At 40.0% G+C, this 122,598-nt stretch overlaps 1 protein-coding gene across 3 annotated transcripts; it reads right to left on the reverse strand.

Moving 5' to 3' along the window:
- Positions 1-3,406: 3,406 nt before the first annotated feature.
- On the reverse strand, positions 3,407-80,372 carry fbln2 (fibulin 2). Of its 3 annotated transcripts, none has more exons than XM_031731739.2 (17): positions 80,234-80,372; positions 75,756-77,678; positions 41,143-41,266; positions 40,133-40,262; positions 38,989-39,169; positions 34,816-35,025; positions 33,082-33,204; positions 30,302-30,403; positions 21,724-21,858; positions 18,424-18,561; positions 15,603-15,746; positions 14,016-14,144; positions 12,823-12,948; positions 11,994-12,110; positions 11,109-11,237; positions 6,983-7,106; positions 3,407-5,105 (listed from the first exon to the last, which is right to left on the reverse strand). In XM_031731739.2, the coding sequence occupies exons 2-17, from the start codon at positions 77,587-77,589 to the stop codon at positions 4,745-4,747; spliced, it is 4,107 nt and encodes a 1,368-aa protein (XP_031587599.2). In that variant the 5' UTR covers positions 77,590-77,678; positions 80,234-80,372; the 3' UTR covers positions 3,407-4,744. The 3 variants fall into 3 exon arrangements, with proteins under 3 accessions (XP_031587599.2, XP_039468347.1, XP_039468348.1); XM_039612413.1 differs by having other exon boundaries at positions 75,756-77,683; positions 80,234-80,347; XM_039612414.1 differs by lacking the exon at positions 11,994-12,110 and having other exon boundaries at positions 75,756-77,683; positions 80,234-80,347.
- Positions 80,373-122,598: the final 42,226 nt, after the last annotated feature.

Consider the following 122,598-nt stretch of genomic DNA (forward strand, 5'->3'; position numbering starts at 1 on the left):
TGTACACATACAAAAAAAAGCTGTAGTTTAAACTAATAAAGGACAAAAACGGACAGAGGAGGAAGAATTAGCAACAAGACAGCTTCAATCTGTGCTTTAATTAACATGTTAAGATGCACATTTTATTAAATAAAAATTACTATTAAACACTTATACACCCACTCAAAACATTATTAGATGCATGGTCTGCAACAATAATCAGAAAGGTTGTCATGTTGTTGTTATGAAGTTATTAACAATTCTAGGCTGGTATTAAAGGGACAAACTGGGCCAAGTAAAGATCCTGGAGCTCCACCTGGCTGAAGTGTTGGAGCCAGAGGTGTAGAGTGATACTCTGCCACTTTTTGTTTGATTTATTTTTGAATAAATATTTTTTATATATTTATAGATAAAATAGAAGTTTATTTGCCTAATTTCAATATAGAGGACTTTATATTTGAATATCAATGTTCACTTTTATTGAAACCACCTGTAGAGCAGCACATCACTAAAAGATGAATAAAAGCACATCAGCGAGCGTTTCAGAAGCTGATCAGTGACGAGGCCAGCTCACTGACTTTGATCTTTCATTGAGATGTAAAGAGGATGAAGCAGAGGAAGTGTTCTTTCTGGAAATACAGAAACCTCATCTAGCTTCAGTCTCAGGGGCAGTTAAATTAACCCAAACTGCACACTCAAGTGTTTCAGGCAGTATGCTAAACCAACACCTGCTGTAATATAACCATTATGACCCATACACAGGCTTGTACCGTAACCAGGAGGGTGCAGTTTGGTAGTTATGGATTAAATTGAATGTGTTCATGTATTCCAAGTTTGTGGTTGCTGTCTAATCACACGCTTTACACTTGGATACATGAATCTCTGTTTTTCAAGTGAGGACAAAAACATCTTCAGATAGAGCACATTAAGTTAAAACTACCAGTTAATCACTCAATCATTATTCCTGATAAGTTAGCAATATTTTTATATAACACTTGTGTATTTCTTATACAGTAATGTAACAGAATAATATTTAAAAGCTGCAGCCGAATGGAGAAGTCACAGAAAAGGCAGCAAACACAACTAAACATAAATCTAGCAGACACAGTTGAATACTGAACAAACAGCATTTTTTGCTGTGTTGTGGTTCACTTTGAAGAAATTTAGCTCCTAACCCTTTGACGAGATCAAAGCTGGGACCAAATAGCTGGGTTACCTCCGTTAAGGAGCAGTGAGTACCTACTGGCTAGTGTTACAAACCATGACTGGAAATAAGTTTGATCTCCAGCTCATAACTTCCTCGATTTAATGGGAACCTCCGTTAAATAGAAACTGCTGCTAACAGCTTTGTGTCTGATCCCACTGGAAGGACCTGATGTTCCAGCATCATAACCAGTCAGGCCCATATACCATTGCTGGAAATCACCAAGCTGTTTTTGTGATGTCACAGCTCTGTAGCTCAGGGAAAAAGATAACAAGTGGCCTCCAGAGATTTACCAGAACCACAGGTCACAAAGGCTTTTTAATACACAGTTAACACTGTGAAAATCAGTTTTAATGGAAACTATAATGTTTATCTAATTGAAACCATAGTGTGATGAAAAACTACAATTATAAATTATGTTTTCCTTTGGTTTCACACGTCACACAAACCCCAGCCTCATGGGTGAAAGTACTGTGGTTGACTCATCAACACAATCACAACTTTATGTGTGGAGATCTGGTTGTTCTCACGTTGCAGTAAGAAGGTGGGTCCTGGCCACATATTTTTAGCTGTCTTGATAACCCTTTGAAGCTGAGACAGATAATCAGAAGTCACACCCCCACATGTGTGGGACGACGCCTCAATAGCCGGATGTGTTCGGGCTTCAGCAGAGAGGAAAGAGGCCACCCAGGGCACACCAGTATCACTGCTCTACTGGCTGAGCAGTTTCCTAAACAAGCTTTGTATCATCTAGTCACACAAACCACAGGGATGCACTGATTCTTCACTATGCTCGTAGGCCTATTAAAGGCTTTAATTTGGAAGGATATATTCAGGGAGGTTTAATCTAAATTCTGTTTCTACATTATTTTTGTTTGTGTATTCATTTTGAAATTTGTAAAACAGACAACCGGGCATTAACCACAGAAACTTACAGCTGAGAGAGCACAGTAGAGGACATGCTGACCAACAGACTACTGAGACTAGCAGTAGTAGGAATACAGTTACAAATAAAATGCACTACATATGCTATAATATTGACGAGACCCTAATATTTTATAAAGCTTCCAGCCTGTACTGTGTTTTTGAATAGGAAATATGAATTCACACCCCAAGTCAGTCTGTACACTAAACAGCAGCAGTAGAAGAGGAACGTCTGTGTGGGCTGCTGGGTGCTCCAGTTTTCATTACTGCAACAAGGACGGCATATGTCAAAGGAAGCAGGTAAGAAGAGTTGGTTTGTTTGTTTTTCTGGAAATTGTAAGCTGGAGGGACCTGTGCTTGTATTGCTATACACTATTTGAAGTGACTCTTTATTTCTGTGAATCTTTGCTATGAAAAGTGTTAACTTGAGCTCAGAACCATAATAGACACATCGACGTGAGAATATTTCAAGTACCAAGAAAATCTAAAAGCTCCTTTAGTTGTTTTAGAGTAAGTCAGACTAAAAAGACTTTATAGAAAATAAAGTCACTTTGAGTTGGATTCAAATTCAGAGGAAATGTTGGGCCTCTTCATTTTGTTTTCACAGCCTATGAATTCTTACTGCATAGTACCGGCATAAAAATTGAACACAAGCACAACAAGGACTCAGAGATCAGAGAGAGGGTTTTTATGTTTGAGTATAATTTGCAGTACCTTCTGCTGTTCTCAAGTGTTCGCAAAACAACACATGTATATACTGTGTTTAGTTTTTATTGTTATTATTGAATTATGTTAAAAAAAAAAGATCGCCATCATCCTTTAGAATAATTTATTCTAGGATTCAGTAAAAAGCTCTTCTGACATTTTATGTTGGGTGATTTCACACCCAGTAATTGCAGTCTTAAAATATCAGTGTTATTATTCAGTAAAACCTCCTATCAGCCAAACTGTGGTGTTTGGTTTTTACAGTGACACCACCCTCTAGTTTCCAGTTGAATTGTCATCTATTGGAATGTATTAATAGGCTGGAGCGCACACTTTCCGGGTGGGAATACCACAGGGTGGAACACAGACAACATGTTCCTTGTGGAGCAGCGGAAGAGGTGATAAAAACATTTCAGATAAGAAGTGCCCAATGTGTGTGGCACAGCTGTTTTTCTTCATAATATCTAAATTACTTCATAAGTGTATTAATAGTGGGACCTTCTGACACCAGTAGATGGGGATGTGGGATCACTGTTGACTGAGGAACCAGCCGTCCAACATGTGACGATGTTACTGACGTGGACAAACGCACTCTGACACTGTGCCCTTTTATTGAGCAAACGACAACGGTTTGATCATCAGTCAGTTTACAGATACAAACGTACATGCTGTGTGAGGCCAGCCTGCAGTTAACGCAGCAGGCTGAGTCATTCCTGCACACCACACAGGAAATTGTTTAGTGTGTAAAAGAGAATGTGATTTTTACCCTGAGATAATTACACAGTCAAATAAAAAAGATGCATCTGGTTACAAACTAAAGAGTATAACATGAAACAATAAAATGTAACCTCCCCTATAATAATACTGTCAGTGCTAGAATGACATCATCACTACTTTTTTGTGTGTTTTGAACTCATTTGATTAGATCACATATTCACAAATAATATACACCAAATGTTTGACCAAATCAAAAATCATGCAACGATATGGAGGTCCAAAACGGGCAAAATAATAATGAGGAAAAAAATGATTACATTAATTTATGTAGTTTTGCTTTTAGTATATTTTGAGATGGGAGAAGATAAACTTTTTTCTTTCTTTTTTTTTAAATTGGAGAAACGCTTCATTTCCCCTTTGTGTTGCCCAGCTCTGTGGATATGTCACTAACGTTTATCATTTACATGTGAAATATGCCAAATCACAAAAAATACCAAGTGAAATAAGCATATGATACTAAAATAAATATCCTTTATTTGATTTTTTTTTGTAAAATTATTGAAAGATTTTTTTTAATCTACACAAATAAAGGTTAAAATTGAAAAATTTATACTGCTTCTTAGACTTCTGAGACCATTCGTTCTCATATATTCATTTTGCCAGTTTTGGACCTTAGCTATAGAAAAGTGGCCACTGTGTGATGTCACCACAGGCACATCATCATTTCTCCTGGTGCTTTTCAGGCCGTTGTAGCATCTCCCTCTCTGTAATGTGAAAATCTCTCAGCTCCTGTGTTGACATATCAGTGAAGTGGGAGGAAAAAACAACACAATCTTACAGTTGTATCTTAAAGCCAGCCAAAGGTGCGAAACATCACCAAAAGGGTAATGAGGGAATAAACCAATAACCCAGACCAGCCCCAGTCTATACACACAGTTGAACAGACACTAATAGTGCGAGTGTATAAAAGCTAAATTATGTTTGCTAGAGTGAAGCTGAAAAATACATACGTAAACATACAAGGTTTTTCAAGAAACATTACTTTCAAGGAAACATAGCAGAAAGCCTGCCATGATAGGAATAATTCAATCTTTGGGAATATTCTACAAGATTCCTAAATCATGCTTTAACCTTTAGAAGCATTACAAAAATCTAAACGGCAAAAATGTTTAGCACCATATGAAATGTCTAGTCTCTGTGTCTGTCTCTTTGGTATTACATAGTGCTGGGTGTTATGAAGACGTGAATCTTGGCCAAGAATGAAGTGAACGTCCCTTGCCTCAGCAGCTTCATTTCCACATCTATCAGGAAGTCTTTGGGCTCGCGGACCTTTCTCTGCAGGTAGACGGCACCTGTGAAGCTGTTCAGCTTGCGTGTGCTGAAGTAGCCCTCTTCATTCCCCTTTGTGATGCTAATGACAATATGATCTCCAGAGTAGGCCGGGTTAGGGCCGATTCGGAAGATCTGAGCTGGAATGATGATGTTGGTCTCATACGTGAGCTGGTAGTAAGTGATCCACAAGGGAGAGTTCTTACAGTCTAAGGAACTGGCGGGACAGTTGATCCGCTCACAGCGTCTGTAAATAAGTCAGGGAAGATGGTGAGAAAAAGACGTCAGGAAAACAATGTTTGGACACTGTGCTGCTCACTGAACACTCAACACACAAAGTGTCTTGACATTACTTTTGTGAACTGGTATCAAATAGATAGAACAGATCCTATAGAACCAATTCTAGATAAGGCATCATCTGTGCAAGGGTGGAAAAGGGATATAAGATGCGTAAGGAAGAGATGCCATGTCTACTGATGGTTCCTTGTTTATCATCACAGACCATGTCAGTAAGCTACAGCAGCCTCTGGGCTTTCAAGAATGTGGGGGCCCATAGAAGTGAAAATCAATGTAAGAAAACACCAGCAAATATTAAAATACTATAAGAGCAAATAAAACACAGCAGAATTTGAAGAAAACAATGGAAGTAGAAAAAAAACAAATGTCACAAAAGACAACAGCCATGTTTTTGGGGAGGCAATAACGTGATGGACCACCTGGGAAAGTGACACAAGCCATATGAGGGATCCCACTGTCCTTTAACTACATGATTCATATATTACTGTAGATATATGTTTGCTATGAGCTGTTTACTGTCAGCTTGCCACGTCTGCAGCTGTTCCATCACCTCAAAAACACTTCTGTTGTTTTGGATCTTAGCTATAGAAAAGTGGCCACTGTGTATCGTGTGATGTCACCACAGGCACATCACCATTTATCCTGGTGCTTTTCAGGCCATTGTAGCATCTCCCTCTCTGTATCGTGAAAATCTCTCAGCTCCTGTGTTGTGTGGGGTGTTTTGTGAGAGCTTTTGCAGCATTTTCGTCTTCTTCCCTTGTCTCTTTTTCAACTTCTGTTGTGTTTATGCAGCATTTTTCTTCTTCTGCGTTTGCTGTAGTGCATTTGACCTCTCTACACTCCCTGAACATTGTGAACCGAGCTGCAGCGTGACGCAAAATCATTTACTTCTTAAAGCACATGTGATTTTTCCATTGCTCCTGGAGTGCTATTGAAAAGAGGTAGCATGTAGCAGCACTGCTCTTTCACATCACTGCCCCCTGCTGCAAGGATTCCATAATAACATAGATGAAGACTGTGGATGCCAGTGAAAAGCAGAAACCTTTTGAGTTTGTGGGTCTTTCCCACAGTGCAATCTGAAGCTCTGTGACTGTTTATCCATCACACATCCGAATTTACAGCCTGGAGTTATCCTTGTTGTAGTGCACCGTAATATTTGCACAACTCACATCAAGACAAGAGTGCCTAGGAACCTAATACGGGAAGACCAAGACACATTTTAATCTCAGCTGTCTGTCCGTGACTGCCAAGTCTGCTCATGAATGAAAGATGTCTCTCCATGGGGAGCCAAGAGATGTCACACTGAGGGTAATAAGGTGTCTCTAGGTAACACTGATAAGACGTCTCTTGTGGGCTGACAGGGGAGAGTGTGTGTGTGTGTGTGTGTGTGTGTGTGTGTGTGGTGTTGCTGTTCACTGGAGCGTAGAGCAGGGAGAGCTGCAGAGACGGCTCTGGGAAGCACCGAGCTGATCAAAGCCATCTGACTTCTTCACACAGCGGATGGGAATCATGTTCAGTTAAACAAGCTCACAGCTAACAAGGCCCTTCTGTGCAGAACACTGCGCTGTAGGCACATCGATGTATAATGTTTCACAGCCTGAGAGGATCTGGACAGAAACCATATACACAGACATAGTCCAATGCAGCTGGAGACTACAAAAACAAATTTTATTGGACCTGTTTACAAAGATAACTCAAATACGGAAACTTATAATACCCAGACGTTCTAATGAGCCTTAACCTCTGCATACTCTGATGCAGTAAAAATCTGACTCTGAGCCAAAAGCGTAAAACTTTAACAGGGGAGAAAATATAAATTTGACTCACGTGTTTGACACTTTCTTGTAGTGTTGAGGGCAATCAAAGGAGAGACACCTGAAGCCTCCCTGAAGGTTGTAGCAGGTCTGCCTAGTGGAGCAGTTGTGGGTGCCAGCTGTGCACTCATCAATATCTGGAAAAAGAGCCAATAATAAATCTAATAAATATCATCATTTTGTGCTTTGTCACTAAATTATTCACCTTCAGATCTGAGACAATTAACGCAGGCTTCACTTATGTGCTGTTTTCTAAGCTTTACACCAGGGGTGTCCAACTCCAGGCCTCAAGGGCCGGTGTCCTGCAGGTTTTAGATATCACCCTGGGTCCACACACCTGAATCAAATGATTAGTTCATTACCAGGCCTCAGGAGAACTTCGAGACATGTTGAGGAGGTTGTTGGATCAAGGACATATCGAAAACCTGCAGGATCTGAGGCCTGGAGTTGGACACCCTTGCGTTACACCATATCATACTGTTGTCATCCACAGAAAACATGGGAACAGTAATCTTTTCCCCCATTTCTGATTGCTGGTAGCGTCACTGTCAGGGAGAGAAACTCCTCTGATAGGCTTTTGTGACCCAATCTGAATGATGCTGTGCTGTGCAATGGTCAGTGGTTGTGACTACCTCTGATGAACCTGTCCAAGAAACCTCAATAGGAGACAGACCCAGTCTAAATGCAAAGTGTCTGGATATGCTCATTATCCAGAATGACCTGCACTACTCTGAAACTGTGTGGGTGCGCATTGTCCTACTGGAACAGCTGCATGGTTGGGTGTTGGTACAAGTGCAGGTTGGAGCACCCTGTCCAGTCCCATTTCCACCAAAAATGATCACAGTTGCTCAGTTGCAAATCTGCTTCAGCAGCCCAACCTCAGTCAACTTCAGTCAGTTGCAGCACGGTGATGTTGAGCATACACTGTTTAGACTACAATGACTAAAACCAATCATGGAATAGATTTGGTTTTTCTACAAAATGAAAACAATGCAGTGAGACATGCATGTTATCTCAACAGAGACTAAACATGTTTATGACATAAAACATTCTTGTCATCTATCACTGATGATGATTGGGATGCAAATTTGCATCCCCTGGCACTGTGTATGTAATCATAAAGTGGGAAAACTTTGAGTTAGGTTTGCTGTCAAAATTCCATAAGAGTAACAAAAATTCCATTAACTTGGTAAGAAAGCAAATTTCCATAAATGTCTAACAGCAAAATTGAACCATTGTTACACTTGTCAAACAATATCAGTTAATAAGGACTATACCAGGGGTCGGCAACCCTAGGCATGCGTGCCACTGTTGGCACGCGAAGGGTTAACAGATGGCACGCACGACCATAGCTGGACTGGCCATCGGGCATAAGGGCATTTGCTCGGTGGCCCGATTATTTTATTTTTTTTTTTGGTGGTGGTGGACTGGCCAGACGCTGGTCGGTGTGTAAAAATAACTCAGTTGTTTAGTGGTGGCTATGGCGGAGCTTCCACAGATTCAGTAAAATTAACAAGTGGTGGAGGCCAGCAGGTGGATGAGGGAAGGGGAGGCAGGAGGAGGAGAGACCCGAGGCAGCCGCCGGTCGGAGCGTCAGGTGAACTGAACTTCAGGTAAGAAGTTAATGACCTGCAGTCTATCTGGGTCAGATATAAACCAAGTTTAGGTGGAGTTTATTTTTGTTATGCTGACTTTTTACAGTCAGTTACAATAACTCGTACTGCGTATACAGCTGGGCGGGTGCTATGATTTTATTGATAGTGAACTTTATTTTATTCATAAGGTTAGTTAGTAGAGTTGCCAACCGTCCGGTACAAACGGAATCGTCCTGCATTCAGAGAAATTATTACGCGTTTGGTGTTGAGCTGAAAAGGAACACAGTTTGTCCCAGACTTCAGGTAGAATGAAAAAGACACAAAGCTGGAGTTACTCTGTGTCTTTATGCTGTCAGCTGCCTCTTCTTCTCTCATTCTCTCCTCCTCCCTCTCCTGTTGCTACTTCAATCATGAAACTGATCAATGATCAGCTGATCGGCTTTTCTCTCTTGTTTATTTATCGCTCACTTTGCGTCACAAAGAGGAAACTGCCGGATGTCGCACTAAACAACAGCAGCACGTTTAAGCTTGATCAGCTGTTGTTAGAATGTATTTAATATTAATTTCTAGTATCAGCTGATGTTTGCTGGAGCCACAGCTGTAAAAACTGCCGGTCATGATATCGGTTTGTATATCTGGTGAGAGGGAAACATGAAGATGAAACCAGGAGATGTCCTTACTGAATCATCAGAGCTGAACAGGTGATGGAGAAACAGGTTTACCTTTTAGGTGACATAGATGAGTTGAAGGGAAGTTATGAACTGTTTCTGAGAGACAAATAACACCAGGATCCTTTTCTACGTAGCTGACAGCTGGTAACTGTGCAGGTCTAGCAAAGTTTTGCCAGGGGGCCAGGTAGGGCATTAACAGGGAGAGGGGGGCACAAAGAAATACTTTCTTATTCTCATTTAAAATGTCTGGCTGTTATTAAATAATTATCTAAAGCTTACAACCAAAGTTTTTATCTGACGTAAAATGAATAGAAATCATACATTTACCAACAAGACAGAGTACATCACTGTCACAACAGCGTTTGTTTTCATTCAAAGGCTTTATGGCTTTAATATCTGGGGGGCCGGTCTTTAGTCAAATTGCATCCATAGACTCGAGACACAATGCATTTTTGGGACTTTCAGGTGTATGGACCAATGTTTTATTTTCTGATCAAACCAGAAATCTTTAATGAGCAGCTAGATTTGTCTCACATTAACTGGCTGAGTTAATGCCAGTTAATGCGACATCGAAGCAGCTAGAATCCACAGCTGTGCATGTTCATGGAGCTTGCATTGTCACCTGCGGGACATCACTACCTGACAAGTTTAACTGTCTTCAGAACATTGCAGAGGCCTTATTGACAGTATTTGGCTCTACATTTCTGTGTGAGCAGATTTTCTCTCACATGAGTGTCCTCAGGTAGCCGTCTGAATGCTGGACACTCGGAGACCTGTGTCTCTGAGTGGGAGACCAGAGATCACATTAACATGTGTGTCTCTGTATTAACAAACATACCATATTGGCCCAGTTTATTTTTCTTATCATTGTTGTGAGGAGACCATAAATAGCATTTGTATTTTCTGTTGTACAGTTCATTTGCTGTTATGGAGTTCTTGTTATGAATAAAAGTGTCTTTTTTTGTTTCAAAATAGCTGATAACTATTCGCTGATAGCTGCCAACATTTGCAAACAAATATAATTCTATAAAGTGGTTCTATATAATGTGTAACTGTTAATATAGAGCGTTATTAAATTTATTGCTAATGCAATCATATGGCACACTGACTTCTGAGGAAATTTTAAATGGCACTCGCCATCAAAAAGGTTGCCTACCCCTGGACTATACAATACAAGCAAAAGTTATACAGTAGTGCAGTTTGAATTTGAGGATGAATAAGTTAAGTGAAAATTAGGTAGAAAAGGGAGAAACTCATTAAGCCCATAGGTATGCATAGGTAGAGCAGTAAATGTTCTCTTCCAGATTCAGATTTAGGGCCGTGTGCTGCTGTTTGCGTAGGGCAGCACGGTGGCACAGTGGTTAGCACTGAGAAGAGTTTGATTTCACCTACTGACCGGGCCTTTCTGGAGCTTGCACGTTCTCCCCGTGTTTGCGTGGGTTCTTTTCAGGTACTCCAGCTTCCTTCCACAGTCCAAAGACATGCAGTTAGTGGGGTTAGGTTAATGGGAAACTCATAGGTGTTAATGTGAGTGTGAATGATTGGCTATCTCTATGTGTTAGCCCTGCGACAGACAGGTGACCTGTTAGGGTGTACCCAAGTTCTCGCACTGTGGATAAGCAGAAAATGGATGGATGGATGCTGCAATTTACTCAATCTATTCTTTAACAGCCTGTCACACTAAGTGTACCCACTGCATTTTTAACAAGATTTTTTTTGACTTTTATTTTAAGTCTATCTATTAAAACATGTGAAAGTTAGTACATGCATAAAACAGCATTGACAGAAAGGTTCTCAATGCTCCAGTCAAACAGTACAAAAATGTAACCTGCATCAAGTCCAAGAAGATGGTTACTGTATATATCAGCCTCACCTTTGCAGGTGCGTCCGTTGGCAGCCATGACATATCCATGAGGTGGACAGGCACACTGATAGCTGCCTGCCGTGTTAACACACTGGAAGGCACAGAGGTTCCCGATGCTCTGGGAGCACTCGTCAATATCTGTTTAAAACACACACATGCACATCTCGTCACTGTGATTAAACTGTGAGGAAAGAAAGGTTCAAAAGCAGTGGGGCTTTTCACCTTTATCTCGAGTATTGAGTGTGTGTATATCTTATGTGGAACATCAACTACAACTTGGCATCCAGAGAAGTTCTCTGGAGCTGGAACATCAGCCCCTTTTATGGGAAATTTATACCAACACATTTACCTCTGTTTTCTGCATAATTATAGAAAACCGTTCCTGGTATTGATTGCCCTGTCTGATTTCATACATCACTCATCCGATTTCTCTACTGTCAAACTAACAGCAAGAGAACAACAGTTTCAAAGTCTAATTTTAAAGGTGTTCTATGTATTCATCATTTGAAGCATGTTTTTCTGTTGTTTGCTTTCCTGACACAACCCCAAAAAGGATGCATTTCTTCAGCAGGAGTTGAACCAGCAACTGTGTAAACCACTATAATACAGCTATAGTGTATTATATATGTAAGTGCAGTCTGTGTATGGTTTGGGATAATAGAAACACTTGAGTAAAATGCAGCTGAGGTTCACAACTCTCTGACTGAGTAAATCATAAGTGTCTGAATTGTGAATTTGTTAAATTTCACACATGTATCTAATTAGATGGGTCTAAATGTGTTGACTGTAAATCATATAAACTGTAGGAATAGAGCAGTATGCTGGATTGTATTGAGGTCTCTATCGATCTCTCTGAAGTGTTTCTACCACACTGGCAACCTTGGAAGAAAATACCTTCACAGGTGTGGCCATCATCTTTCAGGTAGTAGCCTGGGTGACAATAGCACTGATATGAGCCATAGATGTTGGCACACTCCTGGCTACAAGGGTTTTGCTCACACTCATTTGTATCTGAGCACAGAAACAAAAACATACAATCATGAAATTAGACATAAATGTGTAAATATTTATGCAAGCTGTATGTTAGGAGTTAGACAGAAAAAACAAATATTTGTATATATATGTTGTAATGTTGCTGCCTCCCCAAACACCTTTGCTGCTCTAGTCATTTATTCAAGACACTTTTTAAGACAAGTAACTTGAAAAAAATCAATCTTAAAAGCGATAATCAAAACCTAATGATATCCTTCAGACAAGCTTTTATCTCATAAACCTCAATGAATGCTAAGCTTCACCTTTGGAACAGAAACATTTGCATCTGGATTAAGTTCCTTCAGTCACGTCTGTGACAAGCTGGACATAACGTGAATCATGATCGGCTTTGCTCTCTGAAGCACAATCACATCTCCAGCATGCTGACGACTGACAGCACCTGAACCAGGACACTATCATTATTACTCTTATCCCAGAGATGGAGACTAAATTAAATGCCAACGGAAACTTTATTGATAGCAGTGACTTACAAAGGACACATAAACAGTTTCCCATCAATATACTTAATCTCCAAAGTCTGTGCAAAGACTGCTTTTGCCTTTTGATGCTGATGTTGTCCCTGGAGGCTCGCCTCTCTGATTTAAGTTCTTCATGAAAAATAAGACGGTCTGTCTAAACAAGGTGGCATTTAAATTTTCAATATGTCAGAGGAACAAACTGTCTAGTTTACCTTCGCAGTTCTTGCCGTCGAATGCGAGGGAGAAGCCAGCTGTGCATGAGCAGCGGTAGGAGCCTGGGGTGTTTTCACACTTCTGGGCACACAGCCTGCCAGAATAGCGCCAGCACTCATTTACATCTGTCAGTACAGAAACAGGAGCTATTAGGCAGCAGATAGTGTTGAGGCCCACCAAGGACTCAGCACACATACACGATGAGTTTCCCTTGAAGGCCATCCTTCTTTTAAGCCAGCTTTCTTCTGATTGGCTGCCCCTCAGAAGCTAAAGTTTGGACAATAGGTGTTGTTCAAAAACCTATTGTGTGGGACTTTTGATGAATATGAATACACACAAATGTAATACACGACAAAAAAAACTAAAAAAATAACATATTACGTCAACATTGAAAGTAACTACAGCATACGCTCCAATTTCCCGATAAATAAAACCCAGTTAAATATGACTTTCTTAAAATAAACACTCAATGTTAAATATTATTGGCTAATTCTTCACAATTTGTTCAGTTCAATTCAGATCAATTCAATTTCAGTTATATAGTTCAAAATCACATTCATTTTACCATGTCATTATTTATTTAACAAAAAATGGAGCAAAAATGCAGAAGCAGTGAGTAAAAAACTAAGTACATCCCATGATTCAGTACCTTGTAGAACCATCTTTTACGGACAATAACTTTTCTACATCACTTTATTAGTCTCTCATATTCTTTTTTATAACGTCGCTTCAGTTCATTGGGATTTGCTTATACACAGCTCTCTTAAAATTACAGTGTGTAAAATATCAGCTGAGCTCTGCTTTCGTACTCTTTAGAACATTTAAGCCTGACATTTGCTGTTGTTGTTCAGCCTGCTCGTTGACATCTGCCTGGAGACTGGACGGTTGCATGTCTAATCTGCTGACAGTTAATAATTATGAGAATTATGAGAATATCAGGAATAAATATGCTTTATGTTTCTTTAAAGAATTGAAATCCTCAGATAATAAGCATTTTTTACAAGTGATAGGTTGAAACTCTAGAAAGTGTTATCCAACCCAATTTAGTCAAATCTGACGTCATAACAGAAAAACTCTGATTCAGTGAGCCGACGTCTGCACCCATAGCTTCTCCGGTTTCATAAAGTGCTCGATAAAGTGAACCTTCAGTCTGAACATCTTCACTTTGCAGACGTGACACAGTGATACGTACCAGTGCAGACTTTGCGTAAGGCGTTATATTGGTAGCCTGTCTGGCAGTCACAGCGGTAGCTGCCGGGAAGGTTGTGACAGATCTGGCCCGCTCCACAGCGGTGCGTCCCCATCTGACACTCGTCAGTGTCTACGCAGGCAGAAAGAAAGATGAAGCACTTCAACAGTGACCCACTGAGCACCCGAGTGGGTGTAACTTAAACACAGCTAAGGCTTGTTACAGGGCCAGACAGTACAAAAAGAACATGCTTCGATGTTCTCACTCTCTTGGTATTATTATTTTGTTATTTATGTTTTTAAAATGATTTTTACTTTTACATTATTTTGGAAAATAAATGTTAGTGCATATCAGAACAAATATTTTCTTGACTTAGGGTTAGTTTAGGGAACCAGTGAGTGTTTCAGACAATGGGCACAGTACGCTTAATTAGTCCATTTCCTTATTTGTGTGTTATACTTTTAAAAATATGGGGGAGCGGTGTAAAGACAGAAAAATGAATGAGTAGGAAGGAAGATTTCAATTGGCAGGGACAATAGGATGACAGGCCTTCATGCAACTTATTTAAATCAAACAATATAAAAATATAACAAATAAATAATTGTGTAATAAATACAAAAACAAAAGAAATTCTATAGAAAAAATAGAATTATTATTTAAATAATAAATAAATTAAGAAAGATGTGTTAGCTATTGTTTATCTAAAGTAGTCAAGACTTCAGATTAAATTTGGTCCCAAAGTTCTAGAGAAAGAGTTTTGTCTCAATGAAAAAAACAGGACCAGACAAGATTTCTTTCTTTTTATCTGGTCAGAAAAATTTAACAAAGACTTTATCTGATGTACGTCACTGTAGCAAGACAAAAATGTCACGAGCAGCTACGGCACGGACCTTGTGGCAAGACTGTTTTCTTATCTTACTTACTCAAAACTAAAGAAACTACTGCACATATTGTTTGAGTCAGTTCTGGTAGTGTTGGTCCTAACCACTGTACACTACAGCAAGAAGTATGTAATGTGACAGGAGGAAAAAATAGGGACATTACTTAAGTTGTACATCAAAAAGAAGACAAACACATAGCTGAGAATATCTGTGTGATCAGTGCTTCTCTATACAAACAGAGAGTGAAGTATTCCTTATAAAGTGCTCTGCTTTCTGCGATCAGCTGTTAGAGGTCAGTATATGGATCAAGCCATCATTTTATGATTAGGACCTACTGCAGTAACGCAGTCCTCCATTACTTTTTGGCTCATAATTTCCAGCTCACACACATCCTCTCACCTGCTCGTGGCTGCATTTGTCTTACTTGGAGGACAGTGAACATTCACAGCCTCCTCAGCTGACTGAACTGGCAGACTGTTACTTCCTCTGCGATCAGAGTCATGGTTCACATTCAAAGTGGATGGTTTGCCGTCTATAAGAAGAACTTCTAATATTTACTGTATTTTACACAAGTGAGTTAGACTTCTTATGCGGGAAAAATATTGGCGTTGTTGTAACTCACGCAGCTTAAGTTAGTCAGTGCTTTCATTCACAGCTTTCCACAACATTATCCTCCTGTGTGAGTGGTGCATGTTGTGCTAAACCTCACCAACACACTTGGCTCCATCAGGGCTGGCGTGGTAACCATGGCTACACATCACAATCTTCTTCTGGCACGTATAGGAGCCAACAGTATTGATACAGTTAAAGCCTGAACTGCAGGGCTCACTCAGGCTGCTGCACTCGTTTATATCTGCAGAGTCAAAAAGACCAAGAATGAAGCTGTGACTGCGTGGAGGATCAATCCTGATAGGCTTAAGATTACTTCAATTCAATTCAGTTTTATTTATACAGCACCAAATCACAACAACAGTCTTCTCAAGGTGCTTTATATTGTAAGGTAGACCCTACAATAATACATACAGAGAAAAACCCAACAATCATATGACCCCCTATGAGCAAGCACTTTGGCGACAGTGGGAAGGAAAAACTCCCTTTTAACAGGAAGAAACCTCCGGCAGAACCAGGCTCAGGGAGGGGCGGGGCCATCTGCTGTGACCGGTTGGGGTGAGAGAAGGAAGATGGGATAAAAGATATGCTGTGGAAGAGAGTAATAGATTAGATTAATAACTTATCCCAGTCATTTTAACAAAACACATTTTTATTATTGGAGGGGCTTTATTTTTATCTTTCCTTGGCCTTCAGGTGATTGTTGGTGTGATATTGCATTATATAAATAAAAATGAATTGAATTGAATTTATTACTGATGGTGAAAAACAAAGTGGTAATATTGAAATGGGTAACTGTAACTGTTAAATGGTAACTTCAATAAATGTGGCCATTGTCCCGTGTATCTGTAAAGTAATCATAGCACTCCACTTGTTCCACGTTTTGTTATGTTACAGCCTTTTTCCAAAATGGATGTGAATGTCCTTCAGTGATGGAGCTTGAGAGGTTCTGCAAAGAAGAATGGAAGAAATTGCCCAAAAATAGGTGTGCCAAGCTTGGAGGACCATACTCAAAAACACTTCAGGCTGTAATTACTGCAAAGGTGCTTCAACAAAGTATGGAGCAAAAGCAGTGTATGTACATGTTTTTTATTTTATTCATTTTGTCATTATGAGGCATTGTGTGTAGAATTTTGACATGAAAAATGAATTTAATCCATTTTGGAAGAAAGCTGTAACATGACAAAATGTGGAGGACAGCGATTACTCTTTGGATGCACTAAATAGGCTAAGAAACCACTGCTTTGCTGTGTCTTCTAGATCACGATATATAGTCCCATCCATCTAACTCATTTACTCTCCTAATCTTAAAAATTAGTGAGGGCCCCACTAAAGCTCTCCATGATATAATAAAAATCTCTGGAGTTTCCTACAGTTGTTGGCGGGCATTCAGAAATGTAGGTGAGACCAATTCCTGCAAAAGCTTTCAGTAATCAGGATAAAAGATCTACATGATGAAACAGAAAAATTGGATTCTTCAACAAAAATTTTTTTTAAGTCAGGATACCAGTGTATGAGTAAACACACATCACGCATGAATAATGATGAAAATCTGATGGATAAAATAACAGAAACATAGCACAACTAAGGAGTCTGGCTTTGAAGTAACAGCGTCAGAATCAAGAATAGAGCCAGTTCTCAGTAAGGCATCAGTGTGCAAATGCAAACAGAGCTTTAACAGATACGAATAAGTCAAATAACAAGTATTTCCAAAACACACTGAAAAAGCGAGGGCCAAAGGAATCCTCCCACCCTCAGTGACAGATCTGTGATGTATGTGCAGTCATCTGCAGGGAGTCATTACCACTGATGATTACTTGCTCTGCTTTGGCTGTAGATCAGCGAGGTACATGGGGCAGTTTTATGACATCAGGAGCACCCAGAGGTAAATATTATGTTTAGCTCATTTGCAGTGAAGTTGTCCTGCACGGTACTGAGAAAAGTGCAAGTAATCTAAAGAAAATTGGATTACATTTTGTTTAATCTTTGTGTTAGTACAGTGATTTGTGTTGAACAAGAGAAAATCTGAAGTGTTGTCAAATACTTTTTCACAGATACAGCGCGACATCTTGCTATGATAAAGAATCCTTTAAAAAATTCCTGAATCCAGAGGTGGCCTCAGCTTAACGCTCTGAGGGCTAAGTCATCATCAGTGCTTTCATCAACCCTAATGCTAACTGAAGAATATGTCACTTCTGTTACATTACTCTCACAAGACTCACAAGAAAGAAAGAATCATAATTAAGAGGTAAATGCAAATCCATAAGTTTTTGGGTAGCCTTCCTACCAAACAGATACAGAAGTGAGCTAATCACATAAAGAGGTAAGAGCTTTTACCACTCATCGACCACTGTGTTTTATCATGTGTGTAAACTGTGTCAGAAAGATGACGTACACAGACTTGCTGCCTTTAATATACATAGACTGATCAAACGTATTGTTGTGCATAATCACTGCCCCAAAAGACCCATGTTAGCAATCTCTTGATATCAGTCACCAGCAACGCCATCGGAGGTTAGGTGTATGTTTTTAGTTTGGTTAACACTTACTCCCTTTTAACCCCCCTTTCACCTATTTGGAACACCCAGAAAGCTTTACATAACACATTAACTGTAATACAAAAATGAAGAAAAGACACTTGATTTAAAATCTTTTAGTTTGAATCTCTTAAGAAATATCAAGATAGTTAAAGCCTGGTTAAAAGACAGTAAAATATCAAGAATCTGAGTAGTACTGCAGCATGGAAAAACACACAGACACAGGCACAATACAGAGTAAGTTTGATGGATGGCTCTGCTAAAGAGGCTCATTTTGCTTAAGATTTGTCCTTACAAAGAATAGGACCAACTCTATCAGCTGTTTACTGGTCCTGAGTTAGGATGTAATGTTACCCAGCCTGGAGAGCATGGACAGTCTCTTACCAATACAGTTGCCATGAGAGTCCTGTGTGAAGCCGCTGATGCACTTCTGTTTGGGATTACACAGGAAAGAGCCCACTGTATTCTCACACACAAAGCCCATGCCACAGTTATGAGTTCTCATCGTGCACTCATCAATGTCTGTAAAGAAAGAATAGATTTGCATTAGTTTATCTGCACAAAGCAATCTCTCAATGCATTATGCTGTTACAAGAGGCTCTGTAAATTTAGCTTGAGCTCTCAGGTTGTTAGTAGTACAGCAGGGGGCACTGTGACTCAAGCACAGAACATTTACAGACACTTTGTCAGTGATTAACTGGAGGGAAGAATTCAATGAAAACAATTAACAGAAGTTGAACAGAACTTCTTAAATGACAGTTATTGAATCTCATGAGCAATGTGAGAGTTTTTTCTTTTTTTTTCATGCCGCAAGTAGTTCATTTTATCCTGGGTCCTCTGAGCAGGAGGTCTTAATTTGACTTTTCTCCGTTGTTAATATCAGAGGGATACTCTTCCAACATTCTGTCACTGCTTTCATATAACTAATTACTTTCTTTGCCTGCTGGATGGTTTACTAGATAATACTACCTTCATGTTATGCTTATACTGATTAGTCCTCTGTGACACGAGTCACGTGAGCTTCAAAGTGCAGCACCACCTACACAATCCTGCTCTTTGGTTGATTATCTTGTAACATACTGAACCTTGGTATCTGCTCAAACCCAGACTTTATGACGATTTGCTGAGTGAGCCTAAATTAAGTGACTTTGGGTAATTGTTTTTGTATTAAAAGTAATCAAAGATGTCATGTTGTCTGAACAAAACCTTTATATGAAATATTTACCTATTAACATACCAGAACAACCCTTTAAGTTGACACATAGGTAAGGTCAAAAGTTTTAAAGGTTTGCAAGCACTTGAATCACAGAAGGACAGTTTGGTTGGGATTAAATCCACCCAGAACTGTATTTCTTCTGGTTTATGTTAGCGCTTGCTATTATGCTGACACAGACCATTTGCAAGACATGGATCATATGATACCCAAACACTCCAATAAATAAGATGGCCATTTTCAAATATTGCATTAGCTAATGAAATCACCAAAACCAAAGAGCATTGTTAATTTAGAGCTAGCTAGCTAACACTATACGAGCTAATGAAGGACAATAAAAACAACAGCCAAATTGGGGATGTGGTATTATTCGGTTTAGACAGGCTGTTGTCCAACATACACAACATAGAATATATAAAATACAACATAATACTACTGTCAGTCTTGTGTATATCTTGTAATTATTTTGGTTGATGCAGGCTTGAACACTGTCTGTGAGTACATGCTGCATACCAATGTGACTAATACTCAGTGAATGTATTTAGTCTCTTTTAAGATGCAGTTCACAAAGTATGGCAGGAATATTGTAGTGAAAATGATTTTTGCATATTTCTACATCACTAGTGTTAATTTAATCTAAATAGCGAGGAAACACGGATCTAGGACAGTACAACAGCAGCAGCACCTATTGCATTAATAATGATGCACTATAGTACACTGCAGTCTTGTATTCATGGATTTATGACCCCTAAAGGATTTTCAATAATATGTGTTTTCAGTAATACCACTAAAAAGATCAGTAGAGAGGAGGGGGTGACAAACATTAGGACCAGAATGGCTTGTGTGTGAATCAATGATATACTGCCTCAGTTTGAGCCAGCATGCTGGACTTGCTTGCTTCTTGTTTCTGGACCCTCTTAAAATTTCTGAAAAAGTGGCAACAGTGAGTCCCACACTCCAACACAAACACGAACCCCAGCCAAAGGTAAGTGCCAAGATGTGGAATTACACCAGAGGTAATGTTGAATATCTCACAATAAGAAGACAGCAGCTATACCTCAACACACATAAATATGTGTTCGATGAAATGTTTAAATGTAAAAAAATTTCAAATTATTTTTTTCACATCTGTAATTAGATTCCTGTAACTTTCTCTTTGCATAATTTTTATTTTTAGTGTCAGTGTCTGATAATTTAATGTTTAAATGAAGATGCCTCCCTATACATAAGGCAATTTTTGTCAGCCTCTGTACACAAGCCTTTATTGAATATATAACACTGATGCTGAAATTTCTACAGCTTCACAATAACTACATTAAACTATAAGAAATATGGCTCACCAATGCTAGTTTAAACCAAGTATTTTCTTTAGCAAAACTCCATTGCTTTTTGTTATTTGTGCTGTAAATGGCTACAGCACCGTATTGTTGTATTTTTGATGTAGTAGCTGCTAAGTGAAAAGAAATGAGAGATGCTCAGTGCATCAAGCCCTCAGCAGCCTAGGCCTATTGCAGCAGAACTAAGGGGTGGTTCAGGATCATCTGAGCCAGCTCTAACTGTAGACTTTATCGCAAAGGAAAGTTTTACTGTAAACTTAATCTTGTCTGACTCCCAAATGCAAACTAGGAACTAGTTCTACAGAAGAGGGGTCTGAAAGCTGCAGGCCCTGCCCATTCTACTTTTAAAATACCCCAGGAACCACACGTAAACCAGCAGTCTGAGAGCAAAGTGCTGTATTGGTGTGATATGATACTATGAGGTCTTTAAGACTTGATTGTGTGGCTGAGTACAACAATCTCAGTTTTATCTGAATTTAGAAGCAGGAAATTAGAGGTCATCTGAATGGCACTGAAAATGTATGCCTTCCAATAATACTGCCTAAGGGAAGCGTATATAATGTAAATATTGCTCTCAACATTGAACCCTGTGGAATTCCGTGATTAACCTTCGCGTGAGCGGAAGACTCCCCATTTACATGAACAAATTGGAGTCTATTAAACAGATATGATACAAACCACTGCAGTGCCGTACCTTTAATACCTTTATTTCAGAGAGTTCTTATCTCTGTAGTAAAATATAGTTATCACATACATAGTGATCAGAGACCATAAGAAGAGCATTTGTAGCCTTCACTGGTGCTGTGTCTGTACTATGATGAATTCTGAACGCCGAAACTCTTCAAACAAACCAATTCCTCTGTAGATGATCTTGATGGTTCTTGAATTACTCATTCATAAAAAGAAGATTGGAAATTGGTCTATAATTAGTTAAGACAGCTGGGTCAAGTGATTTTGCTTTTATATCACTGTCCTTGCTTTTGTTTTTACAAAACCAAATCATCCTGAAAATAAAAAAAAAATCCTGCATATTATATTGAAGAAGACATAATTTCCACCAGCTATTTCAGAGGCTCTGGAAATGACTGCTGGGTAAATTGGTTTAATGAAACACATCAGGAACAATGAACTCACCCTCACAAAGACTGTTCCGCAGCTGGTAACCAGCAGGACAAGTGACCTGCAGCTCACACACAAATGAACCCACTGTGTTCACACAGCGCTGGCTGGGCTTGCAACTGTGGGCACCAGTCATGCACTCATCCACATCTGCAGAAAAAGACAACGGTGACTATGTGTGAGACAGAGGAGGGAGGGAAGATAACAGGGGGTGCATGAATATGATGTGGAGGTGAGCTTGCTGATGGACGGGTCTCGTGCATAATTTTGCCCCCGTGCTCAGGCTCCCCGAGTGTCACAGAAATCGAGCTCAGTGAGCTGGCAACAGATGGACATCAGCAAAACTTCAAATGAAAAGTCTCTCTTATGCCTAAGAATTTGTGGCAGAACAGGAAATTACAAGTTTTTGCTTTTGCTTACATGAAAACCATCTAGCTGGGAAGCCTCAGGCATGAAAGCCATTCAATGCTCCAGCTAAAAACCAAGAGTTGCAGTGAAATGTACAGCTGAGCTCATTAATACTTCAAAAACAATAAACACACTTATGACCGTGTGATTAAATGTATTAAAGGTGTAATGACTAACCCAGAATGAACAATCCCCCACATCTGCTCAGTATTTGATTGTCTGTTAGCTAATTATCAAAAAAATATCCATCCATCCATCTTCTTCCGCTTATCCGGGGCCGGGTCGCGGGGGCGGGGGCAGCAGCCTAAGCGGAGGAGCCCAGACCTCCCTCTCCCCAGCCGCCTCCTCCAGCTTGTCTGGGGGACACCAAGGCGTTCCCAGGCCAGCCGAGAGATATAATCTCTCCAGCGTGTCCTGGTTCTGCCCCGGGGCCTCCTCTGTTGTTTGGGGGCTTCTGCCCCCTGGTAGGGTCTTCCATGGCAAATTGGTCCTAGGTGAGTAACCAGACAAAGAGCAATTCAGAAGACGCCTATGAGAAGACCATTAAGGGAACAGTTCACCCTGCCCGGGATAGGGTTACTGGGGCCCCGCCCTGGAGCCAGGCCCAGAGAGGGTGCCCGAGGGTGAGCGTCTGGTGGCCGGGCCTTAGTCCATGGGGCCCGCCCAGGCACAGCCTGAAAAAAAGACATGGGGTCCATCTTCCTGCAGGCCCACCACCCGCAGGAGGTGCCGTAGGGGTCGGGTGCATTGTGAGCCAGGCGGCGGCCAGGAGGCTCTTCTACCAGAATAATTGGAAGAGAAAACTAAGTAGAAGGGGAGAAACAGTCCTTAGCTTGAAGAATACCACATCATCTGTCAAACATGGTGAAGGCATGTTATGGGATGGGCCTGGTGTTTCTTGATGATGATGATAGAAGTAGTAAGCTGAATTTTTAGGTGTACAGGTGTGCACTCTGCTCAGATTCAGCCAAATGTTGCTAAATTAATTGCAAATTCCTTCACAGTCCAAATGGATAATGAGCAAAAGCGTTCTGCAAAAGCAAGATTGTTTTCAGGGCAAATAATTTGGATATTAATCAGTGGCCAAGTCATTCACCTTGTCTCAACCCAACAGAGCATGCTTTTCAGGTACTTGAGAAAAAATTGAATGCAAAGAGACCCACAACCAAGCAGAAAATGAAGGCAGCTGCAGTAAACGCCTAGCTCAGCATCTCAGGGGAGGAAATGGAGCATTTGGTGATGTCCATGTGTGCTAGGCAGACACTAACTGCAAAAAATAGCAATCTTTATAAACTTTATAAACCTAAATGAACCCATAATCTATTAACCCAGCTGTATTACTGCTGTTACTTCTGTAGGGAGGTGCACTTCACACTGCTTTGTAGGTAGATATGTCATAAACCCCCCCCACCCCCCACCAAAAAAAAAAGTCTGTTTGTCCTTTCTCCAGCCTTTAGGGCTACAGCTGAGGTTATCACTACTCATGACTTAGACCTCAGAGGGTTAACATCCACCAGCTCATAAGCTACCTTTAAAGGTTTAGGGTCAGGGTTCGGTCAACATCCACCTCTTTTTAGAGGTAATAATTTAAATGTCTTCAAACTGGAACACCTGGAATAAACAAACTTTACTTGAAAGATAACGTTTAAAAATGTGTCTATTTACTGCAGCATGTGACCAATGGATGACCAAGTTGAGTTTTGTTTGTTCCTTTGTAATATTTGACTTTGAAGATGTCAAATTGAAAATAACAGGTCTTGGCAAAAGCTACATGATATTTTGCTTGTTAAGCGTGTTTGTGTGAAATGAAAAAACAGTTGAGAGCCTTTAAATCTTTATCAGTCAAACTGTGCAGCAGCCAGTAAACAGGCGCTGTTGATTTATGACACCGGTGGCCTCGTGCTGAGACAGTGGATCGCCGCTCTGTCGTGGCTCGTCTTTATCAAACGGCTGCATTCCCTTATCATGCATCGCATGCGAGGCCGATTAGTTGGATGTACTGATAGGGTAACACTGGGATTATTGTGTGTGTGTGTATGTGTGTTTGTTTGTGTGTGGCAGCCATCCACATTTGAAGATCACCCCAAAATATGGTGCATTCCACAGGGAACCAGACAAAAAAGGTGTTGTACAAAATATGCTGGAGAAAACAAAAATCTGGAACAAGAGGGAACATATTCTCCTGTGCTCCCCGTGTGTGTTTGCGTGCCAGCAATCCCTTTTTGAAAAGTCTTTGTCGACTTTCAAGTTTTTGCCATTGAATAAACTGTGTGCCTTACAACACCTTCCCACAGGCAGCAGCAGGAGTAAAAACACTGATCTGAAGTTTTCAGCGTGTACCTGGCTGTGTCACATCCTGCAGCTTTTTTCCTGTTAACCTCATAAAACCGCACCTCATCACCTCTCACAGCTCAGAGCGTACTTTATGGTATTATATGAGCCCTCTGTGGAGCTGCAGCAAATGCATTTGTCTAAATAAAATTAACAGTTTTCCCTTCTTGAGCAGCGCAGTGGTGACAAACTTTGGGAGCTATCTTTGCAAATGTCCCCATTTCTTCCTCAACTGAGAGACATCTGTTATGAACATTGTAGGGAGGGATATTTCCAGGGGCAAAATCCTCCTGAGCTCATAGACCACCCCTTCCTCTGGGCGCTGCTGGCCTTCAAGCACAGGGTTAGACAGGACCGTTTCCAAGGTTTGTGTATTGCCAGTGGTGCAGAAAGTCTCCTTCCACCACAGCGCTCTGGTGGCCAGCACTATTTCCAGTTTGTCATTCAAATACGAAAAAGCAAAGGAAATCGGGCCTACTGCTTCAATGTCCCTACACCTCTGCTGACTTGCCCCGTGGAGACAGCCTCATTACACAGTAAAGCAATCCAGTACAAGGTGGAAACAACTTATTTTTGAGAAATACAAATGCTTAGTTGAATGGACGAGGGAGACAGCAGTTTGAGAGGAATTCCATCAAGAGCGAGCACAGGGAGCTGTCCGAAAGGCACCACAGATGAAAACACACACACACACACACACACACACAGTTTTTCCTACACACTTGACCCAGCAGACAATGAGGTATTTATTTATTTTTTATTTTTTTAAGGTCAAGCTGCAGTGAATGAAGTCAGCCTTGGCTTATTTGCTGAACTAGTTTTAAACGTGGAGGTTAAAGTTGCACGCCATGAGCCTGATTCCACTGTCGGCTGTGACAGAGGATAAATTAAGGCAGCTAAACCACACAGAGTGGTACAGATGGATTCAGGTGTATACCTGTTATTTGGGTATGTTTTTTCAGGCTTTTACGATTTGCACAGATGCAACTTTAGTTTCCAGGTTTTTGTGTACAGACGCTGAAAATGATAAATTGATGAGCCAAAAGATCGTGCCCACTGACAGAAAATAAAGCCAATAATTTTGATTCAGTGTTGTCGATGTTAGTGGGTCCGAGCAGCGAAACTCCTCAGACCCACTGAACTGAAAAGTGGGGTGTGCGTAATTATTCAGCCCCCTGAGTCAATACTTTGTAGAACCACCTTTTGCTGCAATTCCAGCTGCCAGTCTTTTAGGGTATGTCTCTACCAGCTTTGCACATCTACAGACTGAAATCCTTGCCCATTCTTCTTTGCAAAACAGCTCCAGCTCAGTCAGATTAGATGGACAGCGTTTGAACAGCAGTTTTCAGATCTTGCCACAGATTCTGGATTGGATTTAGATCTGGACTTTGACTGGGCCATTCTAACACATGGATATGTTTTGTTTTAAACCATTCCATTGTTGCCCTGGCTTTATGTTTAGGGTCGTTGTCCTGCTGGAAGGTGAACCTCCGCCCCAGTCTCAAGTCTTTTGCAGACTCCAAGAGGTTTTCTTCCAAGGTTGCCCTGTATTTGGCTCCATCCATCTTCCCATCAACTCTGACCAGCTTCCCTGTCCCTGCTGAAGAGAAGCACCCCCAGAGCATGATGCTGCCACCACCATATGTGACAGTGGGGATGGTGTGTTCAGAGTGATGTGCAGTGTTAGTTGTCCGCCACACATATTTGCATTTTGGCCAAAAAGTTCCATTTTGGTCTCATCTGACCAGAGCACCTTCTTCCACATGTTTGCTGTGTCCCCACATGGCTTGTGGCAAACTGCAAACGGACTTCTTATGGTTTTCTGTTAACAATGGCTTTCTTCTTGCCACTCTTCCATAAAGGCCAACTTTGTGCAGTGCACGGCTAATAGTTGTCCTATGGACAGATTCCCCACCTGAGCTGTAGATCTCTGCAGCTCGTCCAGAGTCACCATGGGCCTCTTGGCTGCATTTCTGATCAGCGCTCTCCTTGTTCGGCCTGTGAGTTTAGGGTGGACGGCCTTGTCTTGGTAGGTTTACAGTTGTGCCATACTCCTTCCATTTCTGAATGATGGCTTGAACAGTGCTCCGTGGGATGTTCAAGGCTTGGGAAATCTTTTTGTAGCCTAAGCCTGCTTTAAATTTCTCAATAACTTTATCCCTGACCTGTCTGGTGTGTTCTTTGGACTTCATGGTGTTGTTGCTCCCAATATTCTCTTAGACAACCTCTGAGGCCGTCACAGAGCAGCTGTATTTGTACTGACATTAGATTACACACAGGTGCACTCTATTTAGTCATTAGCACTCATCAGGCAATGTCTATGGGCAACTGACTGCACTCAGACCAAAGGGGGCTGAATAATTACGCACACCCCACTTTTCAGTTATTTATTTGTAAAAACTGTTTGGAATCGTGTATGATTTTCGTTCCACTTCTCACGTGTACACCACTTTGTATTGGTCTTTCACCTGGAATTCCAATAACATTGATTCATGTTTGTGGCTGTAATGTGACAAAATGTGGGAAAGTTCAAGGGGGCTGAATACTTTTGCAAGCCACTGTATGTCAGCAGGACTCTTGGGGCTCTGGTCGCTCATTGCTTAAATTGTTCTATAATTATAAAATAGAAAGTTTTACCTCAACCCATCCAGTCACCAGAGGTTTCTTGCTGTTAAAAGGGAATTTTCCCTTCCTACTCTTTTCAAGTGCTTTCTCATAGGGGGTCATCTGTTTGTTGAGGTATTTACGGTCTTTACCTTTCAGTATAAAGCACCTTCAGGTAACAGTGGTTGTAAACCAGTGCTATGTAAATAAAACTGAAGTAAATTTCATTTACATTCCTTTCCAGACATAAACAACCCTGTTGCAAACTGAATGACTTGATTTTCTGAGAAAAACACTAAAATATTGCCCAAACCTTAAGGAACACCAGGAACGTTTGTATGGGATGATGATATTAGAGTCAGATTAGAGATTACCTTAGCCTAGATTGGACTATGATTCAGAAGACATTGTTGTCAATCAGTGTTATCTTCCACAAAGACAATCTTGGCCATGTAAGTGTCCAGATTATGGCAGCAATGCAACCACAGAGATGATAACATAGTGGGGTATGATTACTATTTAGTGGAGGATGTCATCCATAGTTATCATTCAAGTAATAACTCTGTAAGCTTTCGATCTCCACAAAACACTCGAAGGAATGCAAAACAAATCCAGTCCTGCCCGCAATGGTTTGTTTAGTCCCAGTTCAGAAAAGGGTGAAGGTGTCAGCCACGTGCACTGGAGCCGACTGTGTGTGCATGTGTGTGTGAATGGGTGTGTGTATGTGTGTACACCCCTGGGATGTTCATTTGTCTGAACCACACATGTATCATTCAAGTTGTGCATAAAGCCTTCTCTTAAAAACAGTCTTTTCTTAAAACACACATCTCCATGGGAAGAACTGTGTGCTAAAATATTACCAGTTATTCACATTCATATGCAGCTGAAAACATACAGCGAGATCAGAAAAGCAGCTGTATTTACCCTGTAAACCTGCAAATTAAAATATAACAGTCTTGATAAGGGACGACTCACAGGTTTTCTGATGGAAGTGCTTCCATTTGCTAAACAAATTACAGAAAAGTGCAAATGATCCCAGGTGTTAATACTTTCACAGTGCTTTCACAGTCTGATGCACCCTCATTTCAAAACACTCAGGATCATGTGCAAATCATTTAAAGTCTATATTCCATTAAAAATGATAGAGTTCTACAGAGGAACCATTGAAAGCATCCTTTCCAGCTGCATCACTGTGTGGGGCGGTAGCTGCACTGACTATAACAGAAAAGCTCTACAGCGCATTGTGAGAACAGCTGAGAGGATAGTTGGTGTACCACTCCCCTCCCTGCAAGACATCTACACCACCCGCCTTACCCGCAAAGCCATCACAATTGTCAACGATGCAACCCACCCCGCGCACTGTCTGCTTAGCCTCCTGCCCTCCGGAAAAAGATACAGAAGTCTCCGCTCCCGCACTACCAGGCTCACCAACAGCTTCATCCACCAGGCTGTGAGACTGCTGAACTCTCTCCCCTCCCGGCTCCCAGCCAGCAGAACCACCAGACTGGCAGGAGTATAGGAAGACAGACTGGACCCCCCCACACACACACACACACACTCCACAACAAGGACACACTCTCTACATTCCTGACTGGAAACGACTACCTCTGCATTACAATTGCACACACCTGCTGCTATATATTTTTAGTATTTTTTTAGCACTATTTATATTATTTATATTACTATTACTGCTGCTACAGTCTTATGCTGCATTAAAACAAAAACACTTACCAACCACAACCTGGGACTACGTCAAGTAGACTAGTACACTACTTTCCAGGGCGCACTGTGGAACACTTTATTATATGTTATGTGTAGGTCCTGTCTTGTTATATCCTGTATGTTACCTAAATGTTGTGCATCTGCACTTTATTGTTGTCTATGTCTACGCATGGGACAGTGTGAAACGTAATTTCAATTCCTTTGTATGGCAAGTACATCTGAAGAAATTGACAAATAAAACTGACTTTGACTTTGATGATAGAGCATATGAAACCCTCTGTGTTGTATCACCTTTTCTTTAAAAACAGTGTTTTTGCTTCATAACAGATTTCAGCTGTTCCTCCTTTTTTAAAGTCAGCAGTCTTCTAATAGTTGCAAACGGTGGTTTGACATTGTCTTGCACAAATAAGCAAGTCCTTTCCTATGGCCCTGAAAAAGATGGAGGCATATGTTGCTTCAAAACCTGAACACATTTATGTACTTAAGTTTCCTTCACAGATGTGCAACTAACTCATTACATGTGCACTAATGTGCAATCCCCATACCATATGTATATTTGAACTGTGGGCTGAAACCAATCAGGTGGTCCCTCCAGTTTTTAGCCCACAAAGCCTGGAGACCATAACCTCCAAAAATAAGTTCAGCCCCTTTATGAAATGCTTTGCTTGCATTAAGTTCAAAATGAGCATATACTTTATTTTGCACTTCATTCCAGCATAATATATTTTTTGTTCATTTTACACACCTACCCACCCACCAAGCATCAACAGCAAGTACTCCAGAGTTTACTTCACAGTCTACTTATATATCTTTCAAATCCTCAGCACCCCCTCGCAAACATGACCTGTCATGGTATTTGCTTTGTTTCATTCCACTCTGCACTAAATGTTGCCCACCCACAAGTCCACATGTGGGAGCACTTTAGGGAAAGAAAGTGCTCACTTTGCTCACTGAATGAAATGATAGGAGGGAAAACATTTCCTCTAATTTAGTATTATCCTGTCTGGTAACAGACTCAGCACTTCCAGCACACACTTTGTTAATTTGAGTGATTTTGCACCTATAGCCTCCTACCAGTGTCCCGAGCTACCACACAAACATGCTGAAAGAAAGGTAGCTGAGTACATACACAGATGCTGTGTGTAGTGTTTGATATTGCAACAACTGCTCCCACAGAGTAATTGGCTATGGTTGAATCATGCTTGAGGCGACAGTTTCCACCACCTAACATTGGGAGCCCAATCAGTTGATGCATTGTTTAGTATCACGAGACTTTCATGAGTGACTGAATCCAATTAAAAAGTGCCCCGACCTATGGACAGACACTTCATTTCACTGCAGCTCTGTCATCCAGCCTGTATATATTTGTTCATTTATGCATTCACTGGGTTTGTTGTTGCTGTTAGGTTGCTTGTTACCTTGTGGTAACCAGGCTTGAGGGAGACAGCTTAAGGGATACATATGAGCTTTGTGAACCACTCCAATTACTGCCAATGGTAATGTGACAAGAAAGCACGGCGGCCCTTACCTTCACACATCCATCCATCTGTCATCAGTGAGAACCCCGGGAAGCAGGAGCAACGAGCCCGGCCTGCCACGGCCGTACACTGCTGACTGCAGCCACCATTGTCTGCAAGAGACAAGCAGCGTGATTACAGTCGTCTCTGCATTCCACACAGCTACACCTCCAGGGCAGTCATTTGCAGTTATGTTTCTCATCTTTGTGCTGTTTCTCTGTTCTCTTGCTCTCCCGAGGCTACGATGAACCCCACCTTCCCTCCCGCACACTGATCATTTGCTCCCTGCTGGAAGGAGCCTCTCATGAGCCATCGCAGTCACACACCAGAATCAATTCTCCCTATTTAACAGCTCAATAGCTCTGTCACAAAGAGGCATGGGCCAGGAACTGTTTCCCCACAATCTCTAACCAACACATTCCCCTCTAAAGCTCTGTAGCGGCGAAGGCCGCTCGATACATCGATCAGGATCTTCTTATAGCTAACAGAGACACTTTGAAGGAGTGGAGGCTTTCACTCAAAGCTGGACTTTTGAGCTTAAGGGTTTGCAGTGCTCATCTCCCACTGACATGATTAGGATTCTGCTAATGAAGCTGCTGACAGCTTAGATGAACTAATACTAATCAGTTTATTAGTGAAAACATGTTGTGAGGCAGCTCTTCCTGTTTTGACCTGTCGTAACTCTGGAATGTTTTGCCTGTGAGCAGTCAGGAGGCGCTCACACACATCGTGTTAGTAAAAGCAGATATATATGACTTCTATAGACAGAGTTAGAAAGTGAATGCAATAGTGATGGCATGTACATTTGCCCACCATACATAAAGCCGTAACTCATTCTCACCACATATTACACATGTTTGGACACATTTTGGCAAGGTCTCTCTTGGAAAAGAAATTTTAAACTCAGTGAAAACTTTTACTTTTAAATAAAGGATATTAAAAAAAAGCTTTAACGTCTTAACATCCACCATGTCACAGGCTACCCGTTCAGAGCTAGTGTTGGATTTTGTTTTAAGCCTACAGGATGTGTTTTTGATGTGTAAGAATGATATACATAAATATATATTTGTGTCCTGATTGCAAGACTGACATTAAAAAAAAACATATTCTGATTGCTTGGGTCATCATTTATGATGGCTTACAGCACACAGGGTTCAAAGACGGGATTCAAAGGATCAGTGGAGAAGCATAGCAGAGCCAAAAATCATGTTTCATATTCTGACATTGGTGATATTGATATATTAAGTTAATCTATGAATAATATAAGAGGCCGGCTGTGTGGACTGCAAATGTTCTCTCTTTGATTTTGGTATATTTATAACATTTATTGGTCCAATATATTATATTAGACTTCATTATTGCTTTATAGACCTCCCTCTCGAATTGTTTGAGCTGTGTTTTTGAGCTCCTGTCATAAATCTTTTCCAGATATGGCAACATTTTAAGGGATAATTGCATTGCAACTTTTGCATTTGCCTTTAATATCTTTGCTGGCCTCCTTCATTATGTCTGGAGCAGTTTATCCAGTTAGCTGAATGATTAGGTACACCCAAAAAGGGGGTTACATTGTTTGGGGGTTTAATAAGAGCTTAATCTGACTGCGAAACACAAATAACATACAAAAAATGTCCACGAATAAATGCTCTTGAAAATATGTTGTCTTACAACTGAAATTACCGTGACAGAAATAATGGAAAAAAGATAAGTCGTGTGTATGGATGCAATAAAAACAGCTTGCATTCATCTCTCCAGGTTACACAGGCGACAGATTACTAACCCAATATTTTTATTTTATTTTTACTGCTACACAGAATGCAGAAAATCTAATATTATAAAAATAACTTTTAACACAAGAAATCAAGAAAAAGTTTGAAGCATCAGGAAAACATATGGACATGACCTACAAAAAAAGTGTCCTTTCATCGTGCACAGTGTGAGGAGCCACACCATATGCTCACCTACAACCACATTTCCACTCTTTATCCCTCGGTTGCAGAATTAGACGAAAATATAAGAGCCCTATGAAGCTTTTTTTATTAGGACATGGCAGACAGGGTGTGACCTGGCTGGACTATTGCCTTACTCAAGTTAATTATGCCACATGTGTGAAAGCAGTCCTGTGGGTCTTAGTTAAGAATAAAGTTGAATTTCTGAAAAAGATTTAGAGAAGTTAGACACAACTGCAACAACTACAATGCAGTTTACGATATCTTATTGGAAATGGGGCAAAAATGATCCAGATAGCAACAAATGTGACACACATTTAACCTTTAAACCTGACTGATGAAGCTGATTCAGGGTCTACCTCATATGGGCTACAGTTCAGGTGACATTTGCTCTAACCCTTGAACCAAACTCACAGCGAGTACGTTTGAACCCAAGGGTTAGACTTCTCTTCAAAAGACTAATCAAAGACTGTTGCAAGCCACCAAACACCTGACAGTACTGTTACCAAGATGTATGTTCCAGATTATGGTCAAATGCATCTGCTCTCTGGGGATCAGTTGATGTTTCTAGGGCGATTCTTATATAGCACTTTTCTTCACCCAAGCACATTTTCTATGTAGTGCTTTTTATCTAACATTCACATACATTCAATACTCCAATGAATGCATCAGAGAGCAACTTGAAGTTAGTATCAGCAGCTCAGGATTGAACCTCCAACCTTCTGATTAGTAGATGACCTGCTCTACCACCTGCCTTACAGCCACCTCACTGCACATCAGAGCTACTTTCCGAGACAGGTTATCCCAGTGATGTCATTTTCATTGTGGTCCAGTGTTTAGATTACCTGCACATGGATTGAGGCTAAAGGAGCTGGTGGTGGTTGTAGCAGTTTTAGTGGTAGTGGTGGTGGGGGAAAAAGCTGGGCCTGCGTCAACTTCTCTGAGTCCGTTGTCCTCCTTGGAGCTCACTGCAGAACAACAACAGCACAGACTGTGAGAAACATGTAGCAGTCCAGCTAACCGAAGCTACTGCATTCGTACCATTTAATGTTTCAAATATATGCAGCAAATTTGAAAACGTGCAATATTCCAAGACATCATTTGACCCATGCTGAGTGTTTTTGTCATTATACTCGTTTATGGAGCAGAGAGAGTTCTATGAATAAATGAACATTTTTATTTGAGGTCGTAATGGGTGGATTTTTTATACTCCTCTTTAAATATCTTTTCCCCAAGGGCCATAAATATGATGGCGATCAAATCTGGTGTTGGTTTAACCACAGCACAACCATAGATTAGCTTACTGAGATTTCTGCATTTAAGCTTTTAGTGGCAGTCAAATACTTGAGTTTTTTTTGCCTCATCTCGTGTCAGTGAATTCTGAACACGTGGAGTTTTTTTAAACCAAAGTAGCACAGGGTCAAACAAAATATGACAGGCACAGAATTTCAAATAATGTGACAAATGAAGTAATTAACACAACTCATTATATCCAGTGCTTAGAACCTTGGTTCCTGACATGCATGTAAATGTTACTTTACATCTACCACCCACCTAAGCACTGTTGCAGCCCAAGAGCCCCACACCAGCTCATTGCTCTGCAACAATACTTTAGGAACAACTCGAGTATGTGACTCACGTGATCCCAAACAGCCTAACCTGCCCTTAGAAGACCCCTGGAGACACTGTGTCCATGTCCTGACAGGTCTTGGACACAGTGGGCATGTGGGTTTTATGTCATGGCTGATTGTTATACACCACTCTATATGATGACCAAAGATGTCACAATGGCGCCATAACAGTGATCGTGGCTCAAGAGTTGGCAGTTCGTCTTGTAATCGGAAGGTTACCGGTTCGAGCCCCGGCTCAGACAGTCTCGGTCGTTGTGTCCTTGGGCAAGACACTTCACCCGTTGCCTACTGGTGGTGGTCAGAGGGCCCGGTGGCGCCAGTGTCCGGCAGCCTCACCTCTGTCAGTGCGCCCCAGGGTGGCTGTGGTTACAATGTAGCTTGCCATCACCAGTGTGTGAATGGGTGGATGACTGGATGTGTAAAGCACTTTGGGGTCCTTAGGGACTAAGTAAAGCACTACACAAATACAGGCCATTTACCATAAAAGGCTGATGTCATTAACCACCCTCATAAAACATCAAAGTTTTAGTACAGCCCTTGCCCTTCGAGAGGAGTTGCGCTCTCTGATACCTTATACACTTAATAATGAGCACTGAGCTCCCTCTCAGCTCATATTCAATCACCCTGCTAGCACCCCAACATAAAGCATGTCCCTACAGTAATGGGAGTAGTGAAATTCCTTTTGAAATAATCTTATGTCCATTCGTCCAAACACATTGAAACCCTGTTCCTTTAGCCTCTATGCAATTTGTGCATGTCATGTTTTTGTGTATTCTGCATGACCAATATATGTAACTACATATGACACATTGTTCAGCATTTCAAACACAACACAACAATCTTGTCAAGCCTTGGATTTCTCTAAAAATGAAATGAAAATTATGATTTTAAAGTTTAAACAGTTTCAGGCTCCATTTTGAATCAACCTGCCAAGACGAGCTACTGTACCTGGTGCACACGAATGTCCATCCAGCTGCAGGATGTAGCCCTGGTGGCAGCCACAGCGATAGGAGCCCCAGATGTTGGTGCATGTGTGCTGGCACAGCTGGCCAGGGTAGAGCTCACACTCATCAACATCCTCCTGCTCCTCCACAGTGTTGGCAGCTTCATCCGTGGAACTGATGGAGAAGGCTTCTTTGGGGAACTTACTGTCTGATACTGGAAGGAGTCCGAGGAGAGGAGGTTGGGAGAAAGTGGGGGGGGGGGGGGCTAAGATTAGGAACCAGATTTTCTGTATTTATTCCAAACACTTATCTAATGAAACTGACTTGAAGACACAAAACAACATCTGCTCGTCCCTTACTAATTACATTCAAAGTGTCTATGTATGTTTATACAGTGCAGTTATACATTTCCTGAAAAGTTTTACATGAAAACAAATGTAAAAAGAGCAACTGTGAAACCCTCACTGCATTTATAGAACGCTTACGACTACCAGGGTTGGTAGGGTTACTTTTAAAATGAGCAAGAACTCGGTGACAGTGACAAGCAAAAACTCAGGACAACAGGAAGAAACCTCTCGCAGAACCTGCATCAGGAAAGGGTTGCGTTCATCGATTTCACATGGAACCTTTCTATCAGACCAACAAACATCAGCAGACACACAAACTGTTTGTGTGTCTGCTAACTAAAGGTCCAGGTTTTGACTTTCTTTCTTTGAATACTTTTCAGAGCTGATACTTTTTCATTTTTGAATCAGTTCTTCAACTTTTACACAGGTCTGTGTAGTTCTGTTTAAGTAATGAATGTCTGTGCTTTTGCCACCTCTGATTACTGAACTGTCTCTCTGAAAATTTTGAAAAAGTGCACTGTGCCTTATACACTTAATAATGACCCAACTTGATTGAGATCACCTTGAAAACAAAATGTTTTATCTCAAATGGTCGATATGCAGATGTAATAAATGTATATTGCTAAACTTGTATGCCTCATTATCCAACACTGCAACAACAAAACTAGACCTCCTCCAGTTTGATTTGATATGGTTTTGAAAACTGGTTCTCTGCCCAAGAAGGTGACAAATATTCAAGCAAGACTGCGTTCAATCTTGTTAAATCTTTATGGTCACATGACTTGGTTGGTCCTAGATCAGCTTTTAAGGCTTTAATAGGGTTACTGTACGTGCCACTTTGGGCTACATTTGTAAAGCAAAGTATTTTTGGACTAAATAAAGGCTGATCGGAAAAAAAAATGTCCATAAATGTTGTGCTTGGGATATAGGTTATTACTCACACTTTGATGCATTTTCCCTTTGTAGTGCAGAAGACATGGAGAGATACATTACAAAAATATAATTTATCAATAATATGTCCAGATGTGAGTTTTAAAAAATATCTCTCACAGTCATTACCTGGGGTTTAAATTCAGAGGATTAAATGTTTCCTGCTTTAATTAAAAGGCAGTGAGTCATAAGACTCAAAGTATCCCCCCCTGGAAACAATTACAGTGCTTCTCATGCAATTTCTAAAATTCAAAATACACTCACACAGTAAAAGCATCTTTCATGCATGCTGTGAGGGTGTTTGTGAGAATTATTACATACAATGAATGGACGTCACCAGTTTTTGCAACTTTAAAACCTTGCAAAGCTCTCAGCAGGTTGATTCCCACTTCAGAATGACATCATTCACTCTTTTTTTTTGGAAGCTAAAGGAAATGAGCTGCAGTCGATTGTTCAAGCAGAGCCTATTAAAGGGCAGGATTACGTGGAATTCCTCTTATGTTGTGAATGAAATGACAGCCTAAAGCATTGAGAAGACCAACCTTACCTCACCATCGTACTAAAAAACAACTATTCCCATTAAAGGACAACCATGAAAATAATGAACTGCATTTCCATGCCGTGTGTCTGTTCCCAATATATAAAACTAAGAAGCCGGAAAAGGGTCTTCCAAACCACAAACTAATGATTATGGAATGATTCTTCTGCTTTTGTAAAAAGTTTTATGTCACCCATCACGATTCTGATGTCATTGATGAAAAACATGCAAATCCCTTCTAATAGCGCCTACAGCTGCAAACAAGGTATGTAGGTCATATTCAGTGAAATGTTAACAAGCAGTCATGTTTTTGCAGATGGAATGAGAAGCAAAGGTTTGCTGAAATGCTTCTGCATTAAACCTGAGCTTCTTGACAACCCGCTGGATCAAAGACAGAGGAAAACTTTGCTGGCCCAAGTAGAGAGACAACAGCCCGAGCTGCCATCTGTTCCTGATTCATCACAGCTCCCCATTACTCTGCAACGGTAATGTGACTCCTGACCGATCAGCCCTGAGCATCTGACATAGGCTTGTATGAGAATAAAATACTGATGGCTCAGATCTGGACTGCTTGCTGTCCCAGTGCAGTTTTGCCAGTAGCCACAAATACGTGAGAAGTTGGTGAGGAGTGTGTATGTCTCATAAACTCAATGTGCTTAACATGAAAGATAAAAACACAGAAACCTAACCCATAACAAACATACAAACAGACAAAAGCTATTAAATGTAAGCCCATGAGATTAAAAAGATTGTGAGTCTGTTTTTGAATGTACACATAGATGTGACTGATCTAAGGTCAGTGGGTAGCTTGATCCAAAGAACAGGACCACAGTAATAAGAGCACCCCTCAGCACACTTCCAATCCTGGGAGCAGTTTAATTATTTGCACATGATGACCTGAAAGGTCCATTTGAGTTATAGACACTGAGCAAGTCAGCGGTATACTGCCGGCGCACACCAGTGAATTTCCTTCAGCCATGTACTCATGCTTCGCAGATAGTCCTGGTACCCTGAGCTTTACATTATTCTAACCTGTATGATCTGCCTGCATGAACAAATTTCTTCAAGTTACTTTGAGATGAGAGTTTTTTAAATTCTTGCTATGTTTTTATCTGGTAGAAAGCACTTCCAGCAATCTCATTAATGTGATGCCATATTAATAAGATCACCATAGATCTCATAGCATCATATCAAAGCTTTCAGCTCCCAGTTTGGACTCAGGAGAATCCAGGATTTTAGGCCTAAAACTTTCCCTTTTGATAAAGCATAAAGTCCTCTCTCCTCTCACCCCCAATCAGTCATTGGAGATGGCTTCTCCACCCTGAGCCTGGTTCTGCAGGAGGTCTCTTCCTGTTAAAAGGGTGTTTTCCTTCCCACTGTCACCAAATGCTTGCCCAAAAGCAGGCCGTTTGATTATTTTCTCTGTAATGTTGTAGGGTGAATTGAACTTAGTTGAACTGAATGTCCTAACTGATGGCAACATTCCTGACTTGCTCACTGTGTTTCTGAGAAAAGGATGGTAAATATGAACACCTTTTCTGTCTCTGATTTCTTTGACCTACAATGACTTGTCTCTGTTCAGTTCTAAAAAGTTCCTACACATCCAGCAGTTAATGTCATCAATGGAGCTCATTATGGAAATGTATTTATTTTTAAACAGACAGGAGCAATATGGGGGATGTAAAATATCTTCTGTTTGTGAATGTATTTGTTTACTTTTTCATACTCAAGTAACTTTAAATATTCTTACAGAATTTTACACTCAATCTCTGTTTCTTCGTATTTTGGATCTATTGCTGCATGACCTCAGCAGCAGATCCACAGAACTGTGACTGGGAAACAAAGACATTCCCTAAATTTCTCTTTACTGACCATCACAAAATAAAAGCAAACATGAAGAGAAATAAAATCTAAAAAAGATGAATTAGACTGATAGCATTTCCCCCGATTCACGTGGGAATGACAATGTGGCATGTTATTTCAAACCTAATTGTTGGACATACTGGAAAGACTGTCGGATGTTGGCTTTCGCTGCTTCCTGCAGCCTATTTTATAAAAAACGTGACATGCTGTGATAATTAACATAGCACCTGCTGAATTTAATGAGCATGTGGTAGGCCATGCACCGGAATGGATCAAAGGGCACATAGCTAACCTCACTAACCTCACTACATGAATATTTTTGTTGAGACAGGAAAGAACAGTTCACAAAGGTTCTGAAACTTTCAGTCATAATTACTACATTTTTTTCTCCGGCCACTTCCTTTGCTTGTTTTTTATTATGCATAGTATAAGTCCTAGCATGTGCAAAGTGCATAATGTATGTGTTTTGGAAATTGACTGTGCAGTGGGTTACAGATACCTTTCCTGGGAAGGGCAGTTGGTCTTGGCTTCTGCTTTCTCCTCAACAGGCTCAGAGCATCTCCTTCCTCGCAGCAAGTGAGGAAGATGTGACCGCATGGATAGCCCAGGTGCTGGTGGGCATCACAACCCCGTCCTTCACTGCGAACACGTAAGCCAAGCACACAGCAGCTGCAGCACACCTGCCAGTCCGCACAACAATAGCATAGCCTGTTAGGAGAGTATCACCGGGGTGTCTTTCACATCTCTAATCATCACCTCACTTTATGGCCCTCTGCTTTTTGCTGGTTAGTAAACATCAGCATGAAAGGCAAACAGATGAGCAAGCTGCTTTATCGCACTGCAAAGGACTTCAGCTGCGTCATGTTTTGTAAAGAAAACCACATGTTAACCTGGCTTTTGCAACCATCCTCTAAAACCCAGCAAGCAGATGACCTAATACCGGAACATTTAACCCTAGAACACTATCGCTATAAATAGTAACACAATCACTAATGCCGGGTGATTTTTACCTGATATAATATAACCAATAAAAAGTAATCAAATATATCAAAATATGACAACACATGACAAATTAGAGTGGTCTTCTTTTACTTTCAACTGTGCCATGTCTAACAAAATGAAAAAACCCCTCCTAAAACAAAATAATGACTCTGGAAAGCTGGTCTTTGGTCCACCCATTCCTGGGAAATTTGAGACTTCCCTGGTGAAGGCACAGGCTCCTCGACACGCAAACAGCTGCAGGAGAGAGAAATCATGTAAATGTATTTTCCCGGGTGTAAATCACCCGGCGATAGTGTTCTAGGGTTAAGGTAAAACTCAACTACTTAGAAACTAGAAAATGTTGCATTTCAAATTAAGGCTTCAAATTCGGCATTAAAGATTTTAATTTAAAAGCTTTTCAGCTGTGTTCTTCAAATAAGTCAAAATTCTAATGTGGTTTCAGTTCAGAATTCATTTGGCAAATGCAACTTTCACTATGTTATTGTGAAAGGAAAAAAAACATAACTTTCTCCTCGCTTCTGTTAACAAAGCAAAACAACAGTGAGCCTGTGCTTGCTTCATGGAGAACTTGGTGGATCTGTTCACCATCTGTCATGACTCAACTGTCTTCCTCTTCCCTGTGAGTCTTCCACTGTGCGTACCTGATAGGAGTCATCTAGACACGAGTCCTGCTCATCCACGTCACAGGTGTCTCCACCTCTGGCTGAGGTCACGCCTAATTCACACTGTCTTTCCTTCACAGAGCTGAGACAGCACTGCTGCTGTGCAACACTGGAACACACACACACACACACACACAGCAAGTATTTTAGCACTTTTCTTGCGCTTCATATTACTCTATATGTTAAAAATAAATTATACGTTATGCATATTAATGTCAACTATATAAATAATGGAGACATAAACAAGTTAGTAAAAGTGTTTACTGAGGTCACAGGTGGTGTCCTCATAGACTTCTATACAACCAGATGGCTTTTTGTAAAAAAGGAGTTGCAAAAAGTGACTTTACTTTTCAGCCATCTTTTGTAGACCGTCTGAAGAAAAAAAGTGTGCTCCATATAACCCAAGCAGCAACAACTTCTAAATTTTTATTTCTGTTCTTTGCTGTGAAAGAAATATCATCCATGATGAATTTAGTGATGGACAATCCTGTGGCTCTGATGTTAACAGGTTAATCCTAATCCCAACCCTTCCTGACTGTATAAGTGAAAGTTGTAGCTTCCAGGTATCTGTGGGATAACTGCTCTCCAACTTGGCCTCTGCAAACTCATTCCTGAACCGATGACAGTGGTCACAGTAGCTCACTATTTTTATCATTCCGTTATTTGTATATGATAAATCAGTTAAATCAGTTATGATGGTATTCTAATATAGTTCATATAAGACAGCGTGCAATGGTTACAATGTTATCAACATTCAACTGCAGAATAATCAAAACGTCTAAATTATAAAGGTAATAATGGTCATTTTTTATTTTCTATGGGGCACTGTAGGAAATGGCAGCAGTGAGAGTTCAGTAATCCTGACTTTAACTCATACTTTGCATAATGTGCAGCACGATGAGTAAGTAGTTCATGTGTACAGTTAGTGTACAGCAGCTACCACAATGAACATTTGAATAACTAAAAATTCATACTTTCATGTTACTTACCTGCAAACAGAGAGGTTGTCAGTAGTGAGCAGAGGCATGTTCTTGCAGTGACCATTTTCAGAAGCCCATCTCTGGCCAGCAGTGCAGCAGGTCTGCAGCAGGTCTTCAGAGGACACACCTGGATCTGCAGACAGCAGACATGCAGGTATGCATATGTCAGCACACACATGACTGATAGAATAAAAACAGTTCAGCAGTATTCAGCAGTATTCTACATGTGTGCACAGCTACGCTGTATGGAGCAGACAGAGGCCCAAAGAGAACAGTGAAAAGATTAAGCTGTCTGACAGAAACATTACTGCAGCAGCCCTCGACGGTGCCTTAAAGATTTCTCCAGCTGACTAAAGAGGTACAGAATACAGTAGTCCATTTTATTTTCCTTTTTGGTCAGGTCTTGGATAACCTACTCAGCTATACTGCACAGTTTTTAAAAGCTGAATGGGAGTCCTTTGGTAGGGTTGTGAATATATACAGGACTCCGGGCAGTGTGCCAGAAGATGATGAGATTTTCTTTGCCAATAGTATATTTTTCCCTGACTGCCATTATAGAAAAAACTAACAAAAACACCATTTGAGAAGGTAGTACAAGAAAATACATAAAGTATTTTAAGGAAAATATTTGAAAGCAATTTTACTCTTTTGTGTCATTTTGATGCAAATATTTCCAAAAGGTTTTATCAGTCTGAGTCTATGCCTTTCAGAAACAAACAGGTAAAAAGGACTGACCACTGTGTGATAAACTACATAGACACACAGAGATAGATGCTTTAAAAATACAATTTTGGAACTTTTTTCAAAATGCCATCAACAACAGACCTTGATTTGAAAGAAATCTCTGTACACGTAACACAAAACCATAGAGGAAATAAAACTTTGCAAACTGTGGATGACTGGTTGATGCCTATGATGTTTGTCGTAACATCTCTTGTCAGTGATCAGTGGACCTACAAATGTTAAAACCCTTCCAAGATAAAAATATTTCTGAACCAAATCCAGAAAGACTCCCACCTTCTCTGAGCTCATTAAAGTGGCCTGAGGCATCTGGCTTTAGAAGCCAGCATCTGTGATTGTTTGAGGGGTATGTAGAGGATATGCCATGGGTAACGTGCATATCTATGAAGTCTTCATTAATACTAGCTAATATGTCCGAGTTTTTGAGCACCACATGCTGTCATCCTACTTTTTCAGGGGAGGCTATGGTTATTTTAGCAAGACAGAGCTAAATGAAATCCTGCTTGTATTCCGACAGCTGTTGTGAAGTCTGTGCTAAAGTGACCTGCCTGAATTCCAGATATGGAGCTGTTCAGGAGCAGAACTCATGTACAGTGCAAGAAACATTTTATATGCAAAACTAAAGAACCAGATTTCCTCACATCCCAAATGCTTAAATGTGGTAAAAACAGGAGGCGAGGCAACTCAGCAGGAAATATTTTTAAATATGCTGTGGTCATAATGTTTTGTCTCATCAGTATATATTTTTGTATTTTAAGTAACTGGACTTTAGACCGCTCAGCCGAATATTCTTTCCTCGCTTGGCTTCACAGAGCGCTCCCTCTTTTGGAGAGTCCATTTTCAGATTTGTGGCACTTTTGCCACTTTTAAACCAGTTTTTCTAATTAAAGTGAATCTGACTGGAGTTAATAAAATCAAATAAACAGATAAAAGTGAGGGTCACGAGCTTGTAGTTCTCTTTGTTTGGGAGTGAGGATCAGAGATGTTCTCTGACACAGAGCTGATTCCCATTGAGGATGGCGTGATGGCTCTGTAAATTAAATCAGTTGCAATCCTTAACTGGCCATTTTAGTCATTCAGTGAGAGAATACCAAAATAAAGTCCCAGTAATGGCTCCTCTTTAAAACCATCTCAATTGCCATCATTTTGGTAAGAGGAACAAAATGTCATAATTTCAATGCCATCAACTGAGGCAAACAAGCATAGAATGCATTTGAAACCAGGAACCAATTAAATCCCCACAACTGAATGAATGCATTTCATATTTCTAAACTTCACAGCAACAAATTGCTATTGATGCTCAAAAGAGGGAGGAAAAAAAAGCTCAATTTGTTGCTTCCATTTAGCTGATTGCAAGCAAAGATTGTCTACATCAAGAGGACCCTGATTTGGTAGCCAATGATCAATGACCATCTCTGCCACACCGCAAGCTCCCAACAGAGACTTCAATGCCCCCCTCTACCACCACCTCCCTCCGGTGAGCATGTAACAGCAAGCCTGGCTGCTCTGTGTGAAGCTTGGTTGGGGGATGTACACACCATAAGACAAACTGCTGTTGCTGCCTGGCTCTCTAGCCAAGAGCTCGTCTGCCTCCCCATCGCCTCCACGTCAGTCCCCCAAACCGTCTCACCCTGCTGCTTTTATCCACATATTACCATGAATGCTCAAGCACAAGCACACACACACACACACACACACACACACACACACACACACACACACACACACACACACACACACACACACACACATCAAACTTCACTCAGTGCCCTTTGAAGAAAAGCCACTGACAAAGAGCTTTTGTTTTTCAACTCAATAAACCTTCTTTGGCTTATTTACAGCACACAACATTTGCATATTCTTCACACTCAGGCTGCTGTGAAATGAAGCTTTGTTTTATAACTTTGAAGACAGGAATATAATTTGTCAACAACAGCAAAAATACATTTACAAAAATCAGCAGTAAAAACAAAAGAATTTTAATAACGTTCATACTTTTCTATGCATAAAAGCGTGTAGACATTAAAAATGAGTGCTTCACACTCACACATATACACACACACACACACACACACACACACACACACACACACACACACACACACACACACACACACAGCTAATTACATTTCACTGTCTGGATTTGTGCTGAAACATGAAGCTTATTTCTCGTAATTAAAACCAGCTACATCAGAGAATTGGCTCCACATGGAGTCAAATATAGCAGTTTGATAAGATTTAGCCATTTCCTGCATGCATGTAATATCTACCTTATTCACCTCAAACCATAATTGGTCTGAAACTGTGCTAATCCCATTCTGCATGCTTGTACATTCGTATAGAAAAAAAAAAAACCAGAAATAGTTCCCGAGAACACAGAAGAATAGTCGAGCTTCACTCTGAAATTCTTTTTGAATTCACTTGCCTGCATTCAGCTTCATCCCAGTCCAACATCTTTTAAAGCTTGATAAAGAATTTTTATAGCAAAGACTTACTGTGCATAATTTATAAGTATTGACATTAGAAAACAGCATTCACTTGTAGGATGCTTGAAAGTAAAAAATGACTTCTCATTTTTTCCCCAAAACATTGTCATTGTCAAATCTGTGAGATTTTACTGTCAAATCCACAAATGCCTTCTAAAATCTGTTAAATCTGTTTATTGTTTTATTTTGGGGTTTTTTCAAAAATCTCTCTCTTCATTGGGCACCTACTTAAACTGCTGTGTAGGCTACATGAAAGTATTTCCATGGCCGTGCTCTTACTCTACTACTGACAAACAAAATAGTCGATTTACTGAAATAACTGAATAATTGATTCATGGCTTAAATAAGTCATGAAGCAAAAACAGTGGCTGCAGAGCATAATAAATTACACATTCACCTTACAAGTGAACGATCCCATGTTTGATTCTAGGCAGAGACACAAATCCCTTCCTGTGTCAGGAAGAGAATGCTGTGTAAAAATCTGCCAATTAAAACATGTGGAACCACCAGCTGTTGCGACGCCTTGTAAATAAGGAAACAACAAAAAGTAGCTTTTTTTCATTAAGCGAAAATGTTACAAAAACATCTAAATAATGGTGCGTTTTTCTTAAATGTGACAATTCTGGGTTTCTGTCAGTGTATTACAAGCCCTGTGGCTCGCCTGGCCTGCATTGGCACCCACTGCATTTAACCCTAGAACACTATCGCCGGGTGATTTACACCCGGGAAAATACATTTACATGATTTCTCTCTCCTGCAGCTGTTTGCGTGTCGAGGAGCCTGTGCCTTCACCAGGGAAGTCTCAAATTTCCCAGGAATGGGTGGACCAAAGACCAGCTTTCCAGAGTCATTATTTTGTTTTAGGAGGGGTTTTTTCATTTTGTTAGACATGGCACAGTTGAAAGTAAAAGAAGACCACTCTAATTTGTCATGTGTTGTCATATTTTGATATATTTGATTACTTTTTATTGGTTATATTATATCAGGTAAAAATCACTCGGCATTAGTGATTGTGTTACTATTTATAGCGATAGTGTTCTAGGGTTAAGCACATATGGAAGGTATTTAAAGAAGGACATCAGTGACATCAACCTTTGATTAGTCAAGTGAAGTTTCAAGTTGAGCATTTTGGCTCTGACTGAGAAACTCTGGGACACAAAATGCTCTTAGGCTTGCATCTTGCCAATAATAAGAACATGCTGCTTATAGCTTTTAAGTCTGTAAATCATTGAAGTCCAAAGGTTATTTCCCCATAGATTTGCATACAACAAAGGCATTGGTCTACTTTGCATGACACAAAGGTTTTTTTCAGTTTCTGACTCTTGGTCAGACTAAAAAAAATTTGAATCACTCATTTTTTTCTTAATGGGATGTTAATAGCTCATGGCCACAGGCGTGTGTGGGAATTTAGATCAACCAGTGAATCCATAGCTTTGTTCTTACACTCAGCTTTCTTCACCATGATGGACCAGTACAGCATCTGAACCACTGCAGCCGTGGCCCCAATCCTGTCAGTGTCTCACCCCCCTCTCCTCACTCATAAACAAGACCCCAAGACTCTTAAACTTCTTCTTCACTTCAGTTGGGTACTCCACCCTTTCCTGGCTGAGTATCATGGCCTCAGATTTGGCGGTGATATTTCTCATTCCAGCCACAATCGGCAGCGAACCGGTCCAGTGAGAGCTGGAGGCCACCAACTGAATTACATCATCCGCAAAATGTAGAGATGAAATCCCGAGGCCACAAAGGTGGAGGCCTTCCCACTGCATGGCTATGCCTAGAAATTCTGTCCACACAAACTGTTAAAAGGATTGACGACAGTAATTCAGACCAACCATTCACAACGGTTGTACAGGGACTAAATGGCTCATAACAGTGGGCCAGATTATATCTTTCAGCAGGCCAGGGAATCTGTAGGTGTTTCCTCAGATAAGCTGAAGGAGGTTGCCTGGAGTGGGAGGTCTTGACTTCTCTGCTTAGGCTGGTGCCCTCGCAACCTTGCCCTGGATGTGAGGAAGAAGATGGATGATGGACTGATGGATAGATGTCTCATTTAAGAATTTTAAGAATATTTTGTTGTGTAATATTTCTGGATCATGTATGATGTATAGCGTATAGACATGCAAAAAACATTATCCAAACCTGAGTTTCTATACAGATATTCATTGGGGCAAGTGGAAGGCAGTATAATGTCTCACTGTTATGAAAAGTATGTTCCAGGAGTTCCTGCCAAAAGCCAAACATGATTTTCAGATGCAGAGTCAGATGCAACTTAACAGTTAAGAGTAGCCTTCTAATTAGAAGGTAAGCACATATATTTATAGCTTAAAACCACACTTCTGTCAGTACCTTTTGTTGAAATAGTCAGAGCAGCTGCTGAGATGGCAGTGCTGCCTTGCCTATCAAACCAGCTGGTCATGTAGCAGATGGACTGAAAATAAGAGACATCCGTCCACCTAAGGAGATCCCATGGGGTTTGTCTGGACAGATTAGCCCAGGCTCACACAGCTCACCCATCATTATTTTGTCTGGCCAAACACAGACCTTACCACCCACCCCACTGAGACACAAGTGAACCCATCTGCACCACCTGAAAACGAATGACAACAACCATGAATGTCTGCTGCTTATAATATGTCAGGAATTTGGATGGTCTAGGAGCTCATGAGGTGATATATTTAGTCACTGGTCTATCATGCAAATTCATGGCTCCCCAGACATATCAGCCAGTTAGTGCTGATCACTGACGGAGCTAGTTCAGGCAGGTAAAACGAGCGGCAATGTATCAATACATGCCAACATCCTTGACTGTTCCCACGTCATATACTAAGCACACTCCCGCAATTTAAAAGTCAGTGTAAGCTGTAGTATTTCTCATCTTTCCCTCTGTCTTGTCAGTGCTGCTGCTGCCGAGTCCCACCAGCACCATAGCATCCACCTGTGGGCCACAGGGATATGTTTATGAATCATTTCTCAGTTTCATGGGTATTTCCAGCAAGTGATGAGCCCAGAGCCTTGACACCAAACACTATTTGTATTTTGCTGCTACAAGAAATCACATCAACATGAGTTGTCTAACGTATTTTCAGTATACATATATATATTTTTAAATTCTAAAAATACTATACATCAGTGCATGTACTGGATATGTCTTAAAGGTGCATTAATTTATATTATGTGAAAGGGTAGTAGCAAACCAAATAACACTCAAATCGGCAGAACTCACTTTCTCATCGCGTCTTTAATCCTTTTTGATTGTCGTAAAGAAGAATTTGTGTGAAAAAACTTCACACAAATCCAGCTCAAATACTCGGGTTTCTTAATAGATGCAACTGAACGACTTAGAAAAAACTTGTTAGCTGTACATAAACATAACATCATCTTCTAAAAGCATCACTAGTTGAATTTAGGAATTTATGGTTGTGTTTCTGTCCAATTATAAGTCCTATATTAACTCTGTTTGAAGCTCCATGTTGGTCTCCACCAACCTCAGAGAACTATGTATGGTGTTTCAGCTGCTAAATGCTCCCGTTTGTTTTTCAACCAATCACCACTGTTTGCACCCTTTGATACTCAGCAGCTGGTGTTGAATCAGGCTGAACGTTTTCCAGCTACCTGTTTGATAAACTAAAATGGGAAAGTTGTGCATTTGTAAAACAAAAACAAAGTAGTGAAAGGTGCTAAATCCTGTCATTATGTAAACTAATTAACAAGTAACAAAGGGGTCAATAAAGATATAATATGCACTGCATAAAGTAAACATAAGCTGGATCAAGTTAAAATGAACAACTTTTCACATAAAACATGATGGATTCTATGTTTCCTGCCTATTCATTAGTTTATGTGTGCAGTTCGTATGAATGGACACACTGAGGCCAGAGCAGGTAATAGTTTAGAACGATGCAAGGATGCTGGAGGATGGACAGTGGAGGATAGTGCTAACTAAATGAATGATGTTAAACCCCTGCCTAAGCGCTGCTGGTTTTGGTTACTGGCGTTTTTGGTTACCTTCATTTCAGAAAGAGGCAGATGAATCTATTGATGCTATAACCCTGTTCCATGCACTACGCTCTGCATAAAGGCGACATGCTAGTTGCTTTGACGAAAGTCTAATATTTCACATAATATTACCACATATTCTGCATTTATACCAATATATGGAACCATTACGTTTATTATTGACAATCTTAGTTTTTCAAGGTTAAACACTGAAATTTCTCTCTTTTGTTACACTTGCACCTCTCTCCTGTAAGATCAGTCTACTTTCTTTCTGATGAGCAGTGCTAGATTCCAGAGTTAAAGGTGATGTGGGACAATATAAAGAATGTGAATAATAGAATAAATATTTAATAAATGCTGCCATGCTTACCAAGTGCACTGTATAATTCTCTTAATAACGATATAATAAATATTTAATTTACTGTCTAGAATGTTTAAGTAGTTTAAATGAACAGTGGCCTTCACTGACCAGCCACCACTGAAGTGCTTAATCCAGGGGTGTCCAAACTTTTTTCACTGAGGGCCACATACATAAAAATATAGGAGGGGCTGGGCCACTTACTAGAAATTAGGTATATAACCTTAACTGTAGTGTATTAAAGTTAGAAAAATCATTTAAAAGTGGTCAAATGTGTTATATTGTTGAATATAATTAAAGACAAAACTGCCTTCATCACAGCTTTCCATAAATGGATCTTTATTGATTTATTCAGAAAAAGCTTTGGTAGCTCATCCTCAGAACAGCAGCAGATTTCTTCTTGGACAGAAGATTTACAGCACAGAGAAAAAACAATAAAGGGGAAAATGGGACGGGTACATTTCAAGTTTGTTATTTAAGTTATTAGGCTTAGCAACACACCTATTAACGTTCATTTGAAACCGTTATCAACATTAACAGACTGAACTGGACTTAATAACAGGAGTCCATATAATTTTAGTAAATTATTCTGGTGAGTATCAGCTGTGCTGGGTATGTAAATCGGGCCATCCAGCAGGGTAGTGACAGAATTGATGCGCATTATTGATATTTGAAGCATGTGCACCTGCACATTAACACACCGGTACTGTGGAATATATTTTTACTCACCTAAAGTGCTCGTGCTCTCGTCCACTCTCTGCAAAAAAAAATTAGCAGCTGTGCGGTGTCTGTGGCATCGGTGCTCTCATCACATGCGATGGAGTAAAAATCAAAAGCACAGCTTTATCAGACAGTTGCAGTTTAATGTTGGCTGACAGTCTTCAGTGCGTGGCACAAATGTATTTCTGGACATGCTGACGTTGTTGAAGTCCTGCACTTTTTTCGGGCACATTATTTCGGTGACTTTAACGAGGCAGCGTTTTATGAGGTCTCCATCTGAAAAAGGCTTGCCATGTCTTGCGATGAGTTGGGCGACCTCATAGCTGCTATTGGAGCCTTTTCCTGGACAATTTGAGCACGAAAAAAATACTGTTGCTGACCCCGCAGGAGAGCTACCCTTTGCTTTAATTTCTGCTCTTGCTCAGCACCAGTGTAGGATGCATAGGCCTGATGTTTGGTTTCATAATGACGTCGTACATTATACTCTTTCATAACTGCCACAGTTTCAGTGCAGATCAAACAGACACACGTCCCCTTTAATTCTTTGAAGAAATATTCACTCTCCCACCGTGTCTGAAATTTTCTGCACTCACTTTCTACCTTTCGCTTCTTTGGTTCTGCCATATTTGGTAACTTGGGGGTAAATTTCTTCTGTGATTTAAAACGTCGTGATGCATTCTCAATCATCCAGGAAAGTAAATCTCCAAAAGTTGATTCTGTTCATCTGGACGCAGCGTTTTGTGGGAGAAACGTTTCGTCACTCATCCAAGTGACTTCTTCAGTCTTCTTCGGTCTCTGTGGCTTTTAAACCCCAAAATACGCTGCGCCAAAAACTGGTCCACCCCAAGGATCGGGTCCCCCGACACAAACAGAGTAACATAGTGTACGGTGTTAAGTGCAGGAGGATTGCCAGGATTTATACATCGGGGAAACCAAACAACCTCTAGCGAGGTGGATGGCACAACACAGAAGAGCAACCTCATCAGGCCAGGACTCTGCAGTTTATTTACACCTACAGGCCAGTGGACACTCTTTCAACGATGAGGATGTACACATCCTGGACAGGGAAGAACGCTGGTTTGAGCGCGGAGTCAAGAAGGCCATTTACGTGAAAAGGGAAAGACCATCTCTGAATCGAGGAGGGGGGCTAAGGGTACATCTTTCGCCATCTTACAATGCTGTGATTGCAGCCATTCCCCAACTCTCTGTGAATGGTACTCATGGCCATTGATCAGTGTTCTTTGATCAGTGGGTTTTGGTCAGTGATTGTTGATCAATGGTCATGGGAATTTGCATAATTATGATTAAGGAACTGACCTCACAGCCCATTGTTCCTTCAGTGGGCTGGTTTCAGTCATTATGCAAATGTACTGTTTATAAGGTTTGGGGAAACCTGCAGTCAGCTGAGACTGAAGAAGTCACTTGGATGAGTGACGAAACGTTTCTCCCACAAAACGCTACATCCAGATGAACAGATTCAACTTTTGGAGATTCTTCTGTGATTATCCTTTTTGGTGGAGCAACTGCCTTGATCAACAGTAGCTCCCCCTGGTGTTAAAACTAAGAAGTGCAATACACTTAAGCAAAAGTTGAAGTGCGGGCCATTTTCTATTCTATTTATAAAATTACGGACTTTGGACACCCCTGGCTTAATCCAATACAATATAGTGATTTCAGAAACACATTAAGCCCTGAATGTTTAGAGCAAAGCCTAGAATCTTCTTAATTGTTCATCATGTATGACATTTATGTTTTCCACTAAAAGTACCTTTAAAGCCAGAACATGCAAGAGGAAACTAGCCTCTGCCTGCAGACTTCTCTTAAGCCCTACCACAGACGATATTGGGAGCATCAGCAATGTTTTACTAGGAGTAGTTTGTCCAGTTTGGGCAACTTTTTTAATACTTTGTTTATGGGAAAAGTTGGGCTATATTCTACTAAACCCCCCCTCTCATCCTAGTATGCCTATGCCAGACAGACATTTAGTTCAGTAAGTCAGACTAGCATGCATTGATCCATCAATGCATGCTAGTCTGACCAACTCTGTGATAAAATACTTAAGTAAAACCCAAGAAAAAGGAAAAAGCTCCACGTGTTCAAAAAATGTCGGCATTTCATTCTCTACATTTTAATTTTCAGCTTCCTGTCGGAGGAAGACACCGCAGCCAAAGATCACACCTGTCAACCATTTCAAACCATTTTTTGGCAGACAAGCCACTTTTCAATTTCAACTCAAGAAACAGGTGTGGATTTACATGACAGATTGTGTTTGTGCGTCTTGTGGAAATTGCCAGTAAAGTTGGCGCATTATAGATGAATTGCTGCATCTCTTCAAGGTTATGCGATCAAAGGCCGTGACCAACAGTCTAAGACAACCTAAGACATTATTGTGGTCAATGTATGGATTGTTGAATTTCCCAACAAACATCATGTGAGATATTAACATGACCACAGTGATACCAATATTGTCCTCATTTCTTCTTGGCCTTTCTTCCCACTCAGCTTTACAGGGTCTCATCTGTAAAGCAGAAACTGCTGAGTTCAAAGGCCTGTCCTTACACTGAGTCAGAGCTGCGGTTTGACAAAAATTGAAAACAAAAGCCCCATACAGTACTGTGCTGCTCTGCCTTCCTCGGAGGCGAAGCTAGAAATTCTCCGGGTTTTTCTCCAGCTGTTTCATGAGAATTAACCTCTGCTGTTTTCCTCTGAGTATGAGACAGCCAGGCATCTTTAAATCCAAATTCAAGTCAATGTTCCAAATTTGACCTAAATGTTTAATTCATCTTTGCAGGTCTACATCAAACAGACACATGTAATAAACTGCTGCAATACAACACCAATGTGGTGCATAAGCTCTAAACCTATTCACAGCAAATGTCCGTAATGAGTAATTTCCTTTATATTCTGGTACATTCGCATTCTGTCAGTGTGCATTATGCTCAATGGTGTCTGCATCACGAAGGCTCATTTTGTTAGGAATCCCACAGCAGCAACAGTCTGGATGAGGCCTGAGCTATGGCCTTGAAAGCAAGAGTTTGAGAAAGCTGCACAGATTGGCCACAAAATGCATACTTCTCTTTCAGATTGCCTCTCACATCTGTCAGTCACAGCAATCCCAGAGTGGAGGGTTTTGGTAGTGGCTGAAAATGTAAATATTAACATGGTATGTTGAGTTTGTTGTGTGAGACCATTCTCACTATGTGCTGCTTACCGGGCATTAAACAGTACAACCAGGTGGAAAACACAATGAAACATTTAGCAGCTAAAATTCGATTCAGTTCAGTTCAGTTTTATTTATCACGTCAAGGTGCTTTACATTGTAATGTCACCATATCAATAACACTACTCCTATGAGCAAGCACTTGGCAAAAATGGGAAGGAAAAAGTCCCTTTTAACAGGAAGAAAACTCCCTAGCATAACTAAGGGAGGGTTCAGGGTCACCTGACCCAATCCCAATTATAAGCTTTGACAAAAGGGAATCTTAAAAGTAGAGATGTCTCTGACAGTGGACTCATCGCTGTGCTTGTCCTGCTAGATGTTAGTGTAGTGTTCAAAACTATCGACCACAATATTAAAGAGATTAGCGCACGCTGTAGGCATTAAAGGTATTGTGCTGCAGTGGTTTGAATCATGTTTGTCTTATAGACTCCAATTTGTTCATGTAAACATGGAGTCCTCTGCACACATTAAGGTTAATTATGGCATTCCACAGGGTTCTGAGCTAGAACCAATTCTACTTACATTATACACATTTCCATTAGTCAGTATCATTTGAAGGCATGGTATACATTTTCATTGCTGTGCAGATGATATCCAGGTTTATTAAATGAAGCCAGATGAAACGCACCAATTTGTTGTGTCATCTTGAAATCTTTAAAGTCCCCCAGGCTTGCTGCTCATTAAATATGAAGATTTAACACTCAGCCTTTTATATTTAAAATGATACAGAGTGCTTTAACAGAATTTATCCATATGTGCTTACAGTAAATCATTTTGATTCTTAATCAAAGAGATAAATCTAATTAATATGTTGAATAAGAAATGCAGTTTGAGTAATAAAAATTATTCTAATCTCTAGATTTTGTGTGCGTAGACGTGACCCAGCTTCGACCTTGGCAGACTGGTGTCTGTGTGTGGCTGCAGGAATCTGTCACCAACCCATAATTATGTATGATTCTGAACAAGAGAATCATGAGCGAGTCCCCTTACCCATCGGGTCCATCTAAGCTCTGCACTGCCTACTGGGTAAAACTCATAGGAGATGATTCGGACTTTCTGTATTAGGGTGCTGGTTTCACAGATCAATATTCTTAAAGACTTAAAGGCCTGAATGACCTCTAATTTCCTGCCTCTAAATTCAGATAAAACTGAAGTGATTGTATTCTGCCCTAATCTTAGAAACATGGGTTCCAATGAGGCGCTTACTCTGGATGGCATTACCTTGGCCTCCAGTTCTGTGGAACCACAACACCCTCTCTGCTTAAAACTCTCCTAAGAATCAGACTTAAAACTTTACATTTTGATAAAATTCATAATCAGGGATTTATCGCATGGCCCTGAACCCTCAGTTATGCTGGAATAGACCTAGGCTGCTGGGAACCTCTCATAATATTGTTCTTTCTTCATCCTCCATGTGTTTATAGCCCACTCTGTATTTAATCATTAGTTATTATTCATCTCTGGCTCTCTTCCACAGCGTATCTTTGTCCTGTCTCCTTTCCCTCAGCAGATGGAGGCCCCTCCCTGAGCCTGGTTCTGCTTAAAATTTCTTCATGTTAAAAGGGAGTTTTTCCTTACCAAAGTTGCCAAGTGCTTGTTCAGAGGGGGTTGTCTGATTGCTGGGTTTTTAGTGTATTATTGAAGGGTCTACACCTTACAGTATAAAGCACCTTGAGGCGATTATTGTGGTGATTTGGTGCTTGATAAATAAAAATGAACTGAACTGAAATTACTTGCCACTTAAAAAATGCTTGTCCCCTTATGCTCGCTCCTCTTCTATAGCACTAGCTACAGTCCTGTAAAATTATCCAAGGTATTGCAGTAGTCACTGGCAAATGCTAGAGACCCAGCCAGGCGCACAGCCTCCGCATATAAGCAAAAGAATGACAATGAACAAAAGAACAACAAGCAACATACAAGAGAGTGCAATTTAATTAAAGTGCTCATAGTGTATTTACAACAACAGCGGTCAATTTCGCCCCATAGTCAAATGCTCAGTCTTTATATCAGGATGTTTACAACAGTTCTCAGAGTAGAAGAAAGAAAAGTTAAATCTGGCCACTTTGTGGTCCTTGAATTTACTTGGGGGAGAACTCTCTTGCTAAGACAGGATATTGGATAACAAGTTTATGCCAGCACTCCAATGTCATACTCTTATTCCAAAACAGGCATAATGGATGCTCCGAAGACTGCTCAAGATTTCATCATGGTCAGGAAAAGTCTTCAGAATGTAAGATATGAGCAAGCAAAAGCCTAACAAATTGTGGACTTCATACAAGCTGTCGAGGGCTGACTTGTAGTGACAGGCACTAAACAGACTGGTCACTTCCTGACGTGAGGTGCCTTGGTAAGACTGTGCTTTTTTAAATAGTTTTTAATTGGTTAATTTGGAGGTGTGCACCTCGTGTGATGTGTGGTTTCCATTATGAAAAGGCAACCAGGACAGTATAATGTGCTACTTTTCATTCAGCTCGCTGTTTCATGTTTTCATTGTGAACCAATATTTGTGGCCTAGTTTGCTGCAAAAATAATCTGTTTCCCCAATTACCCCTCCTCCTCATCAAGAAGTAGCAAAGATTTGAATGCACTAAACAGTAGATCCAAGCATTTGTTGACTCTGTCTCATGACAAAGTCCTAAAGCACAAACAAATGCAGGCTTCTGGATGATTAGCTGCTTGATGCCCCACTTTAGTTCTGGCAGGTCGCAATGAAAGTGCACTGACTAGGGTGGTAACAAAAGCAAACTCAGCCATCTTCCTAAATTCATAGATAAGAAGAAGAGAGCCACTTCTATATCATCATCTACTTTTTACTTAAAGGATTTACTTCCTGCCAATGAGGCTTCACAAGCAAAATTGCCCCGATGTCCGCTGAGAACAAAGCGAGAGATAGCATGTTGAGAGACTGAAAGCTTTCACAGATCCACTCAAGATATGTAAAAGAAAGCCATCAAGCAGATATGCAAGAGTGTAACAAGAGATGTGAATCAATATCATCCATTATTTACAACATCTATGCCAGATGCTGAATGCAGACATCTTAAGAGGCATCTTCAGTTATTGGGAATAAGAACAGGTTAAAAAAAATCTATCTCTGATATTTAGAGCTGAGTTTTGTTCCCCTCTGTGACGAAGAAACAACAGCAGAGTAAGAGGAAACAAATGAAGTATGCATCCTTTTGCGTGTCCTTACATTGTGCTCTGTCGCTATGCCATGATGTGGGCCACTATGTAAATATTGGAACAGCCATAACACCGGTATTCTACAAAGTAAAATATTTAGTGGACAGTATTTCCAGATAGTCATCTGTGCAGTCTGTGTTTAGCTGGAGAGAATGGAGTATTGTTTTGGTGACTGGGGTCATACAGTAGGTCGGGCAGCAGTGGTTAGGGAAACGGACCTTCATAACAGCGGTATTACCCATGGACATGCAAGAGCTGTAGGGGTTTGTAGGGCTCTCTCATTAATGTCTTTGTCTGTCTTTCTCTCTCTCTCTTTTCCTCTCTCACACACACATATGCACACATGGAGATGGAGACAAGTTTCAAACAAAAAACAAAAACCTGGGGTACTTAAAGCTTTCATGTTATATCAGAGGCCTGGAGACAATGGGAAGATGCAGAGCACCCAAGGGTTGGAAAACACTTTGTAAATAACTGAGATTGTGTTCCTTTGTTTTGTTTGTCTTTAAATGAATGACTCTCTGTCTTGGTCAAGTCAATAATGCAGGCAGCACTATCAGAGAGCCAGATGATTTGTGGCTCCTGCAGAGCCTGGCATACGTCATTTGAAGGGTTTCCTTTTGACTTTGTGACTGCTTGATCTGGAAAGGGTCAAATGTCGACCTTCACATGAGGTGACTCCAAGAAACTGCAGGTAATCCTGTGCTGTATTCATGCTGTTGTTATAGACTATTAAGGACATTTGCTCTGTCAACTTTCACCTTTCCCTGAATGGGCTAATATTAATTACTACTACTACTACTTACTGTAAGGTCGAAATCCTCACCAGTGATGTAAATACCCATAATATTTTTTGTATATTTTTTGAAGCAGTGGAACTATTAAAGTGGAAAGGACGTCATCAGACTTGTTGGCTTTCTGACATTTCCCAAACATCTTAAAATAGGCTCAGAATAAACATCTGTAACATTATATGTATGGTGACCAACAGGAAACAGATACACACATAATTCTACATCTGAACAATCAGTCATCTAAAGCTATGGAGATACGATGAAGCTAAAACCAGGAAAACTGTCCTGCCTGAGAGAGCAGAAAGTGTGGCTCAGATTGCAAAAAAAAAATGCAAATGCTCTGTTGAAATTATTTCAGATAATGAGACGTGATTACACAAGCATCTAGAACAAACTGCTGTGTGTTTGCCACAGTTTGTTTTGACTGTTTCTTTTCCAAGCCATTGCAGTCAATAGTTTCTAGAACACACAATACTGGTCAAGCGTTTTGGCAGCGGCACCACTGCCAAAATGAAATTTTGATTTATTTGCCAATAAAAGTTTTTGAAAATAATAAAATGCTTATAATTGTTCTTTACTACAGAAATGTAAAAGCAATCTAAATAAAACCTAAAGTATAATTTAGAATTTATGCCACTGTCCAAAATTTTCCCCATGACTGTATGACTTTGCCATGCTTAAATTAATTAATCCTAGGGGTCTTAGCTATGTTTTCCAGTTTCTGGTAAGATTTAAAGGTAGAATTCGAAGTGTTTGCACTGTCATTAGATATCATGAATTTCTGATTCAAGATAAATGAGCAACAGTGCTCACCTACAAAAACCTGCATCCACTACTGAAATACCCTAACCTAGCATGACTATAACCCTTACATAATTCGTTATCATTAACAAATTTTCACCACATTACAACCATTAAAAAACTGATAAAGACAGAACCACCTTAAACCATATAACTGTGGTTTATGGTACAGCATTTAATCAGTGCTAGCATATACAAACTTTCTCATTAGCCCGTTTAGCTAACAAACACTAACACCCTGCAGCCAAATGATATGATGTTATGTCCAAGCAATATATGGAATATCTTGAATCCAGTAGCATTCCAACGTGGCAAGCAAGTCAAGCAGTGCTTGTATGGAAGTGAAATGTAAAAATATCATCAATAAACATATATTAAAGTAAAAAGATTTCTCTACTTTTATCTAAAAAAGCATTCTGTCATAAAGATTCTCTAATACCTGTTTTTGATTACTGCCATCTTGTGCTTGAAGTTGGCTATTGTCTCTGGAAGCAGAATTAATTGCACTTGATTGCGGAGAAGCTAAAGTCTGAATGGGGTGTTTTCAGAGGTGGTTCAGAGTCAGGCGAGCAGCTTTTTCTGGTTTGTTTGTGCATGTGCTTTGTGAATAAACCTCTGGTGTCTGATGGGAGGTAATCTAGGTGAACTGCCATGGCTCTCTTCTTGCTGCTCTGAGATCATCATTAGGCTACCATCTGAAAAGTTAATAACTGGCCAAGATAATGCCATACAGAGTTAGCATCTGGCTTGTTACCATATTTCTAAGATGTTTAGGGTAGAGTACAATGACCTCAGTTTTATCTGACTTTTCAAGCAGAAAACTAGAGGCTGTTCCAAGAGTATTTAAAAGTAGAATCAGAGGCAGACTTTCAGTTTTCAGGCCCCTCTTCTGTGGAACCAGCTTCCAGTTAGGATTCAGGAGACAGACACTATCTCTACTTTCAAGATTAGGCTTAAAACATTCCTTTTTGCTAAAGCATATAGTTAGGGCTGGACCAGGTGACCCTGAATCCTGTTGCTCACCCCAACCGGTGAAAGATTGCCGCCCCTCCCTGAGCCTGGGCCTGCTGGAGGTTTCTTCCTGTTAAAAGGGAGTTTTTCCTTCCCACTGTCGCCAAAGTGCTTGCTCATAGGGTCATATGATTGTTGGGTTTTTCTCTGTATGTATTATTGTAGGGTCTACCTTACAATATAAAGTGCCTGATAGGTAGCTGGTGATCTGGTGGATAGATAGAGGTAGATACTATAAGCTGCTGGATGCAAGCATTTTATTTTTGTATGAAGCCAAGTAATACACATACATATTGCCGAAAGGTCATGTCCAGATAATTGAATTCAGGTGTTTCCATCACTTTCTTGGCCACAGGTGTATAAAATCATAGACATGCAGACTACTTATACAAACATTTGTGAAAGAATGGGCTGCTATCAGGAGCTCACTGAATTCCAGTGTGGCACTGTGATAGAATGCCACCAGTCCAGTTGTGAATTTCCTCACTATTAAATATTCCACAGTCAACTGTTAGTGGTATTATAACAAAGTGGAAGCAGTTAGGAACAAAAGCAACTCAGCCATGAACTGGTAGACCATGTAAAATCAAAGAGAGACTGTGCTGCTCTCCTTGTGTTTGTGCATGTATGCACAGGTACACAATTCAGCAGCAAGCCAAACTTCATGCATAAGACTACGTCCAAGCTCCAGGTGCTTTATTTTAAGCTATGCCGCCATATACCATTGAATCGGAGTGAAACTAAAACATATCAACAAAAGAATTAAATAGCAATGTGATTAATACAGTTATATAGGCATGAAAAAGAATGAGAATTGCAGCAGTTAATTGACTGAACCCTTCAACAAATGTGCACTTGCTTACCCCAACTAACATGGCTGACTTCCTGTTCTGGCTCAAGTTGCAGGGCCCAATAACAACAATTTACAAGGCACAGTAGGAGGCACCTAACTTAAGGCAGAATCGAGACAATGATGAGCTAGTTTGTTGTGGAAGAACTTGACTGGCCTGTGCAGAGTCCTGACAGAATACCATTGGCACAAATTGGAGCAACATCAGTGTCTGGATGTCACTCAAGTTTATTTGCATGTACAGACAAACGAGGGAATGCTTTCAGCAATATAGTGTATGATACCTTTCTGTAGTGGGAACCTATTACAACAAAACCAAGAAACTGGTGCTTTGTTGTTTAGAAAAATAAAAGTCTTCAGTTCACTGAAGATACTTGAATAAACAAATTATTTATTTTATCAAACTCTGTCACCCAATTTTCCAAAGAAGATTGTCTATAAAATCTTATCACCATCCGTGTACAAGAGGCTGATTTCATAAAGGCCTAAATCACAGTGCTTGTTTGGAACTAACAAGCTGCATTTGTTGAATCACAACTGTTTTATATGAACTAATGATGAGTAAATAAGTAAAATAGAGTGTCAGTTGTAGAAAGATGTTGCTGCTTTAATTGTATGTAAATGGAAGCCATTTAAAATCCTCTGCCTCTCCTCCAAAACGATGGAAAAAAAGAATGTCTCCCTCTCAGCCTCCAACACTAATTATTTTGCTGTTCCGTAGTAGTCATCATAAATAACCATAATTCAAATGGCCCCAATCAATAGTGTTTGAGGAGGCATTTGGACAATATAAACAGTGTTGGTTTAAACCGCAAGCAGCAGGGCGAAGGACAAACCGCAAATGGCATTAGCGTCTCTAACTTCTGTATATTTTTATTTCTGCAAGGAAAAGGAATAATTTGTGAGTATTTTTAAAAAATATATCTCTATATATAGATATATAGAGATATATTACTCCCATAGAGCCTTCATTTCTAAATCTTCAGCCTTCAAGCCCCTCCGCTGTGGAACTGGAACACCCTCTACTTTTACGATAAGGGTTAAAACCTAACTTTTTGATAAAGCTTACAGTTAGGGCTGGATCAGGTGACCCTGAATCCTTAACATGATGCACTTTTTTTTATTCACTCACCTCTCTTCATTCTCTGTGTGTTTATACTAGAGATGGACCGATCCGATATTACGTATCGGTATCGGTCAGATACTGACCTAAATTACTGGATCGGATATCGGCGAAAAATAAAAAATGTAATCCGACCCATTAAATATCAAAAAAGCATCGCACAAAACTTGCAACACGGCGTAACTCGGCTCATAACCGTAGCACGTTGCAGCAGTATGCGTCAGGTGATAGAGCGGCTGTGTGTATTTGTAGCCTCGCTACCAAACCAGCATTTCATCTCCGAGGAAGTTATCCCAGAGAAGTAAAAGCAAGTGTGTAAGTTCATCTCTGAATGTATTGTATGTAATTGTAAAGCATTCCCACGTTAAGCTTAACAACCGATATATGGAGTGACTGCCTCTCTCTCCTCACCTTCCTGCCGCTACTTCAATCGTGAAACTGCTTAACGATCAGCTGATCGGCTTTTCTGTCGCTAGTCCGTCTCTCTTATTTGTTTTTGGCCCACTTTGCACCAGAAAGAGAAACCAGCGGCTGAACAACAGCAGCACGTTTAACCTTGATAAGCTGTTGTTAGAATTTATTTAATATTACTTTCTACACCAGGATCCTTTTCTACGTAGCTGACGGCTGGTAACGGTGCAGGGGCGGATCTAGCAAAGTTTAGCCAGGGGGGCCGATAGGGCATGAAGAGGGAAAAGGGGGCACAAAGACATACTTTTCTTTCTTATTCTCATTTAAAATGTTTAGCTTTTAATTAATAATTATCTGAATCTTACTCCCAAAGTTTTAATCTGATGTAAAATGTATAGAAGTCCATTACTATATATAGTAACTCTTAAGTCTAAATACCCTAGTAAGCTATAGTACTTTTTCCTTTGGGAAGGTACCATCTGTGAATTCTGCAATTCTGTTGAAGAAAGATGTTGAATCTATTTAATTATTCTTGAAAAATAATTTGTTTCTGTGCATTTTTTTTTCACCCTGCATCAAATTAAAGTTGATTACATCGATTAAGCATCATGAGGTGGAGGGTGGGGGTGGTTCCCTATTTTTTTTTTTTTTTGGGAGTTTGCAACCCTATTAGTTAGGTTGCTTAATATTTCTGCTAAGTACTCTTTAAAATATCAGAATAGGGAGGATGGAGTAGGTTTAAGTTAGGTTTTAAGTTAGGTAAGGTTTATTAGATTGATCAGTGTTGCTGAACTATGAAATATTTTGGGTGCAGTGTATTTTTTACACACAGGTATAACAGAATAGCTTTAGTGTTGTTGTTTATTTAAACTTGAGTATGAACTTATACAAAATGCAGCAAGATATTAAAAAAAACAGTTTTATTGATTAAAAAACACACAATATCGGATTCATATCGGTATCGGCAGATATCCAAATTTATGATATCGGTATCGGTATCGGACATAAAAAAGTGGTATCGTGCCATCTCTAGTTTATACACTACTTTGCATTTAATTATTAGTTATTATTAATCTCTGGCTCTCTTCCACATCATGTCTTTTTTCCTGTTTTCCTCCCCTCAACCATAACCTGGTTGCGGCAAATAGCCGCCCCTCCCTGAGACCGGTTCTGCCGGAGGGTTCTTCCTATTAAAAGGGAGTTTTTCCTTCCCACCATCACCAAGTGCTTGCTTGTAGGTGCTTGTCTGATTGTTGGGGTTTTCTCTCTATTATTGCGGGTCTTTACAATAAAAAGGGATTTGGGGCAACTGTTGTTGTGATTTGGTGCTATATAAATAAATAAAATTGAACTGAATTGAAAGTGTATGTGATGCGATGTAATTTAATTGTTCACTCATTCAGTCTCAGTCATTTCAGCCAAACTCACATGTGGTAGATCAAATCACCAAATCAGTCATCATGTGCTGTGCATAACTCATTTGGAACAGTTTTCATGGTAATTCCTTAAAGAGGTACATCACTTCTAGGAGCCACAAAGACATACAAACCTGTATCTTCAAAGCTTTCTGTAAATACTTCACTGTTTGAATGCAGTCCAAAATTACGATCAAAGTCACTCTTTTTCCAAAAGAACTCAGGCTCAGTGTTTGCTATTGTGTATGGAAGACAAAGCCGGGTGATTAGCTGTGAACAGATGGAAGTTTTGGTCTCGGATATTCTTAACATGTGCAGACTACCTCAATGCAGGACTGGCACAGTGTGCTAGATGAGCTCAGCACACAGAAGTGAAAGAAATTCTGTTAAACTGATGATACAAGTAAACGTGCTTTGGCTGGACAGCCATGAGCAGTCCAGATTGTGAGAAGCATATTCCATGACCATCCTATCTGTCAGTGCCTGGGAGTGTGACTGGCATTTTGATTGCAGTTTTTCTCTGGGGACTGTCTGAGACCTTGAATCTGGATCTCAAAACTGTCCAGTGAGGACTCATGTTGGGCATCTTATTTTTAAAGGTGTAATAAAAAAATTATTGTAATAAATAATGTCTATAACATAATAACCCGATATATCTGGTTGATGATGAATAATAGCGACTCAACAATTACTTCACTCGGAGCAGAGATTTCAGGCTTTCCGATGTGTGTTCCAGGCTGCACTGTGTATTGGAGCAAACACTCCCCAGCTATTACAGTGTCAAGATGTTCTCAGCTACCAGTGTTTCTGAAAGCAAGGCTGAGATGCCCTTTCTTAAGCCAAACAAGCAACGGACAAGCCAGCGTTGTTTTTCCACTCTTCCACTAATATACTTAACTGCACGTTTCTGTGATTCTTTAGCCTAGTCACCGACTGGCTGCAAAGTCTTTCGTAACTGTCAGCTAACAACTAAAACTTGGACTGACAATGTTTGGAAGGCGGTGTCTTTTTTTTCTTTCCAAATCTTTAAAACAATTTTAATACACAAAGGTAACGTGTTATGTGTGTATGCTTTCTGCTTTCTGCTTTTTTCACCTTCAGTCTTTCCTCCTAGATATAGTTACCTGATTCTCTTAAAATGAAAGTGAAGAAAACATTCAGATTAAGCAGATCTGACTGACTAGACACTGACTATGTCAAACTGTTTATCCATAACTCTAAATGTGCAATTTTGCACACTTATACACAACATAATACAACTGTAATTAATATTGCATACACCTTACCTTGCATATACTGTATATATACATATATACATATATATATATATAGTATCACTGTGACGGTGTTGCAAATACTTGCACTTTGAATTCTGTTTACCCACATTTAAGCTACAAGATCTACAAAGCACTGTTTTACTGTTTTACTAACTATTACTTTCTTTTAGTCGTGTGAAGGGAACCTGCAAAGTAAGAATTTCATTGCTCTGCGTAACCATTTGTGTTTTGCGGTGTACATGACAATAAACTTCTTGAATCTTGAATCTAGCTTTTTGTTCAAGCTAATGCCAACTTATGCCTTTAAGTTTAAACCTGTCAGTCAATGCAAAAGTTTACAACTATATAAAAACCAAAAACGTGTGAATATGAAGATGATTTGGCTTTTCTGTCGAGTCCTCATTCTGCTCATCTGGATATTACTCTTGTCCATTATTATTACGTGTACAAATCTATAGCTAATGGGAGGCTGTCTGTATAAAGTTGTTTCTTGCTCACTCTTACACTGGCACTTTATACTGTGCAACTCTCTTCAAAAAATATAAGATAAAAAAATGAAGCAAAATGTCAAATGTGAGTATTTGGTGGCAAAAAAGTTTAAAAGTTAAACGGTTTTGAAAGTTACCAAATCCAGAAAAAGCATCACTAAGTTGGCAAAAATGTATACCCCTGGGAGCCTTTAAGAGCAAAACAGTCTCTAAGTCCTGCTGCTACTTTTGATATTGCAACAGCTTACTCCCAAGAGCAACTCTCCATAACTAAGAGAAGTCTGCAGAACACTAAAAGTATCACGACTACCACTGCTAACACAATGACATACGTGGTAGAAACTAGATTAACATACCAGGTTAGTGAATAGTTCGCATCTACATATTTATTTATATGTATTTATTATTCATTAAAATGAATAAAATAAATTTTTCCAACTTTTTCTGTGTTTCTAATTTAAAAGACTTCATCCAAAAACAATATTTTTGTCCAGATCTTTCTTTTGATCCTTTCTTATTATTGTAAGTCTCATTTTCAGCGTGTCCTGTGCCTGTGTGGATTGCCATCCTTTCCTGTTTTCTGTGGTTTTCTGTGTTTTTACTTCCCTCCTTTGTTCTCTGTAATGCGTTCCCCTGCACTTTATTACCCGTCTGTCTGTGGTGAGTGTATTTAGTCTGTGTCCATTCTCCCAGTTTTTGTCAGGTTGTTGTCTGTGCTTTTCCTCGTTCCTTGCAAAAAAATGACTTTTACAGCAGTGAGGAGAAACCTCGCTTGAGTTTTCACTGGTAAAACAGCACTTCAGTACTTCCCTGTGCTAGATTAGGAAGTGTTCTTTCATTATGCCAGCTATAAAAGTTTAGTGTTTCTTGTCAAATTTGCATTACACAATGTGTCTTGGATTTCTAAAATGAACTCAAATCAGAATCTTTTACCTCGGGGAAATCCCAAATCCCATCTGGAAGTGGGGATGTAACAGATGGCGACTTGAGCCACATTACTGTACACAAAGACAGCTGTTGTCGTCATGCCTGATTTATCTTGACAGTAACCTTTAAAAAGCGACTGACTCACCTGAGTCCGGGGACTGGGCGTGTGAAGCAGCTTGCTGACAGAATAAATCATCCTTTTTTGACTGATCAGCCACTCTGTCTCCCTGACAGACTGTTTAGGATATCTGAATAGCTGAGTGAAACTTTTACCACTCACTGCTTGCAGAGGACGCTTGTTTCTGTAAAAAAATTGAAACTTTTGCGTATTTTAGAGAAAACTGATGGTGGAGCTGCATAATGCAAAAGTGCTTCTTTACCGTAATACTTAGTCTCATGGACTGTTGCCACACTTAAATCCTGCAGATGCTACATTTTTCTATGAAGTTTTAGTTAACAGAAATCGCTGCACCTAAGTACCTGGTGCTTAACCAACTAAAGATATTTGTAACGTATTTTTATAATATGATTTTATGTCCATAATAACTGTGTTGAATATAAACATCAAGGAAGCATAGTCTTAAACTGAAGCCCCAGGTACACCACCAACCTGTTCATGTGTCTAACCGTTTTTCCCCACTCGGCGACACACCCGCCGGGGGTCAAACTCTGGTAATTGGTGATTCTGTTCTCAGACATGTGAAGCTAGAGACACCGGCAACCATAGTCAATTGTCTTCCAGGGGCCAGAGCAGGCGACATTGAAGGAAATTTAAAACTGCTGGCTAAGGGTAAACGTAAATACAGTAAGATCATAATTCACGTCGGCAGTAATGACACCCGTTACGCCAATCGGAGGTCACTAAAATCAATATTGAATCGGTGTGTAACTTTGCCAAAACAATGTCGGACTCTGTAGTTTTCTCTGGTCCCTCCCCAATCAGACCAGGAGTGACATGTTTAGCCGCATGTTCTCCTTAAATTGCTGGCTGTCTGAGTGGTGTCCCAGAAACGATGTGGGCTTCATAGATAATTGGCAAACCTTCTGGAGGAAACCTGGTCTTGTTAGGAGAGACGGCATCCATCCCACTTTGGATGGAGCAGCTCTCATTTCTAGAAATATGGACAAATTTATTAAACCCCCAAAATATGACTATCCAGAGTTGGGACCAGGAAGCAGAGTTGCAGTCTTACACGCCTCTCTGCAGCTTCTCTCCTCCTGCTACCCCCAAAAACCCATCTCCATTGAGACTGTGTCAGCTCCCAAAAAGACAAAAAAACAAACCAAAAACCAGCAATAAAAACAACTTAAACATAAAAAAATCACAAAGAAAGAACAATACAGTATCCACATCTGAACCAAAGAGTAAAACAGTGAAATGTGGATTATTAAATATTAGGTCTCTCTCCTCCAAGTCTCTGTTAGTACATGACTTAATAATTGATCAACAAATCGATTTACTCTGCCTTACAGAAACCTGGTTGCAGCAGGATGATTATGTTAGTTTAAATGAATCAACACCCCGAGAGTCATTCTAATTACCAGAAATCCCGAAGCACAGGCCGAGGGGGGTGGTGTGGCAGCAATTTTCACACCAGCCTATTAATTAACGAAAGACCAAGACAGACTTTTAATTCATTTGAAAGCCTGATGCTTAGCCTCGTCCACCCCAGCTGTAAAACTCAGAAACCAGTCTTACTTGTTATCATCTATCGTCCACCTGGGCCTTACACAGAGTTTCTCTCTGATTTCTCAGACTTTTATCTGATTTAGTGCTCAGCTCAGATAAAATAATTATTGTGGGTGATTTTAACATCCATGTAGATGCTAAAATGACAGCCTCAACATGGCATTTAATCTGTTATTAGACTCAATTGGCTTCTCTCAAAATGTAAAAGAACCCACCCACCACTTTAATCACACTCTAGATCTTGTTTTAACATATGGCATAGAAACTGAACATTTAACAGTGTTTCCTGAAAACCCTCTGCTGTCTGATCATTTCCTGATAACATTTACATTTACAATAATTGATTACACAGCAGTGGAGAGTAGACTTTATCAAAGTAGATGTCTTTCTGAAAGTGCTGTAACTAAGTTTAAGAATATAATCCACCCACTGTTATCATCTTCAATGCCCTGTACCAACATAGAGCAGAGCAGCTATCTGAACGCTACTCCAACAGAGGTCGATTATCTTGTTAATAATTTTACCTCCTCACTACGCATGCGACTCTGGATACTGTAGCTCCTGTGAAAACTAAAGCCTCAAATCCGAAGTACCTGACTCCGTGGTATAATTCTCAAACACGTAGCCTAAAGCAGATAACTCGTAAGCTGGAGAGGAAATGGCGTGTCACAAATTTAGAGGATCATCATTTAGCCTGGAGAAATAGTTTGCTGCTTTATAAGAAAGCCCTCCATAAAAGCCAGAACATCTTACTATTCGTCACTGATTGAAGAAAATAAGAACAACCCCAGGTTTCTCTTCAGCACTGTAGCCAGGCTGACAACAAGTCAGAGCTCTACTGAGCCAACAATCCCTTTAACGTTAACTAGTAATGACTTCATGAACTTCTTCACAAATAAAATTTTTATCATTAGAGAAAAATTACCAATAATCATCCCACAGATGTAATATTATCTACAGCTACTCTTAGTACCATCAATGTTAAGTTAGACTCTTTTTCTCCAATTGATCTTTCTGAGTTAACTTCAATAATTAATTCCTCCAAACCATCAACGTGTCTTTTAGACCCCATTCCTACAAAACTGCTCAAAGAAGTCCTGCCATTAATTAATTCTTCGATCTTAAATATGATCAACCTATCTCTAATAATCGGCTATGTACCACAGGCCTTCAAGGTGGCTGTAGTTAAACCTTTACTCAAAAGCCATCTCTAGACCCAGCTGTCTTAGCTAATTATAGGCCAATCTCCAACCTTCCTTTCATATCAAAAATCCTTGAAAGAGTAGTTGTCAAACAGCTAACAGATCATCTGCAGAGGAATGGCTTATTTGAAGCGTTTCAGTCAGGTTTCAGAGCTCAGCACAGCACAGAAACAGCTTTAGTGAAGGTTACAAATGATCTTCTTATGGCCTCTGACAGTGGACTCATCTCTGTGCTTGTCCTGCTAGACCTCAGTGCTGCATTCGATACTGTTGACCATAATATCCTATTAGAGCGATTAGAACATGCTGTAGGTATTACAGGTACTGCACTGCAGTGGTTTGTATCATATCTATCTAATAGACTCCAATTTGTACATGTAAATGGAGAGTCCTCTTCAGACACTAAGGTCAATTATGGTGTTCCACAGGGTTCAGTGCTAGGACCAATTCTATTTACATTATACATGCTTCCCTAGGCAACATCATTAGAAGACATAGCATAAATTTTCACTGCTATGCAGATGACACACAGCTCTATCTATCCATGAAGCCAGGTAACACACACCAATTAGTTAAACTGCAGGAATGTCTTAAAGACATAAAGACCTGGATGTCCGCTAACTTTCTGCTTCTTAATTCAGATAAAACTGAGGTTATTGTACTCGGCCCTGAAAATCTTAGAAATATGGTATCTAAGCAGATTCTTACTCTGGATGGCATTACCTTGGCCTCCAGTAACACTGTGAGAAACCTTGAGTCATTTTTGACCAGGACATGTCCTTCAACGCACATATTAAACAAATATGTAAGACTGCTTTCTTCCATTTATGCAACATCTCTAAAATTAGAAATATCCTGTCTCAGAGTGATGCTGAAAAACTAGTTCATGCATTTATTACTTCCAGGCTGGACTACTGTAATTCACTATTATCAGGATGTCCTAAAAACTCGCTGAAAAGCCTTCAGCTAATCCAAAATGCTGCAGCAAGAGTACTGACAGGGACTAGAAAGAGAGAGCATATTTCTCCTGTTTTGGCTTCCCTTCATTGGCTTCCTGTTAAATCCAGAATTGAATTCAAAATCCTGCTCCTCACATACAAGGTCTTAAATAATCAGGCCCCATCTTATCTTAATGACCTTGTAGTACCATATCACCCTATTAGAGCACTTCGCTCTTGCACTGCAGGCCTACTTGTTGTTCCTAGAGTATTTAAAAGTAGAATGGGAGGCAGAGCCTTCAGTTTTCAGGCCCCTCTTCTGTGGAACCAGCTTCCAGTTTGGATTCGGAGACAGACACTATCTCTACTTTCAAGATTAGGCTTAAAACTTTCCTTTTGCTAAAGCATATAGTTAGGGCTGGACCAGGTGACCCTGAATCCTCCCTTAGTTATGCTGCAATAGACGTAGGCTGCCGGGATTCCCATGATGCATTGAGTTTTTCCTTCCAGTCACCTTTCTCACTCACTATGTGTTAATAGACCTCTCTGCATCGAATCATATCTGTTATTAATCTCTGTCTCTCTTCCACAGCATGTCTTTCATCCTGTTTTCCTTCTTTCACCCCAACCGGTCGCAGCAGATGGCCCCGCCCCTCCCTGAGCCTGGTTCTGCCGGCGGTTTCTTCCTGTTAAATGGGAGTTTTTCCTTCCCACTGTCGCCAAAGTGCTTGCTCATAGGGGGTCATATGATTGTTGGGTTTTTCTCTGTATTTATTATTGTACAATATAAAGCGCCTTGAGGCGACTTTTGTTGTGATTTGGCGCTATATAAATAAAATTGAATTGAATTGAATTGAATTGAAGTATGGTTAAACTAGCTAACCTTTATTTAAGTAGGCAAATATAGAACATATTCTTATTTACAAATGAATCCTGGGAAAAGGTAAAGCTTCTTAAGGATGTAGAGGTAGGTATAAAAAGAAATATCAAACTAGAGTTCCACTCATGTCTGCATACTGAGATTTTTTTCACTGACTTTCAGTTTCACTAGCTGTTTATCTTTCTTTTCACTTCCTGTTTGATTAAGGTTTCCTAGGAAACTATGATCTTTTTTGGGCTGCAAGGTCGAGGGGTCCTGACTTATCTGTTATATGATCAGTTTTCTGAAAAGAGCAAAAATAAAAATACAAGAACAACTAGTGTTACCATCTGTTTATCTCAGAAAACAAACATTTATATATTAGTTTATGAAAAAAGTATTACTTTTTGGCCATATGACACAATGTGTCCCCCCCTAACCCTAACCCTAATCACAACAAAAGCGCCTTGAGGCGACTTTTGTTGTGATTTGGCGCTATATAAATAAAATTGAATTGAATTGAATTGAATGTGAGTAGCACTCAATGCTCCAAAATAAAACACATTGTTTCTGCATGCTCTGAAATTTAACATTGATTCTATGCTGGTTGTTTGAATGCGTTTCAAAGTTAATGAAAGTGAGAAAAAAAGGCACCAGACACATAGCTGAGGGTAAGTTCATTCTCAAAATTTGATGGAAATATGTTGCGAAATTTTAAAGTGCTTCAAGACGGAGCCTCAGTCTATGCTATTCCATTTTAAAACAGGACAGCACTTGTGTGACTGTGGCATGGTAGATTGATATAATCATATGTAATATGTGACACCATCCAGAGTCTGTAAAAGCTTCTATTTAGCATGTCACTAAAGCATAACCCTAACCCTTAAATGAGTTGCTGGTGACCTGGTGGACAGTAAGGGACTAACAATTGCCTAATCACATATTAATTCAACTCAGTTCAATTGAATTCAGTTTTGTTTATATAGTGCCAAATCACAATAACAGTTGCCTCAAGGCGTTTTACATTATAAGGTAAAGACCCTGCAATAATACAAAGATAACATAGAAAATCCCATCACTGAGATGATCCCCCCGTGAGCATACGCTTTGGCAACAGTGTGAAGGAAAAACTGTATTTTAACAGGAAGAAACCTCCATCAGAACCAGGCTCAGGGAGGGGCGGCCAGTTGGGGGTGAAGGGAGGAAGACAGGACAAAGACACACTGGTCAAAGCATAGGTGTAACCTACTTAAGAAGATGTAAAAGTTAGCAAGAAAAGATGGGATTCAGGTCTGTTATGACAAACTAATGATTTTCCTTCACTTCAAAATAATTACTTTATTGTGATTAATATATGCACATAGTAGCAAGCTCTAAGGGTCAGCGAAATCCATTTAATTCAGGGTGACTTTGAGAAAAAGTCACAAAACACAACAAATGCTAAAACTAATAAATAAAGCACATAATTTTGTAACACATAATGTGCAAGAAAAAACTTGGACTTTCCTTTGAAAAGCATTACCACAGTGCCAGTTTTTGAAAAAAGAAAAGAGAAAAAAAATCACTCCACTTGTGCCAGATGTTAAATAGTTGCAAAATCTTTCATGCCTTTCTTGTGCTATCCTGATATGATATGCCAGGCTGCTGATAAACTTCATTATCAGCAGCCTGTCGAGAAGCCCTGCGAGAATCTCCTTCTATCTTTGCTTTATGGTTTTCAGAAGCTACCTGTCTGTAGTCTGCAGTGTTTCTATCTGAAGAAAGCATGTTATCTGGAATAAGCGCACTTTCCCACCCCAACAGATAACCTCTCCTCAGTTTATCCTCCTACAGTACATATGCTACAGAGGACATGGCAATGTGTCATTTTGGGGAGGAAGCGTTGCGATCAGGTTGTGATCCAGCACCCAGTCCACTGCAGAAAAATCCTTCCCTATTATAATGAATTACTTTGCAAATGGCCTGAAAATAAATCACATGTGGTGCACAGAAATTACCTAGTCACATTCTTTCATCAGAATACTTATTAAAACCAGCCTCCTAACAAATGAACAACTTGATCATTTTATCATCCACATGCTCAATTAAAAATACTTCAATGAAATGTGCTGAATGCACACACACACTAACAGAGTAACCCTCTACAGTCCTGCATGCTAACATTCTTCATTCATAAAAGGCCAAAAGTATTTAACACAGGGAGGAGTAACAGGAAATGAATGAAAAAAAATAATGTTGTCCTCTATGGATAGCTTCCAATCTCAATAAGGAGTATGGCCACGTTGACTGTCAGGTATCCTGACACAGCCAGTGTTTGGTAGGCCTCATCCACTACTCTGAATAATTAAAACTGGTCCTCTTTCCCGAGTGTGTGCATGCTGTTGGTGCCTTTTGGAGCATTTTTAATGAATAACCCTGGCTATTATAATATAATATTATAATATTATAATATTATTCTTCCTGAGGGTGGCTGTAGCTCAGGGGGTAGAGCTGGTCACCTGCTAACCAGAAGGTTGGTGGTTCAATGCTAGTCTGTTCCAGTCTGCAAGATACTAACCCAAGTTTCTCTCCGATGCATCCATCAGAACATTAATGTGTGTGGATGTTAGTTAGGAAGCAGTAGAAAAAAGTGCTCGTGTGAATGGGTCAAAGCACAAGTTGTGTAAAGAGCTTTGCGTGTTCAAGATAGAGTAGAAAAGCACTCTATAAGAACCAGTCCATTTACCATATGGTTGTTATTCCTATTTACTTAACAATGACTAGTCCAAAAACACAATGGTGGCGGACATTGCACTCAGACATTATGTAGACAACAGTCTGCAAAGTTCTGCATAGATCCAGTACAAAACAATGCCAGGAGATTTACTCTCTCCCAGTGGATTCAAATGCTTTTGCAATGGGTTCACACTGGGGTCTTTAAACCGTTCAAACAATAAAACTCCATTTCCTATGATTCAGCTAAATTTAGCACATCCCGAAAGGTTGATTCTGTTCATCTGGACGTAGCGTTTTCAGTGGGAGAAACGTTTCATCACTCATCCAAGTGACTTCTTCAGTCTCAGCTGAGCACAAAAAGTAATGACTTTTGTGTTTAGTCGATTACTTGTCATTATTTTTGAGGGTAAAACCCACGTACTCAACTCTGCTGCTTAACCCACAAATGCATCTTCCTTACAAATGTGGCACCATTTAAGGGGACATAAGCAGACTTTCTATATGTATAAGATTTAGATAAAGTAATAACCAACCCCAACTCCACAACATGGGTTGGTTGCTAACATATTTTCAGAATAATTGACCAAAAGTTCCTATTATAAAACTACTAATTTATGAAAAAATGAAATAAAAGAATTTGGTCATTATGGTTAAACTGGTTGTGTGCACCCCCACCCCCCTTACTTTAATGTTCCTGGTCACAATGTACCGGTCAGTACAGCTCTTATATTAACATAACAAACATTTTTCACCACCAAATTCTGTTCAGTGGGTAGTTCAATGAGTCGTTCACTGAGTTGTTCAGTGGTCATTCAGTGGGTCGTTCATTTATTTGGTCATTCACTGGGCCATTCAGGGGTCAGAGGCCAAAGGGGGTGGGTGGATTCCCATTCATTTCCCATGGCGGTCACTTTTGACCGGGAACACCACAGGCCCCATCTTATCTTAATGACCTTGTAGTACCATATCACCCTATTAGAGCACTTCGCTCTTGCACTGCAGGCCTACTTGTTGTTCCTAGAGTATTTAAAAGTAGAATGGGAGGCAGAGCCTTCAGTTTTCAGGCCCCTCTTCTGTGGAACCAGCTTCCAGTTTGGATTCAGGAGACAGACACTATCTCTACTTTCAAGATTAGGCTTAAAACTTTCCTTTTTGCTAAAGCATATAGTTAGGGCTGCAATAGACGTAGGCTGCCGGGGATTCCCATGATGCATTGAGATTTTCCTTTCCAGTCACCTTTCTCACTCACTATGTATTAATAGACCTCTCTGCATCGAATCATATCTGTTATTAATCTCTGTCTCTCTTCCACAGCATGTCTTTATCCTGTCTTCCTTCTCTCACCCCAACCGGTCGCAGCAGATGGCCGTCCCTCCCTGAGCCTGGTTCTGCCGGAGGTTTCTTCCTGTTAAAAGGGAGTTTTTCCTTCCCACTGTCGCCAAAGTGCTTGCTCATAGGGGGTCATATGATTGTTGGGTTTTTCTCTGTATGTATTATTGTGCGATCTACTGTACAATATAAAGCGCCTTGAGGCGACTTCTGTTGTGATTTGGCGCTATATAAATAAAATTGAATTGAATTGAAATGAATAGATGTAACAAAGTTGATTAAATAGTCGATTTTAAATCAAACCCTTAGTCAGACCATACAATACATTATAAGCACAGAGGAAATGTCTTATACAGGATTATTTTATCGATTTACAGTGTTCAGGTCTTGCTATTAATTGTCACAATGCTTGTATTTTTCAATAGTGTAGCCACTGCACATGTAACTCTGCATCTCTTAGCCCTTCAGGCCACCAGTGTCTGGTTCTGTTGCTGCCTCGTGTTGCACACATCCTTAAAAAAAACACAGCTCACGTGCACCAGCAATAGATTATTTATCTCTCAGTCCCATATGAAAGGCTTTGACCAGCTAAATATAACTGAGTCAGCAATGTTGCGGTCTACCATCTGTGTAACTACCACGTACTGTCATTCAAACTACAGCCACATTTTTGTGTCTTTCTTTTTGAATGCTTTAACTTTTTTGAAAGTAAATAAATACCATAGAAATGTTATTTCTAAATCTTTGAAACAAAAACATTACCAACAAAGAAACACATCTCAAATCAAAGCAGCTGAGGCAGGTGGCCAGAAAGAATTTATAAGGTCCTGCGAGGGAGCTGAGCCCTTGTGATCTGGGAGCTCACGGTGAAGGATGGTGGTGATGGGTGGGAGACTGCTGTGAGCGGATGTTTGCCATGGGAGGAGTGTTTGACTCCCATTCCAGAAACATCCTGGACTCACTAGTTTTGTGCCTGCTCTGACACCAAGGGACATGTGGCTGTTTTTTCCATACACATGTGACATGACTGGTATTTAGAATGGGACAGAGAAAGTGCAGGCAACTTTGTACAGCTATACATCAGGAAGACAGTCTTAAATGACTGTAGTAAATGAATGAATGAATGTGGTATTTAAAATGATTTATGAGCTACTACGAATGTAAGCTCAAGCATGTGCAACTTACATCAAAAACATCGTCAACATAAGGTTTCTAGACACTCAGGAATAAACGTCCAATACGTCCAATACAAGAAGATGCCAATGTGTCCACAAACACTGGACAACACTCCTCAAAAGGTGCGACTTTTATTTCAAAGGCAAACTACTGTAACTGCCCCTGTTTCCAGTTTATGACACACTTTTCACAGTTTCACTACGACTTGGAGAACAGTTGGTGAGTGTTTGCAGACAAGTCAGTGTCATCCATTCAAACTACAGTGACTACAGTCAAACGTTTTGACAACAGGTTGTATCACATCAATACAACTGGCAGAAACCTCAAACAAATATGCGCATGTTGTCAAAGAAACCAGAACATGCTATAGCACCAGTTATATTAGAAATAAAGCGCATATTTCAATAAAGTAAAGCAAAGAATCTCTGTGAAGGATGTTTTCATGATGTTAGCAAGTAGCAGGCATTCATAAATAGGTCTGCTTTTCCCATACAGACTAAAGCAGTACAAGTTGTGAAAAATTCCTCCTCTTTAGGACAAGAAACAAAGTTCCTCAAAATGTTCATACTGCTTCAGAAGTTTACTTTTACTATTTGATGCATGATAATAATGTTTTTTTTAAGTTACAAGGCTGTCATTAGAAACAGAATGAAACAGAACATTTTTACACTTGGCTGAGGTAACATATGACACATCTACATTTTTGCCAAGTCTAAAAATTATTTTGTAGAAGCTTTCTGTTTAACCCCAATTTTAATCCAAGTTTCACATGGAAATTGTCCGTGTGCTAAAAAAATCTATTGTAGGTCCATGCTGCTGTTTATGTTTCTATGCTAAAAAAAGCATAAACTAGGATCCAGAAGAAAACATGCATAGCAAGGCTTGTGTAATCGGTTCTTTTTGACTTACCCTCCTTGGGTTTGATGGGTAAAGCAGGGCGATCTTCCTCAACCTCTTTCACCCCTTCCTTTTCCTCCTGTCTTCCTTCACTGTGAAGGTTAATCACCATCTGATTTGGCTCTCCACTGGGCTGACTTTCTTCCAGTGTAACTCTCATTGGTGGCTGGGTGGTGGTGATAAAATGGAATACAGGTGTTGTCAGGGATTCAGGCCGCCTTTGGGAAGGAGTGACGGGCTCAGAAGTAGTCTTTTCATAAATGCTGGTTGGAATGCTGCTCTCTGAGTCCTCCTCGCTTCTCTCTTGTTGCAATGTGTCGATAGTGTAAGGCACGTCCTTTCCTTCAGGCCCAGACACATTTTGAAAAGTTACTATTTCTTCCTGCTTCTCCCCTTGCATCTCTTCCTTATTCAACCTTTCCTTGTCATAAACTGTGAGTAGCTTCTGCATTTCTTTTGGACCATTTGAATTTGCCTCAGGATGGATGGGAACCTCTGATCTTTCCATGGTGTATAGTGGAAAATGTACTGTATCTGATCCTCTTTCTTGACTGGATTGGATCTCTGTACCCCTCTCTGGAAGACTTACATTGGTCTGACTGATAGAACCTCTCGGTGCCACGCTATCTGATGTATTTTTGTTATGTGCCTTAGTTTCAGTGCCTCTCTGAGGATAAATGGCACTTTCTGAACCTGCATGTGGATACTCAGTATGTTTTTCACTTTCTAATTCTCTGTGTAATGGAAATATGCCACTACCCAAACTCTTGTGGCCATGCAATGAATCGTCTAAATCTGTCTGTGGATGTAAATTATTAAAAAGGACACCTTGCAAACTTGTTAGACCCTGCGAGAACTGCCAAGAAGATGTGGCATGCATATTTGGCATGTTAGTAGTCTGCTCTAGTCTCAGGGGACTTTCTGTCACTTCTTCTCTGCCTGAAGGATGGTCACGAACTCCATATCGTTCTCTCAGCGCCTGCTTGCCTTGCCTGTCAAAGCTCTGAAGAGAAGAGATGCGGTCAGGTTTGACAGAGCCTTGGGACACAGATAGAACTTTTTTAAAGGAGGAGGAAGATGGGGTAGGAAACAGCAAAGACTGTGGGTAGGTCTCTGGAAAGTCTGTAGGACCATAATCATAGTCTTCTGGTTCCTCTTTATCAAGTGGTGACAATTTAAAGAGAGGAAGATTTCCATTAGGAAGGTGATAAGGAGTGGCAAATTGATCTGTGTGGCCTTGTTGATCAAACCTGTATGGGAAATTATCATGCCTGATGACTGTATTATCCTCTGTGGGTGCAGCTAACATGGGTTTATGAACTTTCTGCAGATCACAGTCTGGTACCGGGTAGCACATAAGCTTCCCCCCTTCATTAGGGCAGTGGCACACACGGCAAGGGTCAATGTGGAAGGAGTGTCCAGCCTCAAACTTTTGTCCATCATGAACACACCCAACTCGTTCGCACTGCATGCAGCCATCTGCAGGCTCGGAAACGTCGATGCAGTTTGGTGGCATATCAGGACAGCTGATGAAGTGGCAGCTGATCCGGCCCCCTCCTACAGGACAGGAACACTCTGTGCTACCATAGTCAACAAAGTAGGAGTCTCCCTCGGGCACCTTGCCATTCTTGAACCCAGCACTGACGCAGTCGTAGTACTGGTATCCCTCACATGCACATCCTTTTTGTAAACACGAAGCACAACAGGCACCTCTCTCCAGGACTTCTTCGATACAGTTGTCCAGCAGGGGACAGTTTGTGCCAGTGCAATCAAGCTGGCACAAACAGACACTCGAGTAGAAAAAAAACAACGCACACTGCAGTAGTGCTACTTCAGCTTGAGCCATGGCACCTGGTATATGTTCAGTAATGATGAAGATCAAGTCTTTAGATTATCTTTAATGACTCTGGCACATTCTGCTCATGCAAATCACCTCTGCTCTGCAAGAAACAGGGAAAAAACGGACAGAAAGACAGGTTTATTTCTCAAAATGCAAGCAAATCAACCTCTGTCCAATTTTTACAGCCTTGCCATCTTTTTAACATTACGACTACATACTTGTCATTATCATCAGCTGGAGTGCACTGTTTTGAATCATTATGCAGGCTGTCATGATGAAACCTGGAATCTGCCCAGCTTCTAAATTTCTAGTGCATCTGTGATTATCTCCATAAAAACATTCCTCTCATAATCTTGTGTTGCAATCAACCTCTAGCAGTCTAACAGCTGAACATACATGAGATGCCTCATAACAGTTTGGCTGTTGAGTTTGTTGGAAAGTGATTACACTTTAAGAAAAGCACATTCTCTAAGGTAATTAGCAGGGTAGGGACCAAAGTGCTTGGCCTCCTTTAAATAATGATTCTCACTGGAAGTTTCAGACTCAAAGTGATTTTATTTACTTCATTATTTCACTTCATCAGGAAGGAAAAATGTAAAATCTTTCACTTATTTTATCATATAGAATGTGCCAAAAATCCATGCTGCCTTACACTACAATGTTCTAATTCTGAGAGCGCTCCAAGAACTACACATTATGCTTTTGTAAAAAACCTTTTGGACTGATCTAATTCATCATCAGCGATACTAGGTATATTTTTCCCTGACCTTTAGGTCATCTCTGCAAATAAATACACCCTCCCTTCTTGGACTGACATGAAGTTTCTAAGCACTGAATTCCACAGAGAATTCCAATGAACATTGTTGTCAGGAAAAAAAGGAATTCTGCTCCAAACAAGGACCCGCGTCGTCTGTTAATCCCACCTGAGTCATGAGTAATACATCTGATGAGGAAAACAGCTCATGGCCTTAACAGATTTGAACTGCTTAGCTCATTATAAGTTTTAAATTAAAAACGAATTTCTTTGTTTTGTTTTGTTTTGTTTTGTTTTGTTGTTGTTGAGGGGTTTTTCTTACCTTATGCCATAAATTCTCAATATAAAACTTAAAAACACAAATCAAAATCTTGGCATTATAGCCAGTGTCAAGAAACTATCAGAAGCATTTATCACTATGATTTTTCAAAAAAGTTCCCGGAGGTTGTGAGGAAATTCCTGTCAGAGCCTGCCATAAAGTGAATCACAATTAGGTGGTTAAAATCTGACTCCATCATAATTATATGGGTCCAGAAAGTAGGGGAACTACACAAGATCGAAGCCAAATTTATATAAAGTAGAGACCTGTAATGAGCCAATTATTGCAATGCTGTTATTCACTCTGTGGCAACTGTGTATTACACTCTACTCTCTTATAACCCTTTTTCACCAACACAGTACTGGTGCCTAATCCAGAGCATATTTCCATTCGTTTTAGCTGCAAACATGAGTGGTGCTAGTGTCGAAAAGCAGGCAACAGCACAGGTCCTTGAAATTTCTGGTTTTAAACTTAAACCACCAATGTGAACAAGTGTAGTTGGAGCTACCACAAGAAACTTTCCCTCATTTGCTGGAAATTGTACCAACTTTTGTAATGTGATGCTAGCAACATTTGTCTCTCAAATGCAGGCAAGTTCTCAAAAGGCATCAAGGCTGAACTCTTTCCATCTGACAGCATCCTGATGGAAAAGAGGTCCTTTGAACTGCCCTTTTTCATACAGATGCATCTATATAGATGTATCCGATGTAATGCAATAGCAGCTTCCTTCATGCTATTCTGGAGGCTTTCTGTTACCAAACCTACAAGTTGGCTCATGACATTTGTGTCAGTGAAAGTGTCATGCACATTTACTGCAGCAGACACAATAAAAGCTGGCAAGGAATAGCTGCAGAGGAATGCAAATACAGCAGCCTGGTGTTTCCCAGAGCTGTGAGGGAGGGGGGATTCCTTCATTTCTGCCTGCCAAAACACACACACACACACACACACACACACACACACACACACACACACACTATACACACAGCTGACGATAAAGCCTACCAAAAGTAATGCATCGCTCTGACAAGGCCTGACAAAAGAGTGTTTACTTTTAAAAAAGGTTTTCAGTACCAGTCTTCATCTGTGCAGTGCAAACTCGCTTTGGAGAGCAGGCAGAAATATTCATTTACACCGTTAGACGTTAAGAAAAGTCCCCCTCAGTAAACTCACGACCATATGGTGCAAACAAACTGTAAGCAACTCTACAATTTCGCCGCTGTTTTAATGTAATTTGTAACTTTCTCTTGATAAATGAGTGCGGCTACAGCAGATTCAAACAGAAGAGTTTCGAAAGACTTTGCATCTTTTCGCACAAACAGCAGCAACCTGTCTGCACCTGATAACTGTGAAAAAAAAAAAGTTGTTGCAACACCGCAGTCAGACACGGAACAAAAGTGAACCCCGGAGAAAGTTTGGAAATGCTCATCTGTGCTGAGCCACGCGTAAAAGTTCTCAGCGCAACATCCATGGAATAAAGCTCAGCCTGATTTTAACGACGGCGCACAGGCTGTCGGCGAAAAGCTGTAAATACTGTTTAAGGAATAAAGCCGGGCAGAGACGCTGCTTTGTGTTACCTTGTAGAGAGCCGCCGGTCCTCTGTGCGCCTCCAAATGTGAACCTTTTGACCATCGACGTGCTATTGGGACCAAGGAGGCAGGCTGAGGGGGAGGTACGAAAAGTTTCCCTGCTGGAGACTCCGGAGGAGATCCCATCCTGATCCATAATGAAGAGCAGGCTCTGCGGGCATGGGCCCACACAATACAGCTGCTAAAGATTTGATTTGAGAGGACAGGTGTTAAAAATAACGAGTTCATGTTCTGTGTTATTACGGTAATTAAAGAGTGAATTAAAACCGTGCCTATAAAGCAGACACAAGGCTCTTTTAAGAAGGACAATGCCCCAGGACTTGTTTCCAGGACTTGTTAGCAGCACAGTGAGTCCAACGGGAAATCAAAAAATTTAGTACTTGTATCGATTTTCACGCTCCGTTTGCTGTAAATAATCATACTTGTGTAGAATTCATGCTTTATGAATGAAGCCCCCTTTTCATTTCTATATTGAGGAGACTGATAAAAGTCTCACATTGACAGGTGACAAAGTAAAAACCTAAATCACTGAGCCCTACAGTGGGGGCTGCTCTGGTTCTGGTTATGCTGCCATGGTTTGGATCCTTGTCGTCTTACAGGGAAGCAAACCAGTCAAAGGCGGTTCTGAATGATCGCTTTTATTCTTGTATGAAACATCTGATTTCTTCAAGGATGACATGCATAGAGCATGTAGCATCACCTGAAATAATGTCAGTCGTACAGTTTTATATATCATAGAGATAGTATGCCTATAATGTCTTGGTTTTTTTTTTGCTTTGAGTGCTGACCAATCATATTTGATATTTGGTTGTGTGCAGGTAAACAGTCAACATAAAGCGCAAAAACAGTTGACTGCATTGGCATAAATACAACCTGGAAGCCATCAGCCTTAGGAGAATGAAACACAGGAAATGGTCCAGAGATGAATCAACCCCAGGCCCCTGCAGCATTTCATCAGGTGAGCTGAACCAACTGAGGTGTGGTGGCACCCGAGCAGAGGAAAGCACTGTGTTGGAAACAGCTTTGTGTCTGAGTAAACCTAACAGAAGAGTGTTTTAACATTCAGATAGGTGATATGTATAAACACAGATTTGTTATGGGTCCTTCCAGAGGTTTAACTGAAATAAAGCTTCATAATCAGGACACTGAGAAAAAGAGATATTGGTTTCATAAGCAACATTTTATTGATGCGCTCACATAGTCCTGCTGCGTGTTTATTAACGTCATGCTTGTTCGCGTCCGTCCTGTTGTTCTGTAAAGAGCTGCACAGAGCCCAGCAGTGAGTACACTCCTGTCCACCTGTCTACCTGCCTGCATGGCATTTTTTAGGTCGTTCTCTTTAACAATTTTTTTTTCAGTTTTTCTTCTTCTAAGGCAAAAAAAGCACTCGAGTACATATAGTAGATCACAGTTTTCATACATCACTGTTGCTGCGAACTGTCTTCAGGTCAGTTGTATGGTTGGTTTGCTGCAAATTTAAGCTGATATATGTTCAATTCATCAATAAACAGCCTGTAAGCGGCTCACAGTACAACATTAAAACCATCTGGGTGGGTTTAAGGGTGTGGATTCTGTGGATAAAACTTTTTCTACACATTTTCAAGACTTTTCCTGGGAAAAAGTTGGATTAATGCCTTGGACTCTTTGGTGAGTTCCTCAAAATGTTCCTGAGCAGTGTTTGGGAATGCTGCTGCTGTCAGAGAGCGTCGTAGAGTGCATGTGTATTACAGGATAACATTGTCTTTAATGAGATGATCGTTTTTATTGATATTATATTCATATTCCTTTTATTCAAAAACATCTGTCAGCAGCTTCGATCTTGTTTTGTGGTCTTTTAATGAGGACGCACCACTGCTAAAAGCGACTGATGTTTTTAGTGACAAAAGATGATTTAGTATAGTCGATTCGTGTTGAGAACTTGTTGTTAAACATCTGTTTTCTGTTGTTTGTCAAGAAATACAGAGTGGTGTGTTATGATTCAGTGTTATGGATATTTTTTGTACTGTGTTTTTTGGTCTGCCACACCAGAGGGTGGCATAGTTTGTGTCCTGTGTTATTGCTGCTATGTGAGTTCCAGGTGGAGACTGACCATTGGTGGAGGACTGGGAGAGGCCGGCTATAAATGAGGACCCTTCTCAACTGGCACGCCCCCCCCGCCTACTTCCTGTTCCCAACGAACTGTACATGTGGCTGCGTGTGAATTTGTATTCTGGAAGCTTTTTCTGTGTTGTAAATAGTGTTGTATATAGATGTAAATAGTTGTCAATACTTAATTTTACTCGGTAGCTGTAGGGGTGAGAAGCCATTTTTCTTTGGGAACCTTTTCTCCTGTTTTTGGTTAGGGAGGCAGGTAAGACACCTGTAATTTTCTTTTGTTACACCCCAGCCCAGGGAAACCCGGCGTGCAACATAAGGAAAATAAAAATAAGGAGAACTGCCCCCACACTCCCTGCTCTCAAGGAAGACGAACCAAAAAGACAACTGCCACGGATTTCACAACAGCCAGTCAGTTTATTAAGGCCCAAAAGGTAGCGGGCGTCAGGGTGAGCATGGCCAAAACAACAAACCAAAAAACTCTAGAAATGAAATGCAAGTGGCTTACCTTCACAGAAAACCCCAAAAGAAAATTACAGGCGTCTTACCTGCCTCCCTAACCAAAAACAGGAGAAAAGGTTCCCAAAGAAAAATGGCTTCTCACCCCTACAGCTACCGAGTAAAATTAAATATTGACAACTATTTACATCTATATACAACACTATTTACAACACGGAAAAAGCTTCCAGAATACAAATTCACACGCAGCCACATGCACAGTTCGTTGGGAACAGGAAGTAGGTGGGGGGGCGTGCCAGTTGAGAAGGGTCCTCATTTATAGCCGGCCTCTCCCAGTCCTCCACCAATGGTCAGTCTCCACCTGGAACTCACATAGCAGCAATAACACAGGACACAAACTATGCCACCCTCTGGTGTGGCAGACCAAAAAACACAGTACAAAAAATATCCATAACACTGAATCATAACAGGTGGCTTGTAATTTCTGCTAATTGTAGTGTTTATGTTAACCTCTTGACATCTACCAGATCACTGGGATGGGGAGGGTTGGGTTGTTGTTTAACAACATGCTAAGCAAATATAGTTTTAGAAACTTAAAGATCAAACTTGTTCCACACACCCCCTTTCAACTTTCTTACTCCGTGTTGTAATATTGCCTTCTGGGTATACCAAATATGGTTGGATGTAAATCGAATCCTAGCCCTAATTAGGTTTCTGGAAACCCATTGGAAATTTCTCAAAATGTCCCTTTTGTGGAGATCAAGAATTTTGTGTAAAAGCTAAAGGCAAATGCACAAAATGATATTTTCCTAATATTCCACATATACCAGAGCCATCGTCTACTTTGACAGGAAGGTGCTGAACTGAATGCATTCTACTATATTTCTCCTCTCATAGTTTGCTTTGTGCAGTAAAACATTATATGAGCAGTGCAACTGTGTTTCTGGACTCCCTCATTTTTCCTTCAGAGCCATGTTGTTGGTCCCCAGAGTAAACTTAAGCCTCTGTCCACTGCTGCATCTTGAAGGGTCTTGCATGTACCTCTTAAATTGAAGGCTGTAACCTTGGTTAAACAAGAACCTTGTGCTCACTTCATAACTCATGATGCTGTCTGTCTCCCGCCAGTTGCACACCATTCATGACACAAGGCCATGAGCTATCTTAACTGCACACAATGGACCCAATCTCCTTCAAACACAAGTCTGTTTTGGATTACCTGTCTGAGCACACGACTCCCTGGAGGCATAAATATACATGTCATTCATCTGAGCGTGTCTCTGCATTCACACGTGTTAAAGAACTAACTTAGCTTTAGCCAGTTTTAATATGTTCTCAGCTTTTGGAGGGAGCATGACCCTTAAACAGCAACTGCGATAAAGCTAAGCAAGTTTACAGCTAGGCCTATCTTGTGTCTTTTATTTGAAGTATACCTTTTGGGCGTCATTTTAAATTTATCATAAATTAGGAGTGTGGGTTCAAAGAGCACAGGGAGACCAAGTGTTTGGATGAAAATGTGGCATGCATGACATTTGAATGGAATTGCTCATCATGCTGCAGCAAAGTGATCCAATCATAAGTGTGGACCACACCCAGCAGCTCATATAAAAGTCCTAATGAGGAACTGTCAGGGCCTGAGGTGAAGTGGTGTGATAAACACATCAGCCCTGATCGCAGATAAGGCCGCTGCCAGGGGAGTGGGCCTGCTTTCAAGTGGAGATGAAAGATGAGGTAAAACAATAGATTCAGAGTGTTCAGAGCTGGGTCAGTGGAAGGACATGTCAAAACTTGCTAGTAGGTCTACTTTTTAAAAAATAAAATCTACTGTACCCTGGCCCAGCTGTCTTGTTTTTCCACATATAAAAATAGATTTGTCTGTGACACCGCAGCTCCCTGGAGTTAAATGCAGGTTTGTGTGATGTCGTACAGATGACACAGTGTAGGATAACAAGATGAAAAACAGAGCTTGCCATGGTGTAGAAAACAAACTTGGGTTTTGCATGGACATAACAAGATCAGGCTAAGCCTGCTATAAAACACTGAGTGGGACTTCAAAACGCATGAGTGAGATTGTAGAAGCCCAGTGTGATGTCCAGGCAAGGCGGCCAGACACAGACAAGCCTTTAGAAAAGCTGGAGCTGAGGCTCAGACAGACATACTTCACATGTGGGGTGACCCGTGAGCATCTGGCTCAGGGTTTGCTGGTGTCTTTGTTGTACGGTTTATTGATCACATGGAGGCCAAATTGTTAGAATCAAAGGTTAAAATGATCCAGAATGATGTGGAATAGCAGTTTAATGCATAATGTGATGAATTATCAATAGCTCATTTTTCATATACTGCAGCCTTTCACTGCTTTTTATCTAATGGTGCTACTCCAGAAATACCCTTTTTTGTCTTTCTCCTCAGAAAAAGTCAATAAAGTTGTGATGTTAATGCTGCTGTTAACGTGGGATCGCTTCGCTCTCAGAGGTCTAGAAAGACACGAGAAAAACAGGACAGGAGAAGAAAATGACGACGAAACATGACATTCAAAGAATTCTCAAAATGAAATTAATGAAGAATTCTATCATTCTAAAAGTGGTGATTGTCGGGTTTTCTTTGTATTATTGTCGGGTCTTTACCTGACAATATAAAGCACCTAGAGGTGACTGTTGTTGTTATTCGGTGCTATATAAAAAACCGAATTGAATTACATTTTGTGCCATTTTGTTCCTACGCCCACTAATTGTGTTGTTTAATGGCCATGAAGCCACATTTAGTGAAAAGCAAACAAAGCATATCAGCACAAACACCTCATACCAACTATCAAGCATGGTGGGTGGTGGAGGGATGATGATTGGGGCTTGTTTTGTTGTCACAGGACCTGCGTATCCTGTAAACACCTTTGTATACTAAATCCTAGTCAAATGTGAAGCTTGACCCAACCAGACTCATGCAAGAGGACAATAATCTAACACTCGCCAGCAAATCTGCAAGTTATTGTTATTGTTATTTCTTCTAAAGGTGATTGTACAAGGTATTGAAGCATGGGGCACATTTACACTGTTTCTGCATTTTGGCCTCATTTTTGTTAAATAAATAATTTAATTAAATTCAGTTCAATTTTATCAAAGCGCTTAAGCACACAGCACACATATCAGCATACATATGTGTTGCTGAGGTTGTGAATAAATAATCATTTTAGAACCTGGCCAGGACCAGCTGTTATGATGACGATGATGATGAGTAATAATAACAATAATATTGTCATGTCTTTTAGTTTGTTTCTTTGGCTACAGATGACTCCCTATTGCCTTTTCAAAATTTTAATTGTGAAATGCACAAGCTATCTCAGACCACACCAAAAGACAAGCTGATTCACATTAGCCACCTAATCATGCAGTCCCCTCATTACACAGGGCACACAGTGCACCTCAAACACCAGCATCTGCTCAGGCGTTCATACATGGGTCACCAAAATGCTGCATGTGACGTGATCATCATGCAAATGATCTACACATCCTGTCTTTATCATGTGTCATTGCTATCTTAATAGTTTATACGCATTTCTGTTGATGTCTCAACTGACTCTAGTTCTCCTGGAATGGCATTATTTAATTATGGGTGGAAATACAGTGAAACATAATGGAGATATTTAATTTTTGGAATGTTCTTGATTCAGTCCGTCTGCGTGTTTCTGGCTAAAAGTTGCGGTGAATAAATGCATTAAATTGCTTCCAGGCTAACTATGTTCAGAGTGTAATGTGTACTCAAAGTATAAATAAAATATTATGGGAAAATTTTTTCCAAATCACTGACTGATGGGGAGACTAAAAGGTTTTGGGAATTTCTGCCAAAACCTTTTAGTCTGCAAATTCCTGTAGAACACGAAGGATTAGAACACGTATCCTCTGAAGTCAGTGACTGACAGCATCATGGCAGCACTATAGAAACATGTAGCATGCGCACAAAGAGTCAGCACTGCGCACCATAGGCTCAGAAGATGGAGATGACTGACCTTCACATGGGCCTCAGTCTGCAGGCTGATTTGCAGGACAAAGGTGAACTCTGAAGAGAGGAGGGAAGTGGGTGTTGTCATGCTCTGGAATCTCCTTTAGCCAGGCACTGTAGGGGCCGAAGCAGCCCTGCCCCATATCTCTAACACTGGGTAAAGTAGCTGAAGGCCATTTATAAGTAAATGCAAAGCATGCTGTCAGTGGACTGTTTCATAAGAATAATATGTGCTGAAATCAAGACTGTAATCCCTGCATAGAGTGGATCCATGCTGAGCTCCATCTGTGTTTGGATTTGCACATGAATGTACCGAGCACGCACAAGAGCTATGGCTCGAGCTAAATCAAAAACTGTCACCTGAGTGGAAGAAACAAAAGCCCACTGTTTGACCACCTTTCTACCCAAAAGGGTGCCGATTTGCACAAAACAGAATGAAGCTTTCCACTTAGATTGTTAAAACAGTGTCACCAAACACAGTCAGTTTTGATGAATAAAACTGGACAAATGAGCATCACAATGCCAGGTCTGTGTTTGTGTCAGCTTGTCTGAGTTAGTGGCTGACCTGCCTCGTTTGGCAGTACAGCTTGTTTGTGTGTTTGGACGGAGCAGAGCGAGCAAAGAGGAAGCATTGACAGACATGTGCTCTGACTGCTGCCTGTGCCAGTCAACAGGATGTTACACTTTTCTCCTCTGTGCACTGATTGAGTTTAATAGCTTCGTGTTGACTACTGAGGAACAAATAAGCAAGTAGGGAATTTAGCATTTAGGTCAAGACTAAAATTAGCAAATGTGGGCTGATGAATATGAGTGTGAATATGGAAGTGAATGAAATAGTATTCAAAGAAATACAAGTAATTGTGATGATGTGCTGCATTGTGAGTTGCATTATAGCTTACCCATGGATAACTATAGATCAATGGGAACATATGGGAATAACTTGTTAAAGGCACATTTATGGATTTTTACACCAACACAAGGTGCGATTTCTAATTGAAAATATGCCATTCGTGAAAGAAAAAAGCAGACGACTCTCTAGCATTGTCTTTAATTTACTGCTAGCTTCACAACAAATGGCTGTTAAACATAATGGAAAACTGCAGGAGCTCAAAACTGAAGTAAGTAATGATAATGTTGCTTTGTATCAACTGTATGGCTGTTTGTTCAGTGCAAGTATGGAAGCAGTGCTTGCCCAGAAAAACTTAAAAATGGGCATTAATTTAACCAGAATTGAAAAAAGTGTCTCTCCTTAAATCTCAGAACAGCAGCGCCTGTGTGCATCTAGCCTATAAATTACTGACTTCTCGTGGTTGACAATCTATGAGTGCATATATAGATTCCCATGGAATAGAATCAACCTGACTTCCAACTTTCTCATTTCCAACAAAGGCTGGAGCTGGACTTTGGTTGTTTGTGCATGCATATTGTGAATAAACTTGTAGTCTTTGATGGGAGACAGACAAAAGACAAATGTGTTTGATGTGTGTTGGAACAGAGGTAGAACTACAAGTTAATGAGCAAATCATCTCAGCAGATAAGTTTTCTCTTACTGAGCACCTTGGTGATGCAGAGGAAATACAGCATATCTAATTTAACACATTAGAAATGAAGGCCTTCATAGAGAAACAGACATTTGGCTTCTACCATGTTGGCGGTGACAAATATGGCTCTCTACCAGGCAGACATGTGACAAGTCTTTAGCGTTCTCAGTCATGAGAGCATTCTCAAACAAAATGGACTTAATGTGACATTAAGTATAACCCAAAACTAGCAACTGAGCCTTTAAATTCATTGGACTTTTATCCAATTTCTTTGGGCAACCGCAAGGTCTGCTCCCTCGTGGGGCCATTAAGTAGAACGCAGGTTTAACACACTCTTCAGAGCTGGAAGTTACATTCATCTGTTATCCTGTCTATAGAAAATAAGATAACAATAATACTGGGTACTTATGTGAAACTCGATTTGGGAATGAAATGTCTTGCTTATGTAGAACTGCTGCAGAGTCTAACAAGCTAACGGGAGAAGAAAAAAGTTTTCTTGAGAGTTAGCTAACTAAGATAATAACGTAATGTACTTAAAAGACAGCTAACCTCTGTTCATAATAATCTCTTATTACACACAAGAAGTGGAAGCAGTTACCTCATAGCTATCCAGTATTTTATTTTATTTTATCTTATTTTATTTAATTTTATAGAGAATTTAGTTGTACTTTCATTTATTTCCTACCAGTTAATGGACTGTTTTTGTGCACTGCAATTATAAATTAAAATATATGCACAATGTTATAAAATGTCATGTCTTATCTAAAAGATAATTTCGCCTATACTAAACAAAAAAGATCTTTATATTGAGTGATTATTTTGATAAATCTGACTATTCGCACCCATTCAGTTAATCAGCCTCTGATTTCATGAAATATGCATGGGCAAGTAGCAGGCACTCAGCAGGGAGCTTTGGATTCCAGGGGATGTTGCTCGATACGGAGGAGGCATCCAAATTATGCATTGCTCCAAATTGGCTCCCCATGTCTTCACACAGGAAGAAAAAAATCATGGCATTACAGCCCAAAAGTTTCAACTGTGTAATTCTGACATCACCAACTGCAAATTCCCTGAAATGTTCCTTCATCCTCTTAACCCGTGCGGTTAGAAAGACCGGCTGCAGCAGAACTGATTCAATCCTGCACTGACAGAAAGATGTATTTCTGTTCTGAGCTGATGAATGAGCCCTCAAGTAAAGCAAACATCCACAGCCTCAGCCTGTTATCAGCCTTTGTTCTGATGGAAGCTGGGACTGAGCTAATGCTTAAAGCCTACCTTTAAACACAAAGCCACACCTGCAGGAGAGTAAGTGAGACTGTGACACTGAGAACTTCATCATGTCATAACACTCTGAACTTTGTCTTGAATGAACATCGCTTCTGTTAGACAAGGTTTATAAATATTACACATTGTCCTTGTTTACTCTGGAAAATCCCTGCCTGCAGATTTCTGGATCCTCATCCAACTATTTTGGTCATGTTCATATGTTTATCAGGTCAGCAGTGCATTTTATGGTAAATGTATATAAAAAAAAAACTGAGAAGCAGAATGGCTAATTCTGTCGAATTACAAATGTTATGATTTATTAAGGATAGCTGATGTTTGTTCTTCGACAAACAAGCAAAAGCAGAATACTCAAACATTCTAGATGGCAATATTTGAGTTGCACTTGCAAAAATGCAAGTTGCAAAACAGAAAATGAGAATAACAAAGACAAATGAAAGATGAATAGCAAGAATGAATAAAAACGATAAACTGAAAAAGGATAGTGACGGTAAAAGACGGCATCGTAGGAAACTAAGGCTTATTTCTTATTCTTGGGCTCCCTGGGAATCAGCTGCGGAACTTTCACATTACCAATTGTTAATCCTTTTATGTTACAAATATTATGTCGACCTCTTAGCATCCACCAGGTTACAGGCAACCCATTAATATAAGAACAAGCATTTGTTTTTGCTACCTGCTAAATGGGCAGTCATAAAGTTGTACTACTTGGAAATAAAAGAATAAAAGTGCTCAGTGTGTTCTTTCTCCAATCAGTTTATTTCAACAGCTACTCAAATGAGTAGCCCTTGAATTCTGCAAATGTCGCCCCAATCAACAGTCATGCTGAATGTCAACAGTACACCATTGTTTCATGCAGCCTTGCAGACACTTTGAAAGAGCAGTGGTTTTGGAGAAACTACAAAAAAATGCTCCTACTCCATATGGACAGCAGATTTGGGCGAGTCTGGGGGGCTCAGGGACTGCCGGGACAAAATAATACAATGTCTTCTAAAGGTTGTTGAGGAATGTGACCGTCATGTTGCATCACCACATCAAGCCCCTGAAGAGGTATTCACCTAGCGTCTCTGTTTAGGAATGCACCGAGCATACTTTTTAGTCTCACAGTAAAACCCAATGGGCTAGATCAGTTGTACACCACTGGTCCCACAGGCCAAAACCTCCATTTGTGTTCTGCTTAGTGATGTGTGTGTGTTGCTTAGCTGCTCAAACAGACAAACTGACCGGAATAAAACATCTGTCAGGTGGTGCTAATCCCGTGACATTAAAAGAGTGTTAGGAGTAAATGTGAATTCTAAAGAGGTTGATGTGACACATTTGCTCCAGGACATTCCAACATGATGATTAAAAGGGCTTTCAGGTGACATAATCCACCCCTTGGGCCGGGGTGTTGGAAGTGTTAGGCTCTGTGGCAATAAAACACACAACATGTGCTCGAGTCTCTAAGTGAACATCTCCAGTGTCTCAGCAGAAAAGCACATTTGTTTTGCTCTGGATTTTATACAACTAATACACATGCTTCTTCAAGCTCAATGCAAACTGGATTTATACATTTTTCTCTTTCTTACATATCTTGTCTCACTGTATTCATGTCGCCATGTTAAAAGATGTTTTACACATTGCTTGCCTCACCCGATGGCCGCAAGAAGCTGTTGCAAAAAAAATATGGGACATGGCTTTGGCCCAGCTCTCTGGTCTGGTTCAAAACAGAACACGGAAACACAGGGTGAGAAAATCTCTCGTTTGAAGTAACCAAAATGTTTTAAACAGCAAAAAGAAGTTTAATAGCCACATAATCACCATCACCATTATTGGCCATAAAAGGCTAACTGAGGTCCTCAGTCTATAACATATGACTTGAAACTGAAAACAGCTGTACAAAGAAAAACGTTCCAGATTTCATTTGGACTACTTTTTATTCAAATTTGGAAGTTAAAGCAATAAGATTTGTGATAAATGTATATAAAGAAGGCACATGGAAGGTCACAAGTCTGGACATCGGGGCTGCATATAAATTGTTTCACCATCCCCAAAGGTGGAGGCAAGAGCCTTAGGCAAAGTGCCAGCCCAGTGTCACATTAGGAGGAGAGTTTTATGCATTAGTCATAATGGGTCATTCCACTCTGACAGTGCCAGCCCGTCCAATGCAGAGTAAGCGAGACACTAATAACCTTACAGACTGGCTGTAAAACTTTACACATTTCAAATTTGTAAAGAATGTCTTAATAAAACGTAAGAGTATCAAGGTGTGATTTTGTTGAAAGCAAAAATTCCTGAACACCAACCTAAAAGAACCAACGTCTACACTTTAATGTGCCTTTGGCCTCATGTCTTTATGAAACTGCTGGCTCTGCTGATAGGCTGATGACAGCAATGGGGTAACCGTGGTTACTTAAGCAAGCAAGCCAAGCTTTGACTGACATCATACATTTCTCTATTGGTCACATAACCCTCACCACCTCCCATTCCCTCAAATATCACATCATTCACACCTTGGGAGGCAGGTGTGTCACCCACAGGCTGGTGGGCGGGGCTGCTGAAGTGGCACACTCCTGTCCAGCAGTCAGGTGCTCAGGTCACATCTATATCAAGTTTGTGTCATTAATGGGATAAAGATACATACACAAACACTCACACAAAATATATATATATATGTAAAATATATTTGTCCTCTTCAAAGCCGACGTCTTGAGATGGGCTGAGACTATTTCACATCTCCTGTTAATATTTCAGACTGACCATCTGTGATTTCACCGCTGACACCAAACTTGAGCTGAAAGCCACAGAGGCAAATCTGAATCTAGAATAGTTTACCCTTTTTTGGGCAACACAGTGGGGCGGTGGTTAGCACGGTTGTTTCACACCAAGAAGGTCCTGGGTTCATCTCCACCATCTGTGCAGAGTTTGCGTGTTCTCTCGATGTCTACATGGGTTCTCTCTGGGTACTCAATTCAATTAAGTTTTATTTATATCGTGCCAAATCACAACAACAGTTGCCTCGAGGTGCTTACTTCAGCGTCCTCCCACTATTCAAAGACATGCAATATGCGGTATTAGTCTAATTGGTGATTCTAAATTCCCCAGAGATGCAGATCGTTGTCTAACACTCTGTGTTAGCACTGCAACAGACTGGCAGCCTGTCCAGGGTGTATACTGCCTTTCGCCGTATTGGAGCTGGGATAGGTTCCAAATCCTGTTACCATGAATTGGATAAGTTGGAGAGGATGGATGGATACAAGGCTTTATAGTTCAAATGAACTCTCATACATTTTGGCATTACAGAAGAAGTGTAATGCCAAAATGCATAAGATTAATCTGTCTTTGCATTTCAGTGTTCCAAATACAAAAAGAGGTTAAGCTGTGAAACCTTTGCTCACACCCTCAATGAATGGTCAGTGAGCTGGTGGATGCTAACAGGTTACCATCCCAGGGTTCAGACTGTCAATACTAAGTGGGTCAGGCTTACAGAGTTCTTTGGCTACACAAATACACATTTCACATTAAATGTCTATTTGGCTCGCTGCGACTTTCCTTCCCAGAATAAAATTCCATTAAAAGGGCAATAGGCTTGACATAGTGGAAGAGATCCAGCACTGAAAATGTACCAGTACATCTAACTTTGGTTTCATTTTTCAGCCTTCTGGGCTGAAAAATGAAACCAACTCTGAAATGCCAAAAAACTGTTTCGTATAATGACTACTTGACCACAGGTATTTTAAGACAGAGATGTAGCACTCTCAGAATCTGAATTTAAGTCTATGGGAGAATTTGGTAGCAGCAAATATTCAGTTTAATTCAATTTTATTTATACAGCACCAAATCAGAACAACAGTTGCCTCAAGGTGCTTTATATTGTAAGGTAGACCCTAGAATAATACATACAGAGAAAACCCAACAATTATATGGCCCCCTATCAGCAAGCACTTTGGCAACAGTGGGAAGGAAAAACTCCCTTTTAACAGGAAGAAACCTCTTCAAAACCAGGCTCAGGGAGGGGCGGTAAAATGTGGCAGTAAAAGTATAACATCCTGGGGAAAAAAGGAAAAAAAAGCTTTAAAACCTTATTTTGATACAGAATCACCAAACTTTAAGTGCCCTGAGTCATTTCATCTGAGAATACAACAAAGGTTAACTTTAAGGACATGACTTCTTTGATTAGGATGCACCCCAACAGAACCCAACATTGATGGTAGCATTTTGCTATGCTTCAGCTCCTCTTAACTGTATCACTGAACTGGACCTCACTAGCATGTTTGTTCTGTTGGTGCCTTTTTGGAGCTGCAATTATGAATCAAGTAGTATCACCTGCTGTATGGAACAAATCATCCAAGACCATCTATATGTGCTCTTGGATGGTCACACAACTAAAACACCATTGGCTGATAACTTGGCATTCCACACTGGTCACTGGGTTTGCTGTAGCTCAGGAGGTAGAGCAGGAGGAAGGTTGGTGGTTTGACCCCTGGCTATTCCAGTCTGCATGCCAAATGTCATTAAGCAAGATACTGTTACGGGTTCGAAATTGAGGATGAGAGTAAAACAATGATGGTCCAGAAGAGGTGGTTCAAACAATTGATTTTAATGAATTCACGCCGCGTGGAGAGGTGCAAACTGCAAAGCAGTTATACATCTCTACCCAAAATACACTCTAGATTGCTTTTATAACATCAGGGTATTGTAACGCCCCTTCTTGCGTTTACAAGCACATAATTTGCATGTACAGAACATTCATGTATTTTAAGAATTAACTGCAACATAGAGGTTCCTCCTTGTGGCATACTCTTAAGAATATGGTGATGATCTAAGGCCTTTGAGGTCACCATGGACTGGACATCCTTCCGTCACCTGTAACTAAGCAAACTCAAATACCACAAGAAGCTGAATACATTCAGGCCTTTGCTCAGCTACTATTTTACTGTAACAATATACTCAGCATATGAGTTATGATACATATATATTTAACTCAATCATTTTAAAGTAGTTATAACTGCACCTGTAATAAAAATGTTAATATTTGATTATGATAACCCCTATAATATAAATTATAACATAATGCCAGCAGCTTCAATAAACACTTTGATGAAATGATAATTACTGCAATGATAAGATGATGGTTATGTAAAATAATCCCTGTAATTCCACAATTCCCTCTTTTGACGTCTTCCAAAGACGTCACTACACTATTCCCAGGTCCACTACCTTCGCTCTGACCCTCTCTAGCCGCCCCCTGACTCAGCTAATCCGACAACAACCTCATGTCCTCTAGGTGGTCCAGCAATAAAACACCAGCTCCCACTTGAAAACACTTCATGCTTAAGTGGTCTCTGCTCCTTTTCTGGGTCCCTCTCTGGTGGAAATCTTCTCCTGTAAGGGATAGAAAACAAACAACCTTTCTCTGCTACACCTTACTAACTTACTGTGTTCATCTCAGGTTCCTGTCATTATTCAAAGTTGGTTCACAATATCATATCAGGCAAAATCACAAACCCTACTGCCACGTCTACTTTGTTAAGCTCTTCAGTTAGACTCTGTACCGGTTTGCCAATCTGTGTGTACATGTCTCTACACTTTTAATGTCTAAATGCACATCTGGATGTATGTGCACTTGTATGTCTATCTGCATCTATGAGTCAATGATTTGTCAGATATAAGGCGTTAATGTGAGAAATGTTTCCTGACTATTAACTCCTGATACTCAAGGAACTTTCCTGTTTGCCGAACTTCCTAGGTTTGGCCTTTTACACTTTTACTAAAGAAATTTTAACAAAGCCCAAAGAGATCTTTATTTTGCTCCTGTGCTTGACAGGATAAGCGAAGTTGTTTTTGTTTTGTTTTGAAATTTTTTTCTTTCTGTGTGTGTGTGTACATATAAGTAAGAATATGATAATCAACATAAGATCCCTGGTTTGCAAATGATTTTCTGCCCCGCTGCAGGGCAACATCCTACATCATTTTGTGGTGAGTCTATGTTGGCTAGTTTAATGCAAATATGTAACAGTTGCTTCATTACATTGCCCACTCAGAGTTGCGCAGTTTCAAAGTATGTGGAGAGTTCAATACACATTTCTTGGCTAATTATTTTCCCAATAAAAGTGAAATCACACATTGCATTTGATTTCACTTATATATTATCATGTTCTGGGCTCTATCCATTATATTAACTTTATTCAATCTCAATACTCTTTATGTGTGTGAGCAACGCTTTTAGTCTTATTAAACACAACCCAAGTAAAATGCACACCATCCCCATGTCAGCCTAAATCTCCGCTAAAAAGCACACTTCAAAATTTTCTATCTGGTTTTACGCCTCTTTTGGCCTCAAGCATATACATAACATGCAAAGGTTACTGTTAATGCCCGTTAGACAAGTTTCCATTATCTACAACATTTTGTTTCACCCGGCTCACCCTTACACATTTCCTGTTCACTTATTGCATATTTATCTTTAACACCATTTACCTCAGTAGTTGCTAAGCAGAAACAAAGCAACCTGTGGTCCACCTTTACCCTGTAAAATAAACTCATATCATGTTTGTGTCTGTAAGCATGTTTTGCATTCATTCATTACACTCCCCGCCATTCCTGCAAGCTAGGAGCTGTAAAGTTGAAAGCTGCATCAAGTCCAGGCCTTTGGCCTGGCCTATATATAAATCATGTGTGTTTGTAAGCGTGCATGCAATTCACCTGCTATGTTCTCATCTTCCCTCAATGCACACTGTAAAGTGTAAAAGATACAATTAGCTTTCTCCTGGTAAAAGGTCCTACATTATTTTCTCTACCTTTGGAAACATCCTCTATCGAGTTAACCCATTTCATTTTTCAAACTTAGGCCTGATTTCTTCGCCCCTTTAACGGGTAGCGCATATCCGGTCTGAACACTGTGTTTGGGCAATTTACTGGTTGTTGCAGGATTTCTATGTTATGTAAAGTTCCTCTCATCCCTTTTATGCTTCCATTATAACCTATGTCTAACAAGCTTTTGATCTTCTTTGTAATATAAACAACTCGGTGTATTTGTGCTCTGTTCTTCTCCTTTCTCTCGTCTGATCATCTCAAGTACGTCCTGTACCAAATTTGCTTCCTCTTTTCAAGCCCCACATTTAATTACAAGCTCAAACATATTTGCCCTATATTGCTGTCTCGACGTGTTTCCTGTCAACTTAACAGAGTTATTCTCAGAACTCAGAAAGGTCACGTAGACATTTGCTTAGTAACCCTAAAAGAGCACCTTTCATGTAGCTAATCGCATATATTAACACCCCCCTTTTTGTGACACATCTCATGTGTTACAAACTCAAAATCCTTCACTCAAGCTTAGGAAATTAAAAGAAAAGTTTAGTCCTATCATATTATGTATAAATGCTCCGGAGCTTCAAACCTGTATTTAAGGAATGAAATCAAATTAATCATCATGTCAAATCCTTTCTTGGCTCCATCCACAGCCTGCATCCTTGAAACGTCCTAGAAACAAAAACCTGTGTGTTAACCAGAACATCACCTTTCATACTCAGTTTATCCACTTATGATCCAACCTGTGTTATAACAGAAAAGTTAAAACAGAACAATTATCAGTCATGTGTCCAACCTTAGTCCAGTCTTTTGTCAGTGTCCAGTCGGTCCAACCTATGGTCTGCCTGGTCCGTCCAGTCACCATCCATTTACACACATTCACTCACATGCATTAACATCAGGTCTTGCTGACAGTGGAGACTATCTCGCAAATATTCAGTCTTCACTCTCAGCAAGATCAACTCATTTATTTGTTTTACTTTGTTTTTAAGAAAATAGTTCTTTCTGCTTTTGGACTGGATTGGCTCATGGCAATCCTTTTAGACAGAGAGTTAGCCTTCTCCTCTGCCTATTGTAATCTGGAGAAGGTCACCGAGAATTTTCAGCGCTGTTATCCACTCTTTTGCAGGCCTGCTTAGAACAAAATGAGAAAAAGAGAGCTGATTATTAGCTCATCAAAACACAAAACAAAATCACCTGACAGGTTTTTCTAAGTGCACTGTTATAAAACTATGGGCCCTTTTAGACATGTCCATGTTTATCAAAACTCCCTCTATTAAAAATAAAACAACAACCTCAAAAATCTTCAACAATCTGAAATTTCACCCGTTCGACACACTGAAAACCTCGCCAAAAGCTGCACCGTTTCGTACACAACAATAACCCCGGTTAGGCACTTTACCATACTCAGATTCAGCCTAAGATCTTACAACAATGTGTCAACACTAATTTATAAACCTCCTAATCAAATTTGCACCTCTGAACAATCTACCCCTCCTTTAAGGCCTCAATCACACACACACAGCAAGCTCCTCTGTCCACATTCACACGAGCTTTCGAACTTTTTGCATACTCAGCCATATCTCAACAATTTAACTTGGCAAGAGAAATACTTTTTAAAGCCCATGCCACTATTCAATTATTTTCATTTTCTTTCTATACTAATCACTTGTTTTGATCACTCAGTGCAAAAGCACTCCTAAGTCACCCTTTTAAACTAGTTTAATCAGTTTATTCAACATTCACACCATTCTATCCCTCATACAAGTAGCAAGCCGATCTTCATTGCGTATGTTTGTGTGTGCTATTTTGCATATATGGCTTCACAGTCTCACAGACACTTTCCCATTCTCCAGTTAAACAGTCAGTTTTCTCCTTCCCCGAATTACTAACCCAGACTTTTGATCTCCCACCTTAAATAAAGCCCTGCTGGTCTTCCACCACCAGTTAGGGCTTGCTGTCAGGTTCCTGGACACTGTAAACAATTCAACCAGAAACTTGCCTTAACATATCCATTCATCTTAACCTGTAGTTTCGTCTGACTCCTGGATCTGGAGAATTGGTCCAGGTCTGCTTGCCCCTAAAAATAACAAACTAAAACATTTTCATTATTATCACGGACGTCTAAACGACCCATTTCTCTTTTTCTAGTCAAAACTACCAATTATGCCATGTATGTAAGCGTGTTCTTCCTTGCGTTTTATGTTAATTGGGTGTAAACTGCTTCTTCATTAAATTAATTCATTGAGTTCTTCGTTGCCTTGCGATGTATTCATGTTAATGTACACTACGTGTAAGCTGTTTCTTCATTGCATCCTATATATTCATATTTAATTTATGCATTTCACCACTGAGCTTCAGATTCCAACTATCTCACTTCTGATTCATTTCAAAAATAATCTCACATGTAACAATTTGTATGTGTGTTTTCTATTCATTAAGGTAATGACAATTATCTTCGTTCATTATTCTTACCTTTTCTAATGTTTACCTCTTTGTTATGCGGTGGTGGACATCCCTAAACAATTCATGAGTTCAGGCTTCAATTTTCATTCCAATTATATCCTATATTCTCTCAGTCAAACTCGTCCAGCTTCATCTCTCACTGGTCCTCTCTGCACAATGTCCTGTTCGGGCTTCAAAGCTCCAGCAAACACAGTCTCAACTCAGCTGTTGTCTTCTTCTCTGTTTCTTTACAGTCTTTCTTTCAGATTAAGTCCCAGCATGGCAAAATATCACTCAATGTGTAGTGCTCTTCCACAATTCTTTATCCCACTGTTCAACTGCCCAGCCTGTATTTTCACAGTACATGTTACATTACACTTACATGCTGCTGCTGGTCGTCAGTCGTCATCAGTGTTAATGGATCAGTTGCACTGTCGTTTGCCTGCTGTATTCAAGTCCACGATGTTCTATCGGTCTTCATCAGGCGATTAACTGTCCTTTGAACTTCTTCTCCGCTTCAGGGACAAAGTGAGAGATCAAGCCGCACAATTTCGAGCCAAAGACTGGCTTATTTTCCCAATTCTTTTAATCTACTTTTCTGCTGCTGAACTCAAGGTTGCAAAGTTGAGAGAGTCCACCTGTATTGACACACTAAACCATATAATTAGTATTATATTCATTTTTTCTTAAAGGCTTCATTTGCTTCATGTGCCTAGAGTTAACTCTCTCTCTACTCTGGGTGCACACTTGTCACCGTGAGCTTCCCTTTTATGGGCATGCATTTCCTGTCCCACACACACACATACTTCCTGTTGCAGCAGCCTCGGTACACAGAGCAATATTTCCTGTTCCTCAAACTAATCTAACTCCTTTGTTTTTGTTTTCTTGAATTAAAAGCACTTTCAAACTTTAGCACATCCTACTTTTCATCACACAAGAAATATTTCACACTCCTTTATTCCATACACACCTTTTAAATGCTCTAACCTCTTTCAGACGCCATAAATCGTCTCACACGCACTGCCTTTCTCTCTCTCAAACTTCCCTTTTCACTTACTCAGACAAATCACCCAGTCACTCAAATCAAATACTGACAGCATTCACACAGTTAAAATCACACAAAATACGCTTTCATACGAGTATTTTTGGACATGCCTTCCATGATCAGAAAGAGCAAGTCAAAAGAAAAAGAAAAAGAAAACTGAAACCTCTCATAACATCACTGAAGGTCAAATATCTTCATAGACCCAAAAGTAAGCATATTATTTCCCTAGTCAAAAGTCAAACCGTTACTCACAGTAATTTTAATCTAACAGCCTTTGTGTTTTGAAACTAAAAGAGGAAGGAACAGCGCCCAATTTAAACTGCGCATGTTGTCACTCAACAACACACACAGAAAATGTAACTGTATATATTATCTCAAACTGAAACAAAACCCATCTAAAAATCCTAAAACATCTTACTTCAACACCCCAAAACACACATCGCTTACAGACATCTTTATTAATGAAATTATCTCAAATTCAATTTCAGTTCTCAGAACCCAGGTAACGGTCTTAAGTATCAACAGTTTATGTATCCTATCTCAAAACCCCGCAAAAAGTCATACAGTCCTGGCAAGAAATAAAACTTTACTTACATATTGTAATAAACAAAACCAGCGTCTTAAGTACGTGCATCAGCAATGTCTAGCAGTCTCTATAAACTTCCTATCAGTCTTACACAGTTTTACCTAGTACAGACACGTGTCAAGCAAACCCCATACTCATATTCTACAGTTATCATGAAATACTTATCATAATCAACAACAGTCACACAAATATAATAAACATAAACTGCATTTCTTCCCTAAAACACAGATTGAAGTCGTCCTTAACCCAGGCTCTGCAGTCTGTCATTAGCCACTCATTAGTAAACAGGAAATGTCACTCTAAATAAGTCACAGGCATCTCATTTACATAGACACAGACACACTCTCAAAATAACCAGCCTGCTGCAGTGCCCGTGGCAGACAGAGCCTATATACAAACATAGAAATTATAACACAGAGGCGTCTGATAAATTAAATAATATTTACAAGGCCTTAAATTGCACAACCTACATAATTTAGACAAAATTTGAATTAACCCTCCAAGGGACAAACTCCAAGTTTTTGATAATCAATGACCCAGTATCAGGTCCAACCTGTGTCTGGTCTAATTGCTAAAGTTCCTAAGTAAATTTAAAAGCGTCCAACGCCCAAGGTCCAACCTTTACTACCCAAACAAAGTGCATAAACCGTTCCAAACGGTAAACTGATCCAATCAGTAGCTATTTAGGAGCGTCGTTGTTCTCCACACTTGCCAAGTGAACTATCCCTCCCAGAGGAAGATGTCGATCGTCACCGACAAATTGGAAGCGTCACCTTCCGACAATGCACTTTCTTAGAACTTCCCACAGTTCCGTTCTACAGAAATTTACTTGTATTTTAAAGACATCCTATGAAACCACAAAACCAACTTTATTCATGTCCAAGCCCGGCTTTATATTCAATTATGACTGTATTACCATACACAGTTTCCAAATTACCTATAATCCTAAATTCAGTAGTCCAACTACTTTAAATTCTCTTTCCTTAGCAGTCCAACTGCATTTCCTTTAATCAGTACTGTCACTTAACCTTACATTATCATTACTTCAACTTCAATTCTCATGAGATTTTCACCAAAATCAAAACAGACCTTTACCAGTAATTTTCAGTGAGTAGACTTTCAATTTTGTCAGAACCAATTCAGCACTGTTTGGAAATAATTCAACAGGTAGTGCCTTACCTTTGAATAAGCCGGCTTATGTCCACTCACTTCGACCACTGACTCGTGTCTGCCTGTTTGAGCACCTTGGACCCTCTCGGTCTCAACCTCCACCTTTTCTCCCTCAACCCTCAGCCAATGCACCAAATGTTACGGGTTCGAAATTGAGGATGAGAGTAAAACAATGATGGTCCAGAAGAGGTGGTTCAAACAATTGATTTTAATGAATTCACGCCGCGTGGAGAGGTGCAAACTGCAAAACAGTTATACATCTCTACCCAAAATACACTCTAGATTGCTTTTATAACATCAGGGTATTGTAACGCCCCTTCTTGCGTTTACAAGCACATAATTTGCATGTACAGAACATTCATGTATTTTAAGAATTAACTGCAACATAGAGGTTCCTCCTTGTGGCATACTCTTAAGAATATGGTGATGATCTAAGGCCTTTGAGGTCACCATGGACTGGACATCCTTCCGTCACCTGTAACTAAGCAAACTCAAATACCACAAGAAGCTGAATACATTCAGGCCTTTGCTCAGCTACTATTTTACTGTAACAATATACTCAGCATATGAGTTATGATACATATATATTTAACTCAATCATTTTAAAGTAGTTATAACTGCACCTGTAATAAAAATGTTAATATTTGATTATGATAACCCCTATAATATAAATTATAACATAATGCCAGCAGCTTCAATAAACACTTTGATGAAATGATAATTACTGCAATGATAAGATGATGGTTATGTAAAATAATCCCTGTAATTCCACAATACGTAACCCCCAGATGGTCTCTGATGCATCCACCAGAGTATGAAAGTGTGTGAATGTTAGATAGAAAGTAGTGCTTTTGTGGAACCAGCTTCCAGTTTGGATTCGGGAGACAGACACTATCTCTACTTTTAAGATTAGGCTTAAAACTTTCCTTTTTGCTAAAGCATATAGTTAGGGCTGGACCAGGTGACCCTGAATCCTCCCTTAGTTATGCTGCAATAGACGTAGGCTGCCGGGGGATTCCCATGATGCATTGAGTTTTTCCTTTCCATTCACTTTTCTCACTCACTATGTGTTAATAGACCTGCATTGAATCATATCTGTTATTAATCTCTGTCTCTCTTCCACAGCATGTCTTTATCCTGTTTTCCTTCTCTCACCCCAACCAGTCGCAGCAGATGGCCCCGCCCCTCCCTGAGCCTGGTTCTGCCGGAGGTTTCTTCCTGTTAAAAGGGAGTTTTTCCTTCCCACTGTCGCCAAAGTGCTTGCTCATAGGGGGTCATATGATTGTTGGGTTTTTCTCTGTATCTACTGTACAATATAAAGCACCTTGAGGCGACTTCTGTTGTGATTTGGCGCTATATAAATAAAATTGAATTGAATTGCTTTTAATGAGGCATGTTTTATAAAGTATTTTGAGTGCTCTGGGTTATTAGAAGTTTATAAGAATGAATCCAATTACCATTTACCACTGCAGACTTAAAAACAAACAAAACACAACACAGACAGAAGCAGCCAAAATAGTACAGATGAGCTTCTGGTACTAGGTATCCGTTATTTATACCTAGTACCAGATCATGAGCAAACGTGAGCACAGATTGGATTTTGTCTTGTCCTCAAAGTAAACTTCCAAATCTGATAACCATGGACACCAATTGTAAAGGTGTGCAAACAACAGACAGAGGGAACTTTCCCTGGGATTTTCCTTTTCTTATTCTTTAACATCTGCTGTGTCTTTTTCTGTCTACATTAGCATCAAACACAATGAAAACTTTTGCTCATTTATGCGCTTCATTATTGTTTGTCGTCGTGACTTCAAGCTTGCTAAATGTCCCGGCTGTATAGAAAGAGGACTTTTTAACTGTATGGTGCTCATTTGTTCGAATCATCCTGAATCCTTAAGGAATTATACAGGGCATTTTTTTTCTATTCATTAAGGGGAAGGATGGTTTTTAGGGAAAAAAAACATTTTGGGGGTGTGAGTCGGAGATTGATGCCACCTGGCCCTGGGACATTTCTTGATCAAAAATAGCTATTCCTGTAAAGGGAGGAGTATTTGTTATTTCCAGAAATCATGGGTTATTTTTATGTGGATCAAAATATGAAATATAACTTCACAAGTAAGGAAGAAGAGATATTGAAGTAAATCTTGTGCTGGTGCTGGAAACCTGATTTTGGCTGCCAAAGTAAGGGAACTTCCCTGTGGCATGTTCTCAGGGTACATCTTATGTGATCCAGAGCTCCGCTGAGGCCTGTGGGAGCCGGGGCTGTGGGCAGTCTGCTGGATTTCACTGGAACACAGTTAACGCCATCTGTCTCAGCAGCTAATCAGTGTCTCACAACTTCCTGCACTCTCCCTTTCTGTCTGCAGTTAGTGGGAAGCAGAGACATGCAGGAAATCTGCAGAGGCTTTTCTCTCCTTTAGGTGCTTTGTTTCTACAGATGACATCTGTTTTAGCTTATAACATGACAATATACAGATCATCTGCAAGTTTTTATTAAACTAAAACTTTATAGCTATTTATCCTCTCTGCTCTACCTTATGGGGGAAGATTGTGTTACAGCTGGGGCGAACTGTGCCACAAAGAGAAATTCAGACAGCTCCGAGGATGAGTTGCAGAATGACAAAAGCACTCAAAGCACTTGAAGGACTTGATTTTCAGAACAAAAGCGTATACTTTTCCATTTGATCTTCCCCTTAAAGTATTCAGGCCTCTGTACAGACTTAGATAACCCCTGTAGAAGTCCCCGACAGTCTCTTTGTCTCAGCCAATACAAAGGATTTTTGATGGCAGACACTGCAGGGTGCATGTGCTGCTTGAAAGGGCTTCATTGCAGGGACAGTGTGGCAGCTGGGAAGGGAGCACACCAGTTTTATACCTCCATCACTGTCATTTAATGAAGATGCATGTGTATGCAAAACTACAACAGAGCCCATTTTAATCCATTAAAGGTGCTGCACACAGAAGTTTACCTTTTCACATGACTGTGAAATAAGCAGGAGCCAGAAATTTCAATAAAACATACATTACAGTAAGCTCGTTTTAAAGCCTCATGCAGCTCTTATTTTGACATTGGCATTTCGATCCCTTTTTACGTTGGGACAAGCATCTCTATCTATCTCAACAACTGTTTATCTAATCTACTTCAAACTGGTCAAGTGCACTGTTAGTGCAGCGACTGCTCACTCGTGATGTCTTTCAGCAACAGCTAAAAGCACTCAGCTTGAGGCTTCACAACATCATCAACCAACAAAGAACATTACATACATCTTTTATATACAGTCTGTGGCTGCAACCAAACACACACACGCACGCACACACACACACACACACACACACACACACACACACACACACACACACACACACACACACACACATATGCATAACATAACAGATTGTAGACTGTAGAAAATGCCTTTATTCTAATTCCATGGTTATGTTTGATCTGAATCTTTTCTAGTGGTGTTCCATCACTAGCAAACTTCCACTCAGGATGAGAGTGGCGTGTAAGTTTGCTTATACTGTATGTATCGCCCCAAGTAGAAATGTTTAAAATCAAATTTATATTTAAATATATATATATATATATGTGTGTGTGTGTGTGTGTGTGTGTGTGTGTGTGTGTGTGTGTGTGTGTGACTCTCTCTCCGATGCAGAGTTAGAGTCGTTGCCAGCCTGATCCATGTAATCCAATTTAACATTACCATTTTGATGGAGTTAGAATGCACGCCTGTTTTTGATTAAAACACTTCAAAATAATCCCTCTGTTAGTCAGCATGCATCGAGCGGTTCATGTTCAACTAAATTCAAATCCTGCCCCGCTTTGCCTCATTTATGAGGCCTGACATTATGTAGCTTTAAATCATCGCAGGCTTTTCTTTGCTCAGGTTTCTTCTGTTTTGTCCTGCCAAGAATTCCTGAGATGGAAGTCATGAATCAGTTGCAGCAGGCAGACTGTGGATGGGACTGTGGATGGGACACAGGCAGACTGTGCATGTGTTTTGCTCATTCCTTCATGTGCCATCAGTGAACTGTATAATACTAACTGTAAGAATAACATCCCAAAGTTGAATTGGGATTTCGTGCCAATGTGTGGATCAACTCAGATGGAAGGGTAAAGGCAGACTGACTTCATCTGAATGCAGATAAAGGTGAGGATAGGAGGACTACCTGCCTTAGAGAAGACTCTTTGAACTCAAGCTAGAGTAGTTATCACACTGGCCTAAATATAATATTTAATGGTAAATTACAATAAAATTCACTTTGGAAGATTCTCTTCTCACTTGGGGATAATTATAGACTTCTCAGGCTATTTCACTGACTGAAAGTGGCTCCTTATATACTCCTGATGATGCAAACACATTTTTTAGAAAACAGAACTGTGCAGCTCTGCCATGTGAGCTACAATAGTTGTAAAAAAAAAAAAAAAACCCTCAATAAATGATCCCTTGTTATGAAAGACCTATTGTGTTCTGAGATCTTTGGTTCTGCAGTAATTGACTGTGGCAGCTTGGATGTGGATAGTGGTTTCTCCACTTGTTCGTGGTGGTTTGAGAGACTTCCTGTGAGATGGCTCAAAAAAATGCCTGGCTTCCATCCGAGGCCCACCAGCAGGTCGATCAAATGAAGGCTAGAATATGACTTCTTCACTCCTTCACAGCAAGAGCAACCAGTTTCCCAGAGGAACAGTTTTAATGGGTCAGATAATCAACCTCTGAGTCTCCAAACATCTTCCCCAGTGTGTCTCCTGAACTTGAACACCACTCTTCCATGCTTTCTTTCACCACATTTTACCACTTTGTCCCAGATATTCAGATAAAGACATAAAATAAAAAATCGCTAACTGCAGCATTCCACTAGAAAATATGTTTCTGACTTCCTTTGAGGATATTTTAAGACCGTCTTTTTAAAATAGTTTTTTACACTCTAATAAACGGGGATACAGTAAGGGTCAGATTCTGCTCCTACAGGTATAACAAGTGCAAATGTCCCCTGTAGGTACAAATGTCTGTAAGGTGGGCGCTAAGACTAGAAAAGTGTCATTAAAAGTGAGTCTGTTTTGAGAAATAAATAAATAGAAATGGACGAATGTATTGATACCAAATTATGCACCATTCAACACTAGGTACAACAATAATACCTTAATGTACCGCAACATTCACATTTTAACAGCTGATGCCTTTTGGTGTCACTCCTACTGATAGTGAAGTAACTAAACTAATACTTAGAAGACTACTTTTCTACTCTAACTCAACACTCACGTTGTTTTCGCTACACCCATATTAATATTCTCTGCATTTTCAGTGCTTTTCCAACTATCTTGCCCACAGTCACTCTGATGGGGAAATTTAGGATTCAGTATCCTGTCACCTTCAGGGCACTTCAGCCAGAGGAGTCTGGGATCAAACCACTGACCTACTCATTTGGAAATGACCTGTTTTACCTCCTGAGTAGGGAAGGAAGGCATGACAGCATGCACGCAAGCAGTTGTGGCATATATTACTGTGGGAGTGCAGAAAATGTATGATTATACAGACGGAGATGCTGCAAGAGCTTGAAAGGAATAGGCTGTTTTAGACAACTTTAAAAAAAGAAACTAAAAACTTTTTCTTTTTCTGAGTTATGACAACTGGTGTTCAGAAAAAGACCTCAGTGAGTTTCATGTGTTTTTGTGTTTTCTGGATTTTGAGACCTTGGTTCTTTATTATTGTGGTGATCTTTGTTTCGTAGTCTTGATTTGTGCTTCCCAGTTTAACTCTTTATATTTATAGTTCTTAGTTATTTGGTCATGTAGTCTGTTCCCTTCCATGTCCCTAGCCTGTCATGTCTCCCTCACGCTCTGTTTCTATGTTGTGTTTTCTGTTTTATTTTGGTAGTCCTGTCTTATGTGGGCAATTGTGGCTCAACAGTTGGGAGTTCGCCTTGTAATCGGAAGGTTGCCGGTTCGAGCCCCGGCTTGGACAGTCTCGGTCGTTGTGTCCTTGGGCAAGACACTTTACCCGTTCCCTACTGGTGGTGGTGCCAGTGTCCGGCAGCCTCGCCTCTGTCAGTGCGCCCCAGGGTGGCTGTGGCTACAATGTAGCTTGCCATCACCAATGGGTGAATGACTGGATGTGTAAAGCGCTTTGGGGTCCTTAGGGACTAGAAAAGCGCTATACAAATACAGGCCATTTACCATGTGTGCTGTGTTCAGTTTTGCTCCGCCCCCATCTCGTTATAGCTGATTTGTTCCTCCTCACCTCGTTATCCTGTGTGTGTATTTAAATCCTCTCCCTCTGCTTGTTGTTGTGTCATTCCTGCTTGTGGTGTGTTTTGGGGCCCCTTGGTTTATCCTAGTTGTAAATTCCTAGTTGCAAAAGTCTTAGTTTCTAGTCTTTTGTTTGTTTTTATTAGTATATATATATATATATTTGTATTTTCATTTCGAGTACATTGTTACAGTAAATAATGCTGCCTCCTTTAGTTCACTCAAAACCAGTATAAATGGTTCCAGGGTTGTGATGACATAGTCTGCACTAACAATGCAATGACTAGAAAATTGGTAAGGTACTTCATCCTGTGAGAGTGTATGACTCAACTGGGTTGTGCAAGTAGACAAAACATTTTACAAAGCTTGGTCACTAAGCCTCAGTGGATGCTGGACTGACTGTGGTGTTTTGGTCTTGTTTTTCTGTGATTTTATTGGCATAATTAAAAGAGCAGCTTTATATTTTCATACATTTGATATATTTTCAGAATTTCAACTTATTACAAGCTGTAGTTCCATAACACAACTGATCCTCCTATTAAACAACCTTTTTAAGCTTCTAAAGACATAAATAGAAACGCTTGTAGGAGAAAAACCGTAATGCCAAAATGCATATCAACTACATTTGAAATCTGAAAAAGCTTCTCTTTTCTGTGGATAACAAAAACTAACCACAACTGCACCAATCAATCTAGAAAAGGCTGAACTGGTGGATGTTAAAGGTTAAGTAGCTGTTATCTTGTAAGCTAGCTCCAGTTTTTTGCAGTCGACTTTAGCTGGACAAAATTTAAAGGTGGCGTTTACAGTTGTTTGTTTTAACTTTGGAGCAGAGAGTGAGTTAACAGGCCAATCAATTCAAGGATCTGTCATATTTAATCCCAAGGCATGGCTTCGATGTGGAACTTCCCTTCTATTTCTCTGTTAGACAGAATGTCAACAAATTTCCCCAAACTATTTCCTGAACAGCAGTTAAGGCTCAGGCCAAAGAAAGCTGGACTCAGCATTGGCTCTTTGTGGCTTTTTAGGCTTTGGTATAAAATCATCACTTTCATGTTACATGATTTCTGGGTATTGAACACCTCACAGACCCGAACCTTCATAAACTCTAATGAAAAAAAAATGTAAGAGATGCTTTAAGCAAAATACCATCTAAATCTCTCCAGAGCAGAGCAACAACACACCGCAGATACCAGTGTTAAAGAGACACAGACACAAACTCATCACTTACTCCCGTCACTGGAAGACTGCAGTGATTCTTGGTGCAATACGTCAACAGCTTGATTGATTATTGTTTGGTTTGTGTCCAGGCAGAGGGCCATGTCTCTGCGGCTGTTGGTGGACTGAAGGAGGAAAGCTCAGTCTGGAGCCCTGTGTGGTCCGGCAGCTCCAGAGGTCTCTGGTTTGGCAGGATTTTCCAGCCTTGAACACACCTACAGACATCTTATGAGATAATAGGAAGGGGAATACATAGTTTTATGAGTAGGAACTGGACAAAAAGCAAAATTTGGGGGAATGGGTTGAATTACAGACAGCTGAGGAATCTTTTCAGGGTACATTGTCTGCTGTGATTTGTAGCCTTGGAAAGCAGGAGACTCACCATGCCAACAATCACAGCAAGGACTCAAGGAATGTTGGATGTAACTCCTGATCCTTACTGTGTGATCATACAAAAACTTAACCGCACCGTGAACTAGACTCTTATTTCAGACACTACTTATCTTATTGCCATTTTATACATACTGCCATTTTGCTATAATTTACCAAAATTTTAAAATAAAAAGCTTCAATTAGAGATATATGGTCATTTAAATGAAAATCTGAGAATATGACTGTGGATTTCTTAAGTATGCTGTTTTCTTAAGAGACTGTTCACCTAATGACTCCGAAGGCCATCTAGTGGCTGTGTTTAAAAGTGCATGTAAAATGTGTGCTAGTCGAGATGCAACATCCGGAACTGAAAAATGAAGATGTGTCGGTGGTAAGCCCTCTCATAATTCCAGGGAAAAACTTGGCAGATAATTAGTTAGGGCACTGCTATGGCTTAAAGTTAGGAGTCTGGCTGCTTTGACAGATTTGTCAGTGCCGCTGACCTCACTTCAGAACAAAAAGTTGACACGATCACTTAGATCAAGGACTAAGGAGCCTTTGTTATCATCTATGATGATAAACTAATGTTTGATTTAAACTCATGACTGGACAAAACAAGACTTTGAAAGCTTGGGTTGTGGGACATTTGGGCTATTTTTGGTAGACAAAACAAGTGAATGAATCCAACGGACAGACTCACCGATAATAAATCCTTGTTGTTTAAATGTTGTGGTTGTTTCTTGCTGACAGTTGCTGGGTGCTCTTAGAAATTCTGTCTGCAACTTGATGTAATTTTACTGCGATTTTATACCCCTCTCCTGCACAAACCTCTTAATGTTTCCTCTGTTTAAAGCCAATTTCAATTCAACACCACCTTCCCCAAACACCACCAATGTCCAATCATATGTCACATTCATCTCCGAGAAGAACCGTTCGGGACAAGCTGAGCGCTTTGTGCTGCTGTGCATGTTTTTGTTGTTCAGTCCAGGCTTACATTCTCATGGCAGACATAATGAGCTCTTTTTCAGAGAAAATCTGTCTAATGATCACTGTGAACAAATGGAGGTCTACGGTTAACAGAAGTGAGGATCCTTGATTGCTGTGTAGTGTTTGCGTTTTGGGAGTGTAATCCATTATTCATACTTCCTGCCCGTGTTATTGTTGGTTTCTGTTGCCCAGAGCACTCACACAAACTAAAAGTTACAAAGTCTCATTGTTTAAGTGAGAAAACATGTTCCAACCCCAAAGAGTGCAGCATTATACCCAGCAAACTGCCTTCTCTCATCACGGGGCCACCTGTTGGTTAGGGGCTAGAATTACAAGTTCAGCTTTTGAATAATTCATGGCCATTTGTAAGGGTGCAGGAACTTCAGAGCAAGCCAAACAGCGAGGCAGCTAGAGTCATACTGTTCAAGATATCAACAAATCGCACACAGCTGCCAGCTTCCTTCTTTTGGCTCAACATCACATATCACAATACAGACTAGCAACAACTGTTTGAACGACAGTCTTCGCCACAGGAGGCATATGCACTAAATGAGATGTGATAAAAGAAGACGCTGGGTGAATTACCCTGAGGGGAGATATAAAATGTTCCACGCGACTGTGATGAGTTGTGTTGTGTTTGACTGTCAGGAAGCAACTTCAGTGCGAAATACAGAGTGGGGAAAGGTGTAGTGTTTACTATTGAACACTTGGGTAGTGGGAAATATTTTAGACTGAGATCATTAGCTTAAATCCCTGAGCACCTCTGCAAGCACAGAGGAAGATTTTTGACATTTTTACAGTGTAGACTGAATTTTAATTGAATTTCCAAAAATCCATAATGAAAAAGATAAACATGTCTATAAAACCAAAAGGCAAACATTTATTTTTTCAGACGTATGTAGAATTTTAATTCAGCACTTTGAAGTAAAACCCCTTTGGCAGCAATTACAGCTTTGAGTGTCCTGGGGTGAGGCTGGATTTGAGCAGTTTATTCACTTCTTCCTGGCTGATCCTGTCAAGCTCTGACAAACTGGCTGGAGATGTCTGTGAACTGCCATCACGAGGTTTCTCCACAGATAGTCTGTAGGATTGAAGGTTTAGCTTCAGGTGGGCAACTCAAGGACAGTCAGAGATTGTCCTTTGCTCATCTTGGCCGTTTGATTAAGATTGCTGATTACCTCAACGACAGATCTCTGTACTTTAGAACAAGTTTCCTTTACCAGGCCTCTTTCAATAGAGGGCTACCTAGGCTAATTAACCTAGCTTCAAGCTTCAAAGTGATGTCCAGTGAGTGAATCGCTCCTGTCTCTGCAGCTTAAATCTGTTGCTGGCAATTTAATGTATATAATTATAAATTTCAGTTAAACACATAACCACTGCATTCGAAGTGGTCTTTTAATTATTTTATTTAGAACCTAACGAACTGCTCTGTAACAGTCTTGGTCTCTTTCAGCCAAACATACCAAAGGTTCAACTTTATTTTAACATATCAGAAATAAATGCTCCCTTTAACAAAGCAACATCTGGCCAGGCATGCCAACATCAATATTTAATATCAAATAATCTCAAAATGCAACACACATGCTGTTAATCAAATACATGAATAAACAGGAAGCACTCTGAGAGCGCAAAACTCTGCCAAGGCAGCTCACTCTCTCAGCAGTAATTACTTTTAAGGCAATAGTATTCTGTTTTATTTATTTTTTTAAACATACTTTAAGAAGTTTGTAGTGCAGTAAAAATCAGACAAGGGTAGCATGACAGGTATTTTTTATTTTGATTACACAAGCATAATGTAGGAGTAGGTCATCGACGATGGGTGTTGATTTGTAAATAACTGGACACGTATAACTTGAGCTTACTAGAGAATCAGTAATACGTAATTATTATACTACAGTATTTTTTTAGACACCTCATTCTCTTCCTCTTGACAATACTTTCTTTAAAGATAGAACACAATCTGTGGCCAACTTGAAAGGAAAGCAGATGTGAAATGTAAAAGTGAGGTCAGAGGTCAAATGAGACATGATATTTGGATGAAAACTAAAAATTGATTCCCCATATCCCAGTATCATTTCCTAAATACTGCCAATACAAACAAAGGAAGCAGAAAATTGAAGCATTATTTAAAGATAAAAGACATAAATTTTAAAAAGATAAATGTTTGAGCCTGAAAAAAGTAAGAAAGTGAAGCTGTAGAGTTGTTATTAGTTAGTTGTTTTCCCCAGTGTGTGTTACTCCCCTAACCCCTCCTTGTGGTTTAGCCTTGTCTTGCTGAAATATGCAGGCCCTTTCCTGAAAAAAAAAACGTTGTCTGGATGGGAACATGTGCTGCTCCAAAGCTCGTCTATACCTTTCAGCGATGATGGTGCCACATGTACAGGCTGCTGGTTCCATAGGCACTAATGCACCTCCATACAATCAGATGTGCAGGCTTATGAACTGAGTGCTGTAACAAACTGGATGGTCCTTCTCCTCTTTAGTCCAAAGGCCACATTATTCATGTTTTTATAAAAAAAAGAATCTCGAGAATTGATTGGTGTGACCACAAAGCAGTTTTCCACTTTGCCTCAGTCCATTTTAAACGAGCATTGGCCCAAAGAAGACAGCTTTCTGGATTATGTTCACATACAGCTTCTTCTTTCCGTGATAGAGCTGCTGATTTTTGGTGTTTTTTGTGATATTTTGTACTTTAGAGGGTGAGATACTGAAAGTCTTCATGGTGAGAAACATTATTCTGAAATTCAAACATTTGTAGAGGGTTTTTTTGCAGATTGGTGAACCTCTGATCATCTTTACGTCTCTCTAAGACTACACCAGCCATGTCACTGACCTGTTGTCACTTGGAAAACGTTTCTCTTCGTAACACTTACTTTTCCACCTTTTTGTCCTCCCATCACAAGTTTTTTGACTCCTGTTGCTGCTGCCAAACACAAAGTGATAATAGTTTTCTTAAAATTTAAAAAACAAGTAAACATATCAATTATTTTGAACATTGAATGTTTTCTGTGTTCTATTGTGAACAAAATTGGGTTCATGAGATGTGCAAATCATTGTGTTCTGTTTTTATTTACACAGCTTCCCAACTGTTGTGGAGGTGGATCACTAAAAATAACACCAGGTAAATGTAAAAAATGCCCTCAGTGAAAATAATAAAAGAAAACAGAGTGTCAAGCAAATACAATAATATCACCTTCATAGGGCTGTGTACTCACAGTTCTTGTCTTTCACTGTAAGTGAACAAATGCTTTCATGCACTGTTTCCATCAATCAGCAACTCTACCCATTTCATTAAATGTTATACAGCAGCCCAGTGGGTGTTAGCCTTTTCTTAGCGTTTAAAGTAAAACGTGTACAAGGAGCGCCTACATTTAATTAACAAATCAAAAAATGGCACCATGGAATTTGTTGCTGAATAAAACCAGCATCCAAATAAAAGGACAAGCTGTGTAATTAGAGTGACATAATGGCTGCTGTGTTTATTGAACTGGCACGGTGGAAATGTTCCTTTATTGTTATTATTATCTGGGTTAAAGTGGTCTTTGGCTGGTGGGGTAACACTATGATCGGTATAGCAGCGCAGGCTAAGAAAGACTGGCCTGACTTATAATGTGAGCTTTCTTCATTGAGGACATGCTGCTCTCAGCTTTACTGCTCTTTGTGCATTTACACACTTGCGATGATTGTGTAACCTTTTAACAACATTTAATTGTTATTATCTAAACCTCCCTTAGTTATGCAGGCCTAGATTTCCCATGATGCACTGACTGCTTCTTCTTCACTCACCTTTTGTCACTCACTATGTGTTTATACACCATTCTGCATTCTATCATTAGTTACTTTTAGTCTCTGGCTCTCTTCCACAGTGTTTCTTTGTCTCAGTCCCCTCACCCTGAATCAATCGTGATGGTCATTGCATCTCCCTGAGCCTCGTTCTGTCAGAGGTTTGTTCCTGTTTTCCACTGTTGCTACATGCTTCCTCACTGGGAGTTGTTCAGTTGTTGCAGTATTCCCTGTATTATCTTCACCTTACAATACAAGTCCCTTGATGTTAAATGTGTCTGCACTCTGGGGATCAGATCCTGTTTCTATCAAATGGTAAATGGACTGATTCTTATATAGTGCTTTTTCTCTCCCGGAGCACTCAAAGCACTTTATGCAACACGCCTTATTCACACTATGCTATGCCTAAGTCCTTTCTATCTAACATTCACCTATACTCCGATGGATGCACCGGAGAGCAGCTTGGGGTTAGTATCTTCCTCAAGGATTTTTGCATGCAGACTGGGGATCAAACCACCAACCTTCTGATTAGTAGGTGACCTTCCCTGAAAAACCCCAACCCCCATTTGTGGGGCTTTTTGAAACACTGCATTTGAAATTAATTGCCACTTCAAAATAAGTAGCACCGCTTGTTATTATTCCTCCTCCGTGGCTGAAATGATGGGTGAAGAGTGTGCAGGGTGAACCACGAGCTGAGACATTATTTTGTCTTTATAGATTTGTTTAGAATCATTCAACAAAACTGAGTTGCATCAGCAGGAAGCGACCCTAGTTTGCAGCGCATAGTGAATGAACTGATACTGATATCACTATGTTTAAAACTGCCTGTTAAATGCATTGCTTATTAGCTGAAGGTGCCATGTTGTTTTGTTCTGGCACATTCTAATATTATTAGGTTGTCCTGCCATGTTATTACTTAAATTCTGGCTTTTTACATTGATCGTGTTACCTGGCATACAGTTAAATGTACTCAGATCTACCTGTTTATAGCTGAAAATGATGGATCAAGGCTTCTGGACAGGTGCTGTAGAACTCTTCTGATGTTTGGCTCTGAAAATCAGACAGTCTAACCCAGTTACTGCAGCCTTGAAGTCAGTGTGATGTGGGAGGACCAGCCTCACTGCTTGTGCACAACAAATCTGTTCTTAAACTGCCAACTCATGGACTGCCTGCATTCTAATACAAAGAAATTATCCATTTAATGTCTTTGAAGATGGCTGCTAAGGCCTTGTGATTACATTCGAACCCACTGGGAGTTTAAAAAAAAGATAATACTCACCAGTGTGTGGGGAGTCTTCTTACAGCACAAATCTGACAAGAAAGAGTGCAACAACTTAATATTCCTGCTGCATTGCAGGAGAAGAATTGCATAATTTGTTACCCATTAGGTTGTAAATAAGTTCCATTGTGATGCATTCAGTGAACTGGTGGGAAACAATGACAAAAAGTCTGTCTGCCACAAATATCTCACTGACTCTGGGCTCACAGGTGACTGAATCACTGAACACTAACCCAGAGGATGGGAGGAGGGTAATGGAAAACAAGATTTGTTGAGATTTTTGTGGGTTTTGCTGTCAGACATGTTACCTAAGCTGTGATAACATAACTAGTCTGTCACAGCTGCACCTCACAGTTGTGTCACACTGGGCTCAGAAGCTTTTAACTCAGTACCCAATTCTCCCCATTCAGGGTCTCAGTTAGGTTTGCATTCAGTGACATATTTCCCAGGAGAAACTTGGTGCCACTGAGTAATTGCAACACCGTTTCTGGATGTTGCTGTTTCAACCTTTTAATGAGACTGGCTGATGCTGTGACCGATTAGAAATGAACTCAGAAACATTTTTTAAAATTTGGCAAGACCAAACTGCTTGAGGAACAATCTTACAAAAGGCATAAAAGATGGATGTTTCTATCCAACCATGAAGTGACCCAGTGATACACGGTGGATGCATCCAAGTGAAACGGTGAATGTTTTCACACATAATGAGGGAGAGTTGGATTAGACCAAGAGACGTGATCATGGGGCAAAGGCATACATGTTGTGATCTGATCGTAGTTCTAGGTTAGAAGTATTACTTTTTATTTAGTTTCCTTGTCCTTAAATGTGTTCATTCATAGGACTTGACAGGTAAACAAATAAAAGAACTTTAATGTGCATTTTAGCAGGTTTCACCTCATTGTTTCAGGTTTTCCTGCTTTGGTTCTGTCTCAGAGCTCTTGTCAAATACATTTTCAGGTTTAACAGGCAGAAATTTTTCATTTAAAAAAATGGATAATTCACTTGTTTTCTTCATAACACACCCAGGGCAAAATGTCAGGAAGAAATAATAAAAGTTTAACTGATGATCGGATCGAACAGCAAGACTGATCTCTGACTCTAGGAGCTGCTCGACGCAAACTTCAATTCTGATTTATTTTTTAATAACCATAATTAGGTCAGGTATTGTCAGGGCTCGTTTACATTTATTAACACGACTTGAAAGCAACATAAGCAACAATCACCACTGAAAGATCTAGAGCCATTTTTGAACCAAATATCACCAAACGTTCTGCTTTGTCAGATGTTTTGGATGTTGAGCTCTGGAAACTGGCGCTAAGTGAGCCATAAATAGTTCTTTCAATAAATAATAATTTTGAAGTAGCGTGCCCAAACTTAAATGCTGCTTTTTAATACAGGACAGCACATATTAAGGGTCATTAGGTCACCAGGTTAAAATAAACTGTAATTATCCTTCAAACCTGTCTCTGGTTAAAAAAATAGTCTGTATATAAAAGATGGATACAGCTACTGTGACAACACCCACAGGTTTTTCTACTACACGTTTTGGCCACCACCAAGCACTAATTAGCAGATATGTGTGTAATAGTGCTGAGTAAAACACTAATAAAATAACTGAAATTTTCACACTGAAGCACAGACTTCTGTTTTATACAGTAAGCCATATTATTTATGAGATAATTGTGTTGCACAAACAGCACATATATGGTGAATCACTCCAGCTCAGTGAATAAATTGGCAGAGATGATACCTAGCAGACAGCTGATGACTGCAGGTTTTGTATTGGCACACCTGTCAGGGTAGCCATGTCTCTAACTTTAAACCTTAACAGTGGTATGCACCTGTACTCGCTGTGCCTCAGGATGTAGAGCAGGTCATCTACTAATTCCAAGGTTGGTGGTTCAGTCTCCTGGCTGCTCCAGTGTGGATGCCAGATATCCTTGGGCAAAATATTTAACCTTGAGTTGCTCCTGATATGTTCATTGGGGTATGAATGTTTGACATAAAGCACTTAGGTGTAGACAATGAGTGAAAGAGACTTATTGTGTGGAATGCTTGAGTAGAAAAGTGCTAAAAAAGAGTCGGGCATTTAAATTAAATTCTTCCAAACACTGGTGAAAAGGGTCAATTATCTACCATCAACAACTTTTAATGTACCAGGTTGTAAACATGCTCACAGTCTAGGGAGACTGACTCAACCTTCACAGCCAACTTCACATTAGCTTTTCCAACTAATTTCCTGAACATCCTGGAGAGCTTACTAGTTTCCTGAACTTTATATAGGGATGCAAATCAAGCTTCATCCACCTTGGCAAAACTGTCAAACAGAAAAATTGAAACTGACATTAGTCAGCCTGTAAATTGTAGTCCTTCTGGAAGGCCGCCATGTAGCAAGTGGTTAGTTTAATGCATACTTTAAATGACTGATGAAGCCAGAGTCGGTTTGAATCTTCTCCAACGTCCCTCTGATACGTTCAGCTTGACCAGAGACCAATGGCTCAAAGGTCTACCAACATTTACTCAATGTTTGGCCAATAACCCAGAAAATGAGACACTTTCATGCAAAATTTGCTCTCAGCTATTTTATGGCCATGCCAGAAACTCCCTTTGATCTGCAGTTATAAACAGTCATTAGGAGTACTTAGTGAAACTATCTTTGCAGAAGGCTTTGTTGTAAGATGGCCGAGGCACCAAGTCTGTGTTCTTTAAAAGATCACGTTTCTCTGTGACTGGAAAGGTCAGCACATGTGGCTTAGAAAACAGTAAGGCCTGACAATGGTTTTGCAAAATCCTCAATGACAGATAGGCATAAGAAATACAGCTTTGAACCTGTTTGCCAGCGAATGCATTTTCAGTAGACTTTGATCGGACGCAACGGCAGACCTGACATTATGCAAAACATGCCAGTAATTGATGACTTAGTGTAAACACCTGAGCAAACCCCAATACAACTGCATGATCAAATTTCCATTCCTGTAAGATCTCCTTCCCGTTCTGCTGGCTTGGCCCATTTATTCTGACAGCACAGCCAGTGAACCATGATGTTTCTTAATCGTGGTCTTTTTTAATAATTTTGCTTTGATGGGCGTGTAGGGAGATGTCATATTTACCACTATAAATCATAACCGGAGGGGAGGGGAGCTTTTATTTCGGGACAAATAAAACCATTTAAAATGTGCGAAGCAGGTACTGGATGATTGAATACAGTTATTTGCTCAAAGAATGAAAAAAACAGTCTGAGGCTGAGAGATGGATCTCCAGACAGCGCTGCATGGGTATCTGAAAACAGCAAGAATGTCAAATGTAATACACCAAACATTACTATATTCAATTTAGTGTTCAGCTTCCAAAATTATGGACTAAAAGGTTAAAATCAATCAAATAACACTCCTACACTAATATTCATTAGCTTAGCATCGTTGTGGATCAGCTGTCCTCCAGCAGATTTTGATACAGATGAACAATGCGTGTCACAGTGTCGTTATTATAGAACAAAAACCAAGTGCACTCCATGATTCAGTAGTTTGTAGGACCAATTTTAGCACTTTTAACTTTGCTTATGCACAGCTCTCTTAAGGTCCCACCACAGCATTTCAGTCAGGTTGTGATCTGGATGTCAACTCCAACTACTCAGTCTTCAGCCTTAAACGAAACAAATAAAATAATAAAATAAAATGAAAACATGTTTAAATGACTAAACACACACGTGTTTACCACACTATGCATTACACAGCGTGTTACCAGCTTAAAATAACATCACCCACCTTTACTTTAGAATAATCTCTGTGATGTATGACAGACCTATTTCAACAAATGAGCTCATTAGTGATGCAAAGTAGGAAAGCTATTGCAGTAATGGGTGCACCATTAAGTGTTATTATACTTACTGAAGGAAACTCTGAAATACAGTCATACAGAGTCTGTGGTGTGATGTGGCTATCTGGGATTGTTATGGTAACATATGTCTGCTCACAGGCAGATAGACATCATTTCCTGTAGACCATGTACCGGTGTGCTAGGACAAAGAAACCTTGCAGGAAACATCATTAAACCTGATTCCCTGGCTGTGTGCCTGGCCCCTGGACTGCGTCTTACCTCAGATGAACTGCTTCAGGAGTTCATCTGGACATGGGCCGAGACAGCCGAGCAGTCCTCGTGTGTGCTGCTTTCACCTCCCAACCCAAGTGAGGCATGAACAGCGCCCAATCAGCTGCCCCAAATTAGGTTAGACTAAAAACAACATTACAACAAGAACACTCTGCTCAGTGTGTTCCACTCTCACATGAGGCTGCAGTAATGACAATTTTATGGTCTTTGACGAGATTAAAGGAGCGCACAAACTGATATTACACATGAAGTTCATTTTACTTGTCACAAGGAAGCCAGTGAAACAGTTAACTTTTATGACTGGAGAGAAATCTGTATAGTTCAGTCTGAAGCAATATCGGACAGATGCTGTCCTGATCGGACTATCTCAGCTTGAAAAGGAACATTTTAAACATGAATTTTGCCACATGTGCTTACATTTTGAACACTTTCTTTTTTTTCTTTTCTTTTTTTCTCTGAGCCTTTTGAACAGCATGACTGTGGGAATGGAAAAGTTGGGCTGTCAGTTGTTTCATCACAACCGTTAGACGGATTGGGGCAGAAATGATGAGTAATAAGTAACAGCATAAGCTATTTTAGTCATCATGATGGTCATTTTGGAATCTAAAATAGAGAAAAGTTTAAATCTTAAATCTTTAAGGACTTTGTGAACCTTTTAGGGCTCTTTAGAAGAAACAACAATATCCTCCTGAGAGCCGAGGAAACAAGTATCTTTCAGTTTAACTTGTTTGTGATTATTTGGAGCTAAAGGAGCCCCCCCATAAGAGATCATTGGAAAGGCCAGGATGTCCTCTTATTAGGGTAGCAAATAAATGAATAAATCAAATAAGTCAAACGATATATAGCCCAAAAACAAATGTCCATTCAAGACGAAATAAATGAAAAGGCCGGTTCTCAGGAGCCAAAACACAGCAAAGCCTCAAAATGCAGATTCCAAAATCAGCTCATTTTATTCCAGTGGCTAAATTCATCTTGAATATACATTGTATGATTGACTGCATATGAGTAAATGAAAACATTTTAGAGCACTTTGTAGTGTATAACTAGGTTAAAAGGCATTCTTTAAGAGCACAGCATTTAGGATATCAACTACAACTATTCAGTTTTTTGAATGTGTTTTAGCCTTTAACAAAATAAATAAAATGAAAATACCTGTAAATGACTAAGCACACAGGTGTTTATCACACTATGGATTTCGAGGTGTGCTACCTGCTTAAAACAACATCACCCACCTACTTTAGGATATTTACTATAAGGCATGACAGACCTATTTCAACAACTGAGCTCATACTAATGCAAGTTGCTGTTGTATTAATGGGTGCACTTGAAGTATTATATTTACTGTGCCATCCATAGGACCTCCGTGTACAGGCTATTTATAGTCCAAATGTGGTCACTGTGTGTTTTTAATGTCAAACTTAGACTCATTGCAGACGTGGTTTTTATACTGCTTCTATAGGCTCTGTAGGCCCAAGTTTTCAGAGGGAGGAGGGCATGTTTTCTATTGGTTAGTTTTTCTGCAGCTTTATTTACACTTTTGTATGTGTCTCCAGTTATCATCTGTGGCTGAGACAATCAAATGAAGTTAATGGAAAATGATCTGGAACAGTATGCTACCTTCTTCTTCTTCACCGGCAATTAATTTGAATTATGTCAAAAATCTTGTTGCCCCATTTATTTCTTAAGGATGACTGTCTTTTGGATTTTGCTTTGTGCGGTCACCACTACTTTTAAAGTCCATTGTCATTTTAGCCTCTTTAATAATCAGCTGCAATAATTAAATCAGCTGACACTGTGATTGTGTTTGTGTTTTTAAATAAATGGGCTGCTTATTTTCTGAACTTGCAGAGAATTAAGAGCTAATTTAACAGCTTGTTGGATGGTGGGAATCATTAATTTTTGATTATATAACCACCAGTCACCACTGTTTTGTGAAAGCACTGCTAGCTGTAAACAAACAAACAAAAAAAAACATAAAAAGAATTCAAAGCAGCTGATTGTCCTATTTTACAGGAGTCTTGCTAACTAATCCCACAAATATTCCTACTATCAAATACATGATAATCATCAGAATTTCCTACAAAAGTCAGCTCTGCAGCTCCTTATTACAACTTTACGAACTGCATTTATCACCTGGACAGCTTTCTGTGACATCCAGCTACAAAACTAATATTCATCTCAATTTAATTATAGATAAAAATGTTCTGTTATACTAATTATACTACAAATGTTACATTGATACTAGTAATAAACAAATTATTTTCATAGGATAAAAAAAATCTCTTCCCCTCCTGTTTAAAATTATAGAATAGAATAGAATAGAATAGAATTCAACTTTATTGTCATTGCACATGTCACAGGTACAGGGCAACGAAATGCAGTTTGCATCCATCCAGAAGTGCTTTAGCCGTGATATAGATATATTACAATATATATTAGCAATAATATAGATATGTAAGTATATTACAGAAATGGGTCTATTATGGTATGTTATAATGTACACGGTATGAAGTATGTTATGAATATTCTATAACTATAAGTATGTACAGGCTGTAGTGAGTACAAGCTATGTACAGGCTATGAACAGGATATAAATATGAAATAAAAAAACTATACAGAAATATGAGATATACAGCTATACAGAAATGTGAACAGTATCTTTGTGGTGTTTTAGATAGATGTAGCTTAAGCAGCAGACATGTTGACAAGCCAGCTCATGGACTGGACCAATCGGCAGAGCAGAAATTCAATTCAATTCAATTCAATTCAATTCAATTCAATCAGAAGAAGAACTCAAAAGAAGAGAGCTCACAGTCTTATACAAAACACATATAAAACATTAAACTATAAAGAATTTGGCCAGGTTCATATATAGCCACTAGTGGGTGAAATCTGTGGTTTGAAAAAGGGCTTCATGTCCTATAGAGGTCTACAGTATTTAGCCAGTGTTGGGAAGGTTA

Source organism: Oreochromis aureus, linkage group 5 (genome assembly GCF_013358895.1).
Source record: "Oreochromis aureus strain Israel breed Guangdong linkage group 5, ZZ_aureus, whole genome shotgun sequence".
Classification (NCBI taxonomy): Eukaryota; Metazoa; Chordata; class Actinopteri; order Cichliformes; family Cichlidae; genus Oreochromis; species Oreochromis aureus.

Bases quoted from the DNA above. Each gene is read 5' to 3' on its own strand.
- fbln2 (XM_031731739.2), bottom strand. From the start codon at position 77,589: ATGGCTCAAGCTGAAGTAGCACTACTGCAGTGTGCGTTGTTTTTTTTC. The intron at 18,562-21,723 runs GTGAGTTCATTG...CTTTCTTTACAG, and splicing joins GCGGAACAGTCTTTGTGAGG to ACATTGATGAGTGCACGATG. The intron at 11,238-11,993 runs GTATTTTCTTCC...TGTTTTAAACAG, and splicing joins TGATGGCCACACCTGTGAAG to ATATTGACGAGTGCTCCCAG.